The sequence below is a fragment of the Molothrus ater genome, chromosome 12 (assembly GCF_012460135.2).
Source record: "Molothrus ater isolate BHLD 08-10-18 breed brown headed cowbird chromosome 12, BPBGC_Mater_1.1, whole genome shotgun sequence".
In the NCBI taxonomy this organism is placed as follows: Eukaryota; Metazoa; Chordata; class Aves; order Passeriformes; family Icteridae; genus Molothrus; species Molothrus ater.
Genome location: NC_050489.2, coordinates 2,989,978 through 3,093,700, shown reverse-complemented (window position 1 = coordinate 3,093,700; position 103,723 = coordinate 2,989,978). Strand labels below are relative to the sequence as shown.

Here is a 103,723-nt window from a genome sequence, read left to right as displayed (position 1 = left end):
CAGAGTTATTGAAAGAACCTAGATTGAATTAAGCATTGCTTCATTTGGTGTGTTATGAGAGTATCTTGAAATGCAGGGTGAAAGGGAATGAAAGGATGATCAGTTTCAGAATAAGCCCTTGTTTTATGCATCTTTTTAAAGCTCTCTGACAACACTGTAGTATTTCAACATTTCACCACTATAAAAAGCAAAAAGATTGTCTTAAATCACTAATCTAAATTGTGCCTGTTGACTCAGACATTTAGCTTGAGGTTCACTGGAACTTTTCATATCTTTTACAGAAGGAAGAGAATCATCAGGTCCTTGTCCTCTTCATTGCTGCCTTCCCTGTCCTTCCCTATTCTGCATATGAGTGCTAGATCCTTTCTTTCTTCTTGCACCACTTTTTCAGCTAAACATCAGCATCCCAACTTTACACCATTTCACCAGTCAGCTGAGATTGTCCTGAATTTTATCCCTCACTTCTGCATTTGGTGAACCCATGAGTTTTTAGTCTCTGTTTTGTCACTCAAAGTGAATTATATTGGTCCCTGGATAGATCCCAGGAGAATCACTCAGAAATTTCTTTCTGGCTTGCCAGTACATTTTGAATAATTAAATCAAGAGAGGCGGGGTTTCTTCTTATTATTTTTAAAAACTATTTACACAGGTAACATCACAATTAAAACTTGGCTTTAATTTCATATCTTCTAGCTTATGAACATAACAAATTTGGCAGAGTTAAAAGCTCTAGTTTAAAGGAAGCTACTTCATCTCTGCCACTTCCTGTTTATCTTCTGAAAGAAGTTCCCCATCAGACACGAAAACCACGAGTCACATAATGCCCTCTCTGCAAACTCTTGTCACAGAAGTGCACTAGATGGCACTCTGGATCTGTGTTTTACACTAAATGTGATCTCAATGGCCTCCTCTGATGATTCTTGTAAGTACCTACTTTTTGAAGTTTGGCATCTAAGTTTAAGATTAAAATGACTGTAGCTTGTGTAAGTGGGTTTGGGTTCATGTTGTCATTAATGTCTCCCCCCTCCCCCCCAGTAATCCTTCAGCATCTATTTCTAAAGCACAATTTTATGTATTTATGCCTCTGAGGGGGTAATCCAGCTCTGTGAGGGCAGCTGGGACACGTTCCAGTGTTGGCTGTGCACTTGTGTATCCATGTTTGATGCATGAAGGAACAAAATACGAGGAGCAGAGGATGGGGATCATTCTACCATGAGTTCTCCCAGTCTGAGTATGGCTCAGATATAATTTGAATGAAGGCATGAAGGTTGATGACTCCAGCCATTATTACCATGATCCATAGGTGTATATATATAAATAGGTAGTACCAGGATCCATAGAAAAGGTATAGCCTGTGCTAAAGACTTTAAGTAACATTAGTTTTGCTAACGGCTTTAGCTCTGGAATTGTGTTTCTGATTGTATTTAAGTTGCCTGAAACCATACCTACTGCTTCATTTTGCTAGCATCATGTGAGCACAGCTTGGATCTATTGACTCTGCTCATGCTGGGTGCTCCTGTGGGCTCCTACAATGGTTTGGGGAGTGTGGATTCTGCTTTTTCTGGGGCCCAAGGCATGGCTGTGTGGCTGTGCTGTGGGCCTGTAATCAAGGTGCTGGGGTAGGGCAGCTTTCTGCATGTAGGGAGCAACTCAGCTGCCAGAGGAAATCTCCAGACTGCTACTTCAATGATTTACCAGTGAGACATGATGGGGTACACTGCTGTCTCCTGCCTTTTTGAATATTGTCTCCTGATAGTTGATTTTGTTAAGGCAAAGTCAGTGGTGCTTAACTTACCTTGTCTTGGCTTTGCCTTCAAAGGGCAATGCTTAGGATGCCAAGTTAACTTCATTCATCTAGGATTTTAGAGCTCCCTCTCAACTCTTCCTGACCTGTGAACACTCCTGAGTCTTCCAGGACAAAATAAAACAAGTTAGCTGAGCCACCTGACAGTGGTTTGAATGAACTTGTTTGATTTTGCCCTAGAACTGGCTAGAAGTGCTTACACAGCCAGTTACTGGGACTCAGCTGTAAGATGTTAACAGCAGAGAAACAGAAAGGAGCAGCTTTTTAAAAGGCCTGTGAACTGTGTGCCCTGGGTGAGAGGCTCTGTATTAGCCTGTTCAATTTCCCTGGGAGAGATAAGGTGTGCTTCTCTGGCCTGCTCCACCTGAGGAGCTCAATAAAAAGCTCTCATGTCTCAGCTGTACCTTTCCTGCAAAGGAGTGTTCCTTCCCTGTGCAGCACAGATGGCATTCCTGTACCCAAGGTATCCAGTGGAGCCACACAATGTGCTTTACAGGGCTGCCTGTGGTGGAGGCTCCATTGCAGAGCCTTATTTTGTTCTGTACTTCAGAGAATGGGGAAGGCAGTCTGGCACTCTAGGTTTTCTAACAGCCTCTGAAATACAGAAATGCTTTTTGTTCCCACTTTTGTTAATAAGCTGGTGCATCCATTGGATCATGGAATAGTAAGAAAATTATAACACTTTTTATCTGTACAACATTATAATTTTTGAGAAGGATAACAAAGTTAGAACATGTATCATGCTCTTCGCTTAATGTGAATATTGGTAAATATGTGCACAGAGAAGCACAAATAAAGTAGATTCCCCTGTTGTCCAGGAGCAAATCTGTCTGCAAGATGAAGAGTTGTCTTACAAACAGAAATCTATACTTGGTTTAAGTGATGTAAGAACCTCATAATAAGAGAAAGGTTCCAAGAAGTGCTTTTTCCAAAAATGCTTCGTCATTATGTTTGCTTATCACCACCACTCTTGAACACCCGAAAACTGTGTGTGGTATGGACTGTGGGTAGCTCGCCTTGAGGCTCATCAAAAGGAAGGCAAAACTGGTGCAAAATGTGGAAGGGAAAGCGAGGGGCCAGAATTTGCCTTCCCACCCTCCCTCATCCCCGGAGGCCTCCGGGAGCCGACGCCGCCCGCCCGAGGAGCACCCCCGGTGCTGCAGCCCTGGAGGTGAGGAGTGAGCTGTGGAACCCCTGCTCCTGCTGCTGCTGCTGCTGCTGCGGTGAGAGCAGCCCGAGGCTCGCTGCAGCGATCTGGCACCGCTCCTGCATCCCGGAGGACGGGCTGCCCATTCCAGAGATCGGAGACGGCAGATAAGGCGCTTCAAACAGCAGGAAAAAAAAACAAAACAAAAGGGCAAAAAACTGCTCTGCTCCCCCATCCCTTCCCAGCAGCACCTATCCTATGCTTTTTAAAGTAACCTTGGCTTTTTCTAAACTTTTCTCTTTCTTTCTCTTTGCTTCCCTTACTGTTAAACAAAAATATATTTTTTTTTGCATCAACATTTTATCTCGTTTGGTTTTAATCTAGTTTATGGGAATATTTGGAACCTTCAAAGTTCTTTCTGGTTTATACATAGAGACTTAGCTTTCTTTGTTCCTCTGGGTTTAAATCAGATCATAACAAGTGCATTGTACTTAGAGTTCACACATGTCCCCTCCAGTACTTACTTATTAAATGAGTTCACAGAAACTACACTGTAAACCTGCTGGAATAATTTTTATGAAATAATTTTCTCTGGTAAAGAGGGAAAACAGAGCTGCAAGGAAGTTAAAACCTGGGCTTGGCTTCCCCACTAATGACAAAGCCAGGCCCCAGAATTTGCTGAGACAGAGATGACAGGCTCTCGCAAGTACATTGGGTCATCCACCTACCCCTCCTTTCTGGTTGCTGCAGGGTACAGGTGCACTCAGACAAAAAGGACTGGGGTTGCTTTTGAGCTTTTTTTTGTTGCTTTTTTTTGCTAACACATAAAGCAATGCAGGAGTGAGATGTAGATAATACAATACACCTGTTCAAGTGCACTAGACCAGCACCACCTGAGCTTTTTTCCCTCACAGTGCTTGAAGAATATGCACTGCAAGAGTGCTGCAGCACTGTTGGTTTTCTGTCAGTTCTGGGTGGCCATTTTAAAATGTCAGCCTTGATTGTGAGTGCTTCCCAGTAGGAACAATTTGGGTTTAAGGAAATGGGAGCATGGATGCCTGTGTGTAGGTGGGATTGCCTGTGAGCCCATTCACTCACACCTGCTATGTGCACCAGCCCACAAAACAGTGAATGAAGCTCAGATACTGGTACATAATGTGATCTGGTTTCTTACCTCTCTGGACTTGGTTGCATACCTCTAAACCAGATGTTTCCTTCCTGTTACAATCTGCCTGGAGAGTTGTATGTATTACATTATCCTTTGGTGTTACCAGTAGTGGACCTTTTCAAGAGGAGGAGGCACAGGATGCCTTTTCTTTGTGTTAGGCTTTGACAGCATCATTGCAGGGGTAGGGGATTTGCTGTGGAGTGCATCATCACAAACATTTTTGATGATAGCATCAGATTTTTCTCCTTCTTGCCCTTTTCTTTTGGAAGAGGTTAGGCTCTTTGGCCTGATGAAATCCAGGAGGTGGGTGAATGCAATGAGAGTTTTTGGCTGCACCTCTTGGTAGAGTTACTGAGAATGCAGAGGGTCCTCATTCCAAATAGGGAGCAGCCTGAACAAATGCAAGTAGAATCAGAAGATTCTCCAAGGCAGGACATTTCTTCTTTCTGGAGCAACTCGTCAATAGAGAAGTAGATTATGTTGGAAGCAGCTGGGCTATTCTCTGTGTGTGTGTGTGCATTTGGCTAATGATCCCTCATGTGATCACATCAGTCTCATGGAAATATGCAGTTTTGGCTGGGTGTTGGTATTCTCATGGTGTTGGTACATCAGAGTAAGGGAGGGGAGTTTGTAAATTATGAAAGCTTCAGTCCCTAACAGAAAGGAGGACCAGAAACTGGAGATCTTCCTTTACTGGTAATCTCACTGATCTGTCTTCCAGTATCCTGTATGTTGACAGAGCAAAGACTGCTGCTTTTTCACTGTAATTTCAGTGGCTTCTTTCTGCCTTTCTTCAGTATTCTGCCTTTAGTACTCCTTTCTTTATACCCTGCTTATGTGCTTACATGCCTCCTGACCATCTTCATACTCCTTTCAAACTTGAAAGATGTGGACAGACAGGCATACACATAGCATGACTTGAAATTCTCATTTTCTTGGGAAATCTTGCTCAAAAGTATTCAAGAGCAGCTAGTCCTAAAGTACTGAGGTGCAGGAATCTGGCACTACATGATGCATGCTGTTGGAAATATTGATAATTTAGACCTTGTATTACCTGCAGAACTATAGGACAAAGGACTGTTCAGCAAATGCTATTAATGAAATGTGCCTAAGTGCTTTGTTGAACAGGAGCCATGGTCCATACTGTGGCACATGAAACCTTTTCAGATGGAAAGTCTCAAATTGTTGAGTCAAGGCCTGTAGTGTTTTAGGAGTAGCTCAGGAAGCTGCTGACAACTCAGACAAAATGGTATTTTTCTACCTGAGCTATTGGTCATTCAAAGTGAGCTCACACCAGATCTTCGGGGCTTTGGGGAAGCCAGTAACAAGTCAAAGAATCTTGTTTAAATTGGTTGTAGCTGAATGCTGCACTTGCTTCTGAGGCTTGATCTAGTCCTTTAATTCACCAACATCTGCTTCTTTCCACAGACAATTCCCAAGATGACCTCTTGAAGGAAAGGGAGCAAGCACAATTTTCTGCTGTGCTGGTGATTCTCAGTGGAGCAATCCCAGGTGTGTGCAGAAGGCCAGAGCCAAGATGAACACCTGCATGCTTCACCTACTCCTCTTTGGTTACCCAGCAGTGGTTGCTGATGGCACCATGTGGTGCAGGCTGCTCAGCTCCTGAATCTAACAGGCATGCTTCAACACTTGGCAAGGTCTGAGAACCAACATGCATCTGGGTGTTCTTTCTGCTATCTGGTGTTATGTGCTACCAATACTTTACAACATCTAAAGGTTAGTGCTTTCATTTCTGCTAGTTTCTAGTCACACTATTTTCTGTCTTCATATACATTTCTCCTGTCTGTTCCTCCCAATATACCCACCATGCCTTATGTGCATTTTATCTTACATGGACAAAGTATAAGTGGAGCTGGTTAGAAGTTTTGTTTGACTAGAGGCTTCCTGTAAATGGCAACCAGAGGGCCTGGCCCACCCCTGTGGCACAAGCTTTTAAAGTCCCATTATTGCTCTGAATCACACCTTCATCTCCACGCCCTGAGTCATATATTAAAATAAAACTGTGGGAAATAATAAAACCCAGTTATATGAATGCATTTTTTATTATAAGGGTTCTTCTTTTTTTTTTTTTTATTACTGCTTTGAGGCTAACTCATCATCTTTTGTTATGTTCATTACAAAAGGTTTTGCTCTAGTCCCTATTAACTTGAAGGGAAAGGAACAGAGTGCACAGACAGAACAGTTCCTTGCTGGCATCCATTCCCTTGTCCTCAGTATTCCTCAGTCTTTACCACAGCTGCTCTCAAGAGCCTTCTGGGGCAGGCTGGGTTGCAGGGAGGATTGACAAGGCAAGTTTGCAGAGCACAACTCAGAAAAGGGGGACAGATGAAGTTCTCTTTAAGTCCCATACCTAGCTTCTGGCCTGTTTTTCCAGGTACTCCTGATACAGCTACTGTCCTTTTTCAAGCAAATAAACAATTTTCAGCTTTGCCCCAGCAAAGTGAGAAGTTTTACTCAGTCACAAAGAGATAGAAGATGAGATTGGAGGGGAGGGGGGGAAGAAAAAGAAAGTAAAAGACAGTAGACTTGTTTATATTTACTAGTTAGAAAAGTGGGTTGTTTCCATTTAAAAAGGAATATTCTACAAGACCACGTTTTTGTTAAGTATTTGGTCTCTGTAGCCTGGGGAAATAGATGGAGCCCTTTTCTTTCTTGGGCTTTCTAAATTAAAATATTTGTATCTTGACTGAAGCTTGAGAAATTCCTATTCATCTTCAATTTTAGATTGTACTTGTTGATCACAGCAGTACCAGGACTCCTTGCTCACAATACAGCACATAATCTGTGCCATTTTCTCTCACCCTAGGATGGAGCTGAATGTACAGAAACTGAGTCCTGACCCAATACTCCAGCTGGGCATCATACCAAAAGAATTCCTTTGTGCACCTCTGGCTACAGTTTCCAACTTCCCCCCTTGCCCCCCCCTGTCTCTTCTCTTTCTCTTTCTCTTTCTCTTTCTCTTTCTCTTTCTCTTTCTCTTTCTCTTTCTCTTTCTCTTTCTCTTTCTCTTTCTCTTTCTCTTTCTCTTTCTCTTTCTTTCTCTTCTCTTTTCTCTTCTCTTCTTTCTCTTCTCTGTCATAATAGCACAAGCCTTACCTGTGCTCTAGGAATAGTCTGATATTCAAGATTTGCCTCCATTGCAGGACTTTCTGCCATTCCCGTCACACATTTATCCAGATCATCTTAATTTCTTTTGGCTTTTCAAAGAACAGGTGCTTCAGAGACTGCAGCCTGAAGGTCTGATGCAGCAGGTGAGTCAGAAGGTGGCTTCCTATTTCCTCTATGGGGAGGGGATGCTAAAAACCTCATTACAGATTTGCTGTAGCTTTTTTCCTGAATTTTCTCATAGAGGCACTACTCAAAAAGATATTTTTATGACGTGAGCTTCTGTTACTCTAAAATTCTGCTGCCACCGAACTTTCCATTCATAGAACACCCAACAATTCTCTGGTGGTGAGGACTTGTGGTGGATGACTTCCCAGTAGATTTTTTATATACCTACTTTTGTCTGTTTCTGAACATGGATTAAATAATGCTCCATCATCAGAAATACATTAAATGTTCCCTGACAGACCATCCACAAATCATTTAAATAGCATTCTTCTGTTTTACTGAATGTCTTTTTAGACATATATTATTCTCTGCTTAATAAACCATGCAGGATCTTAAACTGTGGCAAGTCTACTTGATCTCCAAGGATTGCATGTATTTTAAAATTATTTTACCCGTAGACTCATTAAATCATGAGGTATCTTCTGCTTCACAGCTAAGAAATAAATAAAAATTCCTGTCAGGTAATTAAAAAACCCAACAGACCAAGGAACTGGCTCTTGAAAGACACTTTAGATCAGCAGGATATCCCCATGTAGACCAAATGCCTGGAAACAGAGTCATCTGAAAATAATGTACATGATGGTTTAAGTCCCTGGACACAGTTGTGAAATCCCTGCAGGTATTTTACTCCCTGTTTCTCAGTAATTCAGGTGACTTTTCTATGGCTCATGTCTGGAGAGCTCCCATGGAAACAAAAATTAATGACAGAAATAGAGCTGAGGGAAACACATTACACAGACTTCATAGAAACTCCTAATCCATGAGATCTAGCATCTTCTATGGAGGATATTGAATAATGGATTTGCTGACTGTACAAACATAAGGCTTGTTACAGGCCCCTTTCACTTACTGGCCTTCTGAACCTGTTCATCCAAGTTCCAATGCCCACCTCTTTTGGTCCTGAGTTATTGTAAGAACTGACATATTGCCTGCTTCATTCTTTCTGTTCCTGTGGTTTGTCAGAGCTTCTGCCTTTCTGAAAAGAAGTGAATTAAGGGAAGTAAATGATAGCTTTGAATCTGGGTGTTTATCCACAGGGAAGCTGTTCATGGTCCTTTTCTTTGTGTGAGTAATTGGTCTGGTCCTGGGCACAGTATCTAACATTTTACATGCAGTGAATGGGTGAATGACTTATATCTGTGACAGTGGGGCCTGTGGGGAGATAGAATAACTGGGAAATTCAGTTCTTATAAATCTATAAAAATAGCTAAGAGGTGTAATGTACTGTAATACTGCCACATTAACACACACCAGGCTGTCTTTTTATTGTTTTGATATGCAGCAACAGCTTTATAGCTGTTGCAAAAGGTGTTATAAAGCTTTGTTTCAACATGGAGGATATTCCAAATCCAAATTTTGTTTAATTTTTATGTGGTTTCAGAAAACTAATATTAACTAGAATACATTTGCATTTACCCTGCTTGTCACAATTACAAGGCAGGTGCAGAAATAATGAAAGTTAGTTTCATTTAATAGCAAAGATTCAGCAATATTTGTGCTATCCAGCTGTCTCTTTTTTCCCTTTTAAGTGAATTGAGAACCAGAGCTTTTGATGCACACTGTCTTCAGTTGCCTGGTCTTTCTTTGCCTCTCTTTCCCCATGTCTCCACAGGGTATCTCAGGAGAGCCTGGTGTGTAGGGCAACTAACACTGAGAGTCAAACATGCAGAGTGTCAGGGCCCAAACAGATGGAAGCAAGGTAGCCAAAAGTGTGTTTGTAAAGTGACAAACACCAGTGCTGTTTTATTCCTGAGACAGTACTCACTCCAAGAGGCATTTGATGGTCAGTGGTAGCTATGCTCACTCTCCCCATTAACTTCACCCTTCTTCCCCTGCGAAAAATCTCCAGACTGCTCCTTACACCCCCAGGCTGTTCTCCCTCCTCCTCCCTCCCTTTCAGTGGAAAAGGCTCTCTTGTTGTCTTTGTGACTTACATTCATTATTCTCTTCATAATTTCCATCCTCTTCCTGACAAGGAAGGGAGGAGGAGGTGGTGAAACTCAGAGGCAGCTAACACCATGATAAATCAGGTTGCCTGTGCAGAGATACACAGTGTTTCCCCTCCTGAAGTCCACAGTGGGACAACTGTCAGGGTCTTTCTTTTGTTACTCCACTATCCTCTTGCAGAGCAACAAGTGTTTTTTTGCAGCAGTTCCCAGAGAGAGGTAGCACAGAGCACAGCAGAGAAGCTCTGTGGTGTGATAGATTCTTATTAGGCCCTGGTGCTCATCTGCATGATGCCTAGACTAGGGGGAAAAGCAGTTCTAAAAGGAGGCCAGGAGCAGAACAGCTTCCACCCTAATACTGACTTATTTTACTGTTCACACTCTGAAAAGTGAAACAGCTTGGAATGCTAAACTTCCCTCACTGTGTTCCCCTGAGAAAACACCTTGACCTCTCCTCCTGTGGGTTTGTTTGGGTTTTTTTTTTGTGGCTGTGCTGTGTTCATAACCGTGAATTTCTGTCCTGTGACCCAGGAAGCCTGACTAGAGCAGTGTCCACAGCCTACCTGGAAGTTTTGGTGCTTTTTTGCTACCTACATGTGAAGTTGCTTGCCTTAGGCTGACTTCTTGCCTACCTCCATGCTAACAGCTCTCTGTCATCCTCAGCATATCACAGGTGATTGCAGCTAAAGGGCTGGGACTTCAATCCTTTCCCGAATTTTCAGTTTCTTGGTTCACCTACACAGAGGGGATTTGGTTTATTTTAGTCTGTACAACAGAGCTGATGACGAAGTAGAGCTCATGCTCTTTCTGAAGCTGTCAAGGGAGGACAGCTAGAACAAATGTTTGCACTTAGAATTATTGCTGTGCATTCTGGAAATACCATATACATATCATTCCTTAGTGGTTTAGGCTGTGTCTGTCCAGCTGATTCTGGCTAATCCTGTCCTGGGGCTCAGACCTGCAAAGCAGTGAACAGTCAGGTTATTGTGGAGAACTTGACCTCACAGAGGTTAAGAAAATAAAGGTTTCAACAGACAGTTGACCTAACATTATGCATGTATTTCCTGTCCTTATGTACTCTGTTTAGTGTCAAACATACTTCAGGTGTTTAAAATAATAGTAAGTTTATCTTTCAGGTAAGAAATGTCTTCTGAGGCTCAAGTTTTCTTATGGCTGGGGTTGTATGAGAACTAAATAAATTCAATGTCCAAAGCAAATAATGCTTAGTGTTTTAGTTCCAAAGATGACAAACATTTATATGCATTTAGCCTGTGCTTCACATGGTTAGAGAGGTAGAGCTGAGGAGGTTTGGATGTACATTTGGTTGTTAAAGGGAATTGTTTTAATGGTAGTAATGTAGTCCAGGAACTTTGCCCAATTTTTGTTTATTCTCTTTCTGGTCAGTGGAAATCTCAGGTCTCTTTCTCAGCATTAAAATGGGGATCATATGTAATTATTTTTTGTGTAAAATTTGACATCTGTGTCAAGGTGATTCTAGAAACATTGCTAAAAATGAGCAAACCACCTTGGAAGTGATGGCCTGCAGGTGGTGCAGGCTTCTATGATGTCCATAATGGCTATTTTGTGCAACTCTTCTGTAGAGCTTGTAACATGAAAAATATCAAAATACTTCTGAGATTAACTAAGAAAACAATATCATCTGATATCTTTTAACTGACTCTGCTTTATGTTGGTACAGTGTATATATTGCTGATAATTTTTCTTCTACATTATACCAACAGACAGTAACTCTAGCTGAAAAGTATCATCACAACAGTATTGATGAGGAGAAGGATGAGTACTGAACACAGACTTTAAGGGGTGAATGTTAGAAATTAGTCCTAAATTCTTTTACAGTGTAGGTAGTCCTAGTTAATATCCACATTTCAATTTTAGTGGTAATAACAATTAGATCACCCTGATTACTCATGTGATAATGCACAAATCAGCATATTTTGCCAGAACTCTGGAACTGCTATGACAGGAACCATAAGAGATGGGGTGAATTTGAGTCTGTATGCTGGATTCTGCTCCTCACTATGTCTCTCTGCATCTCTTCCTGTGCTGCTAAGGGAAGGGCTGGCCTATTCCTCTCTTCTGGCAAGAGAGACATTGCCCACATTCTTTTCCTTCTACTCAGAAGTGAGCTGGGGTCAGTACTTTGCTATGTGAGACAGCTTGCATTCTTTTCCTGCACTCTTCCATGGTTGTCTTTCAAACAAACAAAAAAACCAACCAACCTGAAACAAAAACCCAACCCTTCCCCCTACAAAACCCCACATTTGCCTAAAGCAGGCCTATTTCTGGTTTTGTGGTGTGTGAAACAGTGATTTCACTGTTGATAAGGCAGCTGAATAAAGTCTACCTGCTTTCCATTAGGGTAATACAGTATTTATTTCTTCATGGTAACCCACAGTTGTAGTGGGATTTCATCTGCTCTGCACCACTCTTTACCAGAATCAGCCTTTCTCCTGTGTTTTCCATGGAGAGGGGATAATAGGGGGAAAGCATATTTGAGGTTAGTATTTTCTATATTTTTTTTTTCCTTCAAACATTGTTTTTACACTGATTCCCATACAGGAGCCCACATTAGTCAGAAAATCTGTTTTACCTAATGGCAAATGCAGATAAAGCTTGCTTATAGGAGAGCCATTTTAACTTCCTTAGTACTGGCTCTAGTGTAGGATTTGCAGAGGATAATATAGACCTCTAGTGCCTTAATTTTTCAAAGCTCTAATGTTAGAAGAGTTGCAAAAGTTCTCTTCACAGCTTGCTTAAATTCACTTTCACTTTTGGGATTCCTCAGTTATTGTGGATCACATGTACTAAATGAGAGGATTTGGGTTTGTTCTTTCCTTGTCAGCAGCACCTCTGAGGCAAAGTTCAGCACTTAAAAATACCAGAAGTAATGCCAAGGAAGACTTGAAAGATGAATGTAAACATGAATGTCAATAATTTTGAAGTATAACACCCTTGATGTAATTTCTGATCTGAAACTGTTTTGACACCAATGAATGCCACTGAAGGACCTGATTGGGTAAATGGAGAGTAATGCCATGAGATGCTGGCAAACCAGGTGTTAAACTCTACAAGATGTGTTTGGAGGACTGGGGCCCCAAACGTGATTCTGTGGTTTCATCTTGAGCTGTGGGTGAGTAGGTGTATGCTGTATGACAGCAAGGTTGCTGTAGTAATTATTCATTAGCTTTAAATAACAGGGTAATTATGAAGTTAAAATTCATATACCCCAACACACCCATTTTTCCTAGCCTTTCAATTTCTGCAGAATGCCTACAGCCCTCTCCTTTGTGTTGTAAAACAGGGCACTAGCCCCAGCTGTACATGGCTGTTTCTTTGATTTTTGCATGCTCCTTGCAACAAGAATGTTAACTGGGGTGAAAAGGTAACATGAATCAGGGAGGCCAGCACCAGAAGAAAATAAAAGGCTCATTTTCTCCTATGCCTCCAAGGATAAAGAAGATCACTCTGGCACTCATAAACACATGTATACTCCACACAGGATGGGTTTCTCTGTGAAATTCTCAAATTAATCTGGTTTTCTTTAAATTTCTGTTCACTTCTATTCTAGGGCAAAAAACAACCAGAGCACAGATGAAGAGGACAAGTGGCAATATTTTGGAATGACAGAATCCATTCTGGTGTTCTATATGCTAGATATTTAACTATCAGCTGCTTTTGGGTGACAAGTGAACTTGTGTTACATAGGAGGGACAGACAGAGTTGGAATGCTTCTGAATAAGAGTTCAGATCCAGGAGCTGCTTTATCTCACATAGAATGAACCTAATTCAGTGTTTTCAGAATCTGGGAATGAAGTCTGCAAAAATGGCTCTGTCTTTATGTGTGCAGCTGAGGACCATTGCCTGTGATATGCTGTGGCTGGTTCTGCGTGGTAGCTCTGATTTACTCACTCAGTAAATTTACTCACTCAGTAAATCAGGGCTGCTGCAGCACGTGGGGCAGCACCTGGCCTGTGATGTGATGTGAGCCTGTACTGGCAGCAGGGGAAAGGCCCTTTGCACACTGTGCATAATCATAATCCAAGGCAGCCCCTCCTACAGAGCCTGTGCTGGACACCCCAAACCTGCCCTGCTCATGGGGGCCCTCACCCTGTGCAAGGGCTGGGTGCTCAGCACTGCTCTCCTGCCTGGCCTGCCAAGGACACACTGTCACTGTCACTGCTGATTTCTATTACTGAAGTCACTCATTTTGTTGATCTTGACAATTTATTGCTGCAACCACAGGCTAAGGGTTCATTCTCTGTTTCTTGTCCATCATATTATGACTGTCCAGTGGAATGTCATGGAGCTTGTGCCTAAAGGTATTTCTGGCTCAGGCCTTCACACAGGCTGGGGTATATGTGACATGTCTCACATTGCAGATGAATTTTCACTGAAATTGCACTGAATTGATGGGATAGAAGGAGTCAGCAACAGTACCACATTTGTTTGTTTTCAGATGTGTCTTCTTCAAGGTCCAACCTGGTGAGTCTGCTCTGGGATCTGACAATGAGCTTTCTGAATGAAATCAACCAGGTAGTTCTGAGTTTGTAATCCCAGATATATCTTCAATGTGAAACTAAGCTTAATGCCTAGTGCTCTTGCAGTTTTTTTCTTGCCACCTGATAATATTTGCAACTTGGTATCAGTAAAGTGCTAATAAACTCTAAGTGAGTCATGTCATGAGTTAGGCAGGAGCTTATGACCTTATATGAAATTGCATATAACATTTTTCTCTTCTAGTGAAGATGATGTGAGCAAAGATGGGATTCTAAAAAGATCTGTGTGGACCATGGTGTGTTCTGAACCCAGAGTTGAAATAGTTCTAGTCTGGTGCATTTTCTAAGGTGAAACACTGACAAGAGTGCAGAGTTGGACAGACTTGTGATAAGGGAAGAAATAAATTGAAACTTGAACTTTCTGAAGAAAACTATGTTGCTGTGCTGGGAAGTATGGAGAGCAGATCTGTGAGATTAACCATTTGAAAACAAAATAGTTATATTAGTTAGCTAGTTCTTGGAATCTATGGAGGCTTTTCAACAGTGAGTGCTTTGTTGCTGCAGTGTCTGGGTGCTCTAACCCTGCACTAGGGTTCATGTCATTTGTTCAGAGGTATCCTCTTATGCTACAAAATCTGGTTTTAAGAAAAGCTGAAAAAGAAACAAGCTGTTGGATATCTTAATGTTAAAAAAACTCCAAATCTACTTCTGCTGATTCAACTCCAGCAAAAAGCCTTTTTGCATTGTTACTGAATTTAAAAAAATAACAGTAAGAGTCTAGGCCTGTAAAGAACAGGATAGCTCCTATCCAAGCAGCCTGGACAGGACAATTCTTTTTTCAAATCCTGAGCATTTTATTAGTGGAACTTTATCTTTGCCTACTTCTGTTCCTCCTCTTGCTTTTTGTCCTCAAAGCAGGACTGTTATTTTTAAACACTTTGGTGGCTTGGAAAAAAATTTTTGTTAGGTTTTCAGTAACTATGGCTCTCTATCCACCTGCTCCACTGTGCCCCCCAGCAGAAATGAGACACTCTTGGCCATGCAGTGTGTAGGTGTGTGGAGGGCTGGGCAACAGCTCTGTTTGATACTACAAGAGACCTCATTGATCTAAGGTTAGTGGAACTGTAAGAAATACACTAAATAAACAGTGTTTTACACAATAGGAAGGTGGAAACTTGTGACAGTGGTCACAGGGGTCTTTGGATGAGGGAAGAGATGAGGATTTGACTCCATATTTCAGAAGGCTTGATTTGTTATTTTATGATATATATATTACATTATAACTGTACTAAAAAGAAAAGAAGGAAAGGTTTCATCTCAGAAGGCTGGCTAAGCTAAGAATAGAAAAGGAATGAAAACAAAGGTCTGTGGCTCAGACAGAGAGTCCAAGCTAACTGGGCTGGGATTGGCCTTTAATTGTGAACAACCACATGAGCCCAATCCCAGATGCACCTGTTGCATTCCACAGCAGCAGATAACCATTGGTTACATTTTGTTCCTGGAGCCTCTCAGCTTCTCAGGAAGAAAAATCCTAAGAAAAGGATTTTCATAAAAAGATGTCTGCGACAGAAACTGGTACAAAAGCAATTGGTAACAGATGATACGTGGTTGCAAAATGCTAAGAGTTAAAAGAGAATGTGGTTGTGGTTTAACCCCAGCCAGGAACCAAGGCCCATGCAGCCACTCACTCACTCACCAGTGGGATCTGAGAGAGGATTGGAACAGGAGGAACTGCAAAACTTGTGGCTTGAGGTAAAAACAGTTTAATAGGGAAAGCAAAAACTGCACACAAAAGCAAAGCAAAACAAGGAATTCATTGACAGATTCCCATGGGAAGCAGGTGTTCAGCCATCTCCAGGTGAGCAGGGCCACATTCTGCATAACAGTGACTTGGGAAGACAAACTCCTTTGACACTGTTGAATCAGGGATGGAATGAATGACTCCAGTCATGAGAAGGTGAAATAGAATTCCTTTGTTAGGAAGAAGCAAACTTTTATAGTCTGACTCCCTAAGCTGACACTTGATTGGTTTCAAAGTGAAAAGCTCTCACACCACTGGTGACCTATGAATAGCACACTCTGGAGAGCCATATCTATAAACAATGGTTACAGAAAGAGAGATAATAATTGCTTGAATTCTTTCTTCTAAGTTTCCCACAGCTTCTACACAGCTTCCCAGGGTTTTCCTGGGAGAACCATGTCTCTCTCTGTTCAGAGGATATGTAATTACTACACTGCATCACTCCAGACATCCCCCTTTCCTCCTTGTTCCTGCCACTTTATACACTGGGCATGATGTCAGAGGGTCTGGAGTATCCCTTTGGTCACTTTGGGTCATCTGTCCCAGCTGTGTCTCCTCCTGTGCACCTGAAATGTCCTTCCCAGTGTGGCAATACAGAAATCAGAAAAGGCCTTGGCTCTGTGCAAGCCGTGCCCAGCAATAACAAAAATGTCTCTGTGTTGTCAACACTGTGTTCAGCACACACTTGAACCATAGCCCCATGCCATTGTGGAGAAAATTAACCCACCCCAGCCCAAAGCAGCACACAGATCAAACCTCCAGATGTTTTCTTGCACAGTGTTGTAAGTTGCACACATGTGATTATATAAATATATACCTTGCTCTCTTGTGTGCATTCCTTGGGCCTCACACTGTATTGTTTCACAAATAGAAGCTGTAAATGCCTATTGTAGTGAGCCTTTGGTTATTTTTATTTCATAACATGAACTTGTTTTTGTTTGTTTGTTTGTTTTCATTTGAAAGCATCTGAGAGCCAAGCAGGTGTTTATAGGAAGCATATTTACCTGTATTGCTGGATTACTTAACCAATGGCCCTGATCCTATCACACATTTTGCATCCTAGCATCACAGTGACATTAAATCAACTCCAGAGTAATGTAAATATTTCAAGCACACATTTTGAGTCCTAAAGACTGGGGCCTTTATATTTGCAAAGTAAATCTTGAAAATTTGAATGCCTAGCTTTGGATGATGATGACCATGATGGACAATCAGGAACACAATCTTTATCACAGGGACTATTGGGGCTTAGTAGCTCTGAGAGTTTAGATGTCTTGGGCAGGATACCATGAATTATTAACACTTCTGTGCATCTTAGCCTCACCCTGATGAAATTTATCCAGGATTTTTACAGACTGTTGATCTATCAGACATGAACAGGAACTTTTCTCTTTGCCTTTCTCTGTGCTAACCATAGAGTCATTCTCCTCCTGTTGCTCCAATTAAATGATTGACACGCCAATCCATTGCTTCAGAGGTTAATGGCTACATGGAAAGTAATAAAGCAGGCCCTTGTGGCAAAACAGAAGTTTATCACACAATTTTCTTTCTGATCCTCTGAGTTTTGACACTGAAAAGAAAAAGAAACATTGATCAGTGAAACTAGGATTTTTCAAATGGAATTAATTCAATTTCTGGGCTTCTTTTTCCTTGTCTCTCCATTCAAAAAACAAACTAAACCAAACCAAAAACTAGTGTGTGGAAGTTTCAATTATTTTGTAGATTGAAGTGAATAAAAATTGGATTATAGACTCTGAGAAGCTATAAGGATTGTAAAAACAGAACTCTCATAAAATGGGTGTCTGCTTATTAAATAGGATTAGCTCTGTCATGTTCAGGTACAGCAAGCACAAGCAGCAAACAAGCAATTTGCTCACCTTTGTAGAATGGTATCCTATCCTACTCCTTATGGTGTCCTGTACCATCATAACACTACAATTTCAGTTAAAAACTCTACACTTAAAAAATAAATACACCCTCACCCCCCTCCTCATGATGCAAAGACTCAGCAAAATTGCAAAATATAATTTAAACAGGAAACATTGCTGGTATAGTAAAAGAAAGAGGAAGGCTTTATTGCTAAATTAGGAAGTAGAAGTTCATCTGAGAGAGGTTTTCCTCAGGAGAAGATTGGTAGATGTGAGGCAAGGTGATCTGCTACTGCAATACAGCAGCTCCATCCCTCAGCTCCCCCATCCCAACACAGAGCCACAGCAGGGTCACAGTTTTGCTCTGTACCTCGTGTACCTGGAACCCAAACAATAGCAGCAAAGAATGAAGTCCTATGTGATGGTCTGGGTGACAACTGAGGGTTCTGTAGCAGCAAGGAATTGGATATTAGTGACCCCTCCTTGCTGCAGTATTTTGCCCCCTGTTTTTTTGTGATTAGTTTACCTGTTCATTCCAGAATGCATGCTAGGGTTTTTCTGTTGGTGATTCCAGCTATTCATTTTAATTAATTACATTTGCTCCTTAGCCACACAAAATAACCAGTCTTCAACTCAAAAAAAAAAAAAAAAAAAAAAAAAATTAGGAAAAAAGAAAAAACCAAACATCCTCACTTTTGTGGGTTAGATGGACAAGATGCAGGAGTTCAGATACCAAACATGGTCATGTCATTGTGAAAAAGGAGACTCAGGAATTGTTTAATTCCTCTTTCTGCTTAGAGGGATGCAACAAAACACAAGGTCAATGGTCACACATTATAACAACAGATGTTTCAACCAGATAGGAGAATTTTTTTATTCACTAGGGTGGTGGTCCAGCACTAGAACAGGCTACCCAAAGAGATGGCAGTCACTGCTCTTGGGCTGTTCAAAAGCTGAGCCCTGACCAGCCTGCTGTAGCTGGATTTGTGCTGAGCAAGGGTGCTGCACCAGGGGCCTCCAAAAGTCCCTTCCAGCCTCAGCTGCTCTGGGATCTGTGTCTCATTCTGTACATCATAGTGCCAGAAATTACTTATTATAGACCAGATTTTTAAATGCTGTGACACATAAATAATAGATGGTTTTCAACTCATCAGAATATGTAATTTTTCTATGAAAAAAGGCAAATTCAGCACACTTTTAAGAAGACTTGAGATTGTGTTATGTGTTTTAGTAATTTTAAGCACAATGATTTGTCCTGTCTGTTGTCATTTCCTTGATCTTGTCCTTTTATGGGTGGTTCCAATCAGATTAGTAATTTTCTGTCCTGCTTTCCTTCATGTAGAAAGGACCAGTAGTGTCAAACTGCATGTAAATGCTGTCAGCCTCAGTTGTTTGGCCAGTGGGAATTATGTAGGATATAGGACCATGAAAATTGAATTTTCTTTGGAAGTTAGTAATAGTTTTCTCCCCATTTCCCAAATTATGTATGATATTCCTAATGAAAATCAATGACATTTTGAATTACATTGATGAAAGTAAGAATCCAAAATAGTTGGTTCTTGTAGATGAAATCTCTTCCTTGATGACCTTCAAATAATTGCTGTTATTATTAAGTTTGCTGATATTTTTCAAATAATAGATCTGAGGGATATTTAACAAGATTCACTAGTTGAAAAAAGCCCTTTTTTTCTACCTTATAGTTTAAATAACTATAAGCTAAGAAAAAAAGATAAAAAAATCTTCTCTTTTGCAGATGTTACATCTCTTATACCATGAAATGTTATTCTTATGCTTTAGGAAGTGTTTATCTTTAGTCTAAGTAATTATCTGATTGGCACCTTCTTTCTTTTTCATCTCCCACTATCTTTTCTCTTGTCTGGATTCTTCAGTTTCTCTCTTTCTTTCCTGAGAACTGGATAATTATTAAAAGAAAAAAGTCTGATTAAAATACAGTTAGTTAAATATGTATGTTTGAACAAGTGTTTCTAATGGAAAGCACTACTTGTGATGGCTGCTGCTATTATGTGTATTTTGAAATTTTTCTAGATTTGGAAAATGCATCTTGTGTGGACAGACAAAACTTCTTTCTCTTCCAGAGGTAATTTTTATCCTTACAGTGCTTGATTCAACATGCTTAGACTATGTATGAGATTAAAACCCAGGGAATGGAGAAGCATATATAGAGCCTGAAGAAAATAGTCAGTTATTAAAACAATTTAGGTCGTCATTAAATCTCAAATTTTGGAATATAAATAGGTTGCTTTTCCCTTTGCCTCATCTGTCATTTTACTACAGCAGAAAATCTGGTGCTGGGCAGAAGAGGAAAGGTAGCTTAGCAGTTAAAGTAGAACTTGAAGCCAGGATCTGGATTTTTGTTCTGACTCCACCAATGACAAACTGTATCATCCTGTGCAACTTTCCAAACCTCTGAGTCTCACCTACCACTCTGTAAATGTCATATAACTACACAGGATGCTGTGAGGTTTAATTAGAATTAATTTTAGTCTTTCAAGTACCTTGTGTTTCTCAGATGAAACGTGCTATTCAAGTGTGAAGGATAATTATTATGTTGCATCTGTGTTTTTCTGATACATTATTACTATTTTATTAACCATGTTTTGGAAAAAAAAACCCCAAAACCACTGTACTTACTGCTTTTCAGTTTGGTTTGTGTGGTATAAAGTTAGTCCCTATGAGCACAGTAAATAATTAAACTAATATTGGCATTGAGATGTGAGGTTGTTTTATTTGAGAATGTTAACGACTATTAGCAGATTGTCACAAAATGTCTGGCTGGATACTTTGAGCACTTTAAATCATTCACTTAGGTGTAGGATGGTCATATTGCCTCTAAATGTGGTGAATTAGCCCAGCAATAGCAGCCTGGAGAGCCTCAGCTGAGAGCTTCCTTGCAGCTGGTCAGGCTTGACCCAGCCAGCCTTGTGGAGCAATTGCTCAGAAAATTGTCCTGGCAGTCCGTGCCTGGTGCCACCCTAACCTTTGCCAGTGCTGTGGGGAGCTGAGCACACCTTATGCAACTGGCCACTCCTGTTTTTATTTTCCTCAATTGTAGCACTGAAGTGCAGGGAAAGCTGAGATACCAGAGGGTGATGGGAAGCAGGTGGAAGTTCACTGTCTTGGTGGATATGAGATAACTGTGTTGTTTCCAGATGGAATCACAGCTACATGAGAAATAAAAATACTGACTGAAGCAGAAATTCCACATCCCAAGGACATAATAATTCAGAAAGTGTTGAGTTATTAACTGTTCTTATACTTGAACGTGGATTTGAGCATGTGATTGGGCTTTTCTTGTAGCTGAGAGTTCAGGAGCCTGCAGTAGAAAGGCAGTATTAACAAATAAGGTCAGATCATTTGGGGATAATGAACTTCTTTCAATAAGGTTATTGTTTTATCAGCAGGTCACATTCTTTTTGTCCTCACTTGCCATGTACTATAAAGTATGACTTTAACACCCAGGACTTCTGTGTTAATTGCAATTAGATAAATGTGTCTGGAGAGACAGTCTTTACCTTGCCCATAGACACACTCACTGGAGAACTGCTTGAGCTGCTTTGGTGCCATCCTATTCCAAAGTAGGTTAGAGCAAAAAAATCAAAAGGAAATGAATAGGTTTAAGCTATTCTTACACTTTCTAAATCTAGCAGGCAGATGCATACCACAACACTGCCTAAGCAAAATGCAGCCCCAACTCATCCACTGAGGCTGCATTTTTATTCTGCTTTAATAAAGCCACTATGAAGCAAAGCCCTGCAGAGTGGCAGTCGTACTGGTGTCATTGTCTCCACTGTCCTAAGTATAAAGTAGCATTTGATAATCCTGACAGATGTAGAGACAAATGTGAGCTTTGTCAAGTTTATGCAAGAGTTCTTTGCCAGCATAAACCAGATAGTAACTTCAAAACTCCAAACTTACAGAAAATGTGTATCTTAAATGCTAATCCAGCCCTGATTAAGGTACATTCACATGGGAACTCCAGGCTGACAGCTAAAAGCCACATGTAGCTGGCTTTTCTTTTGCAAGTAGGGATCTTGTCTTTGGTTTATCTGGCAACTTGTGTAGATGTAGGATAGATGCTAAATGAAAAGCATATGCATTTTGTAGGGCTTGTCAGATAAAAAAATGTCATTTGACATACTTTATCAGGAGTGTTGTGGAACTGGAACATTCTCAGAGCAGGGATTAGGCACAGGCACATTCGATGACTCCAGCAGTCCCTTCTTTCTCCCCTCCTGTGTGTGCCAGCCTGTGATGCCCATGTGGGAAGTGAGACCTGAAGTCATGTAACAAACCAAGAGCTGCTTGTGCTCTGGTCCCTGCTGACCACTGCATAGCTGGGTCTGATGGGTCTGGCATCACCCTGGGCAGTCAGCAGTTCTGTCTGGCACATCTCTGCTGCCCTTTGAGGAATAACTGGTCATGGACATGAACCTAGCTGTGCCCTTAACAACGAGACTACCAGCTCTGTGAAGCCACTGACAGACTAAAAGGGAACTCTGTGTTTCCAAATGTTTATGATTTAAAGTCAGTTACTGGGAAATATATTAAATGGATGGGTCAGAGTAAGACATTGTGCCTTGTTGGCTTTGCCTTTTAGATTTTAAGACATCAAAAAGAGAAAAGGAGGAATATGTCATATTGCAGGTAATTAAGGATTCATCAGGAAATAAGGAACACTTGGTCCTTCTCATAGCTTTGAGGACAAAAGGTGAAGGGTAGCTGGTATAATATCTTCCATATGTGGCATGCTAATTGGAAGAATAGAAATGAGGTATTTGGAAAGCTGAATCTAAGCTCTTATAAATGGAAATTGCTTTTGCTTAATGAGTTTGCTGGTAGGCTCAGTGCTTTACACTTGGAAAATAAGAAAATATTTTTGATTATATGTTTGTAAATTAGTGTTAGCCTACTTGTTGAGTTAGTCCTAAGGATTTAATAACTCATAAGTGAAAAATTGTGCTTTTTCTTTCCCTATAAGTACTTGAGATTTAATGATGATTCCCAAGCATTGCAGTATCTTCTTACCAGTGCCTTAGTCTAGGCTTTGGGTATTTTAGTTTAAGTCTTTCCAGAGTTCTGAAAACCTCACATTAGGAATGGCATACAGGACTAGCTTGTTTCTCAGAGCTCAGAAAAGTGTGAGGCTTATTCAGATTAGGCATAGCTTTGTCTCTGAGGACAAAAGGGCATCACCACTGCTTTGTTTTGATAAACACCCCCTGGCCCAGAAAAAATAGATCTCTGTCCAGGTGAGTCGAGGCAGTGGAAACGCCTCCTGGGTAGTTGTGTCCTGCCAATACACAAGTTGTTCTGGGAGGGAGAGGGCAGAGCTTCCCTGAGAAAGGCTGTAACGTGAGGAAAGTCAGGAGTTGCACGTGGTTCCCACTAGATGGCAATTAAACCCCATTGATAAAACTGCTGTAACGCCAGAGCTTTCCAGCCTGCTCCGGAGTGCTGAAAGCTGGGCTGGGGAGCAAGGTTTGGGATATCTGTGTTTTCCTTGGACTAGAACAGGCAACAATTTCCATATGGCAAAGGAAACACTGTTAAAGCTGAGCAGCGTTTTGGATTGCACCTTTGGAGTCATACATGTTTTTGTTTAGTAAAGGGTGTATTGGGTTTCTGTGCTGTAGAACTCCCCACCTCCTTGGGGGGTACAGAAATGGAGTCAGCAGCGAGCAGGAGAGCTCTTGGCAGGGTGGCCAGTTGGAAATTGGCTGCCAGGAAGCCAGAAGAGCCCTAATTAGGCAGGCAAGCAGAGCCTGATCCAAAGCCTGCTGAAGTTCATGGCAGTATCTTGAGTTACTGCATTTTTTCCTGTTTCCAGGTAAACCACCCAAATGAGTCTCTCCTCTTAGCAGTCTGCTTTATATACATTACATCATTTACTGCAATTGTTGGTATACTAGGAATAAATACATGTCTGTGCTGTTTGTAATGAAGAGACAGCATTCATGTGCTCTGTATGAGTAACTTACAGGAATACTTGTGAGGTAATTGAATTGTTTTTCTATTTTTTTTCCTAATTAGAATCTGCAACAATATAACTTTCTCTTTAACATCTGTGCTGGAGAGTATAATTTCTTTTGAATGAAGGAGAGGGAGACCTTTTATCCTGACTATTGTCTCAATATATTTCAGCTAAAGTTCTAATTAAATGGAGAATATCAAAAGTTGTGCTGCCCTAACATGTACCCAGGGACCTTAATAACAGCTGGTTCTGAACTTCTAAAATGTCATAGTTAGCAAAATTCAGGCAAAAGCTACCATAGTCTTGCTTCTCTATTTAAAGCTGCTCCAGTACTGGCAATACTCATCTCAGAGATAACTAATATAAAATACTGGAAATTACTCTGTACTCTATAATCAGGAAAAAATTCCCTATAGATTCAGTGGGAATACTGCCTGGGTAAACCCACAGGTATTGTGTGCATTGTGAGATTGCGTGCAAGGAAAGATCATCCCTAGAAACTAACTTTATGGCATGTTTTTAAAAAAATCTAAATAAAGATTAATGGAAACAGTTTCTCTGATTACACCACTGCTTTATGCTTATTTGAGCAACTTTAAATAGATAAGAAAATATGAGTTTCAATCTGTGCCTGGTGCCCCAGAGTAATTGAAACTCCCCTTTGTTGCAGAAGTGCTGGCTACAACCACTGTAAAACTGCAAAATGTCTGCCAGTTATTCTTGCAGAATTCTGGCTCTCTCTGTCAAAGTTTTTTCACCCCATTCACACAATTTTAGTGTAAATTTTGTGTTTATTTTCAAAGAGATACCTAATCTTTTCATTACAGGAGCACAGCATGTGAAAAGAATGAAAGAGAACAGTGTCAGGTTTTCACATTGGTCAGTCACAGCTGGATTCAGGTAGCTTTGTGCTAGGTTTTGCACAGAATGATTGCAAAAGGACAGTAGTTTCCTAACAGCTGACAATGACTGCTACACATCACACACACACACAGAGAAAGGTTTTCATGTTTTTTTAGTCTCGTTGAGTTGATGTTGCATCCCTGAAAGGCTCAGGTTTCTTCCACAAGCTGCTGCGCTGCAGCTCTGAGGCAGTAAAGAAGTTCCCTGTTTGTATGCATGGGAGATGTAGCTGTCTTTGACCTTAAAGACAGAGGAGTTTGTCTGTCCCCATCTCCTCCAGCTCACTCTGGACACTCTTCAGGTGGACAGATTCCTATTCTAGGCTTGGACTCCCTCCTTATCCTTCCAGTTCTTCCATGTGCTCATTGAAATTCAGCCTTGCCATCTTTTCAACATAGTGGACAGAATGGAGGAATTGATCAGTTTGCAAAGGATCATGACCAGATCAATTTGGAAGGGAAATGCAGGGTTTGGTGCTCATGTGGGTGCTTAGGGAGATGGGAGAAGCTGTTGGTTGTTGTCCTTTGTCTAGAGGGTAGATCAGGAGTGTGGTTCCTAGGCAGCTCAATGCCCTGTGTGGAGCAGCACAGGCTGTACAGTGCTACCAAGGCTGCACAAGCTGGTTTGGACATGGAAAACAGTGTAATAACCTTCAGGAAGAGTGCAGGGCACTGAATCTTCAGCTGGGGATATGTAGGCAAGTGGTTCACTGGGCCTATATAAGGCAGAGCTGTGGATTCATTGTTTAAACAACCTTCCCCAGGATAGTTGCTTTCTTTCTAAAGATGCAACTCTTTCTAAAGATGCAACTCTTTCTAAATATTAAGTAGAAATAATATGGTTTTAAAAGTGATTTTAGCCATTTTTATATATAATAATCCAGCAGTTTAATGAGGAAGCCAATATTCAGAACCTCCTCAGGTAGGAGAGTCTTCAGCCACCTTTCTTCTCCTGGGAGAGCTGTGATGATGCCTCTAAGGAATACAACTTACTGTGGGAGAGCGAGTGCAAGGAAGGGAATTAATCTGTCAGGTAGTGACTGAAGAATTCACCAGAAGTCAGGGTTTCATCCCAGTTCAAAACAGTTCCCAGGTGAGCTCTTTGGCCACCTGGCTAGGGAGGTGGGCTCCTGGTGCCTTCTCCTTCTTTTCTGGTCCAGTGAATTCTGAATTCCCTCTTGCACACGAGCACTTTAACAGAAGATGCTCTCTGACTGCATTTTGAAAGAATGCATCTTCTGATTGCTGTCATGCATGAGGCCATCTGCCAGGTCAAGAGACTTTGATGGGCAGGCTGGGAATTCTTGCATTCTGATTCATGCTGAGCAGAACTCAAGGAACGAGACAATATTGTAAAAATTAAGAGTTCCTCTGGAATTAGGGCATATCACAGAATTAGAGAATATGCTGAGTTGTAAGAGGCCTACAAGGACCATCAAGTCCAGTTCCTGGCCCTGCAGGGGACTGTCCCCATGAGTCCAGCAGGTGCCCAAGAGTATTTTCTAAATGCTCCTTGAGCTCTCTCAGGCTTGGTGCTCTGACCACTGACCTGGAGCCTGTTCCAGAGCTCAACCACCCCCTGGGGGAAGAATGTTAATCTAATATCCAACCTAACACTCCCCTGAGTCAGCTTCAGGCTCTTCCCTTGGTTCTGTCACTGGTCACCAGAGAGGAGAGATCAGTGTCTGCACCTCCTCTTCCCCACATGAACAAGCTGAGGTTACAATGAGGTCTCCCCTGAGTCTCCTCCTCTCCAGGCTGAGCACACCAAGTGCTCTCAGCCACTCCTCATATGGCTTCCCCTCAAGGCCTTCTCCATCTTCTGATGCTCTCTAATAGTTTGGTTTTTTTTTTAATATTGCAGTGGCCAAAACTACACACAATGTTCAAGGTGAACAAGCCTCATGCAAGTTAATCCTTAGATCCTTACATATCTTTAGAAACTAAAGTGGCATCTTATTTGGAATTCCTGTATCTACTGCTTTAATTTACTTCAGTTTCTTTAGAAGATACACAGGTCACAAAATACCTTATACTTAGTTATTGCAAAGCCTTGAGTGACAGGTTCTTGGTAGAGTTGCACCATGACAAAAAAGATGTATGAAAAAATGCAAGATGGGATGGCAGTATGGTCCCTGAACATTGAGTGTCAGAAATTGAGAGAAGCATGTGTTCAAGCATATTAATGTTGTTCCACTGGTGCTTAAGGATAAATTTTGTAGGATTTCTTATAGTGTCTGACCTAATTTGAGCCTGTCCAGGACTGAAATATGCAGTATAAGTTAGTGCAAGACTTCTTTGCCCTGAATGAGGTGCTATGACAGATCCTACAAATAAAACATGGAAGCTTTCATTTTGTTGGCAAAGGAAAACATGAGCAGAGCAAAGGCCTTAGAGAATAGTGTGATAACCATTGGAGGATCCTTGGTCAGAGGGGGCTGATGTGCTGATTCATGCTCTGACACTCGGAATGATTGTGCTCCTTGTTGGGAATCACTTCATTGTATCAGAAGAACTGAGGTGGAAAAAGGCTAGGAATTCATTCTGCCTCTTCATTAGACTTCATGTCTCCTGGCTGTATTCTGCATTTCAGTATCTTCCTGCTGCCAGAGAAGATTTGAAAGAACCATGTGGCAATGCTGCCTGCCAGCAGTGAGCAGATACCAGATTGCTTGTGGGCCTCTAGCCCATCTCCTCACACCCACAGGTGACCTTCAGCTTCCCTTTTTTAGTGATTCCAGGCAAGTTAATGGTTGCTACTGGAGGTTATTGAAAAGGTGGAGAGATGCCCAGAGAATGGAAGGAATATATTCCCAGTGAGTAAATCATGGAACAGGGTTCCGTGTACTGGGTTTCAATACAAGCACTTCTGCAGAGTTGGTACTTGTCTGCTGTCTTTTCCCTTGTCTGTGAAATAAAGCTACAAGTTTTGCCCCTGCTTTGAGGCAAAACACTTGTGGATGAAAAGCTAAGCAAATATTATAAATTGCTGTTCATACTATGGGACCATCTCACTTCAGAAATGAACTCTGAAAATACATCTAAAAAAATCTTCACTGTTTAGGTGAATTCATTTCAGATGCAGTGAAATTATAACAATATTATAGTGCTGCAGTGTTTCAGTTTCTCCATCATTGTATGAAGAGAGGACTTAATTTTGAAAATTGCCAGAGGTTGCCAGACAGCAGAAACAAATGAAAACATTATTACAAATAATGGAGGTAACATTATTAAAAGTAATGGGCAATATGATTGTACAACTAGTACTTATGTCTTTATCCTGAGCTGTGTTGCTTTTTTGCTGAGGGGTGGTAAGGGAAGGTGTAATGGCTCAGCAGCCAGTTTGAAAGGTGCTTTTCTGAGAATGTTGTCTGATAGTGGAAGCAAAGGCCACATTTAACACCAAGGTGTGAGAGGATGAGTTCCAAACTGATTTTCTCGATTGCTGTGTTCCAGCAGCAGTTTCAGTGGCTATCTGCTATGGTTCTGCTAGGAAAGGCTTCTAACTGTTCAAATTATGTATATAGCATGAAGATATGTTTTAGTAAGTACATCTTCTGTATATTATCCTTAATGATATGCATTACTTGTGCTTGACAGTCAGCTGTTAGCTGTCTTTGCTGACAGGGGTTATCCCATTTGAGATGTTTGGGTTTTATCATGGTATAGTTTGTTAGCTTTAAAGTCTTTTATTCTCAAGTTACCTTAAGGAAAGCCTTAAGGCAGCAAGTAAATACATCTCACATTATATGAATTCTGTGATGTATGCTCCAAGTCCCCATTGGGAGCATGTCAGGAGGAAAGAGATCAGCTGTGGGTGTTTGTATATTAGCATTCAAACATAGAAACTTGTGTCATCTTCCTGTCAACTCTGTTGTCTTGCAGTTACAAGTTTTCTGGTTGGTATCCTGGAGCAGATAAAGGGCTAAGTATGACAAAGAGAGCAGGTAAGTATGACAAAGAGAGCAGGTAAGTATGGCAAAGAGAGCAGGTAAGTATGGCAAAGAGAGCAGGTAAGTATGACAAAGAGAGCAGGTAAGTATGACAAAGAGAGCAGGTAAGTATGGCAAAGAGAGCAGTTCTTTCTCAGCAGCTCGTGTCACATCACTCCTGTGACTGCCAAGGAGGTTCACCTGAGGGCTCTTTATCTTCCTCTGTCCATGATGATTTCCAACAGGGCATGGAGCTATTGAAGTTCCAGTTGAGAACTAGTGTGAGACAAAGGTCCTTTGAGAAGCACACTACTGAACCACACACCCTGTTGATCTCAATCTGTACTGCTGCTTTTCCTTTGATGCAGTGAAAAGAATCCACACCAGCTCAGTCTGATTTGTCTTCAACTAAGATTCCTAGGGAAGCTGCAATTGAGTATTACTTTTTGGCATTCTTCACCTTCAACTTGAAAAGAGTGTCTCAGTGTTTAGATTTTTTCTTTGTTTTTATTTTTAAGCTTTTAATTCTTGCCTAGATTGAAAGGTGATAATAACTAAGTGTCGTTAAGGCAATTTCCACAGTTTTAAACAGTCATTTTCCTTTCATGGCAAAACTCTGGAAGTTCAGTTTAACAATAGAGGGAAGAAACACATTAAAAATTCAGTAGTTTAATAGTAGCTGCAATAAATAAATTAAAGCAGACATACCTCTGAATTTCTTGTGCAAACATTGTGTGACAGAATTGGGTACAGTACATGTGTTTGTGTACTTGTCTATGCAGATACCTTTATGGTACCTGTCCCTGCAGGTAATCTTATCCATATGTGGTATTTGCATATGCCAATTTGTTCTTTGCACAGAAAGCATTCTTCACTGTCTGGAAGATTTGCACATTATGCTCTTATTTTTGATGTTTTCATTGGAGATTGTAGAAGAGTAAAAGGTAAAGAATTGCACCAGGAATTAATATTCAGAAAATGCATTAAGATAGAGACAAAACTTGAATTTCTGTGATGTGTTAAGAGAAAAGAAAATCCCAGCAGAGAAATCCTGAAGTGAAGAAGTACGTGTATTCAGGAGGATAATGCTGGTCTGTTGTGGAAGACACATGTAGCTAGCTGGAGAATGAAACTGCAGCCAGTGCCAGCAGTGTGAGGACAGGGGACAGATCTCAGCTAGCTGAGCTGTGCTGTTCCAACATGTTCAGCATGTCTGTACCTCCTGCAGTAACACAGCACTTGCCTTTGCTGGCTCTCTCTAATTTGTGCAACACCCTCCAGGCCAGTCCCTGACAGAGGCACAGCCAGCCTGAGCAGGGCTGGCAGCTGCACAAAGGGTCACTAAGAGGGGTTTGGTCCTGCAGAGCAAACAACAGCAGTTGTTCTGTTGCAGAAGATGACCCAAATCTGTTTCCTGACTTCTGTGCTCATGAGGTTTATCTGCCTTAGTGATAAAATCCCAAAAGGGAGGATGACAAAAATCTGATGACTGGTGTGCTTGCAGAGGTGATGTGTAGATCTGCTGGTATAGCACATGTATTGATTATGCCAGCATGATGACTGATTTCAGTGGGACCTGCAATGGTTAATGTCACCCTTTGGCAATGGTGTGATTTTAAATCCCACATAAGGTCCATTTAGAGAGTTTCAGTGAGGCTTTAGCAGTGTGTGAGATCTGCCAAGAGTTTTTGTGCTGGAGGAGTTCGGGTTGACAGGATCAGCCCTAACACGTTAAGTGCTGTTTATGGTATTATTATTGCTTTGTGAATTCATTTCCCATAGAGACAGACTGGAGATGAAATGTTCAGATTCAAACTTCCTCTCTGCTCTGGGGTGTCAGCTCCATGGCTTACATTTGCACCCATGTCCTTCTAGTTATTAACAGCAATAGTCAGTATTGTGATTATAGACTATAAACTCTATAAGGAATGCAAACAATTTCCATGAAAAGGCTGGGAAGATAGTATTTTCAAGAATAAAAGGAGCATAATCACCCTTCATAGGTAAGATATGTTATTTACACTGTGGGGATTCATGTCAGTACATTTTAAGTAAGTTGCTTGGCTGAACTTGTTATCTAGCTGCCAAGAACGGAAGTGAGAGAGAAGAGCCAGATAGAATTATTGGACTCTACACTCCAAACTTACATCATGTAAACATTTATAACATGACTTTTCTTTTCAGCATTGACCATTCTGGTGGGGGTCTCTTTGTTGCTTTATTGCTGGCAGACTGCTTTTGAAGGCACCTTTTGGCTCTTTTGTGATGATGCAGCTATCCAACAGACCTGGACCTACCTGGCATTTGCAAGATGTACAATGAAAACTTCTAGTCATCCTTTTCTCTCTCCACATTCCCAGGCACAGCCAGCTGCTTGGGTTTAAGCACTTCCTTATGCCCCTGCTGTTAATGCTTACTTCCAGTGATCAATGATCCCACCCTGCTTTCTCAGCATATAGTGGTGAAATCAATAATCATGCATGAGAGAGCGAGAAAGAGGTTGACATTTCCATTTCTCTTGTTCTCACAGTTACAAAAAAAAACTAAAAAAATTGGAATATGTTATTTTCCTTAGAAGAATAGAAACAGATAACAGTTTGCAGTATACCTGGCAACATCTACCTTGGCACAGGAAACAATCTTCAATTGCAGTCCAGCCTTCCTGCTGGTATCAATAGTGCTTTTCTTTTTCATAGTATCATGTACTTCCCAAATCACTACAGTTCATGTTAAGAATGAAATGCATAATTCAACAAGTTACCTGTTTCTTTGAGATGACTCTTGTCTGTAAAACAACGCAGAGCACAATAGTGGGGAAGAGGAGAATAATTCAGGTTTTTTCCTTCATGCAGATTTCAGATTTCTGATGATGCTACAAGTATCTGACCCAGTGCAATTATGTGGGTAAACTCCATAAGTTTTTCTTAGCATTTTATTGCAGTTCATCAGTTTGTACTATTTAGGCTGTAACCACAGCTCAGTTTATACAGGAGTTTTGTTTGTTGTTGTTGTTTTCAGAGCCCCTTAGTGCTCCTCACTGACCCTTTTATGAGCTATAACTTTTGCTCACACTCCATAAGTCAGGGAGTCTTTAGTAAAAGAGCCTATCAAGAAAAAAAATCTGGGATGCTTTCCAGGGAAACGTATGTATAATAGAGAATTCTGGCAGTTTTTCATCTGGCGCTAATTTATTACTTCATGCTGGCTTGCTCTTTAGACTATAATAAACATTATTTTACATCTAACAAATCACTTTTAATATCCCTGACCTTGACAATGGGTATCTAGTATGGGTTTAAAAGAAAAAAATTGTAGCTAGAAAAGCAGTGTGTCACAAACTGATGTAATCATGGTTCTTTGTTAGGTTTCAGAGTTTCTGGTGAAATGAAATATATATGGAAGAATAGGTTATTTTAATAGAAACATCCACTATCTCCAGCCATGCCACTTATGCTAAGCTTTGGAGAGTGCAGTCTTTATGTTTAGTCTAAAAGAATCTGAATTATGTAGTCATGGAAGAAAACATTGAATTCAGTGAAGTAAAGGCAGCATTTTGCTGAAACCAGGAGGGTGCTTTTTGTGTACCCTTAAGAATTCAAAGAAATACTGCACCAACACACTCAAAAGTGTTTAGATGGAAGTTGCATTCATTCATAAGTTTCTTAATATCTCAAAGCTAAAAGTATTGCTCTTACTTTTAAAAAAATCATGTGTGAACTCCCAAAAGAGAATGGTGTCAAAAGGTTCTCAGTGTCCTTGGGACCTGCCCTCCTTCTCTTTTAAGACAAGTGGTAGCTAGGGAATTGCTTCTCAGGTCTCTGGATGGGAGAAATAATGAGAAGTCGAAATATATCATGGTTCAAGAACAGGAAAAGACTGCTTGCTTCATGATCCCAACAACAGTTTGATTTGTCAACTCTTTCCCCTTTCTTAGCAGTAAGTGTACCCCTCAAATTCCTCAGAAGTATTGAAGCATGATACTGGTCATTAGGCAAAGGTTTTTCATCTTTTTCCAGTTTACATCATCTTCCTTTTATAGTTCTAGACCAATTAGGGTAACACAGGTAGATGTTTTGCATAATTCATAAGCATTTGCTGCACATGTACAGACACACATACAGAGTCAGACACAAAGTGTGTCAGTTTACGTTGCTGTTGGGATTGTCTTAATCACTTAATTGATAAAATAAAGCTGTAAGCCCTGGCTTATTATGACCATTCAAGATGTAAAGAAATTACTTCTTATTTGTGTAATACTATTAGTAAACCTGCTCCCAGAAATGCTAACCCACTGTTTTTCTTAATAGCCTGCAACTGGCTTCAAGGCTCACTGAAATTAACTTTATTAGTTCTACTCATGTTGTTATTATGCAGACACCTGTTCAATGATAGCTCTTGTACTTTTCTCTTTCACACCCTTTTTTCCCCCCCCCTTTTCTTTCTTTCTTCCCTTCTTCAGCCTAAAAGGTGAAACTTGGCTCTGCTGTGCACACTTTTCATTTCAAAAGTAAGGATTGCTGGTTGTCTTTCTGTGCTGCACTGCTAGTATTTTTCTAGGGCATGAAGATGGACAGTGGCTCCCAAAATAAATGGTAAATGTTTAAAGGCAGTAGGGAGCCCTTTTTGTGATGTTAATGTGTCAGTGATTAGATTAGTTTGGTATTGCTTCTCCTTAGCATTTCCTTCCACCAAGCTAAATGTGTGCATGTGGATTTCAAATATCTCTGCAAAGATGTTTTTGATTCAAAACCTGAATGACATAAGCTGTCCTTTCCTTATTATTCTACAGGTTAAATAGAGCTTTCTAGTGTAAATTTAAAGTTTTCTGGATATGCTATTATGAGATTTTAAGACTAGAAAAAATAAGTTATGACAGCTGGTAAAAGCTTTACAGCTATTAATTCTTTTTCTGCTTAACCTGTGTAATAGAGGGAAACTAGCTAGCTTTTTCAAACTCTTATCACTGGGGCCCAAAATCAGCAGTTCTGTGGTCAGGATATGTGCAACAATATGAGCACACTCAAAGAATTTAAAGAGCAATCTATTATGATTTTTAAAAAGGGATGTTGGATAAATCCTGTCTATCTTATTCAAGCACACACCCCTCTGAAGCCAGAAGATTGAGTGTATGAGCAGAAAATGATTGAATGTATACAAAATGTCATGTAAAGTTACAATGCTAAATAGAGGAATTAGAATAACTCCAAACTATGCAGACCTCCAGACATTTTGGGCAGCCCAAGTCTAGTCATTGCAGCAAAGAAATTAGCTTTCATCTCAGCTGTTGAGCCAAAGTTAGTCAAATGCACTGAAAAAAACACCCCAGCTTTTAAAAGAAACAGTTTAGCTAAAAATGTGCCAGATGTTCAGACTAAAATACCAGTTATCCAATTTTCTTGTGAAAAGTTAATCTTCTCTTACATTTAAACCATGCTGTGTTATGTGAGGTTATACTGGAGTACAACATGAAGGAGTGGAGAATGCCATATTGTGAGCAATACAATGGAATAGCTTATATTTGAATAGAGAAACACATCTTCAGATTTGTGCCAGGAAGATTTGCACATTTTATGTTTCATTGGGAAAGTCGACCAGATTTCACAAGCTGTGCTATTGAAGAACAAATTAACATTGGCTGGGGCCTGTGCCATAATATTATTCCTCAAAGTACAGCTTATGTATTAATTAACATTTGCAAGGCACTTTGAGGTGCTGGATGAAAGGCACACAGAGTACAAAGTTGTTGCTATGATTAATTAGTTATCACACTGGACATGTGAAGGGCTACGTTAAAGTGTTGCAAACTATTATTTATTAATTGTTGCTTTTGCCAGGGGCCATCTTTGTTCTGTCCTTTAAGGACTGTGTTACTGCCCTTATTATGCACATTCTTTGGGCTGGAGGAATGCTCTGACCTGTATGGCAAAGGCCAAGGCTTTCATCAAGCACCACCTGCAGGAAAGCAGTATCCTCTAGTTACGTGCTAAGATATCCAACCTTGATGGAAAGACTTTAATACCACATCCCTAATGACTTGGTTAATCACTAAGCACTATTAAAAATGCATGGCATGGATTTTGCCTGTCTAAAACATATGCTGTCTTAGCATCCTGTTATTTGTTTGTCTGGGGTGCTTACTGTAATATCCAGTGCAAATACAGGAACCAAATATTCCAATTTTTCAAGTGTATGTACCTGGTCATCAAGAGCATAATAATCTACTCTGTGCATAGAGATTGGATCTCATTGTTAACAGGGTGCATCTTCAATAAAATACAGCCCATTCCTATGACCTTTGATTTCCACACTAGAAAACACCTCAGTAACTCAGTTCAGCAAGTTTTCTCAGTTTTTCAGGAAACTAGGTTATGGAAAGAAAAGCCCAGTCCATGGTCGCACTAGGCTGATATGCTTTATATTTAACCTGGTACCACATGGCTGGGCTTCTTATGGGTTCCAGACACAGGATTTTTAGAGTACCTATTCTGTGACTTAAGAAAATAAAATGGAAAAATATACCAGTTCTCAAAGAAGACTCATCTGAGACATGAATACCATGTCACTTATTATGCTCCATGTTTCTAGAAATGACCAGAATACATTTTGTTGTCTCACATTTTCCAGGCAATAAATACACTACACTGAATTTTTAAAAAAGTTTATTTAAAAGTAATTTGTCTTGTTGTTTGCAAATTCCTGTGGCCTCCTTTGGACGGATTGATCTTCATAGTTGAAAGCTACTTACTGACCTACAAGTCTTGGATAAGCTGTGTGCCTTGTGTGTATAGATCAGTGAGGAGATGCACAAAGAATACAGAATAATGATAGGGTGTATCATTAGGGAGCCCACGAAAAAGAGGGGAGAACTACAAAGATTTTTACTGGCATCTGTTTGAGTCATGATCCCATTGTATCTGGTAATTACTATGTCTAAAGAGAAGAGAAGAGAAGAGAAGAGAAGAGAAGAGAAGAGAAGAGAAGAGAAGAGAAGAGAAGAGAAGAGAAGAGAAGAGAAGAGAAGAGAAGAGAAGAGAAGAGAAGAGAAGAGAGAAGAGAAAAAACAAAACAATGCTAAAAGATTAAACAATTGTATAATTCATTAATTGCAATTGATGAATTTGATCATGCCTACAAACACCTTTAATTCCTTAAAAGTTGTTACACAGACAGATGGAAAAGCTCAACCTGTGGAAATGGAGAAAATTCTTGGATTGCCTCACCCTTGCATATATCTTCAAAAGCTATTTCTAATCTTGCACAGGCTGTTAATGTGGAGATAGTAGCAGTTATGAAACCTGGGCTGGATTCCAGATATGTGGTATCCAAGTGTAGAATGAAAAGGAAATCAATAGTCACTCTTCAAGGAAAGCTATGCCAGAATTGTCCGGTATGGTCTGTATTAATCAAAGCCATAACAGCTTTTTTTCATTAGTGGAGCATTAACAAGTAAACAACACTCCTGTTTTGTTATTTAATTACACTAACCTTTTTCAACAGCTAGGCCTAGTGATAAGTTTGGATTTTCTCTGTTTATAGAAAATTGGTACATCAGCAGATTGAGTACAACTCAATATTTATGGAGTGCTGGCTTTCTGGAAATGGAGGAAACTGTTATTACTAGAAGAGTTCATTAAAATGTAAACAAGAGTGAGGAGACAGCAATGACAATAAGTATTATATATTTATGTATAATTTTTTTGCTATTGTCTGATTATGCTACAATGTCATGGCTATGACATGAAAGTGGGAGTTGTTTTGGGCAGTTTTCTGCTGACTGCCTCAAAGGAGGTGAAGCCAGCAGAGTGCAACATCTGTGATTCACTGGTACATCAGTGTACAGATGTGCTGCAGCAGGACCTGTTTGCTGATTATGTTATGTCCCTGAATTAAAATTAGAACCATTATATTATTGTGGTATCTGTGGTATTTTAAAAAGTTATTGCAATGGAGAGGCTGAAGAATATGTTTTGTAAATGACTGGGTGAGTTCCTATCAAGTTGAGCACTTTAAAGTTACTTTGATTTAATTGACTAATAGCTGATGTTTTCTGAATACCAAATAGATATGTATATTTGAGCTGTTACACAAGTCTAAAATACATTTATTAGAAGATGACAAACTATTTGGCCCATGGCAGTAAAAAAAAAAAAAGAACAAAACTTGTTTTACAATTTTTTATCTGGGAAAGTGGAAGAGAACTTATTCATAAGTAAATAGTGAGCCACATGTGTTTTACCTATTGCTTTTAGTGTTGCTTGTCTTTGTGAGGAAGGATTTGAATGAGCAAAAGATGGCAGAACAGCATGGATAAGAGAGACCAGGAAAATAAAACTATTCTTAGCATAAAGGGGGCAGTGTGGAAGTGACATGGCAAAGACTGGGAAAGGTGTGCAACTGATTTAGTTTAAAGTTTTTGTGTTCTTAAACTAAATTGAGGCATGAAATGAGATGTCTGTCATTGTGTATGAAAAGTATTTGTAGGATATCTCAATACTGCATTCTTCCAAGTAAGACAAATGCAGAAATTTCAGCTTTCTCAGTGTTCAAGTACAGCTCCTGTGTGCTTCTCTAAGAATTCCAATTGGCCAGCAGTACTTTCCCTCTGTGGCAGGGCTTCTCTTGGTGCAAGTGGCCAAGGGCTTTCATCCTGACCTGCAGAATGATTTTGTGACAAAGCTCTTGCCTCAGGATCCTAGAACTTTCACTGAATTTCTTTGTATGCAGCTTTCAAGGTGTTTATGGATGAAAAGTACCAAGCAAGTGCAAAAGATTAATAATTAAGATTGTGTTAGTGTGTAGTGATTGTGCATAATGCTGTGTACCACAGGAATCCCTCTTTTCAGCTGACTCATCCATCCATCCATCCATCCATCCATCCATCCATCCATCATCATCCATCTATCTCTCTACCCACCTACCTACCCAGATACAGGTTAATTATGCAATTCATAAGCAAAACTGTGCAGATATCATAGGATTGCATAGACAATCCTATTAACATGCATAATTAACTTCATTTTATTTTAATTTTAATTTAAGGAATCATAATGATGTTTGGCTTGTTTAAGCTCTCCTGAAAACTCAACACAAATGTCATGTTTCCTAAGTAGTCACCATGAAAGGAACATGAACATAGGGTACTGCAAAGGGCTCAAAGCAATCCTCAGCTGGGTGGCTGTTACTGATCACACCAACAATGTGCTGTTAAACCACCCTGGGATATGTTTCAAGAGAGGACATTAAAACATATTAAAGATGAATAACTAGAAAAATACCCATTTTCTGCTGGTGGTGTAAAAGAACCAAGCAATTATTTAAAGCAAATGGTAATATAGTCTATATTTGCTATATTCAGAAATAGAGCTGTTTTTAAGTCCTGAAGACATTTTTCACTGCGCACAGAAGCTTGACAGTATTAAAGATGTAAAGATCCACACTGTCACACAACTGGCCCTCTTGGGCTGCTCATGTGCGTAAGGCTTAGTGGGGTTGGGTCCTCAGCATGTTCATCTGTCCCTTAGATTAATTGTTCTTGATTATTAGATAGAGAGCCTTGCTTTGACACTGAGTCATGACTGGCTGAACAGAATTTGGATGCATTTCAGGTAAACTAGAGAGTATAAAAAAGTTACTCAACAGAACTCCTGTAAGTCAGTGCAGCTCAAGACTGAGCTGTGTTTAGAAATATTGATGGTGTCTTAGCCAGATTAGAACCTGAAAAATGTAAAGAAGATCCTAAAGTTAACAACTGAAGTATTTTCTGAGTGATATTTCACTGCAAAGTCTCTGAATGGTTGTACTATTACAGTTTCTTAGACTGAGATGAATGACTGAAATCATGATTGCATCTGCCTAGTGAGTTTGGTGCTATTTTGTAAGAGAAATTGAGGGAATAATTGAGCAGTGCTGAAGAACCTGCTTAACCTAAGGGCATGCTCACAGCTTGAGCAGTCCTTGTGCTGATATCTTCAGATCTGGTTAGGGATCAAAGCAAACCCTGGTAACCCCAGCACATTCAGAGGGAAATGAGGGAGGACAAGAGAATGTTGCCGAAAGAGAAAATCTGAATTCTGGCAATTCTGAGTCTTAAATGTAGGTGGAAGATGGTAGATAAAAAGCAGGTGTGGTAGAAATCAAGTGAATCCTCCTACTCCTCTAACAGAGTGGAGGAAATCACATGTCCATGTCATGGACTCTGTATGCTTGTGGTGCCAGAAAGAAGAGGGTGGGGTTAGCTTTTCCTCTTTGTATCTAATTTTTCCTTTTCTTCAGCTTTCTTGCCTTGGATTTTGGCTGCTCTTTGCTGATAACCAAATTCTCCAGGAGCTTCCAATATCTCACAGCTGAAAGACCACTGTTTTTGTTCCTGTCTCTTTTTTGGATCTGTACAATAAATCAATTTTTGATTTGTTCACCAAGCTAGATAATAAAAATTATAATGATGGTAATAGTAACAAAAAATCCTGGAAATTATTAAATTACAGTTTTTCTTCACCAACATGAATTGTTGCCATTTGTCAGGTGATATTCTCATTTTGTTCCAAACATTTCAAACCATTTTTCTGAAAGCATTTTTTATCCAGTGACCCCGTAGTTAAGTAAGTTGCTCTGGATTACAGAAGTTTCTTTCCCATTCTGCCTAATGGGAAACAGCATCTTCTAAGAGAGTGTGCAGCTGCCCTCACTGGGATGGAGTCTGGGCTCCTTTGATTGTCCTCAGTCTCTCCTTTTGTTCCTCTGTCACTTTGCAGAAATTCTTAAATACCTATTATTCAGCAACTTCAACATCCATCTTGTCAGCAACCAGGTAATGGAGTAATTTTCTCCTTACTCCCTCATCTTTCACACATGCTGAATGAATGTATTTCTTACAGAGTGAAACAGCTCCATGTGAGAGGCTGCTGCATCCCTCCCTCCCTGCTTGGTACACCCCCAAACGCTCCAGGGCAAGGCACTTCCAGAAATGTTGGTTCAGATATCATCAGCCAGAAAAGGCAACTGATCCCACACAACCAGAGTGAGTATGCTGACAGCCAAATTTTTGGTGATAGGGGGTTGACACTACCACTTCCTCAGGCAGTTTTGTGAATCTGCTCCTCTGTGCCCCTGTTAATTCTCTCCAGATTAAACCAGCTGACCACTCAACAGTTTCGGAATGACTAAAGCAGCATTTCTCAGTCACCCTCCTCCCCTCTACTGCTGAGCCTGCTCCTTGGTGCATCTTGTTTCTTTATCATGTCTCTCAATTCTTTCTTCCTCCTCTGTATATTCCCTTTCCCTGGCTACATTCTTCCCCATTTATGGGCTCTTTTGAGTTGCCTTACCCCCCTTCTTTCCAATGTGACTCTACTCTTTTCTTTGAAGTTCCCACTTCCAAGGGCCAAGTCATTGAGGCATACAGCTCTTTGTGGTTGGGTCATTTTACCTGGGAGATCACCAAATGAATGACTTTAGAGATAGGAAACATGCTCTGTGGGCCACTCAGTTAAATTCAGCTGCGAAGAGCATTTTCCTGTCAAAACTGACTGTTCTGCATTTAGGTACCATCATGTCTGCCTGGCTCTGTGATGGTAGTGTAGTAATTGTGCACTCAGTGGCTCTTTAGTGTTCTACTTAGACATGGAATCTGTGGGGAGGACACAGCTTGACACATAATTCCTTTCCTTGTCTTCTCCAGAGTGGTTCCTGAGGAATGCAGTCACACAATTTCAGTATACTAGTAAGATCAAGTCAAAGGTACCACAGGGTTATCCCATTAAATTCCAAATGTTCAGATTGCCCAGACCTACCTCTGCTTCAGGTGTTTTAAGTATTGTCTGAACTCAAGCTGTCTCAAGCTGCATTGAAGGAAATATAGGTTGGATATTAGGGAAAAGTTTTTCATGGAAAGAGTGATAAAGTTCTGGAATGGCTGCCCAGGGAGGTGGTGGAGTCCCCATCCCTGGGTGTGTTTAACAAAGCCTGGATGTGGCACTGGGTGCCAGGGTTTAGTTGAGGGGTTGGGGCTGGGCTGGACTCAATGGTCTTGAAGGTCTCTTCCAACCCAGTGATTCTGTGAAATCTGTGAATTGTGTGAACTTCCACAGTGTGTGCAGGGCATTTTTGACATTGCAGTGGATGGAGGATGAACACATGAGACCTAAGTAGCTTTAAAAGAAATGTTCTCTCTTCTGCCTGCTCATTTTCTACACACACACTGAGAACACATAGCTCAGCAGCCACTCTGCATTTCACTGTGCTCAGGTGCTGCACTCATGAACTGTGAGATGTTTACCACCAGCTGGCAATACAAAGTTGGCATCAAAATGGTATGAGAATTTCCAGTAATTTTCTGGATTATCTTTAAAGTGTTGCTTTAAAATTGGTTCTTAATTTGGGTTTAGGATTACAAGGGTAAAACATCTATTTTGAGTTAACAGTTACTATGTGGTTTTGGATAAAAAACCAAACCACATAAAATCTATTTGAAAATATTCTCCTTTAATCTGTGTCAGCAGTAAGGGATGAATAGCAAGTTGTACAAAGCAAGAAGAGCCATTATCTTGCTATAGATGTATAAACTATAGTGATACCCTCCCACCCACAGCATATATTGAGGATGTTAAAGGTGAGCAAGCAGAGCTCAAGTCTGCTAGACTTTCTCTATTCATTTCATTAATTAGCTCCTGTAGGCTGAGATTATTTTTCTTTTGTATTTGAACAGAACAAGAACTATAGGATATATATTATAATATGTGCTATAAGAATGAATGAATCAAATTAAAAAATTGTTTCACTTTCTTTGCTTTCTAGTTACCCTAACCCCCAGTCTATTTAAAATGAGATTACCAAGCTTGAGGTGAGAATTTTACCAAATAATACAGACTTCCTTTATTCCCTTGGTGTTAAGTGTCTAGGGCTTCTCAGTCTTACATATTTGAAAGTTTTAGTTTTACTGGCCAGTGGAATACAATTTGATTTATCAGGTTTTACACAACCTCACTTCTATATGGCATTGAATCTTAAAACAAATTCATAAATGAGCACCATTTTTATGGGGAGCATTTGGGATACACTTTTTTCCTGGCAAAATATGCCTGTCCACTTTTCACATACCTCATGTTTAAACTGTGGATTTGCCTTAAATGAGTTTTTAAAAGGACAGATTTTTAAATACAAGAACAAAACTCTCAGAAGGAGCATTAGACTTCATTTGGTATTTCCCTTATTTGTTGCACAACTAAAATAATGACATGAAATTATTTAGCAGTCTGTGATTACTGCAAACAATGGAAGGAGATTGTTTATCTGCTTTTTTCCACAATGAAATGTGAATTCTATGCAGTTGACTACTCTGATGTTAATAGCCATGAAACCACTTCTCCCTTACTTTATTCAAGGGAAAATTTTCTGCTTAAAATTTCAGCTTTTCCCCCCCCAGTTTAGAAGCAATATATATATTTGATACATTTAGAGCCAATTAACAGTTTTTAATTCAACAGGAATAAAAGCACCAGAAATAATTTGCATGATAGTGATTGTTGCTGTGTCTGAAGATTCTGCCTTAGCTTCTTTCCTCATCTCCCTCTTCCCTGTGCCCTGTCTCTGTCAAAGGCCAGAAGCAGATGCTGGGGGAAGAGAGAAAATGCAGACAAGCACAGGTGCTACCCCACAGATCCCCTTCTGCCTCCACTGTTTGCTGTTTCCACCATTCTCCCCTTTGGGACCTCCCCTGCAGAATTAATGCTGCTCTATCCCTCTCCTTCCTATGAATTATCTTCTATAACTGGACAATTTTAGTGACCCCAAATGAGACAACTGTAATTTGATGAGCTTGATCTGGTTAGCACTCATGAATTTATTCCTGGGATGTTTCTAGTATCCTCATATGATCTGATGACCATTAGGAGGAGCATTTGTTGCTTGGACTGACTTGCCAGTCATGGTAGAGACACAAATCCTAGCTAAATTATCTGAATGCTCATCTCTCTTTTGTTTAAAGTATTTAGCTAATATTCAATTCTATTACTGAAAAGAATTGAAAATGCACCAATTCCCTGTCATCAAATGAAGATGAATGCATTTGCTTGTCATAAAGCAAAAAAACTTCAAGCAGGGTGTTACTGTAAGCTGGTGCTGGTAGCAGACCACATGAGAGACTTCTTCCTCTATAATTTTTTTCTCTTTCTCTATGTTAGTTCCACTTATCAGTGAGAAGATAAGAAGAGAATGGAGGGAGTTTCAATTTCAATAGTGCACCACAGGACTTGCTGCAGTGACCAACATGTGTGATCCTTCAGAGAGGGAGCTGCACCAGGGTGAGCAGAGCTCCTTGTAGGAGTCTCTTTGTCTCACACTCAGGCTTGGAGCTCCTGCTCTGGCTCTGAGTGTCAGTGTACACAGATCTGAGGCACACCTGAGGCCCAGGATCTGCTCAGAGATTTGTAACTCCCAGATACCATCTGCAGTTCACTGCAATGGAATTTGCAAGGCAAGTAGCAAAGGGTGGCTCAGTCTCATCTTGTACTGAGGATGTGCTGCCAAGGGAGGAATGGAGGACAAGCCTTGCTCTTTCAGCCAAGAGATTATGTCCTGGCTAACTGCATTTAATCAAAGTTCAGCATTGCTTAAAGTGGAAAAAGCCCCTTTGTGCCAGGGAGATGGTATCATATCTCCTGGTACATATCTAATCCTACTGCTAGGTCCCTTGGTTTTTGTTTCAAATTGCTAATGAAATCAAAGCATCTGCTGGGCCTATCCAGGGAGTGGCTTATTTTGTGTAGCTGAAGAACAATCACAAGACAATTTTCTAAAAACAATAGGAGATGAAAGAGGAAGTTTAAACCACTTGCCAGTTGAGAAAACACAATTGTGCTGATTCACATTTGTACAGAATGATAGGGTTTTTTTCCCCAGTTGTTCTCAGATTGCCAAGATTGTATTAATATGAGAGTGCAATAGGACACTCCCAGATGTAAGCCCAGTAATAAAACACAAATTCTCTAACTATAATTATCTCTTCAAATTTCATCTTAGGTTTCAGTTTTTAGCTTCCCTTCCTGCCATTATACAAATACTCTGGTGTTATTCAATGATGCTCGGGCAGAAATACACATTTACTGGCACACCACAAATTCTGAAGGTGTATATTAACAGTAGTGTAGATATCATTCATAGTTCAGAAATTCACCCTGTGCAGGATGTGAATGTTCTACTGAAATCACCTGTTAGCTAGGTAAATTGAAAACTGCAGCTGGGAACAGAGAGGGGGATGATTTGCCCTTTGTAGGTTAGCTCTTGAGTCCTTTGTAAAAGCAACTGCTGGCCAACCCTTGCCCTTTTAACCTAAGGAGATGTGTCACAAAAGAGAGTTCAAGATGTAATAAAATAGTACTTTCTGTATGAGATATAGCCTCCATAAAAGAGGAACTTCAGGCATTTTTCCCATCCAATTTCATAATGCTGAATAAGAGGGAAAATGATTTCAAATACATGACTTATATAAAGTAACTGAGATGGTGCATAAGCTTTTAAGAAGCATTAATTGGATGCTTAGGATTCAATGTGTTTGGAAGGAAAAGCAGTCACCTACATTGTGATTTGCCTTTGTTGAAATAAAAATGAAACTCCTGTTCACTCTACAGGGCACTACTATTTATTTTGATTGAAGCACTTGCTCAGCTCCTGGTATTACTGGTGCAGTACTGAGAAACAATAAAGAACAAAATGCAGAGTGTGTCCTGTTTGCCAGGAATGGCCAGGCCGACAGCAGTCCTGAGGAAGCATTACTTCAGCGGTGCTGATTGTCTGCATGCAGGACAAAGTACCTCTTGAATATTCTCTGGGTAAGTGAGGGAGTCTCTTTTTGAACAGACACTCTCTTGTTTTGTACAGACAGTTGTCACTGTCATACTTTCTGAAAAATCCTCTTTGCCCAGGATTTCTCTCCTGGGAAGCTGAGAAGTCGCAGAGAAAAAAAGAAAACAATATTATCTCATTTGCTTCTCCTGTGTTTTGCTGCCTTGGAATGTGTTTGGAGATTGTTTATCCAACAGGTCATTGTTTGATTGGTTTCATGTGAGTTGTTTTAACTTAATGACCAATCACAGTCAGGCTGTGTCGAGACTCTGGAAGGAGTCACGAGATTCATTATTATCTTGTTAAGCCTTCTGTCTGCATCCTTTCTGTATTCTTTAGTATAGTGTAGTATAGTATTCTTTAATATAATAAATATAGTAAACATAGTAAATATAATACATATAATACATATAATAAATATAATATAATAGCCTTCTAAGAACATGGAGTCAGATTCATCTTTTCTCCCCATGACAGGGGACCCCAAAAATACCACAGACACTCTCTTGTTTTGTACAAACACTCTCTTGTTTTGTACAGACCCTCTCTTGGTCAGCTCCCATGTCTTGCACATTCATTTCACCCCCTTCCCTAGGGGACAGAACACAAACTCAGAATAATGGCTGTTACTTTGCCCAGGTCTCACAGAGTCTAGGATTGATACCATAGCGCAGTTTGCTGAGTCACTGGACAGTTCTTTGACTTTTCAACAACCATTCTGGGGTGTAAGAATGGGCACAAACCTTAATCCTGTCCCTAAATGAGTCCTCTCTGGCTGTTATGTGTGCCCCTGATTTTTTAAGTTTTTCTAAGCCTTCTGATGTTTACATTCTTGTTATGAACTTTCTCACACACTTTATGTAAATAACTCATTGTTTTGCATTCTTTCATGGAAGAAGAGAAATTTGATAGACTGTTAGCTTGTCCAGTGATATTGGAGAGGTGGCACTGTCACCCTCCAATCCACTGTCACTTTAAAAAATCTATAATTGTTAAAGTCAAAATTAAACTTCCCTCTTTTTTGCCCTAGAAAATCCAGTGTCCACATCTTTCTGTTTCGTGTCCTAGAGTGACAGTTCTGTGCTTTCCCAGTGGGACAGGTGCATTTGGCTCTCTCAGAACCTGGGAATGTGGGAAGCAGAGCGACAGAACACGCTGCAGTGTGCAGGACAGCACTGAGGGAATCTGCTCCCACTCCAAAATCCAGAAAGAATAGATTCACATCCCCACAGGCCCAGTGTGCAAAGCTGCCAAGTGATTACTGCCTGTCATTCATATTCTAACTTTGGCTTGGTGCTTCCTTATTTTTCACTGGACTTTCAGGACTGTTTTCACACACAGATCATGGCAGGAATCATTTGTAAGAAACCTCAGCTCTTAGACTTCTCATTCCTTACTGGGAACTCAAATTCTTGAAACATCATTTGGGGGATGTGTTCTGATTTTATTCAAATTATCAAGAAAATTATTTTATTCTGATTTTACTGGATTTGATACTGCTGTGATAAGTGCCTGATCATAGATACACACAGAACTGGCTGCAGGGGTGTTGGTCCTGTGTAAACACTGAATGAGCTTAGGTTACTCTAGTTCTAGTGCTTAAATAGGATGAACTCCCTAAAAAATTGCAAACCTCTCTGTTGATGAGTTGGAACCTCATGATTAATTGACTTCATGATTAATTGACTTTAAACATTTAAATTGTAAAAGCTTATGCACCATCTCAGTTACTTTATATAAGTCATGTATTTGAAATCTTTTTCCCTCATTCAGTATTATGAAATTGGATGGGAAAAATGTCTGAAGTTCTGATTTTATTCAAATTAACAAGAAAATTAGGAAAAAATTTCAAGTCTTTGTTCATCTCTTTCTGAAAAAAATCAGGTTTTATAGCTTACTACTCCACTACTTCTACAGCTGTGAGGTTTTGAATAGCCTTACATGCTGTGTCCTTGACTTGCACCTCATTGCATGTGCTAGCAATCTGCATGGATGCTGATCAAAAGAAATACAAACTGGGACCTATCAATTTAGATCTTTGTTTGTATGTGTGTACATGTCTCTAATGTTTTTTTTTAAAGGATAGATGTTAATTATTTTTAATTGGTTAAAAATTAAAATTTCTTCATGTCAAAATCAGGCTTTAAAAATATGAGCTTTCTCATCTCTTATTGTTTTCTTTTCCTGTTATTTTGTGAGTGCAGAGATGTGGAAGCAAAAGGGAATAGGAGAGATCAAAAATTAAGCAACAAAAGTCAATAATACCCAAATAATTAATTGACTTTAAACACTTAAATTGTAAATAATTCTATTGTAACTTTATGGAAAATATTCCATTTAAATTTTCAATTAAATAATAATTTCTTGACACTTTTGGACAATTATTAATGCACATATAGTATGTAAAATTATTATTTTAAAATAGCACTGTTTTGACACTTATTTGAATTGTATCAGTGAACATCAAAACATCTCAGCAATTAATGAAAATCTACAGAGACTGGAAGATGGGACTGAAATAGTCCTTTCTAAGCCATTGTATTGGTTTCCATGGGGACTAGCAACAAAAATACTGGCAGTGAACCTACTGGGGAGTTTATGGCAAACATGTTTTTAAAAGTTTTTAAAAAATTTATTTTAGCATAATTTCAAAAGCCAAGCATTAAAATACACATTTCATGAGTGCACAAATAAAAGAAACACTCTGCATTTATTTTAATCTGCCTAAAAAGGGTTTAACAGTCACTGCAGGAAATTGAGAGTTTGTAAAGCTGCTACTTTTTTTGTAGGCATTTGAGGGTAAACATGAATTAGATTATACAGCACAGAATAAAAGTCTTCAGTAACTTGCAATATTTCATTCAGAAAAGATTTTTTTTTTGTTATGAATAGGAAATACAGAAAATCTACAAGATGTATAATATAACCCTGCAATATTATACCAGCTTGTATATTATTATACCAAATACTCTGAATAAAAGAGCAGTTGTATTGTTAGTGTTCACTCAGCACACACTATTTGTGTTTAAATGCTGCCACTTTGTACAATCTTGTGGCATAAACAGGGCCAAATTAAGATACAGCTTTAGCAAAATGAAGATTTGGGAATATTTCATTTTTCCAGGACTTCTGTAGAATTTGGAGGATCCAGAATATCTTCTGGCAACTCAGATTCATGCTGATATAGAAATGATGTCATTGGCTGGAGTCCTCAGAGAGGTTCAGTACTCCAAGCTCTACTCCTGAGATTCCTTTACAGATCCCAGCTGTGCAGAGAGTGGGAAAACACTCCAGGACCATGTGAATCCTTTTTTTGCCTGGAAATTCATATCTCTTTGGGAAGATACATACATGTCACAGATATTAATCAAGACTTTAAATGCAAAAAGTTATTTGCAGGACCCTTTGAATGCTCCCAGTGTGTGTTTTTCTGCATCTCTGTGCTTCATCATGGGGCAATCTTCTTTCTTTCTTGGCTGAATTCCACCCAAATGAATGGAGCTGTCACTGGCCTCACTGCCCCTTCTCCTTCAGGTTTATTCAAGCTAACAATCCTGTACAATTTGAATTGAAAGTTGGGAACTGTTCTTGTCAGTCACTTGGTCTCTGGCCACAGACAGACTTCATCTAGACCCCAGGAGTGAACATCAACAGTTATTGATGTTTCAGGAGTCAGAAAATTCTGCACCTTCTCCTGGGTAAAATGCTGTTCTGTATGTGCTGTTGTGCTCTTTCAAAGAGAATTGGTTTTTATAATCTCATCTAACTCTAATATTGGCCAACTAGCCCTAATCTAGCTGGTAATTTATGTGGCATTAGGGTAGAATGTTTTATGAGGGTCTTTCAGTATAGTATTCTGAAAAAAATTGCTGAGATGTATCATTAATAAAATTTTATGGTTCTGTGTGTTTATTGTAGAATAAGTTTTTTGTTTTTTTTTTTAAACTAAATAGGAAGATATAATTTTGCCAGTGAAATTCTTTGGGCAGATGCCCTGGTTTAAAATAGGATTTTTAATTGCCATGATTCAAACTGCTTGCATACATTTTGACTCTTATGAAGATCTCCCAAACAGACAGGTCTGTAGAGCAGGGCAGTGCAGGCATTGTCCATGGCACTACCCATCCTATTTGTACCTCACCCAGCTGGGAAAGGCTCTCAGTCAGTAAGGGACCCACAGACACTGAAACCTCAGAGTGATGGAGTTTATTCAAACTGGCCCCAAAATCTGCAGCTGAATAGCAGCTTTGTGAGAGAGATGCTCAGGGGGCTCCAACTCAGCAACAGAGAGGTTTGCAATCTTTTAGGGAGTTTATCCTATTTCAGCAATAGAACTAGAGTAACTAAGCTCACTCAGTGTTTACACAGGACAGCAGCCCTGCAGCCAGCTCTGTGTGCATCTCTGATCAGGCACTCATCACAGCAGTATCAAATCCAAACCTTTTGATTTTGGATGACAGGATTGTTTTTCTTACCCAGCTAGTGAGATACAGTAGTGAATAACCTCTCCTATTATGGCATAGATTCCCATGCTGCTCTAAAACTCCTTGACAAAATTGCTCTTAAAAGCCCCCAGCCCCCCAGCTGGAGTGTCTGGGCTGGGAGGCAGCTGACTCCTCCTTCAGGACATGATTCCAGCTCCCAGGAGGTTGGATTGCCCATGGATATGTCTCTCTCTTGTAACTCTTTTTGTAAAAGTCTCCCTTTTAGAATTACTCTTTTTGTAGTAAAATCAGAGATAGAGCAATTGAGCAGTCTGGGCTTTAATCATATTGGTTTTCTGTTTGGACAAATCAGTTGTCATGTGTACATTTCATGTCACTTTTTTGGTTTTCTGCCTTGTTTTCTTATTTATAAGTAGGGCATGATGTTCTCAGAAGGATAGTGTTCAAAGTGTGAAGAAATTTCAGTTTCCTGGATGAAAGCTCCTATGGAATCATAAAGAATTGTATTTAGCAGTTCAAGTCTACAGTTAGGCAGGAAAAGCTTTAGTCTAAACTTTTGTTTGTGCAAAAGTTGTAAACCCTACCTTTAAAGGGAGCTTCTTTGCCATTGATTTTATCTGAATTTGATCAAATCCCAAGTGATTTGGTAAGCAGGCTTTCATTCTTTTCCTAGTTGCATCTTAGCTTTCCAAACTTCAGTGATCTGAAAACTGAAGGTGCAATTCTCTAAGTAAAAGGACTTTGAGTTCCTGTGTGGTCTGCAAACTGTGGAAACTGTGCAATATTTCAGCCTATTTGCAAGACACTCAGAAAAATATTCAAAACTTCAGTAAAATTTCTTTTTATGATCTGCTCTCTGTCTTCACCTCAGCCTTATTTCTCAAATTCTCAGCTCATGCAGCAATTCCTGCTGTCCTTGATTCCCTCTGTCAGAATTGGCCAAATTTCTATTCACAGCAATGGTCCTGCTGGCAGCAGGGCTGAGGGACAGTGTCAAAGCCAAAGAGAGGTCTGGTTTGCAATGACATTTTTATGGACTGTGGCATTTTATGACAGTAAGTCACATTGCTTGGGCTCTCCAGATGTGTGCAGATGTTTGTTGTGCATTCTTGCATATATTTTTATGGCATTTTGACTGGGTTGCAGTAAGTTTGGCAGTGAGGTTGTTGTCCTTGCTCCTTAGGTGATGTGCTGCTTCTCTCAGCAAACCCCAGAACTTCAGGAAGCAAAATTTCCCTTGACTGAAGTTCTAGGACTAGGGAAAAAAGAACAACAATGCTGAGAAATGCCTAAGTCCTGGTTTAGATCAGTGCAATGTACTTTAATTTTCTGGTCTAATCCAGGAGAGGGAGCTAACTTTCTAGCCATCAAATCTGGCTCACTGTGCTGGAGCAGCTTTTTTCACAGCTGATATCCCATGTCTAAATGATTATTCACATATGCTGTCCCTGAAGGAGAGTCATCTTGGGAGTGCAAAACCACCCTCTCAAAACATTGGTTAGCTCTGTTCAATGCAGTAAATATAATTGCATGACATATTCTTGACAGGGGAGTATTTATTGCTAATGTATTTTACTATAATTTAAACACTGTTGCACATTGTTTGCTCTCTTCGCCCACTCTTCTGCCTTTCCCCTATTAAGGAATATTAAGAGGATCTCATTTCAGTTTCTCCACTGCAGCAAACGTGGCTCTGTGGAAAAGCAGGGCAGCAAACACTCCCCAGCACAGTGAGCAGGTGTGTTTGCAAGCTCCTGTGCTTGTAGAGTGCTGCCAGCCTTGGTTGGTGTCCCAGGCACAGAGTGAGCTGTGCATGGAGCAAGGAGCAGTCCCAGCAATCCCTTCCAGAGGAGGAAGCTGCAAGCAGCTCATGGAGCCCAGCTCCAGGACATGTCTGTGCCCCTGCGCCCCCTCCCTGCTCCCCTTCCCAACCCCTGCCTGCAAAGCTGCTCAGCTCTCACTGCAGCACACAGCCCGGGCTGACACAGCACAAAACAATTCCTGTTTGTTGGAACAAGTTAATGAGTTAGAGAGGAGCACAAAAGAAAGGAGGGAGACAGGCCTGGGTGTTTTATGGGTCCACAGAGGGGAAATGTGCAGGCAGTTGTGCAGAACATCTGCCTCTGGGCTGTCCTGGGGAATCACTGCCCCAGGCCTGTGCCTGTGCAGCTCTCACAGCCACATGTCCCCAAAACACGGGCAGGCAGGAGCTGACCTTGCTGTCTGGGTGTGTGACACTGCTGGGGGCTGGCCCAGGCTCTTATCTCTGGCCTTGGTGCCCCAGCTCCCTCCTGGGCCAGCAGTACCTGCTGAGGCAGCAATCCCATGGCTTTCTCTCTTCTCTTTCTCCCTTATTGCTCCTTTTCCTTCCCCTGTTTCCTGTCTCACACACAAGCTGTAATTGTTAAACAGACAGCTTTGAAAATCCACTATTCCTTCAATAGAAACATTCAGGCACTAGAAAGAAAATGGAAAGAAAACTAAAGCACTGGAGTGGGTTTTTTTGGTGTGTGTCTGGGTTACTTGATGAGTTTTATAACTTTGTGATTTTGGGTGCTTAAGGCTGGAGAAAAGTTGAACTGAGAAGAGTAGCCCTGAAATTCTTCTCTCTGCACAGAAGGCATAAACCACTGAGTGCACAGCAGATGGAATCATTTGTCTGTGTTAGTTATTTTAATACAAAGGAACATGGGGAAATTAATATGGAAAAAAAAATTAATTTACCACATATTTAAATTGACCAGGACATGACAGTTCCAGGGAAAGGGAAAGAACTTTTTAAGCCTTTGAACATTTTTCATGTTTGTTTCACAATAGGCTGATGTTAGTAAACAAGTAAAACCAAAGACCATAAATTCTCCATGTCATGTTATCTAGCAACAAATTTTGATCCAGTTAGTGAGGAATAAGTAAACATTTCAATAAGTAGGTAAAAGTAAGCAAGTTTCTCAACTGGGGACTTGAATATAGCAGTGTGGTAGTATATTGGCACAGATGTGTGCATAAATTACATTATTTATGTAAACTTGAGCCATCTATGATGGGAAAATAAAAAGAGCCATCAGTGCTGTCCACATCTTGAAGTGATCCAACTTGTGACAGTAGTTAGTTTGGAAACACATCCCATGTCACTGGAAAATACTCAGTAATGCTGTAATAGTCCTCTTGAAAAGTGTGGCCATGAAGATTGGCCCTTTAAAACCTAGTGGATGTAATTGCAGCAGTTTATTGAGCTAAGTAGACCATTTTTCTATTATCTATAAAGGTTGAGCATTTTTTGGAATTATTTATTTGGAATTAATGAATAAGGTGTGCAAGTGTGTTTCAACCTTGAGAACTATCTGCTGTGGTTATTACTTTAGAATTCACTCTTCACACTCTGTAATTAGCTAAATAACTCGTGTGGGTTTGTTTAGCTGCAGTTGGATGTCTCCCTTATTTATGGTTTTCAAGAAAGCTGAACATATAATGAGGTGAATTTTGTCTGAGTGATCATGCAAATTTCAGACTACCACATATTTAAATTAGAAGAGCAGAGTAAAGAAACCAGCCTTTCATGCTTACTGCTGTGACTTTTTGTGTCCAGCTGTAGATAGGGGATGTTTGCTGACCAGTGCAGGTGCCCTTTGTGATACAAACCAGAACAATTCCTCTTCCAATTAGAATGTCACAATTTGCAAACATTTTATCACTTACATCTGTTTTGTGAGGCCAACATTATTACCCAGTTAGTTGTCACGTTATGTTGGAGTTTGTGATGGACATCCTTTGTTGTAGAGCTTTTCCTCCAAGTGATGAATAACAAACTTTTGAGTAACAAGAACTGTTTCTTGTGGAGCATAACTGTCAGAACTGCAGAATACTGGGAATGCACGACCACCAGTGCCATTGCCTGTCCTAGTGACTGCTCTGAGTGAGGCAGCAAAGCCTGGCCCAGCTTTGTGAATGTCACTGCCTCATACTCTGCCCACTACAGCTCAGCTCTGAGGCTGATGGATGTTGAAAATGGATATTGAAAATGGATATTAATAATGGATACTGAAAATGGATATTGAAAATAGATATTGAAAATGGATATTGAAAATGGATATTAATAATGGATTTTGAAAATTGATATTTTCTCCACTACTCACAGTCACATAACTGGCCCTTTAAATTAGGCAACAGGATTCCAGACACCAGTTATGGCAAAAATGCACAATGTTCATCTCCATTATCTCTGTTATTTAAGGCTTTCAGAAAACCACTAACCTTCACTCCTACACTCAAACAAGCACACACTAGCACACAGAGTTAAGCCAACTTCTTAACTCCCAGTCATTAAGGATGTCAAAACATTCTGATATATGATGTAAACTTATTATGACTGGATTTTGTTTTTATTAATGTAAGGGCTAGGTTGTGAAGAACAGAAGATTTTTTAAGCCTCTTACTCCTTAGAGACAATGTGATTTGGTGGTTTAACATTGTAACATTTTTAAAGGGCTTGTTAAGCCCTAATCGGAGCACATTAAGCACTAGCATTTTTAAAGTGCATAATAAAACCTAAACATTTTAATAGCATATAAACCTGTAACATAAACCCAAAACAGTCAGTGTTGTCTTTTTACTTGTGTTTTTCCTATAACAAGTTCTAACGAGTAACTGATACTTTTAACAAAGATTAGAAAGTTGAGGGTTCCTCGGTGTTCTTCCTGTTGAAATTTTTTTTTTTTTAAAGACAGGAAATTTCTGAATAAGAAAATTATATTTGGGGTGAAATTTTAAAATTAATGCAAGGAAAAATTTGCTGTGAGAGTTGCCATAGCTAAATGTTGACAAATAAAGTATACTGCTAGAGAAAAGGTTTGTTTTCAGTTAAACAATGTTTTGTGCTGGGAAAATGTTTTTCCTTGAGAAGTTTTGCTCAGATCTGATAATTTTGGAGGTTTTGTCAATGAGGGCTGTGAAATGGGCTCTTGCCAGTGGAAAAAGTTCACTGAAGATCTGCGGGGGGATTTTTTTATTTATTAGTTAGTTAGTTTTCAGTATAATCTTCTGCCTGGGATTCCAGAAAAGCATTGGGACTTCATTGATACTGGACCCAGCAATTTCCTTTAAGAAAAGTTTTTAAAAAGGAAAATACAATGTATCCTGTGAGTGTCTCTTCTTAATTGGTTTGGAACCTCTTGATGAGTGATACCAGGCTCACCTTCCCTCCAGGGAGCTGAGCACACCACTTCTGCACTTCCCAACCCCTCCCAGGTTATGGTAAGGCATTCTGAGCCACCTTTTGGACATTCCAGCTTTGCTGGAAGTTGTGGCTCAGCCATTCCATCTTAGGTTTGATTGCAGCTGCTCCTGCTTTTCTATAGTGGCTGTGACCCCAGCACCTTCCACAGTGGTGGCAGGAGGAATGCCTTTGGAAAAGGGTTTGTAAAATGGCTTTGGAGACAGCTGGTGAGGCTGAGTCAGAGCTGTCCAGGTAATGCTTGACTGAGAGTGAACCATAGCCCCCCTTGGTGTGAGCAGTCACAATAATGTGGAAATACACTTGGAGATTTAGTCTGTAAGCCTTTAGTCTGTATCCAGGCAATTCCTCTGTTGTTTTTGCAGGGACTGTCATGGCAGGGAGGAATGATGAATCTGACTCCATGTTCTCAGAAGGCTAATTTATTACTTTATTGTACTATATTATATTAAAGAATACTATACTATGCTAGAGAATACAGAAAGGATACTCACTGAATGCTAAAAAGATAATAATGAAAACTCCTGACTCTTTCCAGAGTCCTGACACAGCTTGGCCCTGATTGGCCAAAGAGTGAAAACAACTCCCAGCAGAATGCAATGGAACAATCACCTGTGGGTAAACAATCTCCAAACACATTCCACAGGAGCACAACACAGGAGAAGCAAATGAGATAAGGATTGGTTTCCTTTTCTCTGAGGCTTCTCAGCTTCCCAGGAGGAAAACCCTGGGTGAAGGGATTTTTTAGAGAATGTGAAGTGAATGCCACATGGCAAACCTGTCACCATGAGAGGCACCTCAGTTCAGTGGCCTGAAGTGAGCACCTGTGGAAGCTGCACCTGCCTGTGCTGCTGCCTCTCCATGGCTGCTGGGAGGGTGCTGGGTGAGCAGGCTGTGGGCACCAGCTCCAGGCTGGGTCTGCACAGCTGGAGTCCCCCAGCAGCTCTGTCTGGAGAGCTGGCAGATGTTCTCTTCATGGAAAGTGCTTCCTCTCTCAGAGGGCACCTTCTGGAGGAAAGGTTTTTGATGTGAGGAAGCTGCCAAGGGCACCCTCAAAGCCAGCCCAGGGCCCCATGGTGCACAGCAGGGCCTTGACTCCCATGTGGGTTTTTCTCCAGCAGCTGAGGAAAAGCTGTGCAATGCAAGGGCAGCAAGGGGCTTCTCTGCAAGTGAACCATGTTCTGATCAAATTAATTGTCAAAAGCAACTAATGGAGCATTGTGGATTTTGCCTTGTGTCTGGGCACTGTTACTCTGATATAAAAAAGACTTTTTGTTTGCTTGTCTGATTGTTTATTTATCTCATGCAGTAGTTGGAAGTAGTTAAAATAAAACATAAAAGCCCATGCTTATTCTGGAATAAGAGTGGTTACAGGGAGGAAGAAATAATTCTGATATAACCATAGAGGTTTAACTACAGCAGTGCAGTTGTACCTTGCAGCTGGGAGAGCATTTCTGTGGAGACAAGCTCCAGTCACAGAAACACAATCTTAAAACATTCCTGACCTCATCCATAGAAATAACTCTGTGTAGTCTCAGGCCAATGATTCTTTACTTTTAGTAAATAACTTGAGTCAATAGAAGGACAAGGTTTCATGTTTGCATGAATGCATTGTGGCATCAGCATGACTGATGTCCTGCAAAACTGGGAACCTCTGAGGTGGATGAAGCAGGGCTGAGGATGGGTTGCTATACTGATGCTGTTGTATCCATGATTTGGGGAATGGTGCACAGGATCTTCCTCAGGCCTTTAGCTCTATGACAAACAGAAGAACAGAGGGGGAAACAGTACAAAACACTTGCCCAGAGAGTTACACCTGAGGCTATGTCTAAGGAGGTCAGGCTCTCCATTCTGTTTCTCCCCAAAACCTTCCCTCAGACCTGTTTGTTTTATCTGTATTTAAAAACAAACCAAAACAGAAACAAACAAGCAAACAAACAACCCCCAACAGATCTTAATCTTACTTTGCCCTATGGCTTCCCTGTGAGATTCAAATATTGCAGTTTAGAATAATCTGGCTGGGATCCACCAGCCTCATGTTCCCTGCAAGGGGAGGTGCAAGGGAGGACTTTGGTTGCACAAATTAATCTGTGTGTCTATTCTGCTGCTCATGCTGTGCTGCCAGGGGAGCAGGAGGATGAGCTGGTGTGTCATAAGAGACCCTCCTCTCCCCTGAGTCTTGCTTGGCAGAGGGTCACCTGTGTTAGGGGCATCTCAAGAAAATGCCAGATAGGCAACTTGACTCAGCAGGGATCAGCACTGACTGATGGCTGAAGGGAACTGGTGAGGGAGTGGCATGGTGACTTCCTAAGTGCCACTTCTGCCACTGCAGATTCCCCCTCTGTCCTTGTAACTTGTTAGTTTTTGCTTTGAAGTGTGCAGCAGTGGATATTATCTTCATGTCTCTGGAAAGGAGCCATGTCATTCCAGAGTCACAGCATGGCTGCAGCAGGAAGGGAACTCTGGAGGTCATCTTGTACAAACACTCTGCTCAAGCAGGGTCACCTAGAAGAGCTTTCTCAGATGTATGTCCATACATCTTTTAAATATCTCCAGGGATGGAGATTCCTCACTGTTACATTTTATGGAGAATATCTGAGCCCACCCTGTCTTCTGCCAGCAGCTTAGTGCACAGGTTGTTTTTACACCAACAGCCATGGTTCCTCTGTGCCCTGCTGGCCAGAAGGATGGCATTCATGGCATTCACATGGGCACTAAGCCATGGCAGCACCTCTGCCTGCTGCAGCATAACACTGCTACTCAGTTTTCCTCAAGTGAGCATGCTTTTTAAAGCACGTGTGTTTTTCCCAATTACTTTCTATTTTTAGGGAAAATATCTGACCTATTCTAGGATAGCATTTGTAGACTCGTTCTGGAGGCCATCAAATACTTGTAGAACATATTTGTCTGTTGGTAGGAGTGCTTTGGTGACTTACTCTGTAGCCAAAGCCTCAAAGGATGAAGCATGCAGATTCTAGATTCTCTGGCATCATAATTTAGTGTGTTATATAAGTGAACACCAAGAAATTTACAGTACTTCATGGTTCCTGAGAAACTGCATTTTTGGTGTAGAAGAAGACTTGAGATAGTCTATGCAAAGACAATAATCTATAGAGTATGTGAAGTGTATTGATTTTGAAGGTGGGAGATGTGGTTGCCTTACACAGGGGAGAATTGTGAAAAAATATTTGGGAGGTACAGGGGAAAAAAGCTAAAAAATGTAGAGAACTTGTTGAAAATCCCAGCTGCTTTCTACATGGTGTGTGCCACACTGAGATCACAACATTTCTAAGCTGCTGAGGTGAGTGGAGTACCACAAAACCCGTGTAAGGAAATGCAAGTGAGCTCTGCAGGGGCTGTGAAATAGCATTACACATGGTGTGTGCTGCCTGGATTAACTGTACTCTTGAAGGTAAGCCAATCTCACCTTCTCACAGCCCTTCTCATTTCAATAGGGTTGTTTATTTGGGGATGCTGAGTGTTCAGTCTGTTTTGACAGCTATTGCTTCCATCTTATTGCATAGCTGCCTGCAGGTCACAGGTGCTGTTTTTATAGAATGCAATGGATGTGTCTAGCAGAGAAAAAAGCTCACATGATTCTCTGCTTGTGCACTGAACTGGCTGGAAGTGAGTACAAGCAGCAGCACAGGACTAAACCCTTGCTTATTTACCTGCCTCATTAGCAAGATTTAGCATCTCAGGTTCATGACTGTGGTGAATGAAGTGGCTTCTATAGTTCAGGTAATGTCTGGCTAGGAAGGAAAACCAGCAGAAAATTCTCATGCATGGTGATCTATAAACACATCTCACACATTAGCAGATTGGTGTAGTGTTACAGGGACGATGTTTGGAGGCTTTTTTGTTTAAACATAACTACCTCTTTAAAATATGAGAATATGTTTTAGGGTATTTCATCAACTTGACTGCAAGAATTGATGAAAAGGAAAGACATAATTAGAGAAGTTTTGCCAGATGCTTGTGAATTCTAAATTTTAAAAGTACATGTATGATTGCCTGACAGAAATATCTTCAGGAACCCAGTAGTTTTACTTAGCTTGGCACAGGCTGAAAACTTGCAGTGGTGGAAATAAAATTGAGATATGATTGCTTTTTAACAACATGTATATTTTCAAATTATTAGTATAAATAAAAAACACCCTTGGGTAGTTCTTAAATTTGGCAAATGAATCAAACCTTTACAGGCATCATTTACAGAGATGAAAGCATGTGGTCCAGGATAAAAGCAAGGAGAGAGTGGCATGATATTAAATGCTGAAACTTACACACTGACTTAGAAGCATATTTCACTAGGTTAAAGGCAGGTTTGAATCTCTTTCTGTAGGTTAAAATATATAAAGCCCTTCAAAAGAAAGAATAGATGGGTAGAAATGGAAGCTCTTAATTTATGTCCATACACATTTTATAAAATGTGAGGAGTTTAGGTGAAGTATGCTCCTTTCCAGGCAGCATATAGAACTGTAACAGCTTTTAAATGGAGTGCAAGTTCTCTTTTTTCTTGGAAAAAACCCCATTGATGTGAAATTGAAAACTTCTTTCAGATGCCTGCTTGGCTGGCAGGGTGTCAAATTGTTTGGCTTGACTGTCTCTCACTCCCTTCACATTGTTTACAGACAACATCCTCAGCTCCAACTGACTGTATGTAAACACCAGCTGATTATGGGCCAGAGGATTTGGAAAAGGGAAACCAAGGGAAAAGGGAAATTTGGAAAAGATAAAACCATACTGAAGTCTCTCCATGTCTTAGTTCAGGAATATACCTTGCTGCAGGCACATCACAAAGTGCTGTCCTAAGCAAAGGGTGTGGGATGAGAGAGAGAGAGAGAGAGAGAGAGAAAGGAGGTAGAAAGAAACCAAAAATGTTTTCAGCCAAGTGCTTTCTGGTATCTGATTATAACTGGGAAAGTTATAAAAGTATAAAGTAAATAGGTGAGTGCCCCCCAGCTTTGGCTCAGGTGCTGTACTCTGGTCTGAAATGTCTTCTAGCCAGAGCACTTTGGCCAAACCCAGGGAGGAGGGGGCACTTCCCACAAGGCCCTTTCTAGTCAGGGTACATCAACACTGCTCTGCCGCCAACATGGATCTCAGCTGGATCCATAACTGTGTATCCCTGGGAGGGTTTCTTGATTTAGAGTGGTTTTAACCAAATGGTGCTGACGTGCGTGCCTGTGCTAGCCCAGATTTGCCTGAAGTGTGCACTGGCACTTGTGTGCCAAAGCATTCCGTGCCTTTGGCCCTGCAGTGCCTTTGCCATGGTGTTCTTCAGAGACAGGCAAGTTCTGCAGCTGGACCAGCTGTGGGAAAGGACTCCTAAAGCCTCCCAGCCCAACACTCAGTGAGACAGGACACTGGGAAATCCAAATGTATTTGTATGGATTTGGAGGGGAGGGGCTCACATCCATGCTGGAGAGTGTGATGGAGCATGGAAGCTCATGGGAGGTTTTTGGCCACTTCCAGATTTAGAGTTATTGGATCAAATTTGGGGGTTGGACAAGACAATCTCCAGAGGTCCCTTCCAACTGTAAACATTCTGTGATTCTGTGAAATTTGGTCATTCAGCCACCACAGAGGAGGCTAACCCAGGTGGAGGCTTTGTTTTGGTGTTAGCCAAAGAGTTCTTGATATTGCTGAATTTTTAAAATACACAATGCTTTCTCTTATTTATAGCCTTCTCTTTGTTTTGGCTATTTACCCTTTCTTGTCAAATGTAGTTGAAATAAATAATGTGATACAGAAGGTAACTGAGAGTCTGTCAGGCTTTTATCTATCCTCTATTATCTGTGTGATGTGGCGTTTTGCATATACAGAGGTGATTAGTGACCAAATGACCAAGTGACATGGATTTTAGTGCCTTATCCAATAAATTCACTCAGCTTTGCACAGATTCAAATGAGATTCTCTAGTTTTTTTTGGGGGGGGGGGGAAAGAAAGAATTCAACACATTAAAAATGTATATCCAGTAGTTCATCTGCTTAAAAATATTACATGGAGGGAAAATAGAAGAGCTGGATACTGTTCTGACTAAGGGAATTTTCTCTGGGAGCCTTATCTACCTGTTGTGCTTATCTGCTCTCAGGAATTACAATGTGGTTAGTTTACAGTCTATTATGCAAAGTTGCGTGCAATGTGTTAATGATATTGGTAATTTAGTAACTCTGTTCTGCACTAATTAGTAAAACTGAATATCATATTGCTCATCCTGGATCACTTTCAATGCTGCTGCATATTTGTTCAGTGTTTTAGCTCTTCTCATTAAAGCATGTATGCACAAGTCAACATCCCTTGTGAGCCCTGGGAAGAAACCCAAAGCCCCCAGCATTTTATTGTGTCTGTCATATTAAGCAAGAAAATAATCTGGTGGTTTGATAAAGAGATTATTGTGGCAGGACATCTTCTGTGGGTTAGGCAGTAGAACTGACTAGAATCCTTTTCCATCACCTGTCTTAAATGTAGGGTAAATGACAAAGCTCTGTATTGGGAATGTGGCTGAGAGACGTTTTGGCACAGTAAATCCAATTATACCCTCACATTTAAATGTTTTGGGTAGAGGTAGGTAAAATTGAAGGTTACATGCTGTAAAATCCCTGTCATGTTTATTCCCAGTGTTATAATTTGCAACAGTTTTTAAAAATTAAGCATACTTGCCTTCTGTGAAGTCATTGAACAGGAAAGGTTTAGTGCCACAGAAAGAAAAAGCAGCTATTTGGAAATGGTCCTACCTAAATATTAGATATGGAAATTGTGTCAAATATGTATTGTGCTGAGTTCTCTCAAGACCACTCTGAAATGCAGATGTGTTAACACTTAAACATCTTTTGGGAAATGGATGGATGCTTCTCTTAAGGACCTAATAAGAGACCTGTTGCTTGTTCCCACAGCTTGAGAATCAACCTAGACTCCCCAGATTTTACAAAGTACACAGGGCAATCCAATGTAAGGATTGAACAGCCCTCTGGGAGGAACTCCAGAAGCTGAGAGAAGACCTGAATTGGTGTTTGAGGTTAACAAACTCAACTGGATCACACAGAGACCTTGAAATACTTAAAATATCTGATGCCAGATCTTCATGTGGAACATTCTGTACTCCAGTACACCAGCAGAGCCTTTGGCACCTCAGTGTGTAGTGATGTGCATGGGAACCCCACATCAGCTTGGTTGGTTCTGAGCTGGTTATCAGCACTCAGGTAGAGATTTAGAGGTGATATTCACTAAATAATTCACTATTATATATTCACAATAATTCACTATTCTCTAACAGTTTTGCCTTCAGAGTTCAGCAGCACTTAAAAATTTTAAATGTAACATTCAAATTTAGTGGAGCATAATAGAGGAAAAAAAAATCTGTGGAACAGATAAGAGATCCATTAGGAAAAGGAAATAATGAGCAGAGTAGGGTGAGAGAGCAGCTGTGTCACTGAGCCCTCAGCAAGGCTTTCAGTGGGAACTTCACTGAGGGAAGGCTGGGGCAGTTCCCACTGAAATCTGCGGCAGTTTTTCAGACAGGTCAGTAATTCCTTTCCCCCCAGCACTGGTATACCTCAGCCATGTTTCACACTTGCTGAAGAGGGAAGCAAGCAGCTTTGTTGGAGCTGATGCTGTTTTCACTGCAGTATTCTCACTGAGCTTTCCTGGTACAAAAATAGGAGTGGGACTGTACTCAGCAGGCTCAACCTCTGCCCTGAACATAACAGGATTTACCTGTTGCCTTGGGCATGAGGGCTTGGGTTAAGTCACCAGCTGCAATTCTCACCAACTTGGCATCCTCATCTGGAAAGCTCCCAGCCCAGCCTCCAGTGCCCAGCTGGTACTGTACCCTCAGAGGGCTGGCTGAGGTGCAGTTTACCCTTCCTCCTGCTCTCTGTGACCCAGGCATGGTCAAGGCAGCCTCCACACACATCTTCTTGGTCCCACGGTGTCTTTTCCATGACTGGAACTGTGCTGAGAGGATCTGTGTTCTGTAGAAGCCTTTGGCATCATCTCTTTGTCCTCCTGCATTGGCTGCTACTCATTAAGTCCCGAAGAGCACTTTAAATTTGTAATGGATAGTTTTTCCTCTTTCACTTGACGAATACTTCTACCCTAGTCCAGAACAGGGCTGTCTTGTATTTGCTAATGGGGTTCTTCAAAGTGGATAAGCATCATGCCTTTACCCATTTTCAAAGTGAGTGAATAAACCCAGGTTCTAAATATCAGATTCTAAATATCCAGAAGTGATTTTTCCATATGATAGTTGTCCCTGAATTTTGGGCTTCTTCTGGTTTTGTTTGTTGTTTTGTTTGTTGGTTTGTTTGGTTTTTTAATTTTATTTTTCTTTCTTTTATTTTTTTCCCTCTTCATACAAATATATCTGTTCCTGTAAAAGTGTCATCAGATCCAGGGTGGGGTAAAGCAAGAGGAAGAGCTCCACCCAAGCTTAGTGGTTAGGACACTCATCTGAGATGTGGGAGATCCAGATTCAAGTGAGTGTTTTCCTGGTTCAGAGTAGGGACTTGAACCTGCTGACTATGGAGTTGAGGATTCAGGGCTTGGTCTCCCAGCATATTTTGAGAGGTTTTAGTTTTATTTTGTATTGCATTGAGGGCAAATTTCAAACACTGAAGTTATTTTGCTGGAAATGGAGTGTCTCTTTTGAGGCCAGCCCTAATTCCCTACATGGCAAACTCAGCCAGGGCTCTGAGAATCAGCCTTTGCCATGGATCTGGACATGAACATTTGGAGGCAGAGCCAGAACTGAGTGTCCTTTGGGCCCTGAGGGTGGGTGTGCAGCAGTTACCTGTGTGTCTGCTCCACATGCGCATCCACCAAATGCCAAACCTTCAACCAGAGGTTGCCACCATGTGCATAAATACAGAAGAGCTAGGGCAGTCTTTCTACAAATAATCTTAGGATACTTAATGGTATCTTAAGATTATTTGTAGAAATGGTATCTTGTGTCTTCTTGTTTGTCATCTTTCACTGCATTCACAGAATTCACAGAATCACTGGGTTGGAAGAGACCTTCAAGATCAGGAGTCCAACCCAGCCCCAACAGCTCAACTCAACCCTGGCACCCAGTGCCACATCCAGGCTTTGTTAAACACACCCAGGGATGGGGACTCCACCACCTCCCTGGGCAGCCATTCCAGCCATTGCATTGGTTCCATTCACAGGGATTCAGACTCTCTGCTGCATGTTGGGGCACACTTAAAAAAGCTGCACATTTAAGTAGCTGTGCTTGAAGCTTTCAGCCCAGCCAACAAATCAAGGAAGGAGCTGATTGAGAGCTTAGCTGAACACAGAAAGTAAAAGTGAGCTCATGGAACAAATACTACCACTTCTGTGAAATTCTGATTAGGTGTTTAATGCCTGACAATATGGTTTGTTCTTTAAAAAATAATTGTGGTTCATTCTGATGTGTCCCCACATTTTGGTATATTCGGCTGACCTATCATCACTTCAGGCAAGCTTTCTCACAACAAGTGACTACTGACTTTTTTCTCTATGAAGGAAAATTCTACTTTGTCTTTACTGAAAAACAAACTTGCATGAGTGTGTAATTACACCTGGAGTATTTTCTGAGGAAAAACTTCCTGGTTTGGAACTAAGTTAGATTTTGTTGAACTAACACTCCACAGTTTAATGCATGCCTTTTTGCTACTTGGCTAGTATTTAGTAAGAGAAACTGATTTGGTTTCTGAAAAACTAGAAGGGATTCCAGGTAAAGAGAAATTATAATGTGATGAGAGACACTGAGAAAGAACATTTATGTTTATAAAGCTGAGCTATAGAAATGGAGTGACTACTTACGTAATAGATCAGCCTCAGCTGGGGAATGGTAATTTGTGCCTCTTTATCTTGAAGATCTATCACTTTTAATGAAGGATAATAGCACTCACAACAGCCACATACATGCCTGGAAAAAGCCCATCTGTGTAGGTGCAAAAAATTTGCCTTGCCTCGGGCACATACGCTTGAAAAATTGAATGCTGTGGTTATAGGTTGGTTTTGGCAGAATCCAGAAGAAAAAAACCCACACCACACAATGCCAGTATCTCATCAATTGTAACTCTGTGACTCTTTAACCCTTTGATTTGTTTTTTCCTAAATTTTTATTGTGCACACCGCAGTAATTTTGGAGTTACATGTTGGAATTACCACAAATTTGAACAACTAAAACCATCTCCTGGTACAAGTTTGGTTTTGTGCTGCTAAAATTGAGACTATGCTTGTGCCAGAAGCTGTTTATCATTTACACTACTGGAGGTAGCACCTGAAACTGCACGGTGCTGGGGGCAGAGGCTGTGCACAATGTGTGTTTAGGATGTGAGTGTGCTGCAGAGCTGTGCTGTCCTTGCTGGCAGAGCTGGCACTGAGCCTCGTGGTGGCTGCAGCTGGCAGCCCTGAGAAAAGGACAGACAGACACGTGTCAGCAGCAACCAACCTGGGGAGCCTCTGGTGAGAGGCACCTCACACTGTGGTTCTGATGCCTCAGGTTTGAGCTTTTCTGTTTTTCAGGTTCTGTGCTGCTTTAGTGTGTGGGTCTGGGTTCACATCAGGGGATGGTGAGCTCTGTGCACAGAGCAGGGAGACAAAACAATTCCTGCTCCAGCTGGGCACCAAGGACAAATGATCCAAATCTCAGCCCAAGAGCACAAACACCGTGGGCTGGAGAGAGAAAAACAAGCAGGGTGGGACTGCAGGGGCTAAAGCTGGAATGGGACAATGAACTGCAAGATGCAAATGGAGCAGAACTGATCCCAGGGAGAGACCCCGGGAGCTCTCGGGCATTTTGGGACCATTTTGGGTTGTGCTGCCCAAGGTGGATCTATTGAGGCTTCTTAATAAATCCCTACTTTATTCTTTAGCTCTGTCTAGTCTCTGCTCTAGGTCAGCCTTACAAGGCATCAGTTCCACCTTTGCACTGTGGGATTACTGCACTCTGGGCACACTGAGGCTGTTCAGCCCCTCCAGCAGCATCAGGCTGCACAGCAGTGATGCACTCACCTTCCTGAGGAGGGGCTAAGAGATTAATGGAGAGACAAGAATTATGGGCAGCAGGAGGTTATGGCTTCCCTGCAAATGTCCAGCAGACTGACTGCTGAAACCTCCACCAGGGAGCTTTTACAGAGCTGGGTAACTTTCTTCATCACAGCTTTTTGTGGAAAGGAGACAGGGAGAGCTGACTGCTCTGTACATGTAACCTCTCTAGCCCTGGTCTTGCAAAGAGACTCTTTCTGTTTCTTTACTGCTTTCAATGGCAGCCAAGTCATTGCAGATCTCCTTGTAGGACTGGGGTCCTCACTGATCCTGATGGGCAGCTACCCAACATAGCTGCTCTTGCTGCCTGTGGGTTCTAGCAAGATGGTGTTCTAGCCCAGCATCACTAGGGATCACACTCTGAGTTACTGCCAGTTTTGCTGCTGATTTTAACTGAAATATCTCTCACCTCAGTTTTCTACATGGACTATCTGCTACTGATTAATTCCTAATTCAGATCAGAGTCTCTCCTGTGGGGTAGAAGGTGCTGTGAGTGTCCACCCTGCAGCAGACCTGTCTCTCTCTCACTGCAGTGACCCAGCAGCCCCATGTGCAGGACACAGCAGTGGCTCTGCAAACCAGGGGCAGGCTGCACCTGACCCCCAAGGTGTGAGTAAGCATGGCCATGGCACTGTGCTGGGCTGCTGGTGGCACCCCAGAGGGTGGCTCTGCTGAGATTCTGTCCTGTCTTTCCTCAGGACACAATCCTTCATCACATACCACCCAAGTCCTGCTGCTGTGGGCCAAAAGGGGTTTAGGTGCTTAAGGTTTGTTTGCCTTGTGTGTGCCAGTTGTCTTTCACAGAGATTTCCTCTGGCTGTAGCTGCATTGATGCACTAATAGTCACAAAAACCTTTTCTTTCACAAAAGCTTTTTCTTTTTTCACAGCTATCTTCTATAGCTACCAGAAAAGTGCTTTTTGTGCCTACTAAACCCAAAAAACTTCTAAAATGCCTGATCAAGACTGGGTGTTTTAGCAGCAGGAATTGAGGAGGAGGCTCCTGTGAGCACACCTGTGGCAAGAGGACAGTGTCCCCAGCTGGGCTATTTCACACCTGGTACCCTGCAGTGAGGGTTTTATTTCACATCTGGTGCCCTGCAATGGGGATTTCCTGTGACCAAATCCTCATCCATGCACAGAGGAGAGACACAGGTACTTGATGGGAGATGCAGCCTAGCCAGGACATTTGCCTACATTTGAGACATGGTTAAGCAGTTTCCAGATTTCCAGATTAATTTTCTTATTCTCAGTTGAACATATCTTGCTTTTCAATCTTTTTGGTTTGTCCCAGTTACTGTAATTTTCTGTGGAAAGGCCAAATGGAGATATATTTGTTCTTAGTGTACCTTTTTCAGGACAAAAACTCCAGCCATTTTATGAGGATTGCTTCTTATTGCTTCCATTAGAGGCATCTCTGAAAACATCTCCATTTTTCCATTTAGTAAGAACAGCTCATCTGATAATCTGTCCAAAATATGACAGTGAGAGGTAAAGGATTGCTGTATTCTTGCTTTTCTCTTTTTTTTCCTCTTTTTTTTAATCTCTATTTAGGACAGCTAATAATTTTTGCAGAGCAATGTGTGAAGAAAACACATTTGTTAGTGTGTGGTTTTAGAGGGAAGAATTCTTTTGTGTATGCTGCTTCCCCAAGCCAGAGCAGTAGAAAGCTTTTCTACTCAAGAGCCTCTGTAAGTACATTGAATTTAAGGTGTTGCCTTTGTAAGATGGTTAATTATTTTTATTTAAAAATACATAAACAGTTTAGCTGAGTTATTTAAAATCCATTTGGTTTCATTATAATAGATATTTAGTTGCTTGCCATTCACAGTGTATTTCTCAAAATAATTTTTTTCTTTCTGTCATTGCTAGCTGCTTTTGTTTCTGTCCAAATAAGAAACATTTTAAAATTACATTAAAATGGTTTAAAATTAGACTATATCAGTATAATTTGGAAAATATGTTAGATTTACTCAGTCTAATGAGTCAGGCCTACTTTCTAGATGGTTTTGATATATTTTAATATTGTATCTGAGTGTTAATAACTCAATGAAGTAAATAAAAGGAGAATGGAAACAAAAAAAAAATGCTCTGTTGATGTAGAAAAAAATAAAAATAGTGTAATTATAGGAACAATTAGGAGCTGATTCTGTGTTATTTTTCCCCTAAATTCCCTTTAATTTTGCAAAGATTTTTCTAGACTTTACCTAGGTAACATTCCCCTTTCAAGTTAAAGAAACATAAATTTATTCAAGAAGCCTTCAACTCAGAGTGGAGATTTCCATTCCTTAACTCACACCAAGGAGCTGTGCTCATGAATTCAGCACTGTTTACAAAAATGGGCTAATAAGAGAAAATAGCTTTATCATTGTGGTTTTCCTTGTGGTCAGCATCAGCACAGGAGAAGGAAGGGTATGGAGGAAGGGCAGTCACATTTCAGCAGAGGCTGCAGAGCAAATCTTGCTGTTAGGTGGTGTCAGGCCAGAGCTAACTGCCAGCTTCAACTGAGGGGAGCAGAATCACTCTCTGCATCCAGAGAAGAGGAGCTGGTGCCATATCAATACAATTATTCTAGGGAAGTAGGAAAAAAAAATCTAATGTACTGTTTCTGCTTGCATGTTTAATTTGCTCTTGCAAGAGAAAATTTGGGGGTGAATTTTCCCAAGTGAGTCTCTTTAAGTCACTGCAGTAGGATTTACACCTCTGTAGTTGATCCAAGGTTTGTGTTCCAGCTGCCAAGCCCTGAGCAACTTCCTCATTATTTTCCACCATGGATTTATGCACCAGTTTGCCATTACTTGAGCTAAGTACCCAATGCATATTCCTCTGGTAACCTAAATCACAACATATATATATATATATAGATAGATAGATAGATAGATAGCAATGACCTAGAATCACACAAATCTTTCTCTGGTCCCTCCTCACAGAATCCATGGGTTACAAAATGAGGAACTAAATATAAAAATTGGGAATGAGACAATTCTGTGGCCCTTGACATATGAACTGTACAGGGTCCCATGTGTTTCTAGCAAAGGGCACCGCAGAAACTCTGAAAGGGCACCACAGTCCTGCACAGAGCTGGAGTCAAAAAGTCTGGTGGTTCCAATGATGCTTGCATGACAGGATCTGGGGGCAACTGAAGTCCTTTGCAAGCTCCTGTTTGGATTGGTTTGTGCATGAGTGATGGGCTTGTACCATCAGTACAGGAGTATTGATACATGTGAAATGCCTGCCGTTGCAAAACATTAAATTGCATTATAGGAGATCTTTTGGATGAATAATCTGCAACATTCTTTTGCCCAAAGGGCCCTGTCTTAAGGTCTTTTACCTAGCTTATGTTCCCAGTGACACTGAGAGTTGAGGCAACTGTGTTTGGAAACTGTACAAAGAAAACATATGTATCCACTTTGCTCAACATGGGTGTCTGAAGAAATGTTAAAAGGTGTCCAAGATGCAAATGTTTGTTTATGAAACATTGGAGAGAATTTCACAATGGCATATCAGAGCAACCTAATTTTCCATTTGAACCCTTGTACATCAGATATGAGCGCCATGGGTATCAGCTCAGCACCTGTCACTGCCTGGGGTTCCCTGGGGTGACAGCAGAGATTCCCAGCCTGCAGCACCATCCCTGCCTGAGCTCAGCCAGGTGTGCTCCTCCTGACAGAGGTGTCCAGCTGGCTCTGCTGCCCCAGCTGTGCTCAGCACCTGTGCTGCTGGGGCATGTGCAGGGCACAGGGCAGCTGACACCTTGGTTGGTTTTATGGGAGTGGGCTCCCACATCACTCTGTGCAGTTCACAGGGATTAGGGCTTGCACAAGGGAAGAGGTGACATGATCAGACCCACCCCTTGCAGCAGCAACCCTCACTCAGTGCACCTTGAAACCAAACATGATGCTGGTTTGGGTTTTTTCACTGAATCACAGAACTTTCTGATCCCACAAGGATCATCGAGTCCAGCTCTTGAGTGAATGAGCCGGGCAGGGATGGAACCCACAAGTCCTGGCATTATTAACACCATGCTCTAACCAACAGAGCTAATCTCAGGGTCACTGTTGGCTCAGTGTTAGTGCAGGTAACCCTTCAGCACAAAGTGTGAAACTGGATCCTGGCACTGAGAATGCGTGCAGGCTTCCCCGGGCACCACGAGGTGGATTTCACACTATGATGAGATCTTCACCAGCGTGACTTACTACAAAGTAAGTAGTAAGTAAGTAAGTAAGTAAGTAATCTTCACCAGCGTGACTTACTACAAAGTGTCCAAGGATGGCTTTCTCACTCCAGCCTTTCCCCTGCTGCTCCAGCCCAGGATAATAACCAAAGGCTGGCAAGCAGCTGTCTGCAAACTTCATACAAATTCTCCTAATTCTTTGGCATGTTGTAGGAGAACTTCTTCTCAGTTTCTGTCAGTTCTGTTTTAGAATGTGAATCACATTGCCAAACTATGATACAGCATTCAGCCTGCATTGCAGCGTTTCCGGCATCACGTGGAGCTGCAAACTTTCACTTCATGCCAATGTTCTGCAAGCTAATGGGTGAGCTTTCTAAACTCAGTGTTCTGGAAGCATGGAGGTATTTTGAAACAAACCCTAAGTGGATAAAAATAATCATCTAGTATTTTACTCCCAGTTAACCTTTTGATGAGAAAAAGGAATAGAGTCTGGCAGTGTAACTGAAAGTCCAGTTGGTCTCAGTGGTGCTATTCATGGAATAGCTCCTCTTCTGTCAGTGAATCAGAACCTGCAGCTGATTAAATTATCTCTAAATTCAACATCAATTAACAGGGAATATGCACAGAGGAGCCATAATTACCACACAGGCATAGACCAGGGTAAGTGGACATTTTTTGGTAGTGCAATTCTTAATTATTGATCCTTAGCTAAAGTCCTAAAGCTGTGGGTGCAGCTGAGACAGGAGTTGATATATTCTGTAGGTCACCTCACCTTTTTAGCATTTTTAGCTTTAATCTGAGAAATACTCTCTTTCTGGCTCAGTCACTCTGTAATGATTCAGTGCAAATTTGAACAGTGGCTCCCAAAAATGCTGAGAAAGCCCTTCCTCCACTATCAGTGGGCTAATAGGAATGTCCCACAATCACAGAAGGGAATTCAACTTGTTTCCCTTCCCCCCTGTCCTTGTGGGTGAATTGTTGCCTCTGAGCTGTTATTGAAGGGGGGCTGAAGGCAATAAGAAGATGGCCATGTTCTCTAGGGGACCCCTCTGCAGGGAGCTCTGAGGGTCCTGATTTGCTGGCACAGTGTAGGGGAGATGGAGGCAGCTCCTGTGACTCTGCTGCACAGATCTAGAGCTTACCTGTGCCCAGATCAGGCACACTAGCAGGGCAATTCAGACCAAAAGCAGCTGGGACTTTGACAATTAGGGTCTTTTTTGTCCCCAGGCAGTGAGTTCTGTCAAACATATTGTTAGACTAAGTTTTGTTGAATCAAACAGAGAATTTCCTGATCATATTAAAGTTAACACAATACAACTTTAAATTCAGTCCTGATGTAACTCATAATTGAATAGGTTCACCAGGAACTTATTCTGCTATTATATATCTCAGCTAGTGGCAAAAAGTGTGTAGACATGTGAGAAATTGGTACAAATAGTGAAATTTGAGTTCTAGATCTCATGGTAGGCAGAAGGCTAAGCTCTCTTCTTTCTAACCTGATTGATATTTGCTAATGACAGTTCAGACACTTGGTGGTGTTTCAGTATCATTTGAAAATTCATTTGTATTTTTAAAGTTCTTACATGAGATGTCCAAGATTCTCTTCTCAGGACATGGTGCTGTGCTGCTGACTTGAGCAGGAGCAGATGGAACAGATTTGAAGAAGCAGCTCCTGAACTGTTGAGTGCAGGTGGATGTTGGATCCTGGTGTTTCTTTACTTTACCAAAATTACCTTTGGTGACATCAGTAAACTGGGAGCTGGGGTGGGAGTGGGTTTTCTTGGGAGCAGTTTGGTTCTTTTGGATTCCAGGGTAGTCTGAAAATGTCAGAAGCTGAGCTGATCCTCTTGTTCTGGCACAACTTTGGGGTTTTTTGATAAACTGGTAGTAGGAGGTAAAGGACGAAAAAATAATTTCAAGGAACATGGTGAGAAATCAGTTCTGTAAAGGTGGCTGAGTCCTATTTTTCTCCATCAGTTTGCTGCCCTTGCTATTTGTGTAATTCATTGCAAAATCTTCTGACAAGTCTTTTGTTTGGTGGGGAGGACAGAATTATGAAAGGGCTTTGTTGAGCTCCTAATTCCCCTAGCTGTCCTGGTGTTGACACCTAATGTGCCAGAGCAGCATGACAGTTAAGATCAGCATTCACCAGCAGATAATATCAGTAAAGATTTGATTTCCTATGCTAATCAAATGTGGTATCACTGATATCTGATGACAATTTCTGTCTTTTTAACAATTTTCCCTCTGTGGAAAGCCTGGAATACTCAGCTATAGTTGCATTTCTGGATTCATTTATTCACTGCACAGAGATGCAATAAGGTGTTGGCTCCAGTTAAGCCAAGACTGAGCTGTGCCTCAAGGACTCAGCCAGCCAGCTGCTGAATCTTTATCAAACTGACACAGACAGCCCCATCCCTGACAGGGACAGTGAATACCCCTCACAGGAACATGATCTTCATCCTAAGCATCCCTGTGTACACTGGAGCACACAGAGGGAGAGATGCCTGCAGCCCATCCCCTCTGCCCCCAGCAGCTGGGCAGGGAGCCTGTGCTGCAGGTTCCAGGAGCAGGGGGATCCATTTGGACAGCTGCAGAACATGAACAGGGGGAAGAAAAAAAGGGCTGTCTCTGGGCAAGCATGTCCTGATTTATAATAGAACTATATTTATGTTAGTCGTAACCACATTATTCAATAAAATTGGGGTCAAGAATTGAATGAGTCTAAAAGAATGCAAAAAATAGTTTCAAAATTCCTATTATAAATAAAGACCTGGTTTAGAGGTTTTGTGAGAACTCCAGAAGCTGAAAGGGTAGTAAACCCCCAGTGTTTTCCAAAAGACAATGCCAGAAAAACCACAGGAAAATTCCTTTCAGTGGAGACTGACTGCTTTAATTTTTTTTTTTTTCTTTTTTTGGTGCTTGTTGGTGTCCCATGCTGCCCTCACTGCCAATTTATTTTCACACTATTTCTGTGCAGGCTGACTGGTTCATCACTGGTAATTCTAACAGCAGTCAAGAGCAGGGTCCTGCAGAGTGTGGCTGCCAGGAGGGGCAGTTTCCATCCCCTCAGCATGCACCAAGGTATCAGCAGCTGTCAGGCAAACACAGCCATGGCAGCTCCCTCCACACTTATGCTGGGTTAGATTTCCAGCTGGGAAATGTCTGTATTTTCCCCTGGCTGCATTTTGGATGGCTGGCACTGGACTGAGGCCAGTTTGCATTTTTGTGCTACCTAGAACAGCATTTGTTTGAAGAGTTCCCAGTATTTGCCTATTTTTTTCTTGCTTCTTTGCTTATGCTCTGCCTGGTAGGATGATACCAAGCCCATATGGATGCTGTGCCTTGGCACACCTTTCAAAACATGAATTTTACCAGGTTTAGCTCTGCCTAAAGGGATGCTACTTCCATCAATGAGAACTCTCCTGACTATTGATTCTCTTTATACTTTTTAAGCAAATGTGAAGTTTTCCCCCTTCCCCAAAGCTTCTCTTTCTACCTACTCCTGCCTTCTTCTTCCATGATACTCTGGAGAAACTCTGACAAATACTGCTCTGCAATCACCTTTTAAGCCTGTGTTGCCATAACTAAAGAAATTGTCTTCATTTTGACCAAAAAACTCACCAGAATGTGACTTGTAAGCTATAGTAATGCAGCTAACATTTTACAGTTAACCTTTGCCCTTCAGTTAAAGCTGTTATCTCAGGCCCAAGCCAAGGGTCATAGATAAAACCTTCCTGGTTTTTTCCACCTCTTGAGCTGAGTTGCATCAGTGAACCATTAACTTAGTAGATTATTTACTGTTACCTTTATGGAAGAAATGCACTGTACTTTTTCTGCATTGCATGGGTTTGATTTATGTGTGGCCCCAGTTCTATAGGTTCCTCACTGAGGCAGGGCCTTCATACCACAGCAAAGTAAACAGGCAATCAAAATTTGCCAGACCAGTGGTCAGAACAGAGAAATTCACACACTTTCATCCTCATATCTTTTCTATTTAACATGCACCACTAATGGTCCTGATTTGCACTGGCAAAATCCCTAATTACAGCATCTTTAGACTGAGATAAGTGTTAGCCTCAAGTCAAACTGCAAAGGATCTGAGCTGTGCCTGGGTCCTGCAGGGAGCTGCAGCCAATTAATTGTAGCTCTCTGCTCTGAGGCCAGGTTACAAGCTGGCCCCAGCAGTGATTAGAGCAATACTAGAGCAGAGATTGCCCTGCCTTGGGGCTGCTCTAGCCATGACCAGTGGCCATTGTGGCCTGTCAAACCATGGGCCACCCCTCTGTGCCCTTGCTGTGGCCTTGCAGGGGCTGCAGGAACCCTCACCAACTCTGCCAGGGTAAAATACCCAGGCTGAAAATGAGTGAGCTCTTCCAAGGGGGCAGTGAAAGTGAAAAAATGAAATCTCCAAAAATCTCCATGAAAGTGGAGAGGCCGTGGGCTGGCTAAATCACCCTCCCATGGGGCACTCAGCAGGAAGAGATAACACAGCAGGAGACATCTGCCAGCAGGAACCCCCTTTTCTGCTCCTTCACTGGCAAAGAGAGCCTTCCTGGCATGAGGATTTTCCACTTCCTCCCAGTTCCACCAGCCTATCTCTGAGTGTCAGATTTTGCAGCAATTTTTTGGGGGCTGGACTTCCCTATTTCTTCTCCTGCACGCTCCTCTTTGCTGTTGCCAAATGTCATCTCCCCTCCCAACATGTTGGAGCTCCCCAAAGCAAAGGGAGTGGAGTGTGAGGAAACAAAGGGATTTGCCTGATTCAAAGTTTCATTTGGTCTTTCAATCAATTGAGAAATAAATGTGATGTCCCCCCCACTCCCTATTGACTGGGCCTGTGCATGTAGGTCAGGCATCTGGAACTGGATTTTCCAATGGTTGGGAAAGAGCTTAATCCTGCAGAGGAGATTTGCAAGGAGGTGTGGAATAAAAGGGATAGGTTCCCAAAGCCCTGACAGTGGTGATTCACTCAGCTCTGCCTTTTACACATGCCCTTTAGAGGAGGCCAGAGCTCCTAGAGAAGTGTGGTACAGGCCAGCTTTGGCTGCTTTTTATGAGTTTACATTGATTTCAGCTCTTTTCTTGACAAAGCAGGGCTCACTACTGCCTGCTTTCTGTACTGTGGAGAGGGGTAATTTTAATTTCTTTTGACAAGCAGGTTTAGCTGTGCACAGCCTTGCTGCTTTGCTAATGGGGACAGCTGGGTCTGGCAGGGGTGTGAGGGGAGCAGAGCAGGAGCTTGACCCACCTGCTCTGTGGTTTGGAGATGCTGCAGAGGCACTGCATGCTCTGAGCAACCCCCAAAGGGCTTTGGGCTGCCCTTAGAAGCAAATTCCCCTTGGCAGCAGACATGACTGGGGACAACACTGCTGGCTGCTATCTTGATAAATCTAATGTACCAAAAATGGCTCAGTTTCTGGGGGCAAAGGGGAAAAGGAGGACAAACAGAGAAAAAGTTGGGATCTCACTATTTCCTGACACACAGAGCTGCCTTAAGCACATTGCTGCTGTGCCTTGGGCAGCAGTGTTCAGCTTGAGCCCAGGATATCCAGCTGTGCCAGGGGAGACACTGATCTGTCTTAAAGCACCAGATTAAACCACACAGCTGGAGGCTGGTGGCGAACTAAATCTGGTCTGCTGTCCTTGCAAAGCCCAAGAGTACACCACCCTCCTGCTACAGGCCCAAGATTTCACATCTCTCAGGTGTGACCCCTCTTGCCCTCTGCTCTGATGCTGCTCAGAGCCCTGGGCAGCTGAGGAGTTCATGCCCTCACAGGCTCCACTGCGGGCTTGGGGCACACAGCACCCACCATGCAGAGCCCACCTCCCTCATCCTGCACACCCAGGACATGGCAAGCACAGGTAGGACCCCCCTGCCCCTGTCCTGCAACTTGTGTCAGCATCTCCAGCAGCCCCATCATCCCCACATCCTCTGCCAGACCCCATCTCCTGCTGTTGGCACTGTCCAGATGCAGTGCAGCCCTCAAGGCTCTTTCCAGACAGTTTAAGAAAGCTGAATGAAGGGTTAGAATCTGAGGCTAATGCAGAGTACTCTGTACATTTCCTATCCCCACCTGCTCCAGAGGAGACGTTGTACCTGCACCTGGCTGTATGGGACAAGAACAGCCATGTTATCCAAATAATAATATCCAAATAAGAATCCCCCTTTGCCCACCCTGAGCTGTGCACAGAGATGCTGTAGGGGAGTCAGAGGAAGCAGGCTGAGAAGGGAAACAAACCTCTTTGAGAGCATGACAGCCTCATCCAAGTCAGACTCAAAAGTCCTATTTGCTGCATGGATATAACACCCTTCTCTTTCCTCTTTCCCAGCCTTGTGCTGTTGTGAGCATGAGATGAGAGATGAGAATTTGACTCTGTGTTTCTCAGAAGGCTGATATTTATTATATTATATTATATTATATTATATTATATTATATTATATTATATTATATTATATTATATTATATTATATTATATTATATTATATTATATTATCATATTATACTAAAACTATACTAAATAGAGAAAAAAGATACATCAAAAGGTTAGAAAAAGAATGCTAATGAAAGCTCATGTCTGACTCCTCAGAGTCCAACACAGCTGATGGTGATTGGCTATTAATTAGAAGCAATTCACATGTTTAGATAAACAATCTCTAGACTACATTCTAGAGAAGAAAAACATGGAGAAGCTGAGGCTTCTCATCTTCCCAGGAGAAGAAATCCTGGCCAAGGAATTTTTCAAAAAACATCACAGTAACACAGCCTAGATACCCTTCACACAAAACAGCTCAAATCAGTGAACCTGCATCTACTTGGTTGCCACAGTAAATTATGTTGGACGAATTTTAAGTAACTTTAAATGCACTCACTGAATCAGCTTTGAAGCCATAATAAGACCAGTGTGTCTTTGTGAGTGGTTTTGGGGTTGATGCTTTTTGTTTCCAGCTATAAGATGGTTCTGTGCTCCAGCCCTTGCTCTGGCCATGCTCATTTTCCCCTTTTTTAAGCCTCCTTTGGACGTGTAGATGATGACTGTGTGGCTTACAGTGGGGTTGTAGAGGAAATGCTCAGTCCTGTCCTTGGTGTTCGTGGTGCTGCTCATAATCAGTGTCAAGATAACAATCTGCCGTGTTTCTCCAAAGGGATGAAACTATAATTTTCCTCTGCATGACTTTAGCTGTGAAGAGGAGTTTGTTTTGCCCCTTATTACAATAGATGATTTCAGAGTTGAGCAAGATAATGAAAAAGTTGAGGTTAAGTAAGGTCAGGAAGAGAAAGCCCCTGTGGCCCTAAGTGTCCTTAACAGGTGGATTTTAAGTTCCTTTTTCCTTCTCAGGAAGACACAAATAATTCCATTTGGATTTTCCCACAGCTTGAAACCTTTATTATTACTGTTTTATATTTTATTCTATTCTGTTCCTCAGAATTTTTATATTTTATTCTATTCTGTTCCTCTGTGTTATTTTTAGCTGCCTGTTGCTCTCTCCTATGAATGCAAAATATCACGAAAAAACCTTCAGCTGCAGAGCAGAGTGGAACTTTACAGTAGTAAAGTTCCACTGTGCTGCTGGCTCTGTTCATGGTGGTGCTGTCTGACAGCTCAGTTCTGGGGTGCATGTGTAAGAACTCCTGCTCAGGGGTATGTCTTGGGAAGAAGGCAAATTTATCTTTGGGCCATTCTTCTTCTGCAGGATTTGTGGCATGGCCTAGATTTTTTCCCCAGGACTTTTCTTCCAGAATTTTATAAAGGGGAAACATTGTTTTTCAGGAAATTAGATATTTCATGTTGACCCTTCCCTCCCACAGAGGCTTTGGCTGGTGATATTAATTGCTCAAATTCTGCAATTTGAGAAGGGAACTTCAGCTATGTGGAAGGAAAAAGCAAACCCATGCTCTTTCAAGCTCCTTCTTACCATATTCATTGGCAATCAAAAGAGTGAGAACATAAATCTGTATTGAAAATGCAGGTACTAAAATTCTGCACACAGTATTTTTCTTCTCTGTGTTTAGATCTACCCTCATTCATTGTGCAGCAGTTCCAATGAAGTCAGTAGGTTTTACCCTACAGGAAAAAATGCACCAAGATGCAGGGTTTGCACAGAATTCACAGAACTACTGAATTCTGTAGTTTTTGCTTTAGGGACTACAGTGATCTCTTTGTCAAAGCTGGGAGCAGTGCACATCACCCTTCTAATTCCTGCTCCCCTAAAACAAGTGCTGTTCTACCTCTTGAAGGCAGGGGGTACCAGTGCATTCCCCCTCCAGTGCAGTTTCTGTAGGACTTCCTCTGTGAAAACTTGGTAATTTCTGAGTTCACTGTTTCTCTCATTCACTCATCTGTCTTTAAAACCAGTTTCATTTATGTATTACTATTTCTCTCGGTCACTCATCTGTCTTTAAAACCAGTTTCATTTTAAGTATTGCTTAGTCAGCGCTGTTCTTATATTTTATTTTTGGATTTAGAATTTTAGACCTGTAAGGTGGCTCTGAGCAAGCCATTGCTGAGATCCAGTGAGCTCCTGGGTCCTTGGAAGTGGAGAAAAACTGGGATGACTCCTCTTCTGTTTGCTCTCCTTGCAATGAGCAAGCTCACCTGTGCCCAAAAAGCAGGCTCAGGTCAGGGGCTAAAGGCTGAGCACCAACACTGGAGCCACACCATATCACCAGGAAATATTGGCCTGGATTTATCACCTGTTTTGCTATTAGCTTTCATTTTAACTGGGCTTGGAAGAGGAGATATGGCAGAGACAGTGACTAAACACCAGCAGGAGGATGGGAAGCTCAGGGAGGCTGTGCAGGCAGGGCTGGGCTGGGATTGTGCAGCAATCCTTGGCAGGGCTGTGAGGGCACTGGAGGGCATGAATGAAGTGCAGGCACTTGTGTGCATGCCTGCTGCTGCTCTCAGTCCCATTTACATTTGCAAATGGCTAATGATGTTTTCTGGTTTATTTTGGTGTGAATAAGGAAGTGCAGTGCACAGCCATCCTTACAGTCAGCCATTTTCAGTTCTCCTTTTTTGTCTTGTCCTCTCTTGGACACAAGAACTCCTGTGAGTGTCTGTGGCTTAGAGGCAATCCATGATCACTTCAGAAATCATAGGAGTCCTTTAGTTGAACAGATTCTACTGGAAGACTTTGTTCTGATTTCAGTAACAGAAGTATGCAAGTAATGGAAATAATTAAGAGCAGCATGCACTTTTTCACAGAACACTTTCAAGGAACTCTTTGCAGTTCCTTAATTTTCACATTTTACTGCAAATTTGTTGCTACAGCTCTGATATTACATTTGAAATCAGCATCTTAGACATTGGTAGGATTGCATCAGTTATGAAGGGAAAAATCATGAGTCTAGATGCAGTGATGAAGGGTAGAGTAGGAAATAGTGCTGAAAGATAAGCTGGCACCACAGCTTGTGCAGCAAGAAAGCTGCTCAGTTCCATGGTTGGAAATAATGGTTAGGAAGGATGTTTGCAGTGACTGAAGCCTCCTCACTGGTGTGATTTTAGAGCTAAAGTGGCCCCCATATGTGGAATGTTTTTCCCCAGGACAGGTTGGTCCTGTTCTAGTGAGATCCAGGTAGCAGGTGTTTATCCTAGACCTCTGATATTGAAGAGCAACCTGCCTTTGGGACACATGTGAAAGGTCCAGGTGGGAGAAGAGGATAGGTGGTGATGGAAAATGACTGAAGTTTGACTTGAGTTCCAGTGAATTCAGCTGAATTAGCACAATGGTCCTTTGAGGGAAAGTACATAACATCTTTGCAGTCCGTTCGATTTCCCAGCATCGTTCAGTTGCACAGGATGAGGTTGTTCTCCTGCTTACCTCCTCACAGCACTACAGTATTGCTAATAGCATGGATCCTCTGGTTCTTTACTAGAGGACCAGATTTTTAAAGCCAAAAATTTGGGATCAAACCCATGTGAATTAACCCTTTGGCTTTTCTTTAGGAGACCTCATGAATAATTAATTATTTACATCAGCAGTATAAAGATTCCTTATTAGCACTGCAAAGTGGTTTTATAATATCTTTATCAGCTCTCAGCATTATATTAATCATTCTTCCCATGCACAGTGAGGGTACAAGCCTATGGAGGCTGTCTCAGTGTTGTGGCTGTTGAACACCCATTGACATTTCCCTGTTAAAGTGTGGGCAGGGTAGTGCTGGGATGGCTCTCAGTGCCTGGTGTTACTGGGCTAACTTCACTAGAGTGAGCTAAACTGAGTCCTGGCCATTTTCCTCTGTGTATGTGTGCTATGATGTGTTCCTCCCCTCCTGTCCTCTCTCCCTGCAGTGTGTGCCTGCTGTCTCAGCTGCCCTGGAGCCCCTTGGTCTCTGTTCTGCAGCTCCCTGACTGCCTGGCTGCAGACTGAGCAAACACAGCAAAAGTGAGATGAGACAAACCAGCTCTCTTTGGTGAGTTTCTAACATGAAGAAGAGAGAAACCAGCTTTATTTGGTGAGTTTCTCATGTTGATGTAATTTGCATCAAATATTGTTAAGAGAACCCAAGCTATTGGCAGGACAAATCTTGCAGAAGATAGTTTTGTCACCAAAATAATTTGCCAGGTTCTGGTCGTTTTTGGTAACAAAACTGGACCTGCCAGCTTCTGACCAAACTGGCAATAATGAACAACTAACCCAAGGCCTGAGGGTGGCTGTAAGTTGTCTTCCCCAAGGATGTAAAGTACAATTTTTCTTAAAAGTTTTATTCTGTTTTTGACATCTTACATGCATATTCTTCATCAATCCAGATTCAGAATTTTTTCTTAAGAGCTCTGAATGAATGCTGCACCTGAAAAAGGCACTTGTTAACTTTTACAGGCTCTTAACAATATTCTACTCAAAGGAGTAGCCACTATAAACAAGACCTGCACAAGTTATAGAGCAGTGTTTAAAGCTACCCTGGTGGTTTGCACTGATTATGCAACCCATTCAAATATACAGAAGATCTGTGCTCATTAGCAATTTCTGACTGAAGTCAAACAACCACAGTAGACCAAATTTCAGATGCCAAAAGTCAAACCACAGCCAGACTTGTGAACAGTAAGTACAATACACAGAGAAGGATTTTGAAATGTTGTTTGAGTCAACTTTTCATAGTAGTGGAAGTGATGTTACCATTTAAAGAATTCGAGGTACAGAATGTCAGTTGCTGAAATGCTAAAAATAAACCACAGCACCCTCATTTTCACAGACTGGGAAATCAAAGTGCAGGAAAGTGAGGTGACTTGGCTGGGGAGGCACAGTGGCCTCTGGCAGGTCAGGCTGCATCCCAGTTATCCAAATCCCAGTGTTAGTGTTAATCAATAAGGCCTGCTGCTTTCTGTGTAGCATTCTCTCTCGTATAATAATTGCAATCTGAAGTAATTTTCCCATGTTTTCTCAGCTGGGAGGGCTCTAAGAACCAGCTCTTTTTCTCACTAGGTGACAGTTTTCCTTACTTCTCACTAGGAGAGGTGATTTACCAGAAGTGCCCTACAGAGAGAACAGTACTTGCTGCTGGGAAGTTTCATGTTCAAGTGTCCAAGCCCAAAACCACAATGTGCTATTTGCTTTAGACAGTCGTGAGATAACATGTTTTTTTCTGTTGTAAGCTGTTAAAAATAAAGCAAGGATGCAGAAAATAAATGTTAGAACAGAAGGAGTGCCCTGACTTTCCACTCAATTAAAACAGCAGAGTGGCAGCCATTGGAGCTAAACAGATGTAAAATTCAGGGATTGATTTATTTGTGCCCAGATTTAAAGAGTGAGTTTAACTATGTTTCTGTTCATGGCACAATTTCCCTACATTCCTAAAATTCATTTTTAAATCAGCCCTGTTCTGAGCACCAAGTTGGGCACTGACAGTGCCTAGTAAGCAGCAATACAAATACTAAAATACAAAACTATCTACTTGGTTCATGTCTCCTGTTTACCACCTAACTTTTGGTTGAAAGCTGCTCTTACAGCAGGCTTCATATCACAGGGCTTGGTCTGCAAGTGCCTCAAGGCATTGTGTTCATTGTAGTTCAAGTAAAGCAGGGTGGCCAAAGGCAACTGAGTGTGAGCCACGTCTTCATCTCCATTATGGCCCTTGGTGTGTGGCAGCTGCCATCCTGGACAGTGATATACTAAAAGAACTGATTTCTTCAGATAAAATTTGGTGATGAAGCAGCTGCTGAGAAAGACTTATGCCATTTGTGTGCTTGAAATAGGGAAGGAGAGAGGAGCATAAAAGACACATTTCTCTCAGGACTAAACCAGAGAGCTCCTCTTTGGGTGCTGTAAATAAAACATGCCTAGTGCTGGTTCCCAATAAGAACATAAAACAGTAAAAGGTTGTTGTAATTTGAATTAGGAGTGATTATCACTAATTAGGTCCTGGTCCTAACCTAAAACATTTGTCCTCAGAGCAACAGGTATAAACTGGTTTTTTTGCATGTTAGGAATTCACTTCCAGAGACAGACAGGTTACCTTCTCCTTGCAGGGTTTATATGATTTCACTGAAAAGCACGTGGCTCCAAGGGAAGTTCTTGAAGGGCTTCATGCTGTTTGAGCAGGTTGAAACCATCACAACTACCTCTGCTGCTGTGTGAAATGAGTGTGTTGGTCTGTACAGGACAGAAATTACTATTTCCCCTCACCACATTCACAGTGAGTGAGAGGGCAGATGCAGAAGGTGCAGCCCAGCAGGTGCAGAAGATTTCAGGCTGTGTTATCTCTGGCCATGGACTGTCCTGTTTCCAGGAACTCTTCTGATGGAGCTGATAAGATCCTGCCAGTAACTTCTCTTTATATAAAGGAGTTATCAGCAGTGTCTCACCAAACTGCTGTGTAATAGCATTCATTTCTAGGAAGTACAGGAGGAAATATAGACACAGCTTCATGTCTGTTACATATTCTTCTTAGGGGACTGCATCAATTGTATCATATTTGCTGCATAGATGATAAATGTAATGTCCTATGAAAGGGTACTCAAATAAATCAGTCCTACAAATGCATATGAGCAAATCTGCTGAATCCAGTGACACACTGGCTGGTGTGAAGATGGTTGCTTTTTCTCAGGGCTGAAATGACCTTCCAACATTTCAAATTGTGCATCTTTTGAATCTTTTTTAGATGGATACCCATATAAAAAAGGTATCTTATAGAATATATGCATTAGAAGTCCCCCATAACCCAGTCCAAATCAGCACAAATTTACAGAAATATCCCTTTATGCATTATTCTTTAAATTAATTGAAAATGAAGTTTTTCAAAATTTCTGTCCTGAATGTCGAACCCTGTTTTGTTATTAACTCTCAATCTCTGACATCTTTCTAGGCATGGGCTGAATGAGCATTGGGGTTTTGCAAGCAGTCAGGTGTGGAAACTGAGAGATAAAGGCCTGATCCAAAGGCCATTCTTTCCAGCTGGCCTTGAACATTTCCATCAGGTGAGAGTAACCAAGGCCATTGTTCCTCCCTGAGATCTCACAGCCCATAACTGCATTGAGCTTCTCACAGCAGAGCTCCTGTCCTGTGGCAGTCCCCTGGCAAACCTTCACTCCTTTTGTCATTATCTGTGGACTCCTTCTGGGAATTTTTGGTGCAGGCAGACATAAAAGAGAAAAAAAAAGAAGAAACACGATTTGTAAGTGAGTTGACACCCAAAAGTGAAGGGAAGGTCATTGTTCCAGGGCACTCTCCTTCTGGCAGACTGTTTGGGGTGGCTGGGATTCTGTGCCAAAGAAGGCAGGTAATGTGCTGCTGTGTGAGGACAGGGAGGCTTTCAGGAAAATTCTACCAGGGGATTAGCATTGTAAATTGGTGGTTAGGCTGCCTCAACCCTTTTCTTCATTCTCTCTTTATCTGACTCCATTGATGGTATTTTTCTCTTCCAGGTTCTCTGCTGGTGTTCCTGCTGGAGCACATCTCCTCCATCACTCTCCATCACCTCTGCCCCTGGCTGGATTGGGGTTTGTTGACCCCCTCTAGCACCATGAGTTGTGCTCTGTGCTGCTTCTGCTTGAAGTTCATCTTGAGTCTGGAAATGTTGCACTTTGGGCCAGCTCCTGCACAGGGTTCTTGCTGTCATGTGGAGTCATAGGAAGGCTTGGGGAGGTAGCCAGGAGCCTGAAATCCCAGCTGTGAGATTTGCCAAAATGCCTGGCAGCTGTGAGGGGCAGGCTGGCTCAGGCTCCCAATGGCTGACAGATCCCAGTGTCCAGACACTGACCCCATCCCAGAGCTGCTGGAGGAGACCCCACAGCTACCACAGCTTCAAAACCAGCACAGCCCCAGATCCTGCCCAGGCCACTTACAAAAGGCCTGTGTGTTGCAAGAGAGCTGCAGACCACCCTTGGGAAGCCTTGATGGACAGCTTCCCTCCTCCTGGCCCCACAGCATCACCCTGAACTCAGCACTGCTGGGCCAGAGGCCTTCCATGAATTAGCCTGAAACACAAATGCTTGTTTTCCTCTTGCACTGAATAAGGAACTGACAATATTTAATTGTCAATACCCCTCCCCTGAGAGACGTGCAACAGCATTGCTCCTCAGGGCATATTCCCCACTGCTGTATTTAGAACAGTTTGAAAAGACCAAACTTTAAAAAAATGAATCTTTCCAAAAGCTCCCCACCCACCAGTACTCCTCTGCCAAAATGCAGTTTGAAAAAAATGGAAAAGGACAAATTTGTACACTCTGATGAATGGGAGTTCAAGATGGAATCTGAACATCATAATTTTTGCAAGTGTTCAAGGATAATGGAAAGCCATGGTGATGGTGTTGATCATGCTCAAAGAGGTCCCTTGTTGGAGATGCTTGTGGTGCTGTCTCTTTTTGCAGTTTATATTAAAGGTGAAAATGTCAGTTTTCTTCAGTGTTAGAGAGTATTTTTCTTTCAGCTTCTCAGTGGATATTTTAAATAAAGCTGCACATCAGTCAGTCTGCAATGCCAGCTGCAAATCCCTCGCACAGAGAGTTTAGCTATGTTTCTGTTATGATACTTTCACTTTCTGCAGATATTATTTCTTAGTTATTGGAGAACATTTACTACAAAAGATCAAATTGTCACTTTTGCTGCTTCCATTCAGTATTTGTAAAGAATTGGTCACTTATAGAAATGTCATCACCTCTGATCCCAGGTGTCACAGACAGTGCTTGCCCTGTGTGTGCATACTTTAACTAAAGCAAGAAATAATACCAAGTAATTATATCAATTTATGAACACTTGCTTTAGACAATCAAAGGAGGCTGAAATTTCATTATTGGATATTTCCTTAAAAATTTACATGGAGAGAATTCCTTTGTGCAAGTTGTGTCAAATACCCTATAAGGGTCTGGAGACTGGGTAGAATAAGAGTGATGTTGAATTTGTAAGTACAGGGGTGGATGCTGGGTTAGTCAGTGCTTGCACTGATCAAATTTAGTGATTTGAATTTTACATCTTGGAAATAGCCATATTTGTGTGAATTGCACTGTGCTGCTGTCATACTTATTCAACTCAGGCTCAAGCAGTCATTTCTAAAGTTGTAGAGACACTATTTGAGTCACTCTGATTTGACACTATTTTGCCCAATCTCATGGCTAAACCATAATTGTAATGAATTCTGACATCACTGAATCCTCTGCATCACCAGTGATATCTTTGTAATTAAAGGCAGAATTTAATCTTCGAATTTTATAAGGCTGTAACAATTACCTTTTACCCATGCACATGAAATACTGCATCAAGCAAATCTATAATTAGTCAAAACTAAAACAAAGTGCATTTCTATTATTAACAATATTGCATAAAAGTCTCAGTGCCACAGCTAAAAAATCAATGCCAAGTAATAGTTCAGAGACAGTTGCTGCTATAAAACTTTTGACCTTAGTTACCAAATGTACATGCAAACAAATAAACTAACCAGACAGAGATAGTCCCCTAGGAGCAATCATTATTTGCAAAATTTTGGGGGCTTTAAGCCAATCTGTAAAGTTAATGAAATAAAAAGTTCACTTGTTTATGCCAGCTTATTAATCAGTGCCCTTTTTTCCCATCTGAAAGGTTTAAATTTCTACTCAAGGTACCTGGTTTTGTACCCTTTACAATAGATATTGCTGACTTAAAGGCTGCAGGAGTCAGAAGTGTTTTGCTGAAGCATCAGGGACAGCACTGTGTGTTTGCAGTGAGTCCATAAGGCCCATCCTGCCAGATGTATTCTTTAGATATAACTGTCCTCTTGCTTAGCTATTGCTTCATGTTGGCTTCAAACAGTGCTCTGCTATATTGTCTGATCTGGGATCCCTTGGCTAACTTGTTCATGTGGGGGTCCCAGTTGAGGGTTTCTCGGGTCTGGATTGAAGGCACTTGGGGTAGTTCATGTTCAGACTCAGGTGTTCATTATTTCTTATCAGTAAAACAGCCTCACTGCTGTGAGTTCAGCAGCTTTTCATTAGCAGGCACAAAATGGCCAACAATCTCTTGTTCCAAGGGCTTTTAAGACTAAACTGTCCAATTAAGAGCTGACACCTGGATTATTTTCCCTTTTATCCCAATAACTGATCCCAAAGAGCCCACAATGGGGACTTTTCTGCCCAATTACAAAATGCCACCCAAACTCATGGAGAAGAAGGAAGAAGCAGCATGAAGGAGAAACCCAGGACAGCACCCTGTGCCCTCCATCTTGCTGCCATCCACAACACACTAAAAATCCCAAAACCTCAATTTCTCACCAAGTGATTCACCTACACTGCTCTCTATAATCTATTGCACACTTTTGTGGATTCCAGTCTATCTTGAAGTCTGGGAAACTTTCTCCATGAGTGAGGGTCAAAGTCAGTGCTGCCCTGGGGGTCAGGGCACCCCAGAGCAGACACAGAAATATTCCCAGTGCCCTGGGTTTCCACAGGTTCATAGCAATTTTCTTCAGTAATGTTAGAGGTCTTTGATGGTAAGCACTGCTTGTTTAGGGGTTTCAGGTATGCCAAGTTGCTTCTCAATATTCCTGTGTTGATTTTTCTGCTTACTGTTGACCCTTGGCTTTTGCATATCTCTCCCATGTAGGCACACAGTTTGGGATGGGGCTGTGCTGTAGGCACACAGTTTGGGATAGGGCTGTGTTGCAGGCACATATTTTGGGATCATTGGGATGGGGCTGTGCTGTAGGCACATAGTTTGGGGTCATTGGGATGGGGCTGTGCTGCAGGCACACAGTTTGTGATAATTGGGATGGGGCTGTGTTGCAGGCACACAGTTTGGGGTCATTGGGATGGGGCTGTGCTGTAGGCACACAGTTTGGGATCATTGGGATGGGGCTGTGTTGCAGGCACACAGTTTGGGATGGGGCTGTGCTGTAGGCACACAGTTGATGGTAACTGGGATGGAACTGGCCCATCCCCAATGTGTTCCAGCTGTGAGAAGCAGGTGAGCAGCACTGACAGCAATGAGCCATGGAGTGCCCAGGTGTGCAATCACTGACCAACCACAGAGGGACAGAGGGCACACAGGTGCAGTGCATCAACATGAGGGGATAAAAGGTTGGGATAAGAACCAGAAGGGAGCTGTTTGCAGCCTTCTGAGGTGGCATGGTGTTACTGTGGGCGGGCAGACTCCTGATGAGGTAAGGTGTTACTCTGTGTGGGGGAATGCTTAAAGCCTTCTGGAATTGTGAGGGGATGCTCTGTGTGTTGTGGCTGCCTCAACTGGTGACATGTGCTGAGACATCCCCAGAGTACTGAGGATTACCTCAGTGAGGGTTGTGTTGGTGTCCATCATTCAAGCCTTGCATTCAGCTGGAGTTGTGCCCCACTGATCAGCACAAGTGGTCATCATTGATCCTTACATGTGTTTTTCATCTTCAGCATGAATTTTGCTTTGACAAAGTACTCACCTGTCCTGGTTTGAAAGACAGGTGTCTGCCAAGGAGGGCAGGAGCTACCTGGTGCCTCTCTGGATGGTAAATGGGCTGTAGCAGGAACCTCAGAGCAGCAGGCTGAAAGGGTAGAGACAGGCAGACTCTGGAGTGGTGAACAAAATGTAAAAGGGAGCTCTGCAGCAGGAGCCACAGAGTGACCCCGTGGGAAGGGGGTGCTGGGATACAGCGTAGAGAAAAACTCAGAGCAGTGGCAGAAGAAAAAACCCAGTGGGGATGGGGCAGGGGCAGCCTGGCTCTGAGCCCAGGCAGGGATGGTTCCCTTGGAGGGGCTGGGGGCCCTGGGTGTCCCCTGAGGGGTTCTGAGGGTCCCTTTCCAGGGAGGTTGGGTGTTAACAGGGCCCAGTCCAGTGGCTGCTCTTGGGAGCAAAGGCTCACCCGTGGTAGGGGAGCAGCAATGGGCTGGGCTCCACCATGGCAGCAAACCCTCCTGCAGCAGCAGCAGCTCGACCTTCCTCCTCTGATCCTGAGAGAGAGGGAAAGGAGCTGAGCCCAAGCCCTCACACCAGCCAAAAGCTGCAGGTATCTCTGTCCTTCCAAGAGAAGACTCCTCAGCCAGGAGAATGCAGCCAGCTGTGCCCCTCCTTCTTGGCTGCATCCTTTGTCTCTTATGTTCTGCTTGTTGTTTTCTCAGTAGCAACAAATGGGACAACATTCCATGAAAGAAAGAAAGAAAAAAATCCTAACTACCACCATCATTCCCAAATCTCATAAAGTACCCTTTGAAACACATATTAGAGGCTTAAATTTATTATCCTCCTTTAACATAGTGGAATATGTGCTGATACATACTGGGGACAGTTCAGGGTAGAGCTTTATAAAAAGTGACAATTTCTTCCTCCTGTCTGTGAGGACAGATAGGATGTGGTTTTTTTTCCAGAGCTTTTCTCTGTGATGGCATTGCCTACCAACTTTAAAACAGGGCTCTCTATCTCTTAGCCCAAGCCTCAAAGCTGAGGGAGAATCCTAAATCTGAGCCTCACTTTCCTGCCATGCAGCCAAAACCAGACCTGTGGTCCTTCAGATGTCCCTCCCCAGGAAGTCTGTCAGAGCATGTGTTTGAATATCTGTGTGAAGTGCTGATCTTATCCATTTCAGTACACACCTATTCAGAGAATATTGTAATTGGCCTGCTTAAGTAGACAAAATGTTGCCATTTAAAACTCATTCACGTTGTTAAACATGAAGAGAATGTTTCCTTTGTGCAGGTTTTGGTTCAGATGCTGTGTCGTGGTAAGGCACAGGCAATAAGATCGATGAGTAAATGTTGGAAAATCAGCTCAGCAAAACCACATTTTGAAGTTCACAGAAGGGTTTTCCATGTTAAGGTGCATGGAGAATGGTGTGAGGGTGAACAGTGAGAGGCTGCCTCTGGCTGTAGCCTTTAATCACTGAGAGGGAAAGGAAAGAAAAACAGTAAGAAGTGCAGAGGCTGTGGATGCCTGCTGTGAGCCCCAGGAAAGCACTGGGCTGTAGCTGGAACCCTCAGTCAGGGCCAGCAGCAGAGAGGTAACAATAGGAGAAAGCACAGAAAGCATGCAATGCTGCAACTTTACTTTTTTTTTTGGGGGGGGGGAGGGGGGATGGGGTGTTTTTATTTTCCTGTTTTAAGTACAAGGGCACCATTTCTCTGTGTTTTGGAGCAAATCCTTAGTCCAACCTTTGGGACCACTCCTGGGAGAATGAAGGGAGGAGAAAGCTTGGGAAAGTATTCCCATGTGTCTTGCAGAGAGTTACTAAGGCCTGAAGGCAAACTGGAAAAGTGACCTTTTGTTCTGGAGCAGGAGCAAGGGGCCATCTTCTGCCCTTAGCCCACCCACGTTCATTCCCTGAGGTGATCAGGTGGAAACTTTTCACAAGCTGGTTTTGAAGCCAATCAAACGTGGATACTCTTCTGAGCTAGGCTGTGAAACAGCAGATTGCTGTAACAAACCCCTGAAGGGTTACTCATGAAAATGCCTCTTTGCCTTCAGATTAAGGCCCCAGAAAGCACCCTACATTTTGTCCTCCTGGTCAGGCACACAGGGAGCTTACATCAATAAACCTTTAATTGTGTGGGTCTTCACCAGCTGTGCTGCAACTTGTTTGGGCTGCATAAACTCTCGTCCTTGGGTATTTGTGTTAAATGTCCTGCACACCTCTGGAGCTGTACATCAAATATAAATCCTCATCCTTATCAACAATCAAAGAAAGAAGCTGCTGCAGGCTGCATTTGGCTGACCCTGGCCCAAGCCAGCAGAAGAGGAGGAAATAAAACCCCTGTGGAGCAGGAGAGAAGTGTCTGAGCTCCTGTTCTAAGTGCTCTGGGTGCCCTCAGCACCACAAAAGCAGGGAGGATTTCTCAGCCTGGCAGGAGCAGGGTATTGCACCTGCTGCTGCAGGTCCCTGTGGCTCCCATGGGCTGGGGGCAGCTGGGACAGGGCAGGGGCTGCCCCCGGGCCGGGAGGGGAAGGGGTGAGCCTGGAGTGCCCCTGGCACAGCTCCCAGGATGTGCCTGGCACTTCCTTCATCCAGGCATTATTTTACTGGAGCCATACTCCCCACCCAGCTGTTTCCATAGGCAGCTCTGTGTGATGCTGAAGTTCTTGGGTGTGAATTTGCTCTATTTTGTCTTCACTGCATGCCAATCTTCATTTGTTTTCAGTCTCTGCAGGGATAGTGGATGTGTACAACTTCACATGTTCAACCACAGCTGAATTTTCCATACAAATCCCCACTTTACAGCTCTTCTGTGCTCTCAAAAATGAGAAATTATGGTCTGGCTAGTTTAACCCATGTAAAATCATCACCATAATCTGAGTTTGGGAGGGAATTAATCCCAATGCAGGTTTCCTGGGAAGGAATTCTGGGCTGTTTTCAAGGCAATGATGCAATCTCACTGATGGAGTGAGAATAACTTTTCCTTTAGTCCATGCCTCAGATTGCACATTAGTCATATAGAACAAGTGGAATATTTCCAGGAACACCAACAGAAGGGCAGTAATTTTCTGTTCTCTTCTTTTCCCCACCATTCTTAAATTTCCCTGTTCTCCCTTTCAGCTTTAAAACCAGAATGTACTACTTAATTTTAAAACTTAGACCCTTCCATCAGATCTCTTCTTCTGGCTATGTGCCTGTCTTCTCTCTGCCTGCTGCACTAAAAATAATGCTAAAAAATGGGAGCAAGAGTTCATAGAGGACCAGCTTGCAGGACTGGCTGAATTAGCAGTAAATCAGCACTAAATCTGCATTGTTACAGTGCTACCTGAGAAGTGATGCAAGCATTGAGCTCTTTGATTTTAGAAGCTTTGCTTTGTCCAAACAAGTGTGCAGTCAACATCTGTCCTGCTGCATGGTTTATCTAGCAAGGAGTAGTTACACTTTTAGGGAATTCCAAAATTTACAAAGATTTTTTTTCCCTATCTTTGCCATATTCTTCCCAGTGCCCTTTTGTTTTTTCCCCTGGATAAGGGGGCATTTCTACAATGGTCTCCTAAGGTTGTATTCAAAAGGCCACAAATCTTTCAGGGTATATGGACAGTCCATTTCCAGACAATTTACATTATTTTTTTTAAGGTAAATGCTTAATTCTGGAGCTGCTTCTCCAAGACTTCTGGCAGTGGTTATATGAGAAAGTTATGGCAGTGGTTATATGAGAAAGTAGGTAACTTGCAGTCACTTTGATTAGGGGAGCAGCTCACAGTAGTGTTTTACACTATCTGTGGGGTTTTCTTGTTGTTTGAACGTGCTTGGTAAACTGGTGTCAATCACTATTAAAGCTACAAAACAATTTTCTAAATCTATAAGCACTACATGGCATTTTTTCCTGTGTGCTGTGGGTTGTTATTAGTGCCTTTGTTGAATGACTTTGTTCTCTTTACTATTTAAGTCAGAGCCAGTGCACAGATCAGATTTAGGAAAAGAAGTCACAGTTGAAACTGATTTGGAAATGAAATATAATTTTATTGTGGATTTTGTGTAAATGCTGCCTGTAGGATTTTTTGGAGCAGTCTACTGGGATTAGCCAGCTTTTAAAGAGCCTTATCAGATGGCACCCCAGCTAAAGCACAAATTCCACTTTTAAGCTGAAGGTTTTCACTGCTTTAACTGACCTGGTGCAGGTCTGTGTGTTGATTACTACAAAGTAAAAATGCAGGACAGGATGCCTACACTGCTATATGCATGCTATCATGGATGCTTTGGATTGCATGAGGATAGATTTTAAAAAGGATGTCTGGTTATTATTTTCAATCCTCTTATATATTACTTTTTTCCCTTTACATGCCCATCCAAGCTTACAACCTTAAGAGAAAATAAAGGCTTTTGTGTGAAGTAACAAAGCTGGACAGTCAGAGTGCCTTGAAGATGCCACTGGGTTGCACCCCACAGCTCATTAGAATTCAAATAATAAGGAATTAATTGAAATGGGAAATACACTCCAAAATGCTGAAATGGAAGTACTACTTTAGACTGAATTATGGTGGGTGAATGCCACCAAGAAAAATGCTCCCAGCATATAGTTCTACTGGGATGAAATTCATGTTGTTGTTCGTGCCCTTTCTGTCATTGCACTGTATGCTTAAGCTAATGAATAAGTTTATTTTCATGGCATTAGAGCTCATTAAAACCACAAGTCAGTGTTTGGTCATCTGCTAGAAATAGGTTTCAAACTGAATAAAATGAAAATTAGGGTGACAGTGGGACTTTTGAATCTCACATTGTGTGTCTCACTTTGGATGGGTCCCTGGGAAGGTTTAATGCAAAATGCATCAGTGACTGATGAGCACCAAGTACTCAGATTAATTTGCCCAGCCGCTAAAAGCTGAAACCTGCAGATCTAATTTCCTGTTGAAGTTTTCACTATTGTTTACAGCTGTACTGTAAAACATATATGGCTGTACAACAAGAGAGTCATCTGGCTTTAAATGCAGTTTATTGTTTGGCTCAGGAGTGTAATAAAACTGTCAGCCAGACTCTGCCATTGAACCATGGAACACCAAGTTATCCATACTTATGACAGGAGCTTGTCAGTGATTTCCAATAGAAATTCCTGTAGGGCTAATAATTATAAAAATACTGAAAGAGAATTTTCACCCCATTAGCAGTCAGAAATGGGCTGTATATTCATGGACTGGAGTCAAACTACAAAATGTGCTTGAGCTGCTCAGAGCTGTCCCTTTGCTGTGCACACTGCTTGCCTTGCTTTGCCATCCCATCCTGTGCAAACCCAGGGCACTGGGAATGTTTCTGTGTCTGCTCTGGGGTGCCCTGACCCCCAGGGCAGCACTGACTCTGACCCTCACTCATGGAGAAAGTTTCCCAGGCTTCAAGATAGACTGGAATCCAGAAATGTGTGCAATAGATTATAGAGAGCAGTGTAGGTGAATCACTTGGTGAGAAATTGAGGTTTTGGGATTTTTAGTATGTTGTGGATGGAGCAAGATGGAGGGCACAGGGTGCTGTCCTGGGTTTCTTCTCCATGCTGCTTCTTCCTCTTCTCCATGAGTTTGGGTGGCATTTTGTAATTGGGCAGAAAAGTCCCCATTGTGGCTCTGTAGGATCAGTTATTGGGTTAAAAGGGGAAATAATCTAAGTGTCAGCTCTTAATTGGATAGTTTAGTGTTAAAGCCCTTGGAACAAGAGACTGTTGGCCATTTTGTGCCTGCTAATGAAAAGCTGCCTGAACTCACAGCAGTGAGACTGTTTTACTGATAAGAAATAATGAACACCTGAGTCTGAACATGAACTACCTCAAGTGCCTTCAATCCAGACCCAGAGAAACCCACAACTAGGACCCCCACACCATCCCACTGTAGTTTTGGCCAGGAGGGTGTGTTGGGAGTTGTAAGTAACCTTATTTTAGCCAGCAGAGGTGAGAGCTGCAGTGAGTCCCCAGCATTTCTGTGTGAGCTGCTGCTTCTTCTGGAGCCTGCAGCTGAAAGGACACCCTGGAGGGGAGGGGGAGCAGGGGCTGGCTGGGCTGGCTCTGCAGCATCACTTCTGGAGCCCCTGCAGCTCCCCACACTCAGGACAGTCAGTTTTGCACCTGAGCTCACAGCAGCCCCTTCCAGGCTGCCTGAGAGGGGTGATAGTGCAGCCACAAGGACAACTCCCTCCAGGCAGAGGAAGGCAGAGACTCCAGCCTCCCCCATCTCAGGTTCTGTAGCCATGGAGTGATTTTTCTACACTTGTCCTTTCTTGGAGTCTTCTACAGCAAGCTGTGTTCAGGGTTACAGGTTCTCCTGGATGGCTGAGTTCTTAAAAGTCCATGATAATGGTCTTTGGTGGATCTAATCCATGGAAATGTGAGTCTTGTTTCCAAAGCTGATTAAATGATCAAGTGCCTAAGAGCACCTCAAACCAGCAGAAGAAATCCTTCTTGCCCTGAGCCCTTAGGAGTACCTATAGCAAATTTTCATCAGGAGGTGTAAAAGCTTAGTCACCCCAAAGGAGATAACAGGCACTCAAGAAATCAGACAAAGGAATCTGAATTTATTTTATTTATTATCGTTTTTATATGTCTGACTGCATCTCTAAAAATTAAAGGCATCATTTAGAAAGATGTCATTGGTAGAAATACCAGTACATAAATAGTCATTGCTGTTTTCTTGTGTTTCTCAATGAACCCTCAAAATCTCTTCATACTGTTCACTCAGCCTCTGAAAATGAGATTTTAGACTTGACCAAAGAGCTTATGAAGGAAGCAAATGCCTTCAAGAGAGGCTGAGTCCCGGAAGTGTCATCTGTGAATCATTACTGGTGTAAGGACACATAATCGAGCTGATGAGGACAGAGAAAGTTTCCATAACAGCAACAGTACTAAAATGAGACTGGAAGAGTTGTCATCATTGTTTGCAATGATGTGTGTTTGATACAGACACAATCTCTAAAGCTGATCACTATTATTTTCTGGTCTCATTGCAGCACTCGAAGCATTGTGAGACTCTCAAAGCCCCTCAGCCATCTCTTTCCCTTCAATTTTTCCATCACTGTGGAATTTAAATAGCTTGTTCTTCTCAGACAATAGATTTGTCTTTCTTCCACCAGTACTGTATTTATTATAAATGCCATTTCTGCTTAAACAGAAGGGTCTTGTTTCAAAAAGGGCATCCATCAAATTTTCTATAGCAGATGTCATTGTTTTGGAATGGCACTCCCCAATTTAGTGTTCCCACTGAGACTCAAACCACGCTGCTCCTTGCTTGCTCCTCCCCTTTTCCCTTTCCCCCTCTCCCTTGTGGTGGGATAGAGAGGAGAATTGGAGGCACAAAAAGTAAAGATGACAGGTTGGGATAAGAACAATTTACTGGAAACAGCAATGAGATAAGATAACAAACAGTAACAAACAATAATATTGACAGAGGGTACAAGAAAAGAAATATTATTGCTCACTCTGGAAATCCCCAACAATACACCTTAGTTCCCTCTGCCCTGGGACCAGAGTTATCCCCCCTTTTCTCTGCCCTGGGATCAGTGTTGCCCTCCTGCTCTGTCTGCTATGCTTACTCACTGCAAGGAGCCCCTTCCTCCTGGAAGAAAATCTCTCTCCCATCACTGGAAATGATGTGAGGTGGTGTAAAATAACCTCTGAGTCCTGGACATGCTCCCTCCCACTGCAAAAATTAACACAAAAATTAACCCTGACCAGGACACCAGACAAAGTAGAATTTCTGTTAAAGAATCAAACTGATGGAATTTTGTATATTGGCATAACAGCCAGACTTGCATTGCTTGCATTCAGAGAAAATTCAGTAATTTCAGTAACAAAGGTGTTTAAATTTATTATCTATCTATCTTAAAAATGATTTTCTAAGCACAGCAGGATGGCCACAGCCTTTAAGGCTAGCTTTGGCTGCAGGAACAAAGTACTAAATCCAGTAGCAGACTCATAAAGACCATACTTCTCAATCTGGAAATGTTAATCTTACTTGAGATACACTGGTGAGGTTGGCTGGGAGCTACTCAATGTTTTTTTTTAACTGCTAATTGCATGTATTCTCTGGATGTTGTTTCCAGCAAGGAAACAGTGGGAAACCTTTTGTTGAGTGTGGCATTGTTTTGAATTAAAGTCAAGATAGTGTTTCAATATCTCTGTGTTGTCTGATGCAAAGGCATGCAGAAGTAGCAGTGTGCTCTGTACAGCCAGCAGCCTGTGGTTTACGCCCCATAAACTGTAGATCACCCACATTTCTTTCTGAGGCAAGCCTCAGCAAATTCAGGCTTGCAGGATTTCTTTGTATGGTTTGCAGGTCCAACGTGCTGAGTCCTGTTTGTGTGCTCAGGCTCATGTGAACTAGGAAGTGTCCAACTGATGGCAAAACAAGACAAAACCAATTCATATGGAATCTGATCCAAAGTTTACTGAAGCCAATGCTAGAGTAATGAGAGTATGCTCATGACTTCAGCCTTCTGATCAGATGTGTCTTCTGCAGTGTGACCAATGATGCTCACCTCCTTTGTGTCCTTCCTGAATGCATTTCTGATATCTGAGTAGGAAAGATCTTCCCAAGGCAGTCTCCTGAGCTGCAAAAGGACTGCAGTTGATTTCCCTTTTTTAATCGATTTTGTGGTGACCAGCATACTTGAGGAACATGCCAGAAGCAACCTGTTAAACCAGGCTGAGGGCACCTGCACAGTGCCAGCTGGAAAAGCAAGCTGACAGCATGACCCCAAAGGCTCAGGACTGTAGCAAAATGCTACCTAAAAATAGGACAAACACAACAGGAACAGGCACTTTCACTGGCAAGTGTGGAGTGAAGGAGCTTGCTCCAAATTTCTTCATGACCTGGAGCAATGTGTGCTCCAGGGATGTGTGTGACAATGTGGAGTGGTGCCTGAAGATGGACTCAACACCAGTCCTCCAAGGAGGCTGCTGTAAAAGTCTGGGTACTTGTGACTAACCCCTCATTTGTTAAACCTTTAACTTGCAAGCATGCTGGTGGCTGCTGTGAGTGGCTCTGCAGAGGTTGGTGTCTGTCCCACCTCCCCTGCAGGAGCACAGCTCTGCACCATGCATTGCAGGCCTGTGGTTAATTCTGCAATCTGGTCCTGTATGAAATACTCTGCGCTTCAGGTTTGTGGTACAGAAACTTGAGCAATCCCAGCTATGTGCAACTTGTCATAGGGCACTATAAAGTAGGAACACACTTTCTTACAGTTATTAATTTTCTGCTGCAGCATACAAAAAATGCTAGATCTGCCCCTGGATTTCAGTGTTTGCAGGGTCACTGATGCTGAGGGGCAATTCTTGAGAGGCAAATGTATTAGATGAGGAAAAGCTTTTTGTCTCCAACAGCACTTCAAAGACATTTTTCATTTTCTATATACTGCCAGGATACGTGGGAACACCTGTTACAGCTATCAAATGGAGGAGTATTCTCCCAAAGTGGGGTATTTCTCTACTGCCTTCCTTAGTTTGTCTTTAAACAAAAGCTTTCTTTTTGTACCAGCATATCTACTTTTGAAAGATTGATCATGTTGCATTGGAGAAGAGATTTGAGTGAAACTGTGTTTTGATTTGCTCCTTGCTGTTTAAAATTACAGATTAATTCAACCAAGAGAGGAATTAATATTTCTGTATCATCTTTGTCAGTTGATTGTGAAGCATTAATGTTTGTTGCCTTACTTCTCTCTGATCTGCAAAGAGAAGGTTAGGAAATATCTTTGGTCTCATCTTTCCTGTTATGATAAATAACTGATCTGTGGTCAGAGCTGTAAAGTTCATAACCTACCCAGAAAAAACTTAGGAACAAACCACTGCTGCTGCAACATTATGTAAAGTGGAAAACCTATTTTCCTGGGGAGAGGTGCTGCTTAAAGATGATTTCACAAAAGAGGAAGTCCTTGCTGTTTATCCTGCTTGATCCAAATGTGCAACATTTCCTGTGGCCAGATCTGCAGTAAAATCAAAGGGGGTAGCCATTTGCTGTGGTCTATTGCTTCCTATAGCATACCCTTATAAGAAAGGAAGAAAACTACCATTTGTTATAAAACTACCCCTAACCTTCCTTTCCTGATTAATCAATTCTAAAAAAAGTGATGCATTGGTAGTAACCCCACAGGGTCCAACTGATAATCTGGTTTTCACAGCTCTCTGGCAGAACTGTCTATTTTAAGGTGACAGAAAGCAGTTTATACATTTTGTGAGATGGAATTTATCCCTAAGACTTTGGAAACGTAGAAGGTAGACAGCTGATCAAATCTGTGCTTGCAAGAGGTCATTATTTAGGTTACAAGGTCAAACACAAAGCAGACAGCAAATGCCATAATTGTGATTACCTGCACAGTTTTAAGTCCCCAGTGAATCTGAATAGAATTACAGTCTTTAATGGCACCCTGTGCAGTTTTTGTGGTGGCTCCTACCGGGAAGTATTTGGCAAGTCTGGAAAAATGCAGATTTATTGAAAACATCTAAATGGATTTATTGAAGCATCTCTACAGAGTTTTCTAAGGAAACAAGCCACGCTCAGTGCAGCAGAGAGCTGCCTTTCTCCTTTGTTTAGGACTGAGGCTGTCATCTGATGAGAAGTTTCTTGAAGAAGTCTGTGTGTGCACCCACAGCCATGCTCAGGGAATGCAGTTCTTCCTGTTTTCATAAGCACTGAGGTAACTATTCCTCCTGGAACCTCAGCCTGGTGCCTGGCACCTCCTAACCACTGAAATGATTGATGAAATCATTGCCAGCTGGAGTTCTGGGTGGGTAATGCAGGAGATAGAAGCAGGATTCCTGGATTCCACTTGTGTCTGACTCAGTGTGTGATCTCCAACAGCAAATGGAAGTCAAATCAGGGCATGCCCTGATCTGTCATGGGAGGCAGTTGTGGGATTAATGAGTGTTTGTCAAATCTAGTTTAGTCAATGCTGCAAAACACAGGCACCAGTAACCATTGGGTGTTGGGTCCCATTTCACCAGGAACAGGCTGAGAGAATCAATGAGGATGCTGCACTGCAAGGCAAGGCTGTTATTGTCTGTTATAGTCTACTGAGAATATTTGTTCCTTCTCAGTGCAGAGCTTATGATAATGGTTTTTTGCCCTCCCTTTCACTTAATTGGCCATTGCTTCCCATAATTCTCATAAATTATTTACTGAACTCACATTTCAGCTGCCTCCTTCAGGGTTCAGCTGCTCCTGCACTGGGTCTGCATCCCTGCTCCACATCTCACACAGCAGAGGATGGACCCAAATCATCTCAGGGCAGAAATACATGCACATGCACCAGCTTTGCACTAATTCAAACTCTTTTGGGACAGTCAGATTTAGCTTTCATGCTCTGAAGAGCTTATAGGACTTGGATCACATCCCTACCATTTCCTGGGGCGTCAGACTGGCTGCCACTGTGAGGATCAATGGGATCATCACTGTGGGCACAGTGGGTCTCAGATTTGCCTGGAAGGGTTTTCACTACATGCAGTTGATCTGATCCCTCAGGGAGCAGCAGCCATGCAGGGCAGCCTAGCACAGGGACCTGCCTCACACCTCCTGCAGCACTTTTTGTCCTTGGATACTCAACAATTGCAAGGAAAAATAGGATAAAATGCTCTTTATTGGATACTGCTACTGGGAAGAGTCTGAAAGACAGAATTTAGGAATGAAATGAGCATGCAGACAGCCCCATAACTGGCTTTTGTGCATCATTGGTTCCCAAAATTCAGGTGCCAACTTCCTGCCTAGAAATCAATATTCTCTTTCTGAAAATATCAAAATGCTGAAAGCAAGCATCTCAAATTTGAGACAACCTAAAAGTGGTTATGTTTTGCAAATTATCAAAGAAAAAAGCATTTAAGTGGCATTCAGACATTGACTCTTTGTATTTTTAAACATTCTTTTCTCCCCTTGGTAAAATATTTTCAAATAAAAGCAAGAACATTTAATTCCCAAAATATTAGTCAGGGAGTTTTGAAACATTAAGACTTTGAAATATGTTAAAAGTCATCAAAAATGATGAAAAGTATTCTTGTAGTTAAAATTAGTCCATAACTTGGCCTGGTATTCCTATGAATCACAGTAAAACGGAGGTGTTTCTATATACTCTGTTTCTCTGCCTTTCTCCCTCCTGTTTTTGTTGAAAAGTTGTTCATCATGATATTTTGTTACCTATTCTACAGCAGCTTACTCATCAGTTGGAAGTTAGTCAGAGATTAGGAAACATCGTGAAGTTATCAAAAAACTAGTTTGTTGGAAGGAAATCAGTTACTCTTCAGCCTCACAGGATAGAAAGAGGAAATGTAATTGCAAAACTGAGCTGTGTTTTACAGTCCTTTTCACTTAGAAAGCCCTTCAGATAATTCTATAATTAGCATGGGACATGTAAGGGAGGGAAAAAATACCTGACACGAGAGGAACTGGTGAATGTTTTCATTCAGAAGTGGGATTTAGCTGCCGTGGCAGAGCAATCTCCTGGAACAAAAACTCCTTTGAGTAACGAGGCACAGTTTCCAGTATCTCAGAGCAGCAGACACCTGGGCCTTGGCTGAGTGCTGTGGCCCAGCAGCTGCTTGTGGTCAGCCAGGAGCAGGCTCTGGTCACCAGGATATCTTCTGAAAAATCCCTTGGCCAGGATTTTTTCTCCTGAGAAGCCTCAGAAAAGAAATGTAAACAATATTATCTGATCACTTCTCCCTGTGTTTTGCTGCTTTGGAATGTGACAGGGGCATCTTTGATTGGTTCAATGTGAATTGTTTTTACTTCATGATCAATCCCAGTCCAGCTGTGTCAGACTCTCTGGTCTGTCATGGGTTTTTATTATTCATTCTTTTCTAGCCTTCTCTCTGGATCTTTTTCTCTATAGTTTATTACAGTTTTTGTATATAATTTCATAATATAAAATATAAATATAATAAAGAAAATATAAATATAATATAAGATAAGATAAATATAATATAAATATAATAATAAATCAGCCTTCTGAGAACATGAAGTCAATTCCTCATCTCTCACCTTGTCCTAGGGATCTCACAACACAACAGACTCTGGTCACAAAGGGAGAGCAAGGCTCATTCCAGCCAGGAACTTGTATTTGCCTGATTCTCAAAATACCTTTCAGCACAAGAACTTCTTCAGTTTCAGATCAGTGAAATAAAATCAACTGGGTTTATCACACATGTTGATGTTTATATAGTACCTGTCATCACTCACTTAAATGGATAAGAAAAATATGGATAGAGATTAATTCCTGCTCTGTAATTTGTCTTGAGCTATAAACAGTATTTTTAATTACTAAATCCTGAAGTGTGACACTTTGTAAAAGATCTACCTAAATCTTGATAATAGTAACTGGTACTTAGTTCAGGATTGATTTTCTCCAGCATTATTTATACAATGAACAGTGAGGAAATTCAATTAAGATTTAAAGTATTCAAAATCCAGGTTCTAATGCTGAATTGTGTAAAGAAAGGATCATAAAAGAAAATATCAGTTCATGTGCTTTAGCAAGGTAAGAAAACCACACTGGATTTCTTCTGTCAGTGAAGAGCAATTCTACAAAAATTGCCTGCCTATGGTTTTTGAGTAGAAATCTGCTTTCAGTTAAAACACTGGGGGATAATTTCTGTCTTTGTAGAAAATTTATTTTTTATTGGGAGGAAGAGAGGAAAACAAAATCTATAAATGGAAAGTAATGATTTTGTTCTGAAGGATGATAAAGAAGGATTTCTATCTATAATATGAACTTGGGCTAAAGGATGTGCCTTTGTGAGTGAGTTGGACTGGGCAGCTCTGGGAAGGGTATATTTAGTAGTACCACCATGAGCAATAGAGGATACACAAAGTTGTATCATAGCAATACAGGGGCCCATATTTCCAAATATTTGCCATATTTCCCTTATTTCTGATGCCTTAATAATGGCTTCTTGTGCCTTGGCTATGAAGAATGTGTATAAATGCCCAGGTCAGGCTCCAGATTGTCACCCTAAAGTCACAAATCTGGAATCCAGAGCTGCATTTGTAATCAGGCAGCCAGAGAACTAGAGCCATCCTTTTGAGCCACATCTGGAAAATGCCCCTATTTTCCATCTCCAGGAGGAGACAAAAATAATGTTGGTGGGAAAAGTTTTCAAGTCTAGTTTCCGATTCTTCAGTCAGATGTGTCTTCTAATCCTACTCATAAATGAGATTATTATTTTTCTTTCCTGTTTTCTAATTACAGTCTAGTTCTGTCTCTCATCCTCTCATGACCAGAATTTTCCTTTGATTTCTGACCCAAATATATTAATGGATATTTTATATCTATTTTTCTTTAGCTTTCTCTTAGTTTCACCAGCTCTTGTAGTGTCTCCCCTCAGAGTACCTACAGGGAGCTGTACCTTTGATTTAGCTAGGGAAGGGAAAAAAAAAAGACCCAAACTATGCTGGGAAAGAGAGTGCAATACAAAACCAGGCAGTCGTCTCCTCCTTACCCCTGAGCTTCAGCCATTTTGCACAGTGCCATCAGCTCTGCCAGTGGCACCATCCCCTGCTCTCCATCCAGCAGCTGTGGGATCCAGGCTGGATAAAGATGTGACATTTCCTGCTTGTGAAACATTGCAGTGTAAGGATGGGGCCCTCTCAAATAGACTCCTCTCTAATGGGTTGCATCAATGCGTTCCCATCAGCAAATGCCATCTGCATAGCACTGTGACCACACTGGCTGCTCTGGGAATGCCAGAGCCATCAGTGGAGAGGCAGTGCTGTCCACTGCTCCATCAGCCTCTTCACCAGCATCTCCTCTCATTCAAGCTCTGATGAGGCATGCTTCAAACATAACAGAATCCAGATGCTGTTCACTGTACAATGGCACAGCTGGAGGGAGGTTATGAAGTGTCCAGATAGCAGCAGGCAGTAACCATGGGAAGGTATTCTGCCCTGTCTCTGCAGATCAGGTTGGATGCAGCCACTCAGTGCCATGGATTTAGACCCTTGGGAGAGGTTAACCCTCATTTTTCACTCTCTACAATTCCCTGAAAGGTGCCTGTGCTCAGGTGGGGCTGGGCTCTTTCTCCAGGAACTGACAGAACCAGAGGACACAGCCTCAAGCTGCACCAAGGGCAATATAGGTTGGATATTGGGAAAAAGATTTTTACAGACAGGGTGATAAAGTTCTGGAATGGCTGCCCAGGGAGGTGGTGGAGTGCCCATGCCTGGGTGTGTTTAACAAAGCCTGGATGTGGCTCTGGGTGCCAGGGTTGAGTTGAGGGTTTGGGGCTGGGCTGGACTCGATGATCTTGAAGGTCTCTTCCAACCCAGTGATTCTGTGAATTTTGACCCACCTGTAAATCTCTTGAGTGATCTGTAGGGTTTGCCTCTCTGTGACATGACCTGTCTGCCCAGGCTGGCTGCAGAGCCCCACATGGACGTGCCACACAAATAATTCTAGGTTTTCTGGTCACATCTAACCTCTGTGTTTATGTTTTCAATTCATACATGCATGTGTGTGTTCAGTGGGCTGAATTTTGCAAACAAACAAACAAAAAACCTCCAGAGGTTGCAGAGCTTGTATCAGATCTTCATTTGGATGTCTGTGACTGTGCAGCCAAAATAATATTTTGTCACCATCAGCAGTAATGGTGACACTGCTGGCAGTATCATTACTAATCTAAGGTTATTGGGTAAAGCAGATTTTTGATTGCAAGATTTTCATTCTCCCAAAGACTAGAATTTCAAGAACAGAAATAATTATTCAGCATTTGATATTCAGCCAGACCAGTTGAATTTCTACTAAAGAAATAAATCCAGCTAACATTAAGTAGAGGTACTTTGTGAACACAGACAGATAACTCAAAATCTTTACCAGTCCCAAAGTGCAGATAATTTATGATTTGACATCTCCTTCTGTCACCACAGGACACAAGGAAGAAGGCCAAGGGATAAAACATATTTCTTGTTTGAAGCAGTATAAAATAATTCTCTCTGCTAATGATGTTCTGATGTTTGTTACCCATCCAGATAATTACATTAAATCTTTGCTTGAACTTGTTGACAAAGTTGCTTCAATATCTTCCTGACTGGACAAAGTCAGGGTTTTTGCCAGTGTATGGTCTTTGTTCACTACTAGTAGATAACTGTTTAATTCTTTGGGTTTCACACCCCCAAGGTATACACTCAGTGCAACTGCTAAATTTAAAGGTTAGAATTGCCAGAAATATCAGGGGAGTGTCAGCAGATTGATTTCCTTTAAATTTATCTTGGTAGGAGAGACTGGCAACTAATAAGATTATGATTGTTCCAAAACCAAATTACGTATTGAACATGCTGCCAGTTGCTATAAATCCTGGAGGTTTTCAAGAGATGGCTCCATCACTAGCACTGTTTTTGTGGAAAAACGAGAGCCACAACATTGGCGTTAGGAAAATCCTGGACCCGGATAAAAGCCAGTTTTGTTTGGAGGCAGAGTACAGTTTTGGTTCTCACCTCCTGAAACTGAAAGGGACCCTGTGTGGTTTTACCCAGAGGAAGCTCAAGCCCAGCCTTGTTTATTAAATATTCGAGCTACAATGTTATCTCTCCTGGAGAATCAGGTTCCACGCTGGCATGATTCACCACAGATGGAGCCAAAGGGCTGGCTGCTGGGCGTGCCTCTGGTGTTGATGGCATGGTAGGGAGTGAATCTGCCTGTCCTCCAGAGTTTCACATCCATAAGGATATAACACGTGTATATATGTCCTGATTGCAGTGCAGGCTCAGCTGCCAGCAGCAGCCCTGCAAGCAGAGCTGAATCCCCAAGGTTCCCATGGGCACA

At 41.6% G+C, this 103,723-nt stretch overlaps 1 long non-coding RNA gene across 1 annotated transcript; it reads left to right on the top strand.

Annotated features, from left to right (window-relative positions):
* Positions 1 to 39,135: 39,135 nt before the first annotated feature.
* Positions 39,136 to 83,977, top strand: LOC118691320 (uncharacterized). Its single transcript, XR_004980992.2, has 4 exons — positions 39,136 to 39,448; positions 79,446 to 79,609; positions 82,457 to 82,568; positions 83,016 to 83,977. It is a non-coding gene; the product is annotated as an uncharacterized LOC118691320 (long non-coding RNA).
* The last annotated feature ends 19,746 nt before the right edge of the window (positions 83,978 to 103,723 follow it).